The following is a 144179-nucleotide window of genomic DNA, read 5'->3' on the forward strand; positions in this document are numbered from 1 at the left end:
TGATTATTCATCTGGATCTTTTTAAAGCAGTCTGTCTCTTGGAGCAATTTGAATTAACGATTGGGTTGGTAAAATATGCCTATTTATATACTTGCCCTAAGCCTACATTTTTATTTCATTTCCACGGTGTAAGAAGTTATTTTATCATGCAGGGAATTCTTAAGATGATGCTCATGGCTTTTAGGCCAGTGGAGTCATGTAATTCTTAGTTCCCCGTATTTTCTCCTACTAAGTCTCCCATTTCCCTGTTAACACTATCTTCACCTCCTGTACAAAATTAAGCTTGTCTGACCATTCAAGTACCTGAATTATCAAACTCTCAGTACATTTGGATTGTAGACCAAAAACAGAAGAGCAACTCTTAGCAAAACTTTCCTTCTCTCTCTGACTCAGAAAACAGCTGCAAAGCAAGCTTGGCTCTTTCTTAGTAGAGGTTCTAGCTTTAGAAACCTTTTTGACTCACTTCCCCTAATACCAAAGCCTCAGTAGGTACATGATATGAGATCCACAGTAAAAGAAAAATCCTTTAACCTTATGTTGAGCAATTAAATAACTAGTATCTTCAATTTCTCACCTACAATTTCCTAACAGAATTCGGGCAATCCAGTATTTTAGAGGCTGTTACTTGTGAAACCTCATTCTTGGTACCAAATATGGCATCAGTTATATAGTTTTGATTGAAAATTTAATAATACCAAATCAAACTAGCAAAAGATGCAGGAAAATGTCCCACATGACTAAATGTCAAGAGATGTTTCAGGGTTAACATTCAGTTTATAAAGACTCCACATCTTGTTTGTGTGCGTGTGCGTGTGTGTGTGTGTGTACGCGCGTGAGAGAAAGAGAGAGAGAGAGAGCGACTACCTTAGCTCTGTCCTACTCATAAGTCAAATTCATTCTCAGATCATGATAGCAAAATAAATACAGCACTTTTATTCTCGTTCTTACAAGTGCACAAAACACCATCCAGAGATAGGATCTGTATCCTTTAATTCCTACCAAATGTCCTGAAATACTACTCATATTGGACCCATTAGATCAAAGGGTATACTGTGCTGATTCATTTCATTTATTCTATGCACTTCCCTGTGGATCGAGGAACACTTCCATATTTCCTCTGAACAGTGCATTTGCAACATACATATGGGCTATTGGGAGGGAAAAGAGGGAAAGGGTTGGATACATTTCCATTTTTTGTTGCAGTTCAATAAATATGGATAGAAAACAGAGCACGTACTTGATTGTAATGGATAAGTTATCAAAGCAACATTAAAATGAAATTCAAGTCATGTCACCCAAGGTGTTAAGTTCTTTTTCAAAAAATTACATTTGCAAACAAAAAAAAGGATTTTTTAGGAGTAAAACTTAATATGAGGTTTGGACTCCACCAACGTATATTACAGAAACAAACTTTTTGTAAACTATTTTCTGAAAGCAACAATTTTGCTCTACTAGCTATTCAAGGTATTTGTCCTTAGCAAGTATTATTATGCAAGTGCAAGTAGGTGATTAATCACAAAGTTGGAAAAGATGTCAGATTACACACTCCTATTGCTTGAATTTTAAGGGTCTTATACTGATTTATGCTTTCCAATATTTGCCTTAAATATTTACTTTTAACAATGAAAAAAATTACCGTGAATTCAATAATGCTTAAATATGTCATTCCTTAAATAAATATGTAAGCCCCATGCTAAAATCTCCAACCACCCTGAGTCCCATGTTTTTGAGGTATCTCTTTTGATCTTACCTACTGACTCAGAGAGTGTTCTTACAAAGTAACGTTCAAAGAAGCTGAAGCCAGACTGAAACACAGTGACTTCCTTCATCTTATCTTCCTCTCAAAGCATTTTGTTATAATAGTAACAGCATGTCTCTTGTTGCATGTGTGAATTCAGTTCTCTTGAGTTTATATCTTGATATAACATTTCTGTTTCATAGGGTATGCATATGTTCAGACTTAGTAGATAAAACTAAACTATTTTCCAAGTGGTTATACCATTTCACACACTCATCAGCAAGGTATGAGAGTTGCTCAGCATTGACAGTTTGGTATTTTCAGTCTAACAATAGTGCTACGGCTCTGAAACATTAGGAAGGAATTTTGCCTGAGCTTCCATTTGCTCCTTTTTATAATGAGCATATAAAATGGGTGTTATGTGAAAAAGCCCTGCAATATCTAGCGCCAAAAAAAAAAAAGATTTAATACATAATAGCTGTAATTAGAATTCTGAATAAAAAGAGACAAAATATTATGCCCAAATAGCATTCCCTAACCAGTGATGGTCTTTCATTTTATGGTGTTTACCTGTTAATATATTAATTTATATTCTCTTCAGTGTCATAATGAAGAGGCAGTGCTATCCTTCTGAATTGGATAAATAGAAAGCACATTTTTAAGCTGAGATCTCCTCTCGCCCCAGTGAGAAGTATTCACATAAAAGGAAGCTCTCCAACAGCAATAATGTCATTACTCCTAATGTCTTAAACTGGAAATATCACAGTGGAGCACCTGCATGTGAGTGGACATTGCAGGTTTGGAAATATATTACAGTGGTGCGTCAGAGAAGGCTTTTCTGTTGGAAAAGACACAAGCAACAGAATGTGGAGACAAACAATGTTGCTGAGAAGATGGAATTACAGTTAGACTGGAAAACAGGATCTGAGTTACAGTGGAGTCACAAATACCCCTCAAAAGAACACCATCTCCCCCACCTGCAGATATTTTCTGGAAATGCAAGAAGCTTTGTTTACTTCAAACATTTCCCTCCAAACACTCAAGCAAAGAACCTGTGGACATGCTTCTCATAGAGGGATCACTGCTTGTTTTTTTTTCATTATTATTACATTTTTAAATTGCATTTTAAAAAAATTACAAATCCATCTTACCAAAAAGCATAATTTTCCAAACTATTAAATTGAGATTTTTCTCTATCATTTCACTCTGTTGGTTTCACCATTTCCTATAAGTAAGACCTTTTTAGGCTCTTTTCAGCCCCTGGCAGTTATGAGTAGTCAAACAACATGGAATCAGAGCATAAGAAATATGCTCCTGGGGTGATTCACCTGCTATTTCCATCTTTTCTGGCAGGTGACATTATTTGCTTTCAGGCTACAGAATAGTGTCTAATTGTTTCAGTTAACCTTTTCATTGTACAATCTGTTAAATCCACTAAAGCATCAACTTCCAATTTAAGGGGATACTTGATTAACTGAGATGACAGCAGAATGTAATATGTCATTAAAGGTTCATTTAAAATTACAGATGATGAGAGCTAGACTAAGTTCACAGTGGTAATCTGTACACCTTCCTTCCAGACTAGAAGTGCCTAGGGTCCAAGTTAAAGAATGCTTTGTGATTCAGGCAAAAAAATCTATTTTAAGCCAATGACAACTAAATTCCCCAAACTTAGAACACACTATTTCAACATTACCAGCATCATTCATATCAGTGTACAGAATCTCATGGCTGGAAGAAAATCTGAGAAAATATAGAACATTTCTTAGTGCCCAACTGGGATTTCACATAGATCATCAAACACTGCAAAATATTTATATACCAAGATAGATTATTAGTGTCTTCTTTTGCTTAATTCAAAAAACAGCTACCCACCTTCCTCAATCCTCATTACAATAAAATCAATAAATTCGAGGTTGTCACTGGTATTTACATGAATATAAAAGCATAATTTAGAAAATGTGCCAATGCCTTTTAAAGGCATATTTCTAGGTTATATGAATATAAATTCAGCATAAGAAACTAATAATATGAACCTGAATAATGGTTAACAAAGTAAGGGTCAATCTTTCACTTTATTTCTCACAGCTGTGTGATATTGAGAAGTCCTCAAACCATTCTAAGCCTCGATTTCCCCTGAGGTGATATCTATTTCATTTGTGTCAAGTGCTGTTTTTAAAACTAAATAAGTTCTTAAAAATTCAGTCACATGTACAATATAAATATATACGCATCTCTCAAATGTAAATGACAGTGTGTATCACACACACACACTCAACATATCTTTTACATATTTGAAACATCAAACACATTTTACTGTATGAGATTTTCCATCACCATGAAATAAAGTTAAATTTAGTGATGTTTTCCAGTTTAGGCAAATATAGTAATGTTTTCCAGCTTTAACAATAAGCCACTGCAACCATATATGCACAATACTTCCATTACGTAGATAACATATATATAGACTTCAAATATATAGCAAGTATCCTCTGAATAAAACACATTTAAGCATTATTGAATTCACGGTAATTTTTTTCATTGTTAAAAGTAAAAATACTCCCCTCCCCCAAATCAATTCTATTGATAACTAGAATTCTACTTGGAAAAAAAAGAGGAACTTATTTGTCTGAGTAACTTACCGTGAAAAGATAAGATTAACTTCCTATTAGCTACATAACGTAATAAGTAGGTAATGTAGTAAGTTAAAAGCTGAATTTAGCACTCATTTCAGCAAAGCACAGAACTCACGGTGGTCCAGTGGTTACAGACTATGCTCTTCCACTGCAGGGGGCACAGGCTGGAACCCTGGTCAGGGAGGTTCCACGTGCCGCTTGGTGTGGTCAGAAATAAATAAGAAAGAAAGGCTTATCTTTAAAAAAACAAACATTCTAAATAGGCATGGATGCTATCATTCAGCAACCTCCTTGTGGTCCATGCTTGTTACTTTTCTTCTTTGTATCTTTGTCTATTCTACAGCCTTGTATATATCACTGCACTTATATTTCTTGAAGTGAATTGATGTAAACTCGGTTCTTAACAGAAGGCACACTTCATTGCCACCTCCTTAAAAAGTCTTCATATCTCATTTTAAATATTAATTCACTGTTCTTGCTTGTTTCTCATCTGCCATCCCTGCCAGATCAAGGACAGTAACCAAGATTCTTTTACTCACCAGCACAATATTAGCAGCTAGTACAATGAAAGTTTGTTATTAATGAATAAATGGACTTAAATTTCGCTTTTAACTGGTTGACATATACCACACAACATTGAACTCCATTCCCTGGAACTAAAAATCTGTCAGCTTTAATCAGTGTTTCTCAAAAGCAGAAAGAAAAAAAACACCTGACTCCAAGCATTAGACATTCTCAAGGAATTCAGCGTGTGGTATCCTAATGTTTTCTTGATTAGCTAAGCCCTTTGAAACTTGAGTGCTTTTATAAGTAAAAATTAAGTTTGATTTCAAAATGTGAAGCTAAAACTATAATTCTTCATAAATGAAAAGGATTGTCATTTTTCATGTTACCAATGAATTTAAGATATGCTATTAACAGCATAAGCTTTCTTTAGAAACAAAAGGAAATACTATATTTTACTGCTGCTGAAAAAATTCTTTATAAAATTGATCTAAAGACATTTAAAAAGGAAGAGGTCAACAGGTAATAACCAACATGCTTTCTCTAAAGAAAGTTTCTGTGAGCATTACGGGAAAAAAATGGAAATTGTAAAAAAGGAGAGGTGGAAAATACATTTTTGCAATATTTGAGAGATACAAAAAAATTTAAATTAAATAAAATAGGCTGTGGAATACTATTTATGTCTGGTTCTTATCATTCAGGGAAAACACACCTCTCATATGGTGAGGGGGCTGATGAGGAAGCATCTAGAACAATGTTTGGTGAAAGTAACCCTTTGAAGTTCTCTTTCCTCAGTGGATCAAATGCTACTGCTCTGCTTATCTTTCACATTTTCTGACACTGTGGCCAAACCTTCTCTTTCCAGCTTCCCTAACAGGAAGCTTTTATAACATTGTCTCCTCACCCATCATGTGCCATTCTAATTCCAGGAGCTATGTGCCTTTTTCCAGCTCATCTAATGGTTTTGCTTTAAAACAATTATGTTTTAGGGGCCAGAAATATTCTTCCCAGATACAAATACAAGTATAGTCAGATTGGATAAACTCAAATGGCTTATCTGATTCAAGATACCTAGATATAATTATCCAAGCAGTGAGGCTGATTTGGGTTGGTTTTACATAACATTAGTAGATTATGCATCTCACATTGACAGATGCAGTTAACAATTATATTTATATATCTATGTACACACACATATACATATGCTATTTATATCTTTAATATTTTTATAGGTGTGCAAAATATTCATTATTTTTATCCCCATGCATAATATTCATTCACTCAATAAATATTTAGTGAAATTCTATTATGTTCCACTGTTTTAGACACTAGAGTTTCAGGAGCAAAATTAAAAGGTTTCAGACCCTGTATAGATAGGAAAACCAAAATAACTATTATAAATTAAAATTGTAAACACATATTACCAATACTTAAGTAGATTTATTTTAAGTAAATGTGCTCAGAAATTCACAAATATCTCAGGGCAAATATGCTTCAGAGTAAGGTTGATTTTTAACAGTATACATATATACCTCTCTTTATAATTTGAATTTTTGACCAACTCATTTATATGTATGATTATATTGCTCTCATTTTTTCTTATATTCTGGCATTGAAGAATATTAAAACAAATAAATCACAGCTCTGCCATTGAACTTGTCCACTTTTATTTACAGCATTAGTTTTACTTTTCAACTTAGAGTTTATTTTTGGAAAAGTTTAATCCACTTGTGTATTTTGTGATAGGTAGCAAAGATAAAACAAAGATCTGAACTATCCATTAAATTTGGCACAAATAAATTGCAACACGTCACAATCCTCTGAAGACAAATGAGAGACATAAGCCATAAACAATAACAGACTTTCCACCATTGGGTCATTGGCAGCAAAAGCCACTGTAGAAATGTGACCAATCTGACAATGAGCTGTGTAAGGGCACATTTTGAACCATGAATTTAAAAAATTTTAGGTCTCTTGCCTTTTTGAGAAAATGAATACTTTTACTAAGATGTTAATTTTTTTTTTTTTATACATGGTCGTGTTTTGACTGAAAATACTTGTCAGGTCTGCTTCTCATATGAACTTATGGCTGGACAACTTATGAACTGTGAAGATACCTACTCCCTGTCCAGTTTAAGGTACTAACTTCTCTCTTATTCTTACTAGAAAATAAAGTATGAACAACAGCTTAATTGTCTTTTTCTGTGCCCCATTGAAGCATTACTCCACAACAGAAACCACTGTTCCAGAACAGGCAATTATTTATGATACTATCATTACTAATAGGTTTTACTTCTCTTGACATAATCTCTGTATTTTGTTGTACCGGCAATGTAGACAGTTACCAATGGAAGATGTGGTATACTGCTAGATCACACAGCCTCTTTTTACTGATACCTAAAATCTTCAGAATTTAAATAAATTTTTTCTACCAAAAAATAATCTATCTTTAAATATTTAATACAAAGTAAAGCTTTATTAGTTAAAAATGCAGTTCAAAAATGAATTAACATTTGGTTCCAGGTCTATCCTTAGTAATTTAAACTTAGATCATTTATTCTATGACTAAACATCATGGTCTGCTAAATTATTAAATTTAAATAGTTAATTTCTAATCTCTCCTCATGACTCTAATTTAAAACAGATAAATAAATTAAAATAATTTTATAATATAGCCTTTTGACTTCTTATTTACTGAAATGCATCAACTCTAGGAAATTAGAGGAATACAAATATGGGTATTATTTATATAATTACATATTTCCAAAATATATAAATCACATACAAATAAATATAAATCATATCAATGCCTCAAATCACTTTTAATCACTCAAGTCAAGATAATTTATGCTGAATAAAAAGCTGTTTTATACATACTATAATATAAAACACATACACAATAATATTACCATGCATTATTATTTACAACAGTCCTCTTGTGTTTTGAATAATATCCATTTAAAATAAGACATTGGGAGGAACTTGGCCAAGATGGCAGAGTAAGAACACACTGAGCAGCCCACTCCAAGGGCACACCAAAATTAAAACCATTTACAGAGCAACTAGTGATGAGAAAAAACAGAATCTTGCAGGAAAAAATCTTCTACAACTAAAGATATAAAGAAAGAACCACAAGGAGATGGGCAGGAGGGGCAGAGTCCCAGTATAGTCAAGATACATACCCTCCTTCCCCAAAAAGACACACACCCCCAGTTGGGTGACCCACAAATGGGAGGATAACTACAATTGAAAAGGTTCTCCCCAAGGAGCAATGGGTCCGAGTCCCACATCGGGTTGCCCAGCCCAGGTGTTCTGCAGTGGGAAAAGGAGCCTCCAGAATGTTTGGCTTTGAAGACCAGTGTGGCTTAATTCTGGGAGACACAGAGGGCTATGGGAAACAGAGACTCCACTCTTAAAGGGTGTACACAGAATCACACACCCTCTGGGACCCAAGGCAGAAGCAGTAATTTGAAAGGAGTCTGGGTCAGACCCCCTGCTGATCTTGAGGAATCTCTTGGAAAGGTAGGAGGCAATGGAGCTCACCCTGGGCAAATAGAGACTGGTGGCAGCTATTCTGAAGAGTTTGTTCCACCATGTGGACACTGGTGCTGGCAAGAATCATTTTGGAAACCTTCATCTAGCTTATTAGTGCTGGGACTTGGCACCACCCACCAGCCTATTGGCACCAGTGCTGGGCCACCTCACACCAAGTAACTAGCTGGGCAGGGACACAGTCCCACCCACCAGCAGGCAGGCTGCTTTCAGACTCCCTGAGCCCACAGCCATCCCAGGACACATCCTGTCCACCAGACAGCTCAGGACCTGCTCCCACATACCAATGCATAGACACTAACCCCAGGACTCCCAGTGCCCTGCAGCCAGAGACCCTGGGACCTAGCTCTGCCCACCAGTGGGCTGACACACAAACCAGGATGATCCTAGCCCAGGAAACTGCCATGGCAGAACACAGCCTACTCACCAGCAGGCTAACACCAGCTCTGAGACACCTTGGGCCCCTCAGCCAGCAGCCCCAGGATCTGGACCCCACACCAGTGGGCCAATAGAAGCTTCAGGATGCCCCAGGCCCCACAGCCAGCTGTATCAGGAACTGACCCCGCTTATCAACAGGCCGACACCAGCTCCGGGACCCCAAGGGCCCTGCAGCCAGAGATCCTGGGACACAGCTTCACCCACCAGTATGCCAGCACTAGCCCCAGAAAGCCCTGGGCCTTGGCCCCACCCACCAGCAGGCAGACACCAGCTCTGGAAGCCCTGGGCCCCATAGCCAGAGACAGCAGGACAGGCTCTGCCTGCCAATAGGTTGGCGGTAACTGATGACCATAGATGCAAAAATCTTCAACAAAATATTAGCAAACTGAATTCACCAATACATTAAAAGAATCATACAACATGATCAAGTGGGATTTATCCCAGGGATGCAAGGATGGTTTAATATCTGCAAATTAGTCAATGTGACACACCACATAAACAAATTGAAGAATAAAAATCATATGATCAACTTAATAGATGCAGAAATAGCTTTTGACACAATTCAACATCCATTTATGATGAAAACTCTCCACAAAGTGGATATAGAGGGAACATAACATAATAAAGGCCATATATAATAAGCACACACTTAATGTCACACTCAACAGTGAAAAGCTGAAAGCAGTTCCTCTAAGATCAGGAACAAGAGAAGAATTCCCACTCTCACCAATTTTATTCAACATAGTAATGTGAAGTCCTAGCCACAGCAATCAGATAGGAAAACAAATAAAAGGAACACATATTGGAAAGAAAGAAAACTGTCTTTGCAGATGACATGATACTATACATAGAAAATCGTAAAAATGCCACAAAAAACTATTAGACCTCATTAATGAATTCAGTAAATTTGCAGGACATGAAATTAATATACAGAATTCTACTACATTTTTATACAGGTACAGTGAACTATTAGAAAGAGAAATTAAGAAAACAACCCCATTTACCATCACATCAAAAAGAATAAACTACTTAGGAATAATTCTAACTACAGAGATAAAAGACTTGTACTCAGACACTGATGAAAGAAATTGAGAATGACATACACAGATGGAAAGATATACTGTGTTCACAGATTGGAAGAATTGATATTGTTGAAATGACCATACTACCGAAGGCACTCTACAAATTCAAAGCAATCCCTATCAAAATACCAGTGGTATTTTTCACAAAACTAGAACAAATAATTCTAAAATTTGTATGGAAACACAAAAGACCGTGAAGAGCCAAAGTAACCTTGAGAAAAAAGAACAGAAGTGGATGTATCACACTCCCTGACTTCAGACTATACTACAAAGGTATCAAAACAGTATGATATTGGCACAAAAACAGACACATAGATCAATGGTACAGAATAGAGAGCCCAGGAAAAAACCCACACACTTATGGTCAATTAATCTATGACAAAGGAGGCAGGAATATACAATGGGAAAAGACAGTCTCTTCAATAAGTAATGCTGGTAAAACTGGACAGCTACATGTAAAAAGAATGAAATTAGGATGATTTCTCCACACCATATACAGAAATAAACTCAAAATGGATTAAAGATGTAAATGTATGACTAGAGTCCATAAAAGTCCTACAAAAGAACATAGGCAGAGCACTCTAACTTAAATCGTAGCAACGTTTTTTGGATCAGTCTCCTATGGGAAAAGAACAGCCAAAATAAACAAATGGGACCCAATTATACTTAAAATCTTTTGCACAACAAAGGAAACCATCAAAAAAACAAAAAGGCAACCTACAGAATGGGAGAAAATATTTGCAAATGATAGCACCAATAAGGGGTTAATATCCAAAATATAAATAGCTCTGTGCCAAAAACAAACAACCAACCTGATTAACAATGAGCAAAAGACCTGAATAGACACTTCTTCAAAAAAGACTTGCAGATGGCCAACAGGCACATGAAAAGTTGCTCAACATCCCTAATTATCAGATAAATGCAAATCAAAATCACAGTGAGACATTACTTCACACCTGTCAAAATGGCTATCATCAAAAATAACACAAATGACAAATGTTGGCGAGGATGAGGGAAAAAAGGTAACACTTGTGCAGTGTTGGTGGGAATGTAAATTGGTGCAACCACCATGGAAAACAGTATGGAGGTTCCTCAAAAAAACTAAAATTAGAGCTACCAAATGATCCAGCAACTCCACAGCTGGGTATATATCCAAAGAAAACAAAAACATTAATTGAAAAGATACATGTACCTCCATGTTCATGGCAGCATTATTTACAATTGCCAAGATTGGAAGAAGCCTAAGTGTCCATCAGTAGATGAATGGATAAAGAAGATGTGGTGTATGTATACAAAGGAATACTACTCAGCCATAAAAAGGAATGAAATTGAGTCATTTGTTGAGACGTGGATGGATCTAGAGACTATCATACACAGTGAAGTAAGTCAGAAAGAGAAAAACAAATATTGTATATTAAGGCATGTATGTGGAACCTAGAAATGATGAACCGGTTTGCAGGTCAGAAGTTGAGACACAGATGTAGAGAACAAACGTATAGGCACCAAGCGGGGAGAGCCGTGGGGGGGTGGGGATGGTGGTGTGATGAATTGAGAGATTGGGATTGACATGTATACACTGATGTGTATAAAATTGATGACTAATAAGAACCTGCTGTATAAAAAAGTAAATAAAATAAAATTTTAAAAATTTTAAAAAAAGAATGAAAGTTTGCCATTTGCAACAACATGGAGGGTTTTAGAGGGCATTATGCTAAGTGAAATAAGTCAGACACAAAAAGACAAATAATTTGTTACACTTATATGGGGAATCTAAAAATTAAATCAAATGAATGAAAATAACAAAAATAAAATAAAACAGTACTAAGACATTTTGTTCCTTTTGTTTTGATCCATTTTCAATTAAAAAAGAGATTAGATATCTGCATATTTATATTCATATATAGGTATGATATATAAGATGTATACATAGATACATAAAGATGTATAAAAAATATGAAAGAAATATACCATAATTTCAACATTGGTTACATCTGTATGATGTATTTAAGAGTCAATTTTCCTATATCTCCACTCTTTTCTGCACTTTGAAAACTCACAAAATGAGTATGCATTGCTTTGATATCATGAAAGCAAAGGGGGAAAATAAATTAATATGGCTATATAGTTTAGAAAAAATATAATAAAGAAAGCTTTATTTAAGTATAGGACCTCTTCCTATTTAATTCCAAAGTGATTATAACTCTATTTGTAAGGACGCAGTGTATCAGATGCTTAGTTTGGTTCTGCATAAAATAGGTTTTCAGATTCAAATACGTGAAAAATCATTTTTCTTTCCAGTGCTTACCTTCGTCCTCATACCATTCCATGCATATAAAGCAAAGGTTTAAATTTTAAATGGCTCTGTGGCCAGGCAGGCTTTGTAAAGTTAGGCAGCAGCTGGGTTAACACAAAATGGAGTTGTCAGGACTATAGAAAACTGGAGAATACATGATCTGCCTAAATACATTTTTTCAAACTGTCAATACTCTGCTAATTGAAGGAAACAAGTCCACACGCAGAATTCAGAATAGGATACCATTGTAATAAGTGATTATAAACTAAACTTTTTTTTCTTGACAAGAGGTAATGAAAATAAAATGCAAACTGCAGGTATATTTTCCCATTATCATATTGCAAAATTAGGCAAAATGGAGGAAAGTAAATGGCAGAGTATAAACAAATGTACTAAGTGTCAAAAGCAGGGATGCCACATATGCATGTGTTCATGGCAAATATAGACACTATCTATATAAACCTTAGTTGTACTAGTGTGAGTTGAGAATATTACGTGAAAGTGATAATTTGCTGAAGCTTGATAAAGATGCTTTCCAGAATTATGTAAACATTGAACCGACATTTTTTTTTTAGGCCTACTTGGCTGCTGGCATTGAGTCCCTTCGATACGTTGCTGGCCTCACCCAGTTTCTGCAACCAACACTGACCAGGATAAGAAAACTATCCAGAGGTTGCTATCTATATGTTTCTAGGGCTGTTTTTTTGAAATTCAGGCATTCTTCCCTCAATCTCTGTCAGCTTGATCCAATTTCCTATTTAGAACCACAATTATACACTGAGTCTGGATAGTAGAATGCTGGACCTCTTGGCTGTTGACCTGGCATCCGACTCAGTCCTTCCCAGACTTGACTTTGGAGCGTCTTCTCCATACACCTAAGTGCTGGCTGCTGTTCTGCTCCTAGAGTCCTAGCCACCTGAAATCATGATGTGCTTGCCTTGGCTGATTTTAACACTGACCACTTTATGTTCTTGTGCAGCTGAATGCCATCCAATGTGTTGGATCTGTTTCATCAACAGTGGTTCAAATCAAATCTGAATGTGTCAAACCTATGAGAACACTAAATATTTTACTCTTAGATGAGTAGTCCTTCATAATCCCAGATAATTTTGGCTTCCAATCCTCCTCCCTTTATTCAACATTTATATATCACCAATAATCCAGAATTCTTTAGTGATGAGGCATTTTGAACTGTGCCATTAAAGGATTTTTGTACAAGAAATATAAACAGAATTCTTCAAACATTAATTACTGTCTCCATATTACAGATTCATTCAAAAGTCACTGAACTCTTAATGACAAAACTCCTTCTGACTATAGAAAATTGCCAAATACCTGGGAAAGGAATGAAAAAGTTATTCTTATTTCCTGGTTAACAGAGTTCAGTCAAAATGCTATAGGCTAGAAGTGACTTAGATTTTTACTTTGAACCCAGGAGTGCAGAGGAGGAGAAATTATTTGTGAACAGAAAATTGTTGTATTCTGACCATTATAAAATGGGAAGGAGAGAACACAGGCTAAGGGCAGTGCAAATATGCCTTTTAGGTCTATAGAGTAACAGTTGAAATATTCTCAACTGCTACAACATAAAAATTGGGGGCATTACCATGATCATGCATGAAATAATACTTTATTTCTTCTCTTTAAAGTAAGAAAAAATTTAAAATATCCATAGGAAATAATGAATCTAGGGTACAGGAGTCACATGGTTCCCACAAAAAAATTTTATAACTCCACTGTACTTCAATAATTAGTGAGTAAACCTGAGTCAAAGCTGAATTTCTGTCAAAATATATCATCAAGTGAAATACAAATTGAGAACCATTCATGAAAATATGTTAACACCTAAGGTGTTTATTCATCAAAATGTTGTTTTAATATCTGGCTATTATGTATCAAGGAAATTCCATCTCTGAGAATGGAGCTTGCCAGAGACCAGGCACACAAGTCCCTGATTTCAGAGCTTACATTCTAGGTCTTAAAAAGAACCTGGTTTGTTTGAAGAATACTGAGAAGGCCAGGGGCTCTCAGTATACTGGAAAAGAGGGAATGAATCCCACAATGAATTCAGAGAAAGCAGGTTCCTAATCAGATAGGGCTTTGAAAATAATGAGAAGTTTAGATTTCATTGTAAATGAAAAAAAAGAAAAGATGAAAAGCTTTTAATTATGGAACAAATACTCTGTGAAAGATAATTCTCCCCAATCAATGAAGAATAGATGATAGGACACTTCTGTCAACACTGAATTTTACCTAAGCCCTGTGCTCCTGGAAAAGAGTGACAGTTAAGAAATCCCCCTTTTTGTGTTCTTGGAAATGGCTTACTGCAAAGAAACATCCTTCCCCCGAAGACTTAGTAACACTCACAGATACCCCACAACACATTTACCTCTCACAAGGCCAGACACAGACCCTCCAAATCCCCTTTTATAAATGATTGGCTGAACTGCTTGTGCCACTGATCAATCAGAATAAAATGCTCGTTAATGAAACATGGTCAGTTTTTTCTCCTTCCTCCAAGACTCCTGAACTTGGACGCACCTTCAGGCTGAGCCAGCATACACTCTCTCCTGAAAACAGGCTGGCTTCATGATAAAATATTCTCTGATTTCCTATCCTTACAAGCTACCCTCTCATCCCCCGTCCTCACATTCCATTTTCCTAGCCTTGTTTATTCCTCCCCACAGGAGAAAATCTTCTTTAGCCCAATTGCTCAGGTGCTTGCAGAGTTCATGATAGGAAAGCATTCCCTGTTTCTAAGAGTTTTCATCTCCCTATTGCCCTTTCCCTCTTCTTGCAATAATCCTTTTGAATAAAGTCTCTCCTTACCTAAGTCCAGATTTGTTTTTTAACAATGCATATAGATGGAAGCAGAGAGATAAGTTAGGTTATTGATGTCATAAAGATGAGATAAGATAATGGATTATATTTAAATAACTTCAAATAGCAAGGATAATGAAAATATGTACTAAGAAAGGAAGCACTGGAGGAGAAATGTATTTGTGGGTCAGAATGAACATCAAGATTGTGTGTTGGTCAGTTAACTCTGACATGTCTCTTAAGCATCCTAGTAAGTAGTTGGCATTTCAGAAGAATGGTAGATCTAGGGGATTAATTTGGTAGCCACCAGCATAAAGGTTATATTTAAACAAAAGCACTGGAGGAGATAATCTATGAAGAGCATATAAACAGAAAAGAGGAACAGGCTTACTTAAAACCGAGCCTTGGGGCATCCCAAATTTGGACATCAAGCCTATTAGTAAGAACTGACAAAGAAAATTGACCGATGGCTGGTGATGGAGGAGGAAAATAAAGCATTCAAGGTATTACAGCAACCAGGAAAAAAATGCATCAAGAGGACGAAGAACAGTGCAACAACATTATCCAACAGTATTGAGAGTTCAAGTAAGATGAGAAAAACCAAATGACCACCAGGTCTTTCAACACGGGTAACTGACGATATTGGCAAGATCCATTTTAGCAGAGCTATGGGGCCGACCACTTCCAATTGGAATTGATTAGAGGAGAATGGAAGGCAAGGAATGGGAGGCACCTTTAAGAAAAGTTGCTACGATACGGAGTAAAGAAACAGGAAAGAGAAAATCACTGTGTTAAGCAACAAAGAGGAAAATGACATCAAGAGAGGATTGCCTGTTTGCTGATTCTTAAAATGGACGATATTACAGCATAATTGTATCATGAGGTTAAGTCTCAGAAAATAATAAAAAAGGTGATGACAACGTGGAGAGAGAAGACAATTTCAGGAGTGAGGCCAGATTGGTAGAATCCAGGGGGACAGTTAGAGCACAACAGTGGTTTCTGATTTTTGAAAAGCAGTTTTAAATTTTCTGGAACAAGCCTTGAGGATATACTTTTTGAGACAAGATCTAATAAGTTTGAGTAGTATAAATTTTAATAGCTATATATTTTTGTATTTGGCTGCAAGTCTAGTACGTTGTATTAAATTTATCACAATCACTGTTTAGAAACCCAGCAGAACAAATCAATTAGAAATTAAAAGTGTGGCATTAGTAACCTCTCGGCCATTACTACTAGATGTGCTGCTCCAATTTAATCTAAGCAAATTATTTTTTCTTACCATCCATTTCTCAAAATGGAAGAACGTATCAATAGAACTTAGCATTTCTAGCTGGCTTCCTACTTCAATGAACATATCAACTGGAAATGCATATTCCTATGTAGAAACCAGGAATATGTGTCTCCTAATCAGTCTGTGAGCACTTGTCAACTCCAGCTGAGGATGTGTCCATGCTGCAAGTCACCATGAAAGGAAAAGGAAAAATGCTTGCAAAAGTTTATGTAATCTATTTTGCAGAGAAAGCTTTTGACAAAATTCAACACCCATTTATGATAAAAACCCTGCAGAAAGTAGGCATAGAGGGAACTTTCCTCAACATAATAAAGGCCATATATGACAAGCCCACAGCCAACATCATCCTCAATGGTGAAAAACTGACAGCATTTCCACTAAGATCAGGAACAAGACAAGGTTGCCCACTCTCACCACTCTTATTCAACAGTTTTGGAAGTTTTAGCCACAGCAATCAGAGAAGAAAAGGAAATAAAAGGAATCCAAATCAGAAAAGAAGAAGTAAAGCTGTCACTATTTGCAGATGACATGATACTATACATAAAGAATCCTAAAGATGCTACCAGAAAACTACTAGAGCTAACCAATGAATTTGGTAAAGTAGCAGGATACAAAATTAATGCACAGAAATCTCTGGCATTCCTATATACTAATGATGAAAAATCTGAAATTGAAATCAAGAAAACACTCCCATTTACCATTGCAACAAAAAGAATAAAATATCTAGGAATAAACCTACCTAAGGAGACAAAAGATCTGTATGCAGAAAATTATAAGACAATGATGAAAGAAATTAAAGATGATACAAATAGACGGAGAGATATACCATGTTCTTGGATCGGAAGAATCAACATTGTGAAAATGACTCTACTACCCAAAGCAATCTATAGATTCAATGCAATCTCTATCAAACTACCACTGGCATTTTTCACAGAACTAGAACAAAAAATTTTGCAATTTGTATGGAAACACAAAAGACCCCGAATAGCCAAAGCAATCTTGAGAAGGAAAAAAGGAGCTGGAGGAATCAGGCTCCCTGACTTCAGACTATACTACAAAGCTACAGTAATCAAGAGAGTATGGTACTGACACAAAAACAGAAAGATCAATGGAACAGGATAGAAAGCCCAGAGATAAACCCACGCACATATGGACACCTTATCTTTGATAAAGGTGGCAGGAATGTACACTGGAGAAAGGACAGCCTCTTCAATAAGTTGTGCTGGGGAAACTGGACAGATACATGTAAACGTATGAGATTAGATCACTCCCTAACACCATACACAAAATTAAGCTCAAAATGGATTAAAGACCTAAATGTAAGGCCAGAAACTATCAAACTCTTAGAGGAAAACATAGGCAGAACACTCTATGACATAAATCACAGCAAGATCCTTTCTGACCCACCTCCTAGAGTAATGGAAATAAAAACAAAAATAAACAAATGAGACCTAATGAAACTTCAAAGCTTTTGCACAGCAAAGGAAACCATAAACAAGACCAAAAGACAACCCTCAGAATGGGAGAAAATATTTGCAAATGAAACAACTGACAAAGGATTAATCTCCAAAGTTTACAAGCAGCTCATGCAGCTCAATAACAAAAAAACAAACAACCCAATCCAAAAATGGGCAGAAGACCTAAATAGACATTTCTCCAAAGAAGATATACAGACTGCCAACAAACACATGAAAGAATGCTCAACATCATTAATCATTAGAGAAATGCAAATCAAAACTACAATGAGATATCATCTCACACCAGTCAGAATGGCCATCATCAAAAAATCTAGAAACAATAAATGCTGGAGAGGGTGTGGAGAAAAAGGAACACTCTTGCACTGCTGGTGGGAATGTGAATTGGTTCAGCCACTATGGAGAACAGTATGGAGGTTCCTTAAAAAACTACAAATAGAACTACCATATGACCCAGCAATCCCACTACTGGGATACCCTGAGAAAACCAAAATTCAAAAAGAGTCATGTACCAAAATGTTCATTGCAGCTCTATTTACAATAGCCTGGAGATGGAAACAACCTAAGTGCCCATCATCAGATGAATGGATAGAGAAGATGTGGCACATATATACAATGGAATATTACTCAGCCATAAAAAGAAACGAAATGGAGCTATTTGTAATGAGGGGGATAGACCTAGAGTCTGTCATACAGAGTGAAGTAAGTCAGAAAGAAAAAGACAAATACCATATGCTAACACATATATATGGAATTTAAGAAGAAAAAAAAATGTCATGAAGAACCTAGGGGTAAGACAGGAATAAAGACACAGACCTACTGGAGAACGGACTTGAGGATATGGGGGGGGGAAGGGTGAGCTGTGACAAAGCAAGAGAGAGAGTCATGGATATATACACACTAACAAACGTAAGGTAGATAGCTAGTGGGAAGCAGCCGCATGGCACAGGGATATCGGCTCGGTGCTTTGTGACCGCCTGGAGGGGTGGGATAGGGAGGGTGGGAGGGAGGGAGACGCAAGAGGGAAGAGATATGGGAACATATGTATATGTATAACTGATTCACTTTGTTATGGGGCAGAAACTAACACACCATTGTAAAGCAATTATACCCCAATAAAGATGTTAAAAAAAAAAAGTTTATGTAATCTATTTAAATAAAAAAACATAACTACTCCTGAGTCTCCCCAGTGCTCAACTCTTCCCCAAAAGTATTTTAGATGGTAGGTATTTGCCTTAAAAATCTTACTGATACTATAGCACAATAATAACTATGAATATTGTAAATATATGTGTTTTATTTGTTAGAAACATTAAAGTTTGACTCTATAGGTTTATCCAAAATCACCTGGTTATTTGTGTAGCTAGGATATTTATTAAGAGCTAATATAAATTGCTGGATTCCTTTTAAGGCTCAAGAGAAAGTAGCTTAACTTCAAGGAAATGAAAGCATAAAACCCAGAGTTTGGGAGCTGTTTATACTGTCAGCACATCCCAAATTGAGAAGCTCAGCATATCTATCTGTGTGTAATTTAATCCCTTCAATTTTATATCCCTTCATAAAACAAAGCTAAAATCTTTATTATAATATAAGAAGTGTATCAACAAGACACATTAATTTCTGTTCAGCTCCTCGTCCTTAAAATCACCAAAAAGGGGAGGGGGAATTTTCTAAGTTACCTTGTACTTAGACTTCATGGTGCCAAAACCTAGGAAACTACAACATCTTCTAAAGAAAAATCACACAGACACATCTTTGAGAATGCCAGGATGCTGAGTTTCAGTGAATGCTACCTATAGTCACATCTACATCAGATATTTGAAAAAACTGAAAATAATTCTCAGACCACTAGCTATAATACAAAGTTATCTTTTGTTATTTTATTGTGCCTCTTGACCTAACTTAACACCTTCGCTCTTTTCCTACTTTCGACAAAGTCTGATTATCTAATGGATTGCAAAGGGTCCAGTTGTTTGTTAGATTCTCAGATACTTTTAGATCTCAGTTTAAAGACAAGGTTTTACATGTCTACTCTATGTATCCCCACTGCTGACACAAACACAACTTGTGGCTTTGAAAGAGGCTTTGTTTAAAATCTACATTAAGAAGTCAAAAACCTGTTCAAGGCATCCATGTGCACAGTATGTGATGACACTAAAACTTCCAAATTAGTTGTGAAATTTGATAGCACTATTTTAAAACTCTAATTGCACTGTATTTCAGAGTCTGATTTTCTAAAGTTTATTGTGGGTGGATAGTTCAAAAATGTTTTGAACGTAATTTTTCTCATTTCAAAATACAGTAGGAGTGACACTCTATATTCATATTAGTACACTAAAGTGAACATGGCTATTGATACATACAGATATGGGTATTAATATATAATATATATACACACATATCTACAGCAGTCATATGTGGCAATATCAGCTTTACATAATTAGATTCCATTTTGTTTACATAGTTATTTTCATCGAAACCCGTTAAAACTATTGTCATAAAAACCGCTTGAGTCTAACAATCAAATTCCAGAAAAAGTAACAAATGTTAAGCTGATTATAAATAAATATGGGTTTCAGAAATTATAGGCATATTATGCCTATACTTAAATGTCAAGCCCCATGATTTGATAATCACTTTTTAAACTGAATGGGAAAAAATACGCAGTCTAATTATTGGTCTCTATTCAGTTAATTATAATTTGTTGATTATTTGCCTTCTATTTGATTAGTTCTGAGCATATTTTTCTCTAATTTCAAATTGTGTGTCTTTCTTCAGTGGTCACTATCTTCATCAGCAGCAAAGTTTCATTTGAAAATTGGAAATGTAATGGTTCTAGATGTCTATCCACCCATCCATCCATTCTATGTCCAAAATATCCTATAATATGCTGGAATTAATTATGAGATCCCTTGATAGGGCTATGACTTTATGATATTAATTATTATCTTCCTACAGTAGCATTTTTGTGTGAATACCTGAGCTCTTTAAAAGTCTCCTTGTCTGAGTCACTCTGTAGAATATGACATTGTTAAACAGTTACAGCTGATCCCTCGTTGTAGTCTTTGGATAACGAAGAGTGACTGGATCAAGTATAAGATAGAAATAGGTTGTGGCAGGAAAATCTATATCAATGTGACAATGGCCTCTCCACTGGGGCACTGGTACTGAGGTGACCTCCAATTCATTTAGCATCATTTATATGTGCAATGCTGATGGACAGCAACATGCATGTTGTAAAGTTCCCATGGATTACTTTTACTTCTGGTGAAACACTATTTATTCACATCTGTTCTTGAGGTAGTTAAGAAGAAAAACACTTGCTTTCCCAAAGCCTATGTGGGCACAGAGAATGACACCACTCATGCCTAGTTTCCTAAATATGATATTACTGCCTCTCCAAGGTCACGCTATTTTCTAATTATTCCTCTCAAGGAAGATAGTTAGCAAAGAGCTGGGAACTGTTCCACATATAATAAGACCTTGAATATTGATTCAAAAACAACAAACTAATTATTCTAAGGTCAGGAATACTAAAAAAGAAGGAAAATACCCTCGCTGGGTCTGGAGTTCCTACGTATATATATTTTTGTAAAACTGCCTTTACAACATTGGATAACTCACAAGAAAAATATCTTGCAAAAATTTCAGTTTTGTAAATTATGGATTCTTTTTTTCTGAGAACCTCCTTTGTATAATTATTTGAATTGCCTTAAACTACTAAAGCTATTAAGGTTTCACCATCATTCAATTTCTGGTTAATTTCTACCCTATGGCATAAAATGATTAAAGTAAAACAGCCAGCCTGTAATATAAGGCTTTGCTGAATGTTAATCCACACAGTAAAGATTCATGAGATCTAATTATCTAACAGAGCAACTGAGATTTAACCCAACCACCATTACCTCTACAACTTTTGAAGTATTTATATTTTACCAACTAAGGGAGATATTTTGGAATGTTACCAGTTTGTCTGCTTCTAAATATCAGAAATAAATGTAGATGAAATACTCAAAATAATTACATTAATGCTTTATTTTCTTCATTTATTACTAACTAGTTGCTAAAAATAATTTTTGCCATTCATTTTCCCAAATATATCATAGATTCACAAATATTTAAGCTAGACCAGGCCCTCCTATTATGCTACCGAATGTGATCATTCCAATTACCATAATGTATTGAATTATCAAGTGTCTTTCTGCCTCCCAATAAATATAACTACCTAATATAAAGTTGCTCTAAATGTATTCAATATCAAGGGCTACCCCTCTCCAACACTTTTTCTGGAAATATATAGATGACTTATTGCTTATTATACTCCATGGGTTTACACCTAACACGGCAAATTGCACAATAAACTGTTTGAGAATAGCAATCTTATTCTTCATTAAGTAATCAATACTTTTACTTCTACAGTACTCAGTGTTATGCCTTTCGAAACTGGCCTCATATTACAGTTTCTTACAGACTTTGTTTCACGTACAGGAAAATAACTCAATACAGTAAATGTTAATTTAATATCTACTTTGTACCCAATATTATGCTCAGTCCTGAAAATACCAGGGTGAAAAAGGCAGTCCTTCAATTTACTGGATTTACAAACTTGAGGAGGAAAGACAATCATCAGGCAATTATAGTACTCTGTGATAAACACCATGATAAGGATGAGTCCAAATCCACAGGAGAAACTGACTTATGTTGTTTAAGGAAACTGTTCTCAAATAATTGATGTCTACATTAGAACTAAAGAATACTGACTGAGATTTTCCCAGAAGAGGAAACAGCATATGAAAGGCACAAAATTGGAAGGGGTTGCACTTGATGTACACAAAATACAGCTGAAGCATAGGGGGCAAGTGTGGGAGACAAGACAAAACTTCTGTGTCATACTAAGACATTTGCACTGTACCTGCAATCAGTGAAGTTTACTAAGTTTTAAGCAAGAGAGGGACACAACTGAATTTTTATTTGAGAAAGATCATTGGCTGTAGTACAGAAAATAAATTTGCAAGATGAAACAAATATAAGTCAGTTAGGGGACTGTTTCATATAAACGCAGAAAAAAATGGTGGTATGAACTAAAGTAACAACAGTAAGACTGGGGAAAAAAAGATCAATACCAGTGGTATTAAAAAGATCATCTTTTTAACAAATGATGCTGGGACAACTGGATACCCACATACAAAGAATGATGTTGCACCCACCTCCCACTGTGTACAAAATTTAACTTACAATGGATCAAAGGCTTAAATATAAGAGCTAAAACTATAACATTCTTAGAAAAAAAAGTAGGTATAAACATTAGTGACCTTAGATTAGGCAGTGGTTTCTTAGATATTACACCAAAAACAAAAGAGAAAAAAGAAACGACATCATCAAAATTGAAAACTTTTGTGTTTCAAAGGACACCATCAAGAAAGAAAAAAGAACGCTCAGAATGGGAGAAAAATTTTGCAAATCATATATCTGATAAAGTACTATAAGGGCTTCGAGAGTTTTGGGGACTGATCAAGAAAAAAGATAAGACCATGAGGTGGCAGCAGCATATACAAACTTTATTGGGCTATGCTGGCTAAAGTGTGGGTGTTGCTTGATATCTTTATAGCTCTGGGCTTATGTCATCTATTGCTAGCAGATGTGGGGTGAGGTCTTGTGGGTGTGCTAAGCAAGCAGGCTCTAAATGGCTAAAAATTGCTTTTTGGATTGATGTGTAAAAACTGGAGTTACCACAGTGGGCTTTTGAGCTAACAAGTCTTAACCTGCAGTGAAGAAATGAACATTGTAGGGGCAAATACACAGAGACCATCTTTGGTTGATATACATAACTGGTACTTGCATCTGGAATATATAAAGAACTATCAGAACTCAAAAATAAAAGACAAACCAGTTTAAAAATGGGCAGAGGATCTGAACAGAATTTTCCCAAAGAAAATATACAAATGGCAAATAAGCACATGAAAACTATTCTCAGAATCATCAGCTTTCATGCTAATGCAACTCAAAACCAAAATAAGATACTGCCTCACACACGTGAGGATGACTATAACCTAAAAGACAAATAATAAAAACGCTTGGAACACTCATTCATTGCTGGTGGGAATGCAAAATGCTGCAACTGTTTTGGAAAACCATTTGCCGGTTCTTCCAATGGTTAGACATAGAGCAACCACATGATTCCACCAGCCACTCCTAGGTATATGCCCAAGATACCTGAAAACATATGTCCACCAAAAACTTGTTCATGAATGATTATTATAGTGTTATTTACAATTGTTAAAAAAAAAAACGGATACGACCCAAATGTTGATGAATAAAGGAATGAATAAAGTGTGGTATATTTATACACTGATAAATTATTCTACCATAAAAAGGATTGAAATACTGATACATGCTATAACACTGATAAACATTATGCAAAGTGATTCTATTTACATGAAAATTCAGAATAGACAAATCTATAGAGAAGAAAAGTAGATTAGTGGTTGTCTAGGGCTGTGAAAAATAAGATTAATGGGTGACATAGCACAGTGGCATGGAGTTTCTCTATGGGGTAATAAAAATGTTCTAAGTTGATTTTGGTGATGGGTATACAGCTCTGCGACTATGCTAAAAGCCACTGAATTGTAGGTTCTAAGTGGGTGAATTATATGGTATGTGAATTATATCTCAGTAAAGCTTTTAAAAATAAAAGTTATTCTCTGGAAAGGTCAGGTGCTTCTTAATATGGATAGGGAAATAAAACAGGGTTAAAGATAAATTACATTCGAGTTTCATAGTAGCTAGTAATGTCATTCACTGAAATAAAGAATACGGGAGGAGGAAAGGGATTTTTGGAATAAAATAAATTGGATAGGGTAAATATAAAACAATCTTGAGGCATCAAAACAGAGATAACCAATAAGCAGTTGCATATATAGGTCCCTAGAACAGGAGAGAAGCCTTGAATGGAGATAGATATCTTAGAATCATCATCATACAGATGTTAATTAAAGTTAATATGTGATATGAAACCTTTAATGATATGTACAGGAAAAAGGTTAGAAGCCCAACAAAAGAAGCCCAAAGAACCATAGTAGGATGCCAGGGATGGAGGATGGTATCTTTGCCAAGATAAAGGCTTAAGTAAGATAAAGGCTTAAGTAAAGTGAGAAGCAAAGTAAGTTCTATACATGGATCCTCTTTTGCTTATGATTCTAGGAAATAAGTATTCCCAGATAAGAAAAGGGGACATTCATTTGGTTAAGCAGTCTTGACCTGAAAGAACACCTTTCATCTCATTTCTCTGAAGATTCTATAAATCATTTGCACAAAAGAGCTAAAGCAAATTAATTGTAGCTAATATTTTAAGATGATAAAACGTTTTCCCCAAGTGCAGTTCTTTTAAAGTATTTAAAAGCACTTTAATTAGTACCAACTCCATCAAAGATGATGAAGCCAATAAAACACAAACTTATGCACTTTCTGTATAGATTCTAAGTTACCTTAAATTTGGTTAAATTTGATCAACAAGTAGAAACTGAATTTTAAAAGGAATATTCATTTCTAGCCAAAGGAGAAAAATCATTCCCCAAATTTATCTCCAAAAGAGTTTTTTAATTGTGTTAATTGAATGTTAGAAGTAACTTTTTTTTTTTTACATATGAGAACTTTCACGTGATGGGATGAAATTTCCACTATTTTAAGATTAGATCAAATAATATAAAAATAATCATTGAAAAACAAAACATCTTGCTCTGTGTTAAAATAGACCACTAGCTATTATGAAGAAACTAAGTTTCATTCAATAAACCAAAAAAGGATATAGTCATATGTGTGTGTGTAGTATGTGTATCAGCATTTGCAGCACTTATTACTCTAGGAATATTGTGTTTAATGTGCCTCTTCATTGAAAATTAACAATTCTATTGTTTTCTTCTATGTATGAGAACCTTAACTGGCTGTTCTTGAAAGGATTGAAGAAATGAAAATACTACCCTGCATAAGCTTGGTCAGTTTCCTTACAGATCTGTGAACATGATCAAGACTCTTACACTTGTGAATTCCTCTTCCTGAGATTCTCCCTTTGCAGATATATCAAAATCTCACCTCCTTCCTTCTTCCATATATTTACTCAAATCACCTTCTCTGACTGAGGCCTTCTCTGAACACACTATATAAATTTCATCTCTGCCTCTGACACTCTCGACCTTCTTTCCCGCTGTATTTTTCTTCTTAATTCATCATTTTAAGTGCTATGGATTTTGCTTTTTTGTATGTTCATTGTTTGTCTGTCCTCTGTAGAATGCAAGTGACACTAGGGCAGGGCTATTTTGGTCAGACCTGTATTCCCAGTGCCAAGAGGAGCGCTTTTCATATGGATGGTAAATGATAAACACATAATGATTGAATGAATGAAATGATTAAATGTTAGAGGCAACATTTATGGAAATAATTGTTGAGAATATTGCAGAACTCATTAATGTCACCAGCCCTCAAATTCAACAAGTCCAGTAAACCCCAAACAGAATCAATAAAAGGAAATCCATGCTAAACACATCATAGTGAAACTTCAGAAAGGCAAAGACAAATAGAAAATCTTAAAAGTTGTCAGACAAGCAGATCAGATCACTTTCAAATGAGTGACTTTAGGCTGAGAGCTGACTCTGGACAGCAAATGATAGAATTCTGATGACTGAGAAACAAAAGAACTTATTAAACTAGAATTTAATACAGATAAAATATTTTTTAGGAATGAATGACCACAAAATAAATACTCCTACCCTTAGAGTGGGGCAATCAGGAGCCTTGCCCAAAGTCCCCAAGGTGAAGGCTTTGTCCTCACAGTGAAGGACAAAGCTGGGGATGGGAAGGGAATATGGGGTATGCTACAGTCCAGAGCCTTCCATTTCATCTCTTGCTATGATCCCCATAAATGTTATGAGTTGGGTAAACAAAGACCTTTTAGATAAATATTATGGGCAGCCTGCAGGAAGACCTTTTTCAGACAAATGAAAACTGACAGTTTACCACCTGCAGATCCTTGCTATAAGGTTATACTTGACTCAGAAACAAGGTAGTTTCAGATCAAAAGTCTGTTAGGAAGAAACAAAAAGCACAAAAAGGGATAAAAGTATGAGTAAATGTAAATAAATACTGACTTTATAAAATAATAAAAATAGTATATTGCAGGGTAAAAAATATAATTAAATACTTGCATAGAGTGATGAGTGGATCTGAATCTTTGTATTTTCTGGGAGGTAGAAAAAGTCATTCATTTACTTTAGAGTTTGATAAGTTTAATCTTTGTACTATACTTTTTAGAGTCATCTAAAGCAGATATATACACTCCAAAGTAGAAGGGAAAGTAATGGAAATAGTAAAAACACTCAATCCCAAAAAAGGCAAAGATGTTGGGGGAGAGGGAAAGGAGGGAGAATGGAGCAAGTAAAATGCATACAAAACTCAAAATTAGATGATAAATAGAAAAGGCAAACCTGTTAGTAATTATACTGCTTGTAAATGGACCAAATGCTCCAGTAAAAAATCAAATATTATCAGACTGAATTTTTTTAATCTAATTTCACACTCTTTAGAAGAGATGCAAAAGGATACAGAAAGATTGAAAGCACAATGGTAGAAAAAGATAAACTAAGCACATTCAGACCAAATGAAACCTGGTGCTGCTATACTAATAGAAAAAAAAAAAAGATTTTAAGACAAAGTAGGACCCCAGTACTACCCATGGATATTGCAGCTGCTACCACAAGACACCTTCAAGGCTGCTGCTGGGTACCGCCTCAGGGAATGAATCCCCCCTGCCCCCTTTCACTTTTATGTCACTCATTTTAGTTTCAAATTCTGCTTTTATGCTTGCTGTCCTAATTGTTAAAGCAGTGTCTATCCTCTTTTGGATTCCTGAGTGGGGAAAGAGTAGGTAATGTCTCCTCTCTTTTTCTTTTGGTTTGTGTATTCTGGGAGAAGTGGAAAGCTTTAATTATTTGGATAGTTATTTCTGAGTTCTAATTTATTACAGGACCACACAATCTCACAGAAAACTATCACCACAGGGAATGAGTTATTGTAAAGAACTGAGATGTTCAGTTCTCCAAGTCTTTGTAGTTAATTACCAATTACATTCTGGTTTGAAATTTTCCAAATGTAAAAAGTATTAATATAACATATCACCCTGGCAAATAGAATAAAAATCTTCCATTTCAACTATAGTATCAGACACTAAGATTCATGAGAATTACTACTTAGAAAGACTTCAGCTTTCCTTTTCATGCCTAACTCTGAATAGGATTTCTGATGTATTGGTTCATCTGGGAGAAAAGTACCTAAAAAAAAAACCTTAAATAATTAAAAGTATAAAACTCAATCTCCCAAAGACAAATATGTTGTCTGCAATTTCCCCCCCAAGTCACACAGTACTGAGCCACATGTGATATGAAGTCCTGCCCAACAGTGATCCCTCAGCCTAAACTAATCACAATGACGCAGCTTGCAATTTGACAAGGAGCGACAAGCTGACAGCTTTTCCTCAAACGTCAAGCATGCACTATGGTTCCAGTGCCAAGCTGGATTTGACATTTAATTTTAAAAAGTATCTTAACATAGGTCTACACAAAAACCTAGGCTGCCGCAACAAAATCAATTTTGTCTTATTTAAAGGTGAAAAGTGTTGATGCCCAAAAGGCAGAATTTTTATAAGAAAAGAATCACTGTTCTACCACCGGGAATACTGAGTATCAAAAATAATGCATTATGACTAGTGTGGGGTATTGGATTTGCCTCAGGAGTGCAGATAATAACAGTGTTTATTAAATAAATTGGACTGCTATAAATAAAAAATGCCATTACTATGATTAGCTAGCAATGTGGACAAAATAGCTTGATATATGAGAATATATATATACACACATGCACACACATCTACATACATATACGCATATATAGAGATGCACATACACATATATAGACACATATTGCTCAGGAAAACATTTTTAGAAATAGAAATGGCATTTTAATTGGATTTTACAGGTGAACAAATACACATATACATTCTTGTCATGATGTATTTAGTGATAAGCAGAAATAGTATAATTTTATGTCATCAACTTAACCAAATTCAAATGTTAAGATAATTAAAAAAAAAAACTTTTGTTAGATAAGTAATATTTTTCAGTATAATGCTATTCAGTGTACTAGGCTTGTGATTTTTTACAGGCTGAAGAAAACTTAATATTCTTTATGAGCCATTCAATTTCAAAATATTCAGAATATGGTGAGAAACTATGCAAAATTTAAGTATAGTCAATTTCACTTTCTTACTACAAAATAAATTTCAATGTTTTTATCATTGAATAGCAAACATCAAGTCCTGCTTCACGATTCACACTCATTGGATCATTAAGCTGTACATTTTGCACTACTAGCACCCACTGCTAAGGACTCCTCTACATTGCAGAGAAGCCAGGAACTACATTTCCCAGAACACCATTTCACATCTGTTTCCGGGTTAGAGAGTAACAAAAGGGGAATGAACTCCAGCAGGTTTGGAAGCAGTTGTGATTCTCTCAGGAGGTCATGATGATCACTCACTGGGGCTTCTCAGACTTCTCCCTAATTGCCTGCTTCTCTGTTAAAGACTGATAAAGTTTATAAGATATTTTTCCAGAATTGGTAGCAGTTTCCCTACCAACTCTGGAGTCCTCTTATTCAGTGCTTCAGGCTTGCTGTCATCAGCGGCTGGTTTTTTGACACTCCTGACCTTCATCTCCACCCCTCTAGCCACTAACTCCCCCACCTTACCCCCTCTTTCCACGTTCACAGAAGCCCCAGATTCTATATTGCATCACTTTATTCCCCTAGTCCTTAAAGAAGTTCTGGTTTCCTAACCAAAATAAGAGTAATACACCTTTACTCAAAAATATAATATACACTTCTTTTTGGGTTCCTGGATCCAATTCCAACATGGGGGGTGCGGGAGACTTCTCCAACCACTACCAAGCAATTCTCTGGCACCAGCAAGGTGTTTGAGAATTCAACTCAATTCTGACACTCTCTACCCAGAGATAGTATTAGATTCCACAGATTAAGGGCTCAGTCCTATAAGACTGCCCACCCTCTCCAACTTCAGAAGACAGTCGAAAGCCCAGGTTGTTACCTGTGTTTCTGACTCACTGGCTATAAATCAGAGGTTCCCAAGACCCCCTCCTGGGCTTCAATTAATTTGTTAGAGTGGCTTACAGAACTCAGAGAAACGTTTTACTTACTAGATCACCAGTTTATTATAAAAGGATTTAACTCAGGGACAGACATATGGAAGAGGTACATAGGGTAAGATATGGGAAAAGGGAGTGGATCTTCTATGCTCTCTCAGAGTACACCATTCCTCCCAAACCTCCATGTGCTCACCAGCAAGGAAGCTCTCCAAACCCCATCCTTTTGGGTTTCTATGGAAGTTTCACTACATAGGCATGATTAATTAAATCACTGACCATTGGCAACTGACTCAGCCTCCAGCCCATTTTCCCCCCACTGGGAGAAGTTCAGGGGAAAGGGACTGAAAGTTCCAACTCTTTAATCACATAGGTGGTTCTCCTGGCAACCAGTCTCCATCCTTAGGTGGAGTCCAGAAGCCACCTCATTAATGTAAAAGACACCTTTCTAGCTCTCATCACTTAGGACATTCCAAGAGTTTTAGGAGCTCTGTACCCGAAGCTAGAGGAAGATCAAATATATATAGTTCTTATTATAAATCACAAAATCACAACGCTATATATTAGACCCTTACAGTGGTGTTATTTCAAGGCAGGACTGGAACAATAACCAAAAAGCAACAGCCAAAAATTTAAAAATTTCCCTCCTTTTATAGACTAATGACTTCCATAAGAGACCCTGATAGCTTTTGAAAGTAAGGCTTTCTATTCTATTGCACATAAATGCATGAAGTGGTATTTCTCTAAGCTGCTGTCAATCACATACATGTTAGTGTGTATAAAGAAACTTGAGCAAGACCCTCTACCAGGAGCACACCACTCTTAATGGTAGGGTCTCTCCCTTATACTTCAGCTGCAATATTCTCCCAAAGCAGAGGAGGACTACTATGTTCTTTCACTACTCTATTAGGAGTGAATATAAAAAGGTTTTTAATAATAACAATGCTAAAATTTTAGAAAACTTGGACTGCTCTATTTCACACTCAGCTATGATTTTGTCCGTTCCCTTCTATGTAAACTACTTTGAACGCTAAGAACAAACTTGTTCATTTAGATAACCACCTTAATTTTTCTCACAGTTTTATCACAGTACTTTTCCATAAGTATGTACTCTATGAAAGCTTAAATAACTAACTAATAAATAAATGAAGAAAGTGAGAACATAGAAAGCTCAAAATAGTTCTTTAATGGATAGACAAGAACAATTTAGGTCAAATTATATGATATTTATATAATTGACAGAATCCATCCACAGTGTGGTTAGAATAACAACAGAAAAACAAAAACAATTTTTAACAGGTGGCCATGAATGATTTCCTCCTCTCCCTCATCCCCCTCCCCTTCTGTCCCTCTGCCCCTTCCCCCTCACACATTCACATGAACAGTCACAAAAATATACTCATGCAAACGTATTCACACATACACATGCTTATAAAACCATACATTTAAGGTTTTAAATGTTACAAATGGACTCCATATGTTTTATAAACCTTAATGCTCAAAACAGTCTTAAGATATCTGTGGGATAGATACCCAATATTTATGTAATCAAATGCAGGCTTCTGAAACTTCACTTCCTTCACAAAGTCTTTGATTTCCATCCCCAACAGAATTTTCCTATCCCTTCATTGTGAGCCACCTGATTTCTACATGGATTTTTACCACAGCAGTGTTAACACTTAATTTTACTTATTTCTTAACTAATGTTTCCCCTATTGCACTGTAAGCTTCTTGGAGAAAAAGGTATGTTTTATAGTTATAGCCACAACATTTAGTATAGTTCCTAGTATATTTCGGGCCCTCCGTGAATGCTTGTTGAAGAAATAAATAAATGATTTAGGGAACTGGTTTTTTTCTTTGTGAAGTTGGAAGCAATAGAATCCAACTTAAAGTAAGGAGAATGATAAATGAACAACAAAGAAGGAAACTAGGCTTTGAAGAGAATGTTCCATATTCAGAATATAAGCCAAGGGAAGTCCACAAGGCAAGTGAGTTCAGATAATGGTAACAAAGAATATTTTTGCTCCTACTTCTGTTTTGGAGTAAAAACTCTGCTCCCTCCTTCCATCCCCCTCAACATGTCTCAGTATCTACTGGATTCCGTTAAAATGACGATCTTCTTGCATTTTGTATCTGTTAACTACATGTGAGATTTTGGCTAAGGAAAGATTGGAAAAAATAATAAAGCATAATCAAGGGAAGCTGATAGATGTCTGCTACACTTGTGGCAGCATGATTGAATGAGTGCACATATGATTAGGGGGTGAGGCTCAGAAACTTTCAAAATTCTAGTAGACAGATTTGGATTATTATGCTTTGGGGCTTAGGTGATGAAGTGTAGCATTCTCCCTGCCTCAGTACAAAGTCAGAATCATTCCATTATCCCAAAGATGAGACATCCTCAGAATATCTAGAAATAAATTCCTTGGCAGGAATGTTGGCATTTTAGGTTGGAACAATGATGAGGCTTCTTACAAGCAGCTGTACAGAAGCAGCTGTGAGCAAACAACCCAATCAGGGACAATTTGCCATGAAGACAGAAGCTGACAAATTCCCATACGGTTACTTGTAAAGCATCATTGTTAGACCCCCAAATCACTGCTAGACATTGTGGGGGAGAGAGCTGTGCTCATGCTAGTACATAGGTCAGGACTATAAAGCCAAGATTCATTTGAGTGACAAGGAAAAGGATTGCCAAATAATTTTGAGAACCTAGCTGAAACTGGAAACCATAAATCTGCTCCACATGACAGAATGAGGATGAAATCCATTAAAGTTATTCCAGTGATCCAGGTAAAAACAGATGAATTTTGAATTAATGCAATGGCAGTTGGAAATTAGAGAAGCAAGTGAATGAAAGAGATATTAAGCATGTGGAATCCATAATAATTTATGGCTAATTGAGCATAGAATTTAATGACAGCAGGGAGGTTAGGGGTTGTGAGGCTTGAACAATTGGTAGTAGTTTAATTCACTGAGACAGGGAGAAAAGGGAGGAAAAGAAAATATTTTTAAAAAGATGATCTGAGGGTCAACAGCATTTACAAGGTATTTGAAATCTCACTGGTGCTTGATAAACTATTGGGTTGGCCAAAAAGTTCTTCCGTAACATCTTACGGAAAATCCCAAATGAACTTTTTGGCCAACCCAATACCAAGAAAGAGTAGTACAATGAGAACAGCAGTGGGCCAAAGGCAAATCCTGGGGAAAACAAAACATACAGGGAATGTGTAAGAAGAAGAGACAGAGAAAATGAAAGCAGAATAAAAATTGCGAGATTGTAATAATACCAGAGCCAAGGGAAGAAAAAATTTCAAGGGAGTATTCTACTGGTTCAATTTTGCTGAAACCCCAATGAAGTACAAAGGCAGGCATGTGCTCAATTAACGTTACAAGACAGGAGAGCAAAACCATTATGACTATGATAAAAAGAGCAGAGAGAAGATAGAGGACTGAGCGATTAATTTTGACTAGGAATACTTCTCTTTGCCTGTACACTCCCTGTGAAATAGCATCAATGTAGCAATAGCTAAATTAGTGGCCTCCAAACATTTTGATCACAAATTTGTGTCAGTAAAAATAAAGCTGAATATGATTCTCATTTAAACATAGCATGTTTATTTTATGGACATATTACAAATATAAATATGAATATCACGACTCTAATAGTTGATGAAAATACACTTCCATTTGTTTGAAATAAATAGATCCAGTAGAGAGTCAGGTGAATGAAATATATCAGGAATATATATGGATGAAGTGAAATCTTGGAAACAGTGAAATCTGAGGAAGAATATTTTGATTCTAAGCGAGGGCAATCTGATTATATCATCTGTCACCACATTATTCACCATAGTTAATTCAATGTTTAAGAAAGATTCAAGAGAGAAATAAAGTTATATTATTGCAGAAATATACATTTAAAAATTCAGTTATCAAGAATGTACCAGTAATACCTTCCTCATAGATTACACAACTGACTCAGAGGCAAGCTATTATAGTTATTATGAAACTCCATCTTTCTAGACACCCACTGAAAATTCTGATTGTGTTGAAAGTTTTATTTTCTCAAGCATTGGAAATATGTCCAACTAGACATTACAACCAGGGACTTTTAAAACTAGTTATGGAGGTCCTTGGCTTACTTTTAGTATTTTTAACTTCTTAAAAGCAATTCAATATTTAAGAATAAGAACACATAGCCTATTATGTTACTCTGGAAATAAAGTATTGAAAACAATGCATTTCAATGGAGAAATAATGAAATAGGATCTTTTGTGGGAAAAAGAAGTTACTGAATTATTCACTGATTCATTTCTCATGATTTCATACCAATAAAAAGAAAGAATTAGTTGGTGAGGAAGAAATGACAGCAACCTAGGGAGAAAGCAATTTTGTCATCACAGAATTTTGATAGCCTTGAAATTGAAGACTGAGCATAATGATTAATGTATCCTAGACTTTTGGAAGAAAGACTTAAAAGTTCAGGTATAAGAAAGGTACTAATTCATGTCTCAGAGGCAGACAGTGACTCAAGCAATTCTGGAATGCTCTCAGAAAAAGTATTTCTGGCTATGCAATTATATGCAAGGAAGAAATATTGGGTCTACCTTAAAAATTATTTTAGTTGTACCTGAGCTTTGTGGAAATTAAATGTTAGAAGAATACATTAAGATGGAAATAAAAACACTTAATAAGATGGAAATAAGAACCAAAACCAATATGAAGAAGATTAGAGACTATTACAGAATTTTAAGAATAGTATCAGCTGAGGACTTAAAATAATTTTTAAAAGCTCAAAGATTGCATTTGTTAAGTGCATACAGAACAAGGTTAACAATGAATGGCTAGGCTCTCTCCATGGAGTTGATGGTGTCACACTGATAACTAACATTGCAAAAACAGATGCCACCTCATTGTTTCTGTGTTCCCCATGAAGGAAGAGAATTTGCAAACTAAAACATATACAACAAACATCTATAAGGGGAAAGTGAAAACTAGGACATGAAAAGTAGTTGTCAGAGTATATCTCACTGCTCTCTATGAGGTCTTCTGCCTCAGAAAAATGTCATCCCAAGGAGATGAAAAGTAACTGTAAATGGGATTGATTGACCATCACAAGAAATTTGAGTAATCATGAAGAAATACCAAAACACTGGGAATGGGCAACTTTGTTTACATTTTTCTTTTTTCTGAAAGAAAAAAAAAAAAGAGTCCTGATGGGACATATAAGATTAACTAATATTTTGAAAAAGAACAGCTGACTACTAGCAGCCAAATGGATTCATTAGGAACACATTCACAGTCTGTTCTATTGAGTATTTTACACCTTGTCAGGTTAAGAATTTATAGCAATGATCTTGGAAAGAGAGATTGAGAGCAAGATTTCAGGTTTTTTGAGCATATGTAGCTGAGGTATTGTGGAAGTAATTAAAGGATGAAATCAATGTCTAAAAATATGCCAGTGGAAAGGGAAATAAAGGAACACATTTATTAAGAAAGTCTCTCATGTGACACAACTCTCATGACTCTGTGACATAGATATTATACTTCAAGTTGCGAAAATTGAGTGTTAGAGGGAATTATTAAAGTGTACTGGGTCATTCAGCTGGTAATGGAAAAACTGAGATTCAAATCTACACCTTTCTGACTTCAAAGCCTGGACTACCTTGAACTAGCCCAACAAACTTTCAAAGAGGAGGCTAAAGGGGTTAAATAAAAAGGCATGCACTTTAGGATACATCTAAAGCATCCAACTGAATAAAAAAGATAGATATTTTTTAATAGTAGTACATTTTATGTGAAAATACATAGAGATTCATTCATTTATTCATCCGTTAAAAAAATACCTATTGAACATTTATTATCCATCAAGTTCTATTCTACATATTCAGGATAAAATGGTGAACAACATAGGGCTTGCCTGGTGGCACAGTGGTTGAGAGTCTACCTGCCGATGCAAGGGACATGGGTTCACGCCCCAGTCCAGGAAAATCCCACTTGCCACAGAGTGGCTAGGCCCGTGAGCCATGGCCGCTGAGCCTGCGCGTCCGGAGCCTGTGCTCCGCAGCGGGAGAGGCCACAACAGTCAGAGGCCCGCGTACCGCAAAAAAAAAAAAAAAAAAAAAAAAAAAATGGTGAACAAAATAGACAAAAATTCCTGGCATTTGATGTCTGCTTCTAGAGGGAAGAGGCAGTTAACATTATAACATATAACATAATAATTAACAAACATTATAATTACTAAAATATTAAATATGTTGAGTTGAATTATATGTTAAGGAGAAAAAAATGAAGCAGGGAAAGGGCACGGAAAGTTCTGGAAGAGGTTTTCAATTTTAGATAAAGCATTAGGAAAGCCTTCCCAGAGGAGATGGCTCTTGGGTAAAGGCAGGAAGGAGTTGAGAAAGAAATTCAAATAGATATCTGTGGGGTAAAACTGCAAAAAGAAAGAATAGCTAGTGCAGAATCCCTAATGTGGAAGTGTCTGAAGAATGTTGGGAAGCCAGTGTGGTGGAAACTGGATTGAGTGGGAGAGGAAGGAGGTGGAGAATGATAGGAAATGGGAGAGAGAGCATTGGCTGGGATCGCATAGGCGGTTAGGTATAAAGTGTCAGGTATCTTCCAGGCAAATTAGTGCCAACAAAATCCCATGAGGGAGGCCAGCTGGGATAACCTTCCTTCTGTTAGGATCATGAGTGAAGTATCCTCACTTAAGTCAATGGAAAACTTCAAACTCAAGAGAACAGGCAAGAAAAAAACATGAAGTAAGCTGAAGTCCAAAGATCAGGAAAGGCACAGAAGAGAACTTGGTATGTAGTAAGTATTCAATAGTTATTTGTTGAATGAATCAATCAGTTATTAAATAGACTTTTATAACTTTCATATGTACTATCATTAAACCACATCAGAAGAAGCCCAAGGTAAAGTATTTTGCAGTATGGGATTAATCTGACCCAAAAAGAGTTCTGGCCTTTGCCCTCAACTTCTAGAAGGTGAGCTCTGTGCCTCAGGTATACCTGCGGGCCTTGGGCCACACCAGATAGTTTATGTTAACAATGTGACTTACACTGGGGGCTTTGGGTCACTCAATATGAGCTCAACCTCCTGGGTATTCAGTTGTAGCTACGTGACCAAGACCCAATCAAACTTTGGAAGCCAAGGTTCAGGTGAGCTTCCCTGGTTGTCAATACTCCATGCATATTCACACAATATTGCTGAAAGAAATTAGCACTCTCTACAACTCCACTGGGAAAGGACAACTGGAAGATCATGTGTGGACCCTGCCTTATGCATCCTTTCTCTGACTTTAATCTGCATCCTTTCACTGTAATACATCATAACCCTGAGTAGAGTAGCTTTCAGTGAGCTCTGTGAATTCCTCTAATGATTTATCAAAACTGACAGTAATCTTGGGGACATCAAAACTTGGTTTCTGAAGTGATCTTGTGGATTCCTGAACCTCACAAACATCAAGGTAATAATGGCTAGTACTGCAGGGCCAGAAAGTCAGGGAAATATGTGAAAATGATATTAGGAGTAATGTCAGAGCACAAAGAAATTTTAGCACAATTTCTCTGAAAACTAACAGAGTTTGTGGCTTGTTTTAATGGACCAATGAAGTTATTTTTAATGATGTGGTCATTCAGTCGAAAGGCTAAGCAATCAAATAATCATCAGCCCCTTCCTCAGAGAACCTTTTCCCCTAGCAAAGTAATTGGGAATGAGGTCCTACTGCTTAACAATGGTGGAGTTTCTGAGATGTCCTAGAGATGTCTGTTTCCTCAATGAAGAAACCCTGAGAGTGGTTCACTTGTTTGGGTCAAGATCAGTTGCATGAAGAGGAGCCAGATGGTGTCTATGACTCAGATAATTAAACACCAGAAGTTTCCTCACATTTGGTCACTATGGTGCCCAAAGGTGGTTGGCACATGCTTCATAGTATTCCAGAGAGAATGCTGCAGATTATTTTGGGTTAACTGTAACTTTGAAGGGATACAGAATCACTATACCTGAAACTTGGTATTTGTATACTGTAAAAACAGGTCTTCCTGGGTCTGGAAGACAGAGCTCTCTTAATTTTGCTGGGATAAGTGAGGCACCACACATCATTTAGGAAGCAGACAAAAGACATACTCATTGTGCAAAGATTTAAAGAGTGGTTCTTTGAACGAAGAACAGGATTTTATAAAGCCTCCTTAGGAAAATATTTCAGCTAACAAAGATGAATTTTCTTACAATCAGAGCTCTGATTGGCTAAGCACATTACTTAACTGAGTGAGTTTTTTTCCCATTATTAAAGCTCTTTAAGCATGGGCTAAAAATATTTTTGTATGGTAATTATGGAATGGATTGGTTTGGTTGGTTGAACTGCTGTATCAAACAAACCCAAAAATATATAAAAGAGCAAACACAGAATAAGTTTTTCTCCCTCACGTAACATGTTAAAGTAGGTGTTCCTGAAGAGCTGGCTCCTTTTAGCTAGTCCTGATTCAGAAAACAGCATCCATTCATCTATTTCATAAGATATTATAATTCTCTCTATCCAGAATAGACAGAGAGAGAGACAGAGAACATGCAGGAGACACATCTGCCTTTTAAAAATCTTGGTCCTTGTAGAGCAGATATCATTTCAACTCAAATTCCACTGTTTAGAACTCAACCATTCAGCTTCTTCTGTCTGTAAAGGAGCCTGGAAAATGCAGCTAGTTGAGGCTCAGAAAGAAAGGAAAGCAAGTGTTCTCCTGAGGAGCTAGCAGCTTCTGCTGATTAGCCACTAACATTTCATTTCCTGGAATGCCATCAATATTGCCTTCTATTCTGTGAGCTCATTGCATGTTTAACCAAATGACTATGAGCACATTGAAGGTAGAGGATATCCTTGAGCAGTACACAGATCTACTAAACATAAGTAATAAAAACTAATAGTTTCTTTCTTTTGGGTTATATAAATTGATTATCTATTTGGCAGGGACTTTGGAAAAGCATTTCAAAATATTCTTTTCAAGAATATTCTGTTCAAGAGAGATAAATGAGAAGTAAATTGCAAAGGAATTAGATAAATTATTATTTATTCTAACAATCTTACCTAAAAGGGTCTAAACATATCAGTTACTCCTCTGGAGGAGGTGTCAATAATTATGTGTTCTAGGGCTTAATCTTGATCTTGTACTCATGGAAATGTTTTTAAATGCTTTAGATTAAGATGTAGACGTTTTATTTATCAAACCATAACTTCCAGCAAGAGGAGGCAAGTTTAATAAGGTAATAGAATGAGAACTGGTAAAGACATGGACACTCAACAACAACGACAACGGTTCATTTAATAAGTAATAAATGTGGAGGAACTTTGTATGGATTTAAAAAAAACCTTCTCATTTTGGTCTGAATACATGAAGTGCATGGCAACTACTGATAAATAAGAATAAGGAACTACACAGGAGCTTCAAGATAGCGGAAGAGTAAGACGTGGAGATTACCTTCCTCCCCACAAATAACATCAGAAATACATGTGGAACAGCTCCTACAGAACACCTACTGAACGCTGGCAGAAGACCTCAGACCTCCCAAAAGGCAAGAAACTCCCCACGTACTTGGATAGGGCAAAAGAAAAAAGAAAAAACAGGGACAAAAGAATAGTGACGGGACCTGCACCACCGGGAGGGAGCTGTGAAGGAGGAAAGGTTTCCACACACTAGGAGCCCCTTCGCGGGCGGAGACTGCGGGTGGCAGAGGCGGGGGAAGCTTCGGTGAGGAGGAGAGCGCAGCCACAGGGGTGCGGAGGGCAAAGCGGAGAGATTCCCGCACAGAGGATCAGGGCCGACCACCACTCACCAGCCTGAGAGGCTTGTCTGCTCACCCGCCGGGGCAGGCGGGTACTGGGAGCTGAGGCTCAGGCTTCAAAGGTCAGATCCCAGGGAGAGGACTGGGGTTGTCTCGTGAACACAGCCTGAAGGGGGCTAGTGCACCAAGGCTAGCCGGGAGGGAGTCTGGGGAAAAGGCTGGAATTGTGGAAGAGGCAAGAGACATTTTCTTACCTCTTTGTTTCCTGGTGCGTGAGGAGAGGGGATTAAGAGCGCTGCTTAAAGGAGCTCCCGAGACGGGCTCGAGCCGCGCCTATCAGCACAAACCCCAAAGACGGGCAGGAGACGGAGACGCTAAGGCTGCTGCTGCCGCCACCAAGAAGCCTGTGTGCAAGCACAGGTCACTCTCCACACCTCCCCTCCTGGGAGCCTATGCAGCCCGCAATTGCCAGGGTCCCGTGATCCAGGGACAACTTCCCCGGGAGAACACACGGCACGCCTCAGGCTGATGCAACGTCACGCCAGCCTCTGCCGCCGCAGGCTCGCCCTGCATCCGTACCCCTCCCTCCCCCCGGCCTGAGTAAGCCAGAGCCCCCAAATCAGCTGCTCCTTTAACTCCGTCCTGTCTGAGCGAAGAACAGATGCCCTGAGACGACCTACACACAGAGGTGGGGCCAAATCCAAAGCTGAACCCCAGGAGCTGTGCGAACAAAGAAGAAAAAGGGAAATCTCTCCCAGCAGCCTCAGGAGCAGCAGATTAAATCTCCACAATCAACTTGATGTACCCTGCATCTGTGGAATACATGAATAGACAATGAATCATCCCAAACTGAGGAGGTGGACTTTGGGAGCAACGATATATATTTTTTTCCCCTTTTTCTCTTTTTGTGAGTGTGTATACGCAGGCTTCTGTGTGATTTTGTCTATATAGCTTTGCTTTTAGCATTTCTCCTAGGGTTCTGTTTGTCTGGTTTTTTTTTCTTTTTTTTTTTTAGTACAGTTTTCAGCTCTTATCATTGGTGGATTTCTTTTTTGGTTTAGATGTTCTCTTATTTCTTTCTTTCATTTTTTTTAACTACTTAAAAAGTTTTTTTAATAATTATTTTTTGTTTTTTATTTTAATAACTATTTTTAATATTATTTTATTGTATATTATCTTTTTCTTTCTTTCTTTTTTTTTCTCCCTTTTATTCTGAGCCGTGTGAATGTCAGGCTGTTGGTGCTCCAGCCAGGTATCAGGGCTGTGCCTCTGAGGTGGGAGAGCCAAGTTCAGGAAACTGGTCTGCAAAAGACCTCCCAGCTCCACGTAATGTCAAATGGTGAAAATCTTCCAGAGATCTCCATCTCAACACCAACACCCAGCTCCACTCAACGACCAGCAAGCTACAGTGCTGGACACCCTATGCCAAACAACTAGCAAGACAGGAACACAACCCCATCCATTAGCAGAGAGGCTACCTAAAATCATAATAAGGCCAGAGACACCCCAAAACACACCACCGGACATGGACTTGCCCACCAGAAAGACAAGACCCAGCTTCATCCACCAGACACAGGCACTAGTCCCCTCCACCAGGAAGCCTCCACAACCCAATGAACCAACATTAGCCACTGGGGGCAGACACCAAAAACAACGGGAACTACAAACCTGCAGCCTGCAAAAAGGAGACCCCAAACACAGTAAGATAAGCAAAATGAGAAGACAGAAATACACACAGCATATGAAGGAGCAAGATAAAAACCCACCAGACCTAACAAATAAAGAGGAAATAGGCAGTCTACCTGAAAAAGAATTCAGAATAATGATAGTAAAGATGATCCAAAATCTTGGAAAGAGAATAGAGAAAATGCAAGAAACCTTTAACAAGGACCAAGAACACCTAAAGATGAAACAAGCAATGATGAACAACACAATAAATGAAATTAAAAATACTCTAGAAGGGATCAATAGCAGAATAACTGAGGCAGAAGAACGGATAAGTGACCTGGAAGATAAAATAGTGGAAATAACTACTGCAGAGCAGAATAAAGAAAAAAGAATGACAAGAATTGAGGACAGTCTCAGAGACCACTGGGACAATATTTAACACACCAACATTCGAATTATAGGGGTCCCAGAAGAAGAAGAGAAAAGGAAAGGGACTGAGAAAACATTTGAAGAGATTATAGTTGAAAACTTCCCTAATATGGGTAAGGAAATAGTTAATCAAGTCCAGGAAGCACAGAGTGTCCCATAAGCAACTATATGCCAATAAAATGGACAAACTGGAAGAAACGGACAAATTCTTAGAAAAGCAAACCTTCTGAGATTGAACCACGAAGAAAGAGAAAATATGAACAGACCAATCACAAGCACTGAAATTGAAACTGGGATTAAAAATCTTCTACTAAACAAAACCCCAGAACCAGACGGCTGCAAAGGCAAATTCTATCAAACATTTAGAGAATAGCTAACACCTATCCTTCTCAAACTCTTCCAAAATATAGCAGAGGGAGGAACATACCCAAACTCATTCTACGAGGCCACCATCACCTTGATATCAAAACCAGACAAAGATGTCACAAAAAAAAGAAAATTACAGACCAATAACACTGATGAACATAGATGCAAAAATCCTCAACAAAATACTAGCAAACAGAATCCAACAGCACATTAAAAGGATCATGCACCACGATCAAGTGGGGTTTATCTCAGGAATGCAAGGATTCTTCAATATATGCAAATCAAACAACATGATACACCATATTAAAAATTGAAGTATAAAAACCATATGTTCATCTCAATAGATGCAGAGAAAGCTTTTGCCAAAATTCAACACCCATTTATGATAAAAAAACCCTCCAGAAAGTCGGCATAGAGGGAATTTACCTCGACATAATAAAGGCCATATATAACAAACCCACAGTCAACATCACCCTCAATGTTGAAAAACTAAAACCATTTCCACTAAGAACAAGAACAAGACAAGGTTGCGCACTTTCACCATTATTATTCAACATAGTTTTGGAAATTTTAGTCACAGCAATCAGAGAAGAAATAAAATGAATCCAAATTGGAAAAGAAGAAGTAAAGCTGTCACTATTTGCAGATGACATGATACTATACATAGAAATTCCTAAAGATGCTACCAGAAATCTACTAGAGCTAATCAATGAATTTGGTAAAGTAGCAGGATACAAAATTAATGCACAGAAATCTCTTGCATTCCCATACACTAATGATGAAAAACCTGAAAGAGAAATTAAGAAAACACTCCCATTTACCACTGCAATAAAAAGAATAAAATATCTAGGAGTAAACCTACCTAAAGAGACAAAAGACCTGTATGCAGAAAACTATAAGACACTGATGAAATAAATTCAAGATGATACAAATAGATGGAGAGATATACCATGTTCTTGGATTGGAAGAATCAACATTGTGAAAATGACTCTACTACCCAAAGTAATCTACAGATTCAATGCAATCCCTAACAAACTACCACTGGCATTCGTCACAGAACTAGAACAAAAAATTTCACAATTTGTATGGAAACAGAGAAGACCCCAAATAGCCAAAGCAATCTTGAAAAACAAAAACAGAGCTGGAGGAATCAGGCTCCTTGACTTCAGACTATACTACAAGGCTACAGTAATCAAAACAGTATGGTACTGGCCCAAAAATGGAAATATAGATCAATGGAACAGGATAGAAAGCCCAGAGATAAACCCACACATGTATGGTCACCTTATATTTGCTAAAGGAGGCAAGAATATACAGTGGAGAAAAGACAGCCTCTTCAATAAGTGATGCTGGGAAAACTGAACAGCTGCATGTAAAAGAATGAAATTAGAACACTCCCTAACATCATACACAAAAATTAACTCAAAATGGATTAAAGACCTAAATGTAGGGCCAGACACTATCAAACTTTTAGAGGAAAACATAGGCAGAACACTCTATGACATAAATCACAGCAAGATTCTTTTTGACCCACCTTCTAGAGAAATGGAAATAAAAACAAAAATAAACAAATGGGACCTAATGAAACTTCAAAACTTTTGCACAGCAAAGGAAACCTTAAACAAGATGAAAAGACAACCCTCAGAATGGGAGAGAATATTTGCAAATGAAGCAACTGACAAAGGATTAATCTCCAAAATTTACAAGCAGCTCATGCAGCTCAATATCAAAAAAAACAACCCAATCCAAAAATAGGCAGAAGACCTAAACAGACATTTCTCCAAAAAATGTATAGAGATTGCCAACAAACACATGAAAGAATGCTCAACATCATTAATCATTAGAGAAATGCAAATCAAAACTACAAGACCATATCATCTCACACCGGTCAGAATGGCCATCATCAAAATAGCTAGAAACAATAAATTCTGGAGAGGGTGTGGAGAAAAGGGAACCCTCATACACTGTTGGTGGGAATGTAAATTGATATAGCCACTGTGGAGAACAGTATGGAGTTTCCTGAAAAAACTAAAAATAAAACTACCATACGACCCAGCAATCCCATTACTGGGCATATACCCTGAGAAAACCATAATTCAAAGAGTCATGTACCACAATGTTCACTGCAGCTCTATTTACAATAGCCAGGACTTGGAAGCAACCTAAGTGTCCATCGACAGATGAATGGATAAAGAAGATGTGGCATATATATACAATGGAATACTATTTAGCCATAAAAAGAAACGAAATTGAGTTATTTGTAGTGAGGTGGATGGACCTAGAGTCTCTCATACAGAGTGAAGTAAGTCAGAATGAGAAAAACAAATACCATATGCTAACACATATATATGGAATCTAAAATAAATAAATAAATGAATGGTTATGAAGTACCTAGGGGCAAGATAGGAATAAAGACACAGAGAATGGACTTGAGGGCACAGGAAGAGGGAAGGGTAAGCTGGGACAAAGTGAGAGAGTGGTAGTGTATATATGGACATATATACACTACCAAATGTAACACAGCTAACTAGTGGGAAGCAGTTGCAGAGAAGAGGGAGATCAGCTAGGTGCTTTGTGACTAGCTGGAATGGTGGGATAGGGAGAGTGGGAGGGAGGGAGACGCAAGAGGGAAAAGATATATGTATATATATAACTGAATCACTTTGTTATAAAGCAGAAACTAACAAAAAAAAAGAAAAGAAAAGAAAAGGAAACCAGTGGATGTCACAAGTTTAGGCCTGGGGGAGAGAGTTGTATGAGTCCTAGTTTGGTGGGGCTCACACTTAATGATCAAGCCTTCCAATATTCCATTGTAAGTAAGAAAGAGGTATGCAAATATATGGTTAATATTCAACAGTGTTGATAATAAAGAGAAGAGAGAAAGGGGAAAAAAAAAGAATAAGGAACTTGACATAATAATGGATCATGTGAAGAGACCTATGAGTTTCAGTTGATTATAAACACCACAAAGCCATCAACTTACTGGGCAGGCGTAGAGAGGAGCCTAAGCAAGCTTATGATGCCTAAGTAGAAATAAAGTGTTTTCTCAAGGAAATAAATAGTTCTTCTGAATGGGACAGTCTGATTAGGGCATATCTGGAAAAACTTTAATTTCTAGGGAACACATTTCAAAAAGGACACTGGCAAATGCAGTATATCTTGAATAATGATGAGAATCACACAGGTTTGAACAGAAACTACCTTATGAATAATAGTCGAATTAATTGAAAATGTGTACAGTAGAAATGGAAATGATCAGAAGGTTTTTCTTATGAAAGAGGAATTCGCACAAATCCTGTTCTAACCCCACTACAGGGGTGCCATCTTGCATCAAGGTAATATTGTTTCTTATTATTTTTGAATGATTGCTATATTATTAATATTACAATGTTACAATGTTATACTGTTAGAATAATAGTAATAGCTGATATAGACTGTTATATAGGCAAGATGAAGCACTTTATCTGGACTATCTGAGGTATTCCTAACAACACTGAGAATTTAGGTATTGTTACTATTCCCATGTTACACATGACATTCCTGGAGACACAGAAAACTTATATAATATACTCATGGTCACACTGCTAATAAGTGCTATAACTTGGATTAGAGCCAAGAAGTATCAACTACAGTGTTCTGCTCTAACCACTATAATATTGCCATTCTCAGAAGTAGAGAACGTTTTAGAAATTATATACAAATCTTGCATTATCAATCCTGTAAGAGAGTTAGCTGTTCAAACTGGAAATAATCAAGAGGAAAATACATCTCCAAATGACAGGTGGATAATATAGAAATTCTACACTAATTGTAATTTTGGAATAAATGATTACTAATGTGTTTTCAACTTTTAAGATTTTGTGATTGTATTATGCATATAATTTTGCCTTTTTCCAGTCAACTGGACAACTGTCCTTGAAAAGGAGTGGAATTGAATTGTAAGCATTAGCACAAAGGAATTTCACTTTATGATTGGAAATTTTAGTGGTTGCCATATTTTTATTCTTGCCATCCCTTTTGGATGAAATGCCTGCCCATATTCTTCTACTTCCATATTTCAGTCATCCTTTTCAGAGCACTCTAAATTGAAATATTCTCTGTAAAATTTTCTTTGACTCTACAGGTATAATTGTTAATTTTTTGTATCAACTTGACTAGACTACAGTGACCAGTCATTTGGTCAAATGCTAATCTAGATGCTGCTGTAAAGATAATTTTTATATGTGATTAACATTTACAATCAATTGACTTTACATAAAGCGGATTAGCCTCCATGTGAGTGGGCCTTATCCAATCACTTAAAGGCCTTAAGAGGAACACCTGAGGGATCCTGAAGAAGGAATTCTACCTCCAGATTGGAATACAGAAATTCTGCCTGAGTTTCCACCTTCAGACTCAAGTCTCTTTCCTGAATCTCCAGACTGCCAGCTTGCCCTACAGATTTTGGACTTGCCAGTCCCTGCAATATGTAACCATATATATATATATATATATATATATATATATATATATATATATATATATATATATATATATATATATATATATATATATATATATATATGTATATATACCTCCTGTTGGTTCTGTTCCCAGTTGGAGAACCGTGACTAATATACCAGGAGACAATTTCTCTCTCCCTTTTCTGTTCTCTATTGCCCTACTTTTTGCTTGTATTAACTATTCCTTTATCAAGATGAATTTGTTTTGTTTCTTTTTTAAAATCTCTCATTTGATTATTTTACTTGTACAATTGACCCTTTAATAATGTAGGAGTTAGGGGTGTCAACATTCCATGCAATTGAAAATTGACATATAACCCTCTGTATTCATGGTTCTGCATCCTCAGATTCGACCAGCTGGCAGACCATGTAATATCATAGTACATATTTATTGAACAAAATCCACATATAAGTGGACCTGTGCAGTTCAAACCTCTGTTGTTCAAGGGTCAACAACATACTGAATTTTCTCCAAATCACATCCAAGCCCAGAATTTTTTCAGATGCCTCCCAAAAAAGACTTCACATACGACACAGTTTTCCAAAAAATGTGGAAGTGGCAGAGGCTCTAATTAAATCCATGGTTGAGATCAAACTCGATTTTAAAAGGAATCTCGAACTTTACTTGTCTAACTTCTCAAACTAACTTCCACATAGAGGAAAAAGCTTGGACTCTCTGATAAATGAATGAAACAAAGAAATATTATGCTTCAATATATATAGTTATGTTATATAATGTGAATAGAAGTTGATTAGAAGTCTCCACCAAAAAAAAAAAAATGTAATCAATAGAAAAGACAGTGTTTTAAAGCATAAGCACAGATAAACCAATTATTAGAAGTAGCAGACAAGGACTTTACAATTATTATTAATATATTTTAAAATCATAGGATAAAGTAGACCTAACAGTTAGATGATGTATTTCAGAATAAAAATGGAAAGAATGAAGCAAATGGAAATTCTAACATTAAAAAATTACTTTCTAAAAAAATGTATACACATATGGTAATTCTATTTTTAGTTTTTTAAGGAACCTCCATACTGTTCTCCATAGTGACTGTATCAATTTACATTCCCACCAACAGTACAAAAGTGTTCCCTTTTCTCCACACCCTCTCCAGCATTTGTTTGTAGATTTTTTGATGATGGCCATTCTGACCGGAGTGATACCTCATTGTGGTTTTGATTTGCTTTTCTCTGATTAGTGATGTTGAGCATCCTTTCACATGTTTGTTGTCAATCTGTATATCTTTTTTAGAGAAATGTCTGTTTAGGTTTCCCGCCCATTTGGGGGTTAGGTGGGTTTTGTTGTTGTTGTTGTTACTGAGCTGCATGAGCTGCTTGTATATTTTGGAGATTAATCTTTTATCAGTTTCTTCGTTTGCAAATATTTTCTCCCACTCTGATCATTGTCTTTTTGTCTTGTTTATGGTTTCCTTTGCCGTGCCAAAGCTTTTAAGTTTCATTAGGTCCCATTTGTTTATTTTTGTTTTATTTCCACTTCTCTAGGAGAATGGACTTGAGGACACGGGGAGGGGGAAGGGTAAACTGGGATGAAGTGAGAGAGTAGCACTGACATATATACACTACCAAACGTAAAACAGATAGCTAGTGGCAAGCAGCTGCATAGCACAGGGAGATCAGCTCTGTGCTTTCTGACAACCTAGAAGGGTGGGATAGGGAGGGTGGGAAGGAGGCGCAAGAGAGAGGGGATATGGGGATATATGTATATGTATAGCTGATTCACTTTGTCATACAGCAAAAACTAACACAACGTTGTAAAGCAATTATACTCCAATAAAGATGTCAAAAAATATGTATACACACACATATATGTGAGATTTAAAGTAGACTAGACACTGGAAAATAAAGATTAGTAAACTCAAATATAACTCATTGGATATTTCCAAACTAAAGCAAAGAGAAGAAATATTCAGAACAAAACAATAGGTAAACAAAGTGTCAGTAAACTGTGGGATATTCTTAAGGGGCTGAATTTATATATAGTTGAAGTTTCAAAAGAAGAGAAGTTGCAGAGAATATATTTGATGAAATAAGGGTCTAATTTTTCTAAATTTTATAAAAATAAACACCCACAGTTCCATGAAGCTCAATCATCCTGAAATGGCATAATTACAAAGAAAATCAAAAGAAAGCACAACATAGTCGAATTGCTAAAATACAAAGTCAACTATCTTAAAAAAGAAAAATGTTGCATTTAAATGCAACACATTTCAACAAAACAAATAAGCAAGCAATGATGACAGACTGAGAGACCAGAAAATAATGGAAAAAAAAACTTTTAAAGTGTACCGATACTATACAAGGGCTGACAACATAAAAATAGTGATTTTTTTTTTACTAAAAAATATCACTAAAAGTAATTTAAAGAGTAATATTAGAGGTTTCCTTTCAAAAAAAAAACAATTATTTTTAAGAGTAAAGTTTTAGAATCTTTTTCTCTGGAATTTTACACATATAGGCTGTTGGCAGGGTGATATTACTTGACAGGATGAGGATGGCCAAACAACAATCTACGCTCCTCATCAGCATCCAAAGACCTTTCTACTCCAGGCAAGGTTCTGCTGAAGCCTCTCACTGTGGAAATCTGCCTAGAGCAGCAAGAAGCGATATCGGATTAATACCCAACATACATAAAAACAGCTCATACAACTCAACATCAAAAAAAAAACAAAACAAAAACCAGGATTAAAAAATGGGCAGAAGAACTGAATAGACAATTTTTTCAAAGAGGATGTGCAGATGGCCAGCAGGCATATGAAAAGATGTTCAACATTGCTAATTATCAGAGCAATGCAAATCAAAACCAAAATGAGGTATAATCTCATACCCGCCAGAATGGGTATCATCAAAAAGAATACAAATAAAAAATGTTGGCAAGAATGTGGAGAAAAGGGAACCCTTGCACACCATTGGTGGGAATGTAAATTGGTGCAGCCACTGTGGAAAACAGTATGGAGGCTTCCAAAAAAACTAAAAATAGAACTACCATTTGACCCAGCAATTCCACTCCTGGGATACATCTGAAAAGAACAAAAACACTAATTCAAAAAGACACATGCACCCCAATGTTCATAGCAGCACTATTTACAATTACCAAGACATGGAAACCACCTAAGTGTCCATTAATGAATGAACGGATAAAGAAGATATTATATATATATATATATATATATATACACAATGGAATACTACTTAGCCATAAAAATGAACAAAATTTTGCCACTTGCAGCAACATGGATGGACTTTGAGGGCATTATGCTAAGTGAAATAAGTCAGACAGAAAAAGGTAAATACTGTTATGATATCACTTGTACATGGAATCTAAAAAATACAACATACTAGTGAATAAAACAAAAAAAAGAAGCAGACTCATAGATATAGAGACAAAATTAATGGTTACCAATGGGGAGAGGGGGGATACCGGGTTGAGGGAGTGGGAGGTACCAACTATTGGGTGTAAGACAGGCTTAGAACGTATTGTACAACATGCGGAATATAGCTAATATTTTTTAATAACTAAAATGCAAAGTAACTTTTCAAAATTGTATAAAAAATTAAAAAATCAAGTCTATCTAGGTTTTTGATGATCAAAAAAATTTTTCTGAAGGAAAAATGGCATACAGCTCAGGTATGGGAATGCATAAAAAATGGTCAGGGAAAGTGAGGGTTCTAATTTGCATATAGGAGTACCACAGAAAAGTATGAAAACGAGATGAAATTTTGGTTGATCAAGAATGAGAAGATGTAAATAAAAGTTTCAAATTCATCTCTCAGAGAACAGGAGACATTTAAAATTTTTAAGCAGAATAATAAAAGTGATGTCTTAAGCAAAACAAGCTAGGGATTGTATTCACCATGGATTGAAATTAAGGGAGAAACAGAAATCCTATGAAATCATTGCTATAAATAGTGAAGACATTGGTACTTAAGACTTGGATCAGAGTATTGATCATGAAATTAGAGTCAGTTCACTATGAAACTATTATAGAAAGGTAAAAAAATATGTAAATACCATTGTAGGATTATAGCTAGTAGAGTTAAACACATAAGTGTCGGTCATAACAGAGAAACTTGATTGATTAGAAACAAACTTTACATATGAATATATTGGCTAAGAAAACAATGACAACAAAACATGGTGCGTACTTGACCTAACTAAGGTGCAGGCACTTACAGAGACTCATTTTGTTGCCATCACAGCACATCATATTCTCAGCTGAAATTCTAAGGGATTTTTTTTAGAAAGACCATGAGAAGTAATGATGCCTTCCCTGATAACTCTCTTAGTCTGCTATGGGACTACCTTTTTTTATTATCTTTCAGCCGGTCAGCTTGACCATGGACAAAGTAATGAGATTCTCTAGGACTTGGCCTTTGTGTAGAGAGATATCAAGTAAATGCTTGATCTCCCTGAAATATCAGTAAACAAACATCAGCTGTGTGCCAACTTCATGTTTCTGTTATTCTTTATCACTGCTAATGGAAACGTAGCCAACAATCACATTAGAATGGTAGAATATAATGCGGAGAAAACCAGAGTACTACCTCGCATCATTTTTTTTCTCCTAAACCATAGTGTGTTTTTAAAATATATATATACCATTTAAAATCACATCTCTATGTAGAATTCACACACCGGTTGGTAGAAGAGGGTGAAAGTGTGTCAAAATAGTATTTGTTTTATGAGAACAAATTTCATACGTTACTGTAAGCCTTAGGTCACATAATGAATATTGCCAAAGATAGGGGGAAAAGCCATGTACAAATGATTTATGTTCTCTTACTTTTTCAGTATTACTCCTTCTATGCAACTTCATAATGAAAATACTGTAACTCACATTATAATTTCCTTTTCCTTTTTACCAGCAAGGATTTTTGAAAATAAGCTTAAGTGATCACAGTGTGGCAGTTGCTTTGCTAAATGCTGCAGACACGAAGATGACAAAGTCCCTGCCCTCACATTTTAAAGTCCAGGTAGGAGGCTCAAGCAAAAGAATTATAGGAATCTAGAAGAAAACAAAGAAGTCAAACAAAATAAAAGCACTTGACTCTGCCTATAGCAGCCAAGGAAAGTTTCCCAGAAAAGTTGACTTTGAGTCGAGTCATAAAAGATCGAGGCATCGCTGTGCATAGAAAAAAAAGAGCATACATGTATAAAGGCAAAAAAGTTTCCTTTATTATGCATTTTATACATAAAATACAGAAATTTAGTCTAAAATAATTGGAAAATGTTGCATGTGAGTGTAGCTTAAGAAACTAATTTAAAGGAATATACTTTTTGTTACTTAAAAATATTTTGCAACTATCTGGTGGTTGGAATTAACAGGCACATTATTAGAGGGTTGATGTATAAAGGCGTGAAGATAGATTTTAGAAATGATGGAAAGGGGAAGAAACGGTTTACTAAGGTAAGTTTGTAGAGACAAATAGGATGCAGATATATTTCAAAGAATCATTTCTTAGGACATATTTTATGATCTAAAATTAAAAGGAATATAATGTTTTGTTTGCCTTAATGTAGATCAATTGTTCTTGATAAACTGACTATAGGTGGATTATGTTTAACGAGCTGCTTGATCAACTGACAGTTATCCCAATAAGGATATTCATATTTTCTTTAATTCAAGCTCTTTTTCAACTTGAATGCAACAGCTCACTTCACACTATTGTCCTTATTCATTTAAAAACTTGGAAATTAAAGGAATGCAGAGAAAAATGTAGATTTTCTTTGCTTAAGAGAACATTCAGATTCTTGAGATGCTGTGAATTCCCCCTATATCCATCCCTTTGTTTTAAATTTAAGAATTAAGAATTAGAGTTTGCCAGAAGATGGCAGGTGACAGTAATATTTCCTCTGAACCAAAATTTGATCTTAAATGGAATTAAATGTCTATGTTTAATATTTTATTTGTCTAACTTTGCTTTCTCACAATTAAAGTATAAATTGATAAATGGAAAATGTAGTTAATCATTTACATTGCCTACATGATTTAAACACAAATATTCTATTGATAGAATATCCTAATTTTAAAAAGGCTTAATCCCTTGAGAAGTGCCTCTGCAGAAGTCCTATTAACATGTATTATGTAGTATCCCTATTTTCTGATATGTTAAAAAACATGATTCACCAAGTATTGGCTTGCAATGTTAACCACGATATCCATACTTTTTACTTTGCAAAAGACTATTTATCAAAAATGATGTGTTCCCCATAGCCTATTGTAATAGAGAAGAACAAATCTTACTCCATATTGGACCTGTTTCTTTTACTTTAACCTTTGTGTTCTATTGCTTTTGCTAAAAGTTAATCACTAAAGGGATGTTGCCTATAGCTTAAAGTATACATAATGGCCCATCTCCAGGAACCCTATCTCCCATGCCTGAACGTTAAAATACCTTTGTTTAGCTTACAGGAGATAGTCTGACCAGGTCCACCTGTGAATGGCTACAGGAAAAAAGAAATTAACACATTCCCTTCGGGGTCTGGCTGGAACCAGAAAATATTTGCAGAAACTTATTGCCTTACAATAAATTTGAAATGTATAAATATAAATTTATAAATTATATAGAATTACAAATAATTTGTATATATAACATTTATATAATATTTTATTCCTATTAAGATATTCCTACAAATGACAGTAAAGCCATTATAAAACCCTTTGTTCTTTACATCACTGAAATATTTCCCATGAGAACTACTGCATTTTAGTATAAAATGGTAATTTTATTTCCCTAACTAGTGTTTATATATTGTATGTATGTATAAGTGTATCTGTATATATGCATATGTGTGTATACTAACTCACACATATACCTCATCATTTTTGTAAATAAAAGATTGCCATTTGAGTCTTGTGTCTCTTTATATTTTATCTTCAGAGACTGCAAGGGATGGGGGCCGCTCATGTGACTATTTTACAAAATAAATTGGATTATATGGCAAAGAAAATATAGTCTATTGCTATTGAGACAAAGATAAGAGGGTTGTGTGGATTATTGCAATTTGTTGTTAACAAGAAATCACTTGAGTGCTTATTGCATTAAATGAATTACCCTAAGCTCTCAAGAGATAAAGTAAACCATTGATGGATTTGGTTATTTGTGTGTAAGCATGGTGAAAGGGACCATAATTTGCAAAGGTAGCTCACAAAAACTTTCAGTTCACACTTATTGAACATGTATTTTGTGGCAGATCATATGAAGTCATTAGGGAAGTATATCTGAATCTTGATGATTATCTGTATTTTCCATGCAGTGTTTCAGGTTCCACTATAATAAAGCAACAATAAATTCTTGATAGTGAAAAACAATTACCATGTAAGCCAGATTTCTGTGTAGATATTTTAAACATATCTGTGTATCAAATTTCTGCACTGCCTACCTACTTGCCTAGATATACTTCATTTACAGAGGCAATGAGTACTGAGTATCTACTGAAAAAATTCTGGAGGGAGTAGTAAAATTAATAGTGAAAATGTATAAAAATTTCTAAACCACAATAGGTCAGTGGTTCATCTACCTGGGTATGTGATTTCTCAATATTACTGGAAAAAAACAAGACAAGATGGTTTTGTTACAATCATAACTCACATTTTAAAAATCACTTAATTTTCAATACAGCAAAACAAAATCATTTTTTATTGCAAATAATGACATGCTTGAGTCAAGTTTAAAAAGTTATATCTATCTAAATACTGAAAATATTCAATAAAAACAAAATTTTTATTTAAAATATCAATTCTTTCTATAATGCAAATTTAGAAAGATAAATCATGAACTTCCAATCACTTATGTTTCTTATACATAAATGAGTTTTTGATGCATTTAAAAATTGTGAGAAACTAGGGAGGTTGTTTAATAAAAACCTAAAAAGTTTTGTTAAAATAGTAGAACATACTCTGAAGACTCTCACTGTTAAATTTTATGGCCTAGGTGTTGGACAGAATTTTCCTGAATTTCATTATTTTTTCTTTTGTAAAATACACATGATATTTACAAATACTTCAAATTTCATAGGTCTGTAATCCACAAAAATTCAAAGCTGATGTATATAAAAGCACTTTATACATACAGTGACATGGAAACATAATTATCATATAAAGTAGAGTGACTTTTTTTATTTTCTCTATAATAGAATTCTGTAAATAAAGCAGCTAAAATATTTAAAACCATGTTTTTAAAAGCTAATCTGTTTTTGATCACAGAAGTAATCATTTCCAAAAGCAATAAGCATTTGACATAATTCCCTACCACTGCAATCAAGTGAATATCACAAAAAGGGAATCACACATATTTCTTTTGTTTCCCAGTACATATAAAAGTTTTTATACTATACTGTAAGTCTATTAAGTGTGCAATAGCATTATGTCTGCAAAAACAATGTACATATCTTAATTTAAAAATACCTTATTGCTAAAAAATGCTATCCATCATCCTAGCCTTCAGCAAGTCATAATCCTTTTGCTGGTGGATGGTTTGAAATACTGTGAGAATTACCGAAATGTGACAGAGGGACATGAAGTGAGCAAATACTGTTGGAAAATGGCACTGATAAGACTTGCCCAGGCAGAGTTGCTACAAACCTTCAATTTGTAAAACAAACAAACAAACAAAAACACTATTTATGAATCACAAGAAAGCAAAATGCAATAAAATGAGGTATGCTTACACAGTATGATACTCAGAAGTTTTAGCCAGGGTATGCTGTTAATAAATCTATTAGATATATTGACATTTGGTAAGATATTAGACAAGAAAATAAACATGAGGTAAATAAAATTTCAGTATCAATGAAAAGAACAGCAGCATGAGGAACCTATTTTTAATGCCACCCACTGAAAAGCAAAGCATTAGAGCACTATGAACAAAAGACTCAGTCAGTTGAGTTCCTATAATTAATTTTAACTTTTTTTTTCTATAAGCAATCCCAGATTCTAACAATTAGGAAGGTGGAGAGCAACAACCATTGGCTCCATGAACATAGCACCTCACCTGTAATTCAGATATCAGGGAGATGATGACAGAACTCTTGGCCCCAGGGTCACAGTGCCAGGCACTTCCTGCTAGCAAAAAGAATGGCCCACATGTAGCCACTTCTCTCCTCTCATAACTAGCTTCCAAACTCAAGTGTTGTGCAAGTGCATATGATTGATGGAATACAAATCACACATGTGGAATCCTAGTTACAAAATATCTGGCATTTACCTTTCTAGGATTTGTGATACAAGATGGCACACCAGAAGTGGGTGGGGATGGATGAGAACCCATCTAACCTATGGGCCACAGTTCCCATCTCTGGTAATTCAGTAGGACTCACAGACTTCTTCCTACACTTAATGTGTACAACAATAGTAGTAACAGGTTCCAGCTTAAAAATACCCCAACCATACTTCAAAAAACCACATTATCACACTCTTCCTAAAAGGAAGAACCCAATTTCCCAGTTGGTGCATTCATCTCTGCATAATATTCATGTCCCTTTACTTCAGTCAGAGGCCCCTCTTAACATCCCCTAACCTGTGGGCCCAATTATAAATGTATACAGCACATACATACAGTATATGCTCTTGATACACTACACTTCTCTCTTTTCTTTCTCTCTTTCTCACATGCATAAATACACACACACACACACACACACACACACCTCAGAGAGAAGAGGGAGGGAGGGAGGGAGAAAGACATAAAGAGACAGACATACATATAGACAGATGTGGCTATCACACTCCTATACACCTTGTTTCTTCATCCTGTCACAAGATTATAGCTCTTATTTATAACTTCCTTTCTCCATTGCAATTATTACATGTTCTTCCTCTCCTCAGATATAAGTTGGATAGAGCTCTTTACTTGGTGAGATAAACAAAACATTCATTCCTTAAAAATGTGTCTTAGTGGACCTGCCTGCATTATTTTGTTAAAGTCTCTTATTAACTTTTAAGTACTGGATATGACAGTTCTAGGATATGATGGTTCCTGGGTTCCAGACATACTTCCCCTGTCCAACCATGTAGCAACAGTTTTCTACCCCTTTGATAATCAGGACTGACAACCAGCCAACACAATGACCACCCGCCTTAATTTTTTCATGACTGGGGGTGTCACTAGATATAATAGTAAAGTCTGTCACTTCCATTTTATTGCTTGTTTTAAGACTCATGATTATGCAGGAAATAAGACTGACATTGTCACCCACTGTGTCTTCAAGAGACTATACCACTTTCCTAAAAATGTCAGCTACTTCTAGGTGATGAAGTTTATGGCAAGACTGGGTCACAGCTTCCTGAAATAAGCCCACTGCCTCATCCCTTTAAATGAAAAGTGAGTGGTGTTCATATCCAGTGACAATAAAGCATAAATGCAGGAGTGGCAGGAAATGCTAGCAGAACCATAGCAAGATGGGAAAGCAAACCTACTTAAAGAATAAGCACCTATTCCAGTGGTAGAAAATAACTGCTTCCTCCACGGTGGAAAAGGTCCAATATAACTGACGTGTCACAGGGTAGCTGGCTATTCTCTCCAGCCTATAATATCACATGAGGGACTCATCATTTTTCTCTGGTAGATTGGTTGCTAAGCAAAGATATCAGTCAGATCAAACTTGCTAAGGCAAAATCTGCATTTTTCAACTTATACATAACCTCCATCTCTACCATCATGGCCATTTTGATCATGAGCCCATTCAGAGAAGCAGTGGGGAAAGAGGCTAACTGATCCTCAACTGGGATCACTTCTCTATCTTATTATTGAGTGCCATAGCTACAGGGTGATCTCTTTCATGAGCGTTCACATGAAAAACAAATATACTACACTCTGGCAAAGATTCATGTTTGTAACTGTTCTAAGTCTCCAATCATGTTCTTTCTATTTCCCTGACCATCTGGTCAGCCCATCAGGCTAATGATGTAGAATTATATCTCATGTCATATCTCCTTCCAGGGAGAGTGGATAATCACATGTGCCACTCAAAGTTGTGCCACTGAGGTACTTCTCTCCCAACTGTCTTTTGGGGAGTAACCCTGAGAGGCATGATATTGCTTTATCATAAGCAAGCAGCTGCCAATATACCATAAAGAAACAACAACAAATAGGTCAACTTGCCAAAATGAACACGGTGTGAGGCCACAGGTGTGGGGTAAGAGTCGGCATTATAGCAGAATACTTGTTCATACAACTGCTTGTGCTTCAAGGACTGATTTGAGTCCACTATAGTATGTACATATATGTACATGTCCTCGGATGAGGGACTATTTCTGAACATCACTTGGTGGATCAGCTTCCACATGGTTCATGATGGACATCTCAGACCACATTGTCACTAAAAGTGTCATTGTTAGGTTTGCAGTCTCTAAGAAACTGTAATTTGCCAAAGAAGAATACAATACTATGGCTTTACTAAAAGAATTCTAACATACAATTCCCTTCTTCAGGATTACCACAAGTCTCATATTGCATTCCAATATGTCACAAACACTTTGAGTACCACTGTCCAATATATCAGGTTCTATGTGCCAAGTAGCTGGTGGACTTGCTTTCCAAATCACCTAGAGAATCTTCTCTTATCCCTAAGTGTAGAACAGCTGGATGACCTTCTCTTACTGTCCATCTTAGAGCAGCCAGAGATAGTTTGCTTAGTCTGGACTCCATTAAAAAATATTAGTAAATGCATGAGAGCATTATAGCCAACACTATACAACGCCTCTAAACCAAAAAAGGAAGAGGAGGGACGGGGAAGAGGAAGAAGAAGTGGTGCTAACATGTACCAAGCCTGTCTCCTTCAAAATGAGAAGAAATGAGATATACAACAAGGACTTTTACGCATTCTAGAGGACATTACAAACATACTTGGACTACTGTCACTCAGAAAGTTTACTAAGATGTCAAATCCTTTAATTTAATGGAGTTTATCTCCTATCCTCTGACATGTGTCTTTCTAAGTCTGATACTTTCTGTCACTTGGTTTTGTTATCAAGATTCCATTAGTGCAGTTGACCGGTGGTGAAAACCCATGAGATGGAGAGACAATCCAGATCAATGAAGACCAAAATAGGGGAAATCAGCCTAAGATTTGAGGCAAGATAATGAGTATGTATTTCTGCTCCTGCCAGGTGAAGTAAATTGCTTCTAATATCGTGTGGGAGGGGGGTAGAATTTGGTATAGAAAAGAAAAACCTTTTTAAATCCTATTGCCACATGCCAGATGATAGGTTTTGTTGATCTGCTCCAGTACAAAGGTTGTATATGAACCTATACTAAGCAAAAGAAATCTCCTGAAAAACTTACATTAAAATATTGTCATTCTCCATGTCCTATCTTGGACAAACAGGCAAGTAAAATGTGGATGTAATAGGAATCATCAACCTTCCACCCTCCAAGTTTTTTAGGGTGATACTAATATCTGACTTTCCCTAAAGGATATATTATTGAATTTGCTTCATCTTTTTTCAAAGTATTAATTCAAGGGATTTAGCTTCCCTACTTTAAGTTGCCTTTTTTTTTTTTTTTAATTTTTTGCTGTGCAGGATCTTTGTTCCTCAACCAGGGATCCAACCTGTGCCCCCTGCAGTGGAAGCACAGAGTCTAGCCACTGTACCACCAGGGAAGTCCCTACCTTCCCTACTTTAATATCCCTATCCCCAGGCGTCTGGAAGCCAATAATGAGTCTACCAATTTCAGAGAAAATATACCACACTCAGGAGCTAGGAACAAAAACAATAGTTAGTTTCATGGAAACACCATACTAATTTTAAAATCACTTTTAGTCAAAACTTTATCACCTAAACCTTCAAAATACTGCATACTATATTGATCCTCACTAGTCCTCTAAATCATCAAGAACTAGTATTAACTCAAACCGGTATCTATTATCCTCTCCAAAAGTTCTACATACTTTCCTTTCTCAACTACACAGTCATTTTCTTAACAAGATTCTGGTGAATTCATTGACAATCAAGAGAAAGATTTATGGTGTGTACTCAGGTGTGTATCAGGCCTCCCCAAAGGAGTTGGGATTCATAACCAGGTGGAAGACAGGGATTGGATGAAAGGAAAAGACTCTCCATCATTGTGACTCCTAGCAAGCCTATCACAAGATTTATAGTTCATGTTGTTGTATGGATCAAAAAAGACCTTGGGGCTTCCCTGGTGGCGCAGTGGTTGAGAATCTGCCTGCCAGTGCAGAGGACATGGGTTCGAGCCCTGGTCTGGGAAGATCCCACATGCCATGGAGCAACTAGGCCCGTGAGCCACAACTACTGAGCCTGCGCATCTGGAGCCTGTGCTCCGCAACAAGAGAGGCCGGGATAGTGAGAGGCCCGCACACCGCGATGAAGAGTGGCCCCTGCTTGCCGCAACTAGAGGAAGCCCTCGCACAGAAACGAAGACCCAACACAGCCAAAAATTAATTAATTAATTAATTTTTTAAAAAAAAGGACCTTGGAAGATGGCCTATTTAAGTCCCAGGGACTCCATGGTCAGTTGACCATTCCAGTTACTACTGATACTTCAGTGCTGCTGCATTGAATGGCAAACATTTTTGCCTTTCTTCTGGCAATTAAACACTATTATTACCTGGCTCCTTCCTTACCAATATTTTAACATCTACATTAAAATTAGGGACCACATTTCAATAATTTATGACAAAGGAGCCAAGAATATACAGTGGGGAAAGGACAGTCTCTTTAATAACTGGTTTTGGGAAAAGTGGATAACCACATGCAAAAGAATAAAACTCGACAACTATCTTACACCATACATAAAGATTAACTCAAAATAGATTAAAGACTTGAACATATGACCTGAAACCATAAAGCTAAGAACAAAACATAAGCAATCCAAATACAGCAATACACTAAAATAAGTACATAATGACCAAGTTGATTTTTATTGGGAATAGATGTACAGTTTAAATTAAGAGCTCTATATATGAAGTTCAGTAAATTCAAATGTTAAGGAAGAAAAGCCACATGATTATTGGAATTGATATAGAAAAAAGCATTTGATAATTTAAATTATCCTAGCAAAATAGGAACAGAAGGGAACTTCTTTTAATCTGACAAATCATATCAACAAAAAAGCCACAGTAAATATTGTACTTATAAAATATTAAAAGCATTCCACTTAAAAATCCAAAATAAAATAAGGATACTTAATACCTACATTTTTATTCAATACTGTACTAAAGACACTGGCCATATAGTAGGACAAGAAAAGACAAATAAAATGTAAGTACTGGAAAGGCAAAAAAACCCACAAAAGTTGTCATTTGCAGAAAATGTGATCATCTACACAGAAAATGTAAGAGGTACTGCCACTAAAAAAAAAAAAGTGGCACACCCAACCTTTATCTATTTATTTATTTTTGGCTGTGTTAGTCTTCGAGGAGACTGAGGGCTACTCTTTGTTGCAGTGTGAAGGCTTCTCATTGCGGTGGCTTTTTTTGTTGCGGAGCACAGGCTCTAGGCACACAGGCTTCAGTAGCTGTGGTGCATGGACTCTAGAGCACAGGCTCAGTAGTTGTGGCACACAGGTCTAGTTTCCCTGTGGCATGTGGGATCTTCCCAGACCAGGGCTCGAACCCATGTCCCCTGCATTGGCAGGCAGATTCTTAACCACTGTGCCACCAGGGAAGTCACCATACCCAACCTTTATTGCCCCCATTACAGCCTTTTTGAGGATGTGACTGCTTCCCTTTACTATGTATTCTCAATGCCTTGGTGGTAGAAGCCTTTCCTGAAAACTGTATTGGAAGTGGCTGTCTTTGGCCTTTGTGCCCATTGGGAGTATTTATTTATTAAGTCAACAACCTCTTATTAACTGCATTCTATGGTCAGACATTGTAGTAAGCACCAGAGATACAATACCACTCTGTCCCTGCCTTCAAGGGAGTTTACATTTTGTATGAACAATCTTTGTTATTTCTCTTCCATCTCCTCACAGTCCCTGGAATTGCATTTGACATAGAATTGGAAGAGTAGAATTTTGGGGTTTGGGTTTTATTTTGGTTGTTTTTTTTTTTCCTTGTAGTACTCATAACCATCTTTATTACATGTAATTTTATATAGTTCTCTATACTTTAAAGAATGTCTATCACATCTATTCTCTGAAATAAACAGTCTTCTCAAGATAAAAAATGAAAACAAAAAAAACTCTTGATGAATCCACTGTACCACACATATCTACCCAATTTGTTGAGTCCTTTAATATTCATTACATCTAAGACTGGCTTGTCGTCTCAATTCATTGTTTGTAAGCCATCACCAAGTCCTGGATTCCATTTAACAACCACACAAGTGATATTGCTTCCAGATGTTCAACTTTGTAAACTGAACCCAGAATCATCATTAAGTGCATTTCATTAAAAATTAGTCCCACCTAAATCATGTTCTCTCCCTTCCTTATCTAGCGCCATAAGACTTAATTTCCACACACATTTCCCAGGGTTTTTAATACAAATTAGGGAAGTCTTGAAATTCCACTGACATTGTTACCCTTTTCCTCCTGGCTTTGACTTTGTATTGGTCCCATGAGGCAGGCAGGGGTCTGCATCTAGTAATAGGTCAGGAGATAATGACTGCTGTAGAATATGACAAGATTTCCTTGAAAAATAATAACCTGCTGTGTGATCGTAACAGGATCTCCATAGAAAACAGAGGCATCTTCATATGATGGGGAGAAAGTTATGCTTCTGCTAGAATTAGATAAACACGGGGGCATTCTGGAGTTCAGAGACCTTAGAATTATCTAACCCTTCCAATTTGAAGCATCCTATTGTTTCCTAATCAATGCCTTAATCTTTACATGACAGATTTGACATTGCTATGAATTCAACCTACCTGGTGCTTTAGGAATCAACAAATTCATACATCTGCTTTTAGATAGATGAGACATAGAGCTTCAAAAAGATACTTTAAAAGAGGTCATAAGAAGTACCTTATTCTCTGACATGCCCCAAGCCATGTGAACTCTAACTCTGTTGCTTTCTTTCTCAAATACTCCAGTGCATTGAGAAGCAGACATCTCATCCAGAAATATTCTTGTTCTCTGACAGCTGCCACATGGTCTACCAAAGTCATACATAAGTCACTTTGTTTCAAATGACTACAGGTGATCATTTCAGTGACTTTGGCCATAGTATACAAGAGACTACCAGTGCCCTACCTTCCAAGATCGTTTCTTCATTGGGACACAACTAAGTCAGATAATAAGTCTTGATTTTCCAGATCCCCAACCTTGAAGAAACATGGCTTATAACCAATTCTGGTACCAAAAATTGTCAAGCAGATCTCAGTTGCAGATGACAAAAATGTCTCCAACTATTTTAAGGAGAATGAGCAACTTACAAAGCTGCTGAAAGAACCAGAAGAGCATGTCCTAACCTCTGCCTCATTCTAGGAATGACTCCTAGAATAACATGACTGAACTGTGCTGACAAGGAAACTGATTTTTTAATTAAAATCAGGCATCTGGGCATCATCAAAATACTATCACAGGACTGAGCTCCAGGAACAGGGCAACTGTGCTGGAAAGATCAGAAAGTTACTGACAGAACTGTCAGCTCTAGTTTACTGAAAGAGCTCAGCTAGCAAAATGAATCGCACAAACTATTGGCCGTTCCCCTACTTAACAGCATCAAAATCAAGTATGTGAGTACATCTTACTGGCAGAACCTAAATTTTAACTGGAACCTTTGCTGCAAGCTTGGAAAACAGCCTTTATCTTGTTAGTCTCTACACTAATGGTAAATACACTAGAAGGATATTGTAAAATACCTTGATCAAGACAGTTTACTGAATCTACCACAATCACGGCAATCTAGCATTCAGCTGAAGACATGACCCTGTCATGGAAACAGAAGTGCTAAGAATGGGATGATGGTGAGGACTAATGATGCATACAAGTCAAGGCACTTCTGCACGCTAATAATTTTATCCTTAGCATATCCTTTCCCCCTATGCCAGTGTTTTATTTTCATATGTAATAGTAATAATTTAGAAAAGGCAATTTTTTAATTTTCTAACTTGTGTTTTAACATATTCTAGCATTTGGGGAATATCTGCTGAAGAGTTATGAGATTTAGAGGTTTTCTATTCTTTTAGAATTGATTTGTTTTAGCCTTGAAGGAAGATTAGAGAGTATGTGTCTGTATTAGTAAGAAAATGTTAAATTTATTAAAATTCAGTAGGAGTAGCATAAACACTAGAGAAAAATCGGAAAGAGAAAGTATTATTATGCCTCAGAAAATGAAGCAGTTGCCTGGAGCTAAGGGAAAAAAAATGAATCTAGATACAAGGGAAAAGCTTTATGAAATAACTAACTTGAAATACAAAGATGTTGTGCGAAAATACATATTTAGGAACACAGTAATGAAAATATTGCAGGAAATGATGTGAAAGGCTTCGGGTGTTAAGACAAACTATATCCCTATTTCTTTATATTTTCTAGTCTCCATCTCTTAGTGCTCTGCCTGTGAAGCATTTTATAGCAATAATTATGCAACATTGTATTTCTAAGGGAGAAAAGAAAAGAAAAGGAAAAAGGAACAAAACAAGGTGACAGAATCATATACTCCCGATTCACAGAAAATATCAGGGCCAACATGTCATTAATCAGATGGTCCTAATCTTAGTATATTTTTATTCTTCTTAGAAATAAACAAAGAAGAAACTAGGAGAAGTTGAGAAAAAGAGGAATGAATAACATGGGGGAAGGTAGAAGAGGGAAGGGAAGGAGGGCCAGGAGCAGAGGGAGAAGGGAAAACAGGAGGATAAAGTGGCAGAAGAAAGAAGGAAAATAAAGAATTGAAAGAGATGTAGAGGAAGAAAAAATTGAAGGAGAAGGTGAGGAGGGAGGATTGGAGAGAGAGGGGAAGGAGATGAGCAGGAGGAGACTGGAGAATGAGAAGAGACAATGGTAACAATAGCTCCATCGTCCACTGGTACTCCAAATTGATATGAATTTTCAAAATCAGCTGTATTCTTCCTTTTCATTTCAGTGGCTAAATGTCCCCCAGATGCAACAAAAAGGCTGTTTCTGCTTCCTAAACTCAATTGCCTCTGATCATGTTTTAGTATACATTTAAAGTTTTAGTAATTGGTAGGACTCTGAAAATATGGTTGTGCAGATGTGTGTGTGTTGTGTGTGTGAGGGAGAGACAGACAGAAAGACAGATTGACTGAAATTAATAGGAACAAAATAAAATGATTAAATCTTGCATTCTGAAATTATCTTTTGATATTTATAACTGGAGCCTACCATTTTAAAGCTGAAAATAATTAACTGCTCTATAACTCATAGAATTGTTTATCAACATTTTTCAAGGCACTAGTCATACATTAAAAGAGCTATAATTTACCATTTGATTCCCAGAACAGAGATAAATTGGTTAAAGTTGGAATGAACTAACCTCTACTCACTATAACTGGTATAACCAGGCGTTTCTTTTTAGTTCTCCCTTTAACAAAATATCACATCTTCTCATCAGGAGACTGTCCTGTTTTACAAACCCCACCATTTCATCCTACTTGTGCAAATAAAAACATATTAACCTGTGACAGAAATGAGAATAATTCTAACTTTCACTATGTTTCTATATATAATCATCCAGACAGGCTATTATTCTAAGGCATTTGCTAGCTGTTATTTTTTTCCTTCTGTTTTCCCACTCTGATGAATTGAATAAGAATAATAAAAGTAAGGCTGTTGATTCAAGACTCTGAACCATAGAACTGGCTGTCAATCATGCAGTGAATTTGGTCTTTAATCTTTGTCATTCAAGTTTCAAATGTATAATCTACATGAAGAAAGCTAATGATTATTATGATTATTTTAAATGACAAAGTATTTCACTTCGATTCTGTGTCAAAATGAAAATGTCCTAAATTGAGTGCTCATCTCAGACTTAAAACTAAAAGGTTCTATAACCTCATGCTCTGTTCCTTTTATCCATAAGAGAGGGAAACAGTTAAAAATCGAGACCACTTGATATACAATTTTTTGACACTAATTTTTTTTCCTATGAAACAGTAATATATATTTGTGACATGGGTCGTTTCTTCGCTCTCTTTTAAATATGTACTAAAAAAGAAGACAGTGATTTATTTTGTTCCCATGTAAGTGCAGGTTCAGAGGAAAGTCATCTAAGGCTTATATGTACAAGGACCACAATATTTCCAGTTCACTGCTCTACCATTCCTAGTATGTATCGCTCATCTTTGTGGTTTAGGGAAGCACCTGCATGGAAGGTAGTAGAATAAAGAAATAAAGAATAAAAGGGGTAGATGCTTTTCCTTTTTTTTCTTTTTTTAAAGAAAAGTTTCTGGAAACTGCCATGATACACTTCCAGTTACATCTCAGTAGCCAAAATTCTTCTATATATCCACATTCAGTTGGAAAGGAGTGTGAGAAATGTGGTCACCATTCTGGTTAGCCACGTGCCTATCCCCAATCAACAACTATATCACATTGGAAAAGGAATAATAGGTATTGAAGATGTCTACATTTCTCTGCCACATCTTCTCTTCATTTTCTTTTCCTTCTAGATTAACATTGTTTTTATTTCCCCATTTCCCAAATCTGATCTTTAATTCTCTAAACCCAGATTATCTGTTGACAGAAGAAATAGGAAAGCCCATGGCATTTTATGAAACTCTTAAAGATTAGTATTTTATGTGGCAGATTTTTAAAGTTAGATAATGCCTACAATTGTCCTAAGTATATACTTAAATTTTTTTATTAGTTGTAGGAATGAGACCAAATCCAGCTCTTGTAAAGTGACTAAGAATTTGTTGCCTTTAAATATGTAATCTTAGCACATAATCTTATATATTGCAATACAGTTAATTGCTGAAGCACTTCGGTGACATGAGGTTTTATTTGGTAGACTGTATTGCTGAAAAATACTCTTTCCTATCTTGGTGAGGTATCATTACTTCCTTTCCTGTTGCACAAACATCAAGTTTGGTTAGGTGACTTGCTTTCATGAAAAACTTTGAGTGGAAGTGACATGTATGACTTCTGAGCAGAAACCTTAGAAATCAGCACATGATTCATGGTGTTCTCTTTTTATTCTGCATGACCACCAGCACTGTCCAGATAGGGGAGACCGACCTGCATGGATCCTGAGCAAAGACAATGAGAAGCAGAACTGCATTTGACCTCAGACCATAAAGGACAGTTTTGTTTACTGTACTATCATCATCTTACCTATCCTAACTTTAAAAATTATTATGTCAAAATTTCAGGATTTCTCAAACCCACTAGTCTTGTCAACCAACTAAAAGCTTACTTTTCATTGAAAACCTCCCAGTGCTTTCTACAACGCAGAATAAACTCTAAATACCTTAACTTAGCCAACAAACAGTGATTTTGTTCCTGGTCTATCTCTGTCACACCATTTGGTAAAATCATCCCCCACGACTACTGCACTCTGACCTCACTAGCCTTCTTTCTGTACCTAAAAAAATGATCAAGCTTATTTGAAGCTCATAACCTTTGCAAGGGTTATCTCTTCTGCCTAAAGGCCAGTTTCCCTGACCTGAATATGTCCGTTCTTTCCTGTAGCTCAGGTCCCATCACAAACGTATTTGGCATGTATAATTTAAAGAATCCCCCTTGTCTCTCTCAGGATCTCAATCCCGTAATTCTATTTTCTTCATGCCACTAACAACATTTTGTTTAACTTGTGGTTTACTTGGTTATTTTATGTCTCTTCTCACTAGTCTGTAAGCAATGTGAAAGAGAATGACGTTTATTGCCTGGAATGAAGTGGGAAAGCCATAAATGCTTGTTAAATAAATGGTTGAGGTGAGATATGACACCATTTGCATGAGATGAGTCTGATGAGAAACTCCTACTATTCATTCAGAAGAAAAATAAAGGATATCAAGGCAATTTCTATCATTAGCTGAATTTCCAAAGCTTTTCAGAGTAAGACTTTAAAATGATCATCACTTGGATGAATCTAGTATCATCTTCTCCAATTATATCATCATCTATAAATGTTCAGGTGCAGATTAAAGTAGACGATAACTCCACCATTCTATAGCAATTGTAAATTCATGTTTATGGTGCACTTGGAACTCTGAAACGCTGAGGACCCTTATCAGTTAGCACTGTGATCATATTCAGCAGTAAAGATCCATGTGGACTAAGGGCCTTTTGTTCTGGTTAATGGAGGCAGTTCATAGGAATTGTTCTGGTTAATGGAGGCAGTTCATAGGAGGCATCCACAGGGAAGCAGGATTTATTCTCAGCATCCCGAGATTCTACACCCAGTCTCTCTGCATGCAATTAAAAATATCCTTTTTTCAGTGTATACTGACAAATGAAAGGATTTAAGTGCTGCTGACAATAGGCAGGCTGGTGGTCAAAGAGCAAACTCTTGGTTGATCCAAACAATGACAATTTAGACTAAGGCTGTTTAATAATGGGGCATCTGTGATTTATGAAAATGATTTTAAGAGAAAGTATTCTCTTAGCTCTCGTAATCCACATAAAAGCATTGTTTTATCATACAAAATTTTATCTAATGGGAAAATTTATTTCATAGAATTAGATACAGCAAGCTAGTTATAACTTCTGGAGACAATGCATGTGTGTAACCTTGGTTCTTCACCAAGAGTAACATGATTTTCACATAATTAACAGTGTAAAATGTTAATTTATTAATGATGACTTTTTCAGTTCTGCCCCTAACTTTCTATTAATTCTATTTTTCCTTCATCAGATGAACTAACTAAATCCAATAAAACACATGCAAGATTTTTACGGTTAAAACAACAAAACATGTCACAAATTCTAACCAAATTGACCTATAGAGGTAACGTGATTTCAATCAAAATCTCAACAGGCTTTTTGTTGGTAAAAAATTTAACACATGTGTGGAAAGGGCAAAGGTCCTAGAATAGGAAAAATAATCTTTAAAAGGAGAACAAGGTTGTAGGATTGGCATTATCAGATTTCAGTACTGATTAGAAAGTTATACGCATCATGACACTATGGTATTGGCATAAAATTAGACAAAAATAACAATTGAACAGAATAGACAGTCCAGAAATAACACTCATGTTTACACTGTTTACACTGTAATGTTTACACTGTTCCTTATTTTGCAACCAAAGCACCAAACAAATTCAATGAAAGGAAATAAAGCATTTTCAACAGATGATGTGAAACAACAGGATAAATTTGTGGGAAATAAAAAGAGAACTTCAACCCATACTTCCTACCACACATGATAATTATCTCACAAAGGACTGTAGACATAAAAAGTAAAGCTAAAACTGAAAATCTTCTAGGAAAACATAGAAGAATATATATGAGGACTTGGGATTAGCAAAGATACCTTAGAAAAGACATAAAATGTACTGTTAAAAGTAACTGATAAACTGTACTTCATCAAAATTAAACACTTTAGCTCATCAAAAGACAATAGATATGAAATAAAAAGGAAAGCCCAGACAGGAAGATATTTTAGTACATATATCTAAGGAATGGTATCCAGGATATATAATATAGTTCAACAAATTATTAATAAAAAGACAATTGTCCCATAAAAATTGGGTAAGGGAGAGAAGATAAGCAATTTGTAAAAGATATATGAATGGCCAATAAATGTAATTTTAAAATATTTTAATATCATTAGTATTCAATTCAATCCAGACAATTCTGAGAGTTAAAAACTTCAGGGGACCCAGTCGTAGGTGGGGGGGGCCCACACTTCTGTGAGTTTTACTTCCAGGAGCCTGACCAGGTTCTTTCAGTAATCCCCTCCTCGATATCATTAGTATTCAGGAATACCCAGATTAAAACTATCAGCTTAAAAACACTGGAATGACTAAAATTGAAAGGAAAGCACCAAGAATTAATTAGAGTATGGAGATACTGGAGTATTCCTACCTTCCTAGGAATGTATGGTTGTTTAATCATTTACGAAGACAGTTTGTAGTTTCCTATAAAGCTAAACATGCAGCTACCCTATGACCTAGAAACTCCATTTCCAGGTATTTATTCTAGAGAAATTAAGACCTATATCCACAAAAAGCGTGTTCACAATGTTCATAATGTGAACTTAACACTGGAAATTAACAAAAATAATTCTGTAGCAACAGAAACAACCAATTATCATCAACATGAGGAAGAATAAACACATTATGGTATATGCTTGCAATAATATACTATTTTTAAAAGAACGAAATACTAGCATGTAGAACAACATGGATGGATCGCAAACACATTATACTGAGTGAAAGAAGCCAAACCCAAATAGCTACTGCGGGACTCTATTACATGAAAATCAAGAACAGGTGAAATTAACTTATGGTGATTTAAAAAAAGAAGAGTCATTTCTTGTGGGCATTGGAATTGACTGGATGGGGGCATAAAAGAATTTTCTGGAATAATAGAAATCTTTCATAGTTTTATTGTGTTGTTGATTACACGGGTACATTTTTGTCAACATTAGTCAAATTTGGAGGACCTCCAGGTCAGCACGTAAGGAGCTTGGAAATCACCACTTTGCCCTAACCAGTAAAAAACTGAACACCTGAAAAATCAACCCAGCTTAAATCCATAAGAGAAGTGAGGTCACAGGACAAAACACTGCCCCCCAAACCAGAGAGACAGGCAGACAGATAACGGAGAATCACAACTTACCAGAGCAGAAACTCGAGCTGAAACCTCTGGAGGAACCAGTGTTGGCGTAGGAAAACCTAACCTGTGGTTGACAAATTGCTGGAGGCTCAGTGCAGACAATTCTGAGAGGCAAAAATTCCAGGGGACCCAGTCACACGGGGAGCCCCACGCTTCTGTGAGTTTTACTTCCAGGAGCCTGACCAGCTTCTCTCAGTAAATATCAGAGAAAAATCCCCTCCTGCTTCCGGCAGGGGAAAGGGGGAGGGAACTATTTTGAAATACACCGGAGCACTATGGTCTTATCAAGGCCTCCCCTCAGGAGAAACTAATTGAACAGAGCTTACTAGCCTGCTGGAATTTTATCAGAGCCTAATTCACCTGGGAGAAGGAAAATGCCCAATCCCAGCCCACTCTAGCCATCCTACCTAAAATGAGAGGGGAAAAAAATGAGAAACACTTGTGGAAGTTCATGTTTCAGAGGCACAGGTTAACAGAAGGAGACCTAATCATAGGCCTGTAGGATGCTTTCCCTCCCCCACACCTCAGGACCACATTATTAAAAGCCTGTTTCCAACAGTGCCTTTTACCTAGCACAGACATACCTCATTTTATTGTGCTTCACAGATGTGTTTTTTACAAACTGAAGGTTTGTGGTAACCCTTCATAGAACAAGTCTGTCGGCACCATTTTTCAACAGCATTGGCTCACTTCATATTTCTAAGCCACATTTGGTAATTTCTGCAATATTTCAAACTTTTTCGTATTATTATATTTGTTATGGGTGGTTTGTGATCTTTGATGTTACTATTGTAATTATTTCAGGGCACCACAAACTGTACCCATATAAGGAAGCAGACAATCAATGTTGTGTGTGTTCTGACTGCTCCACTGAATGGCTGTTCACTGTCTCTAGCCCTCTTTTCACCTCCCTATTCCCTGAGACACAACAATATTGAAGGTAGGCCAATTAATAACCCTACAATGGCCTCTAAGTTTTCAAGTGAAAGGGAGAGTTGCATGTCTCTCACTTCAAATCAAAAGCTAAAAATGATTAAGCTTAGTGAGGTAGGCATGGCGAAAGCTGAGATAGGCTGAAAGGTAGGCCTCTTACACCAAACAACTGGCCATGTTGTGAATGCAAAGGAAAAGTTCCTGAAGGAAATTAAAAGAGCTACTCCAGTGAACACATATATGATAAGAAAGCAAAACAGCCTTATTGCTGATGTGGAGAAAGTTTTAGTAGTCTGAATAAAAGATCCAACCAGCTACAGCATTCCTTTAAGCCAAAGCCCAATCCAGAGCAAGGCCCTAATGCTCTTCAACTCTATGAAGTCTGAGTGAGGGGAGGAGGCCACAGAAGAAAATTTTGAAGCTAACAGAGGTTTGTTCATGAGGTTTAAGGAAGAAGCTGCCTCCATAACATCAAAGTGCAAGGGGAAGCAGCAAGTGCTGATATAGAAGCTATAGCAAGTTATCCAGAAGATATAGCTAAGATCATTAATGAAGGTGGATACACTAAACAACAGATTTTCAATTAGATAAAACAGCTTTATATTGGAAAAAGACACTATCTAGCAGTTTCACAGCTAAAGAGGAAAAAGACACGATCTAGCAGTTTCACAGCTAGAGTTTCACAGCTATCTAGCAGTTTCACAGCTAAAGAAGCCTGGCTTCAATTTGACTCTCCTGTTAGGTGCTAATCCACCTGAGAAGTTTAAGTTGAAGCCAATGCTTATTTACCATTCTGAACATCCTAGGGCCCTTAAGAATTATGCTAAATCTACTCTGCCTGTGCTCCATAAGTGACACAACAAAGCCTGGTTGACAGCACATCTGTTTACAACATGGTTTACTAAATATGTTAAGCCCAATGTTGAGACCTACTGCTCAGAAAAAAAAAAAAAAAAAAGATTCCTTTTAAAATATTACAGTTCATTCACAATGCACCTGGTCACCAAAGAGCTCTAATGAAGATGTACAGTGAGATGAATGTTGTTTTCATGCCTGCTAACAAGATATCCATTCTGCAGCCTGGATCAAGGAGTAATTTTGACTTTCAAGTCTTATTATTTAAGAAATACATGTCATAAGTCCATAGACAGTGATTCCTCTGATGGATCTGGGAAAAGTCAATTGAAAACCTTCTGGAAAGTATTCACCATTCTAGATGCCATTAAGAACATTCCTGATTCCTGGAAAGAGATAAAAATATCAACACTAACCAGAGTTTAGAAGAAGTTGATTCCAACCCTTATGGATGACTTTGAGGGGTTCAAGACTTCAGTGGAAGAAGTAACTGCAATTGTGGTGGAAATAGCAAGAGAACTAGAAGTAAAGCCTCAAGATGTGACTGTGACTAAGTTGCTGCAATCTGATGATAAAACTATAACAAATGAGGGGTTACTTCTAATGGACGAGCAAAAAAAGTGGCTTCTTGAGATGGAAACTACTCCTGGTGAACATGCTGTGAAGACTGTTGAAATGACAACAAAAGATTTAGAATATTACATAAACTTAGTTGATAAAACAGCAGCAGGGTTTGAGAGGATTGAGTCCAATGTTGAAAGAAGTTCTACTGTGGATAAAATACTATCAAACAGAATTGCATGCTACAGAGAAATTGTTCATAAAAGGAAGAGTCAATCAATGTGGCAAACTTCATTGTTGTCTGATTTTAAGAAATTGCCACAGACACCCCAACCTTCAGCAACCACCACCCAGATAAGTCATAAGCCATCAACATCGAGGTAACACTCTCCACCAGCAAAAATATTGTAACTTGTGAAGGCTCAGATGATGGTTAGCACTTTTTAGCAATCAAATATTTTAAAATTAAGGTATGTACATTGTTTTTTTAGACATAAAATACTATTGCACACTTAATAAACTACAGTGTAGTGTAAACATAACTTTTATATACTCTGGGAAGTTTTTTAAAACCCTGTGGTTTAACTTTATTGTGGTATTTGCTTCCTTGCAGTGGTCTGGAACAGAGCTTGCAATAGTTTCAGGGTATGCCTGTACATCTTGTCTGGCTATCAAGAAAAAATACAAGGCATACTAAAAGGCAAAACCACAATTTGATTATTTTAGGCTTGAGTGTCAGGTGAAGGAGATTCAATGATTTCTCCCACTAGATGATACTCCTTTATTCCAAAGCTTTGAGAAAAAATTCAATAAAAGTAGCTGAGAGAAATATTAGACATTCTAACTCTTTTAAATTGGTGTTAAAAAGCAATTTGCTTGAGGCCTAGCATCCTTATACAAGATTTTACCCAGATAATTATTACTACATTTGCTTTTGTTTGACAGATTTTATGTATTTCTTTTAGGAAATTATTACTTTAAAAATAGAAAATGAGAAGTTCTTAAAAATAACTTACAAATTCATATAAGTGAATATCTCAAAGGTGGGTAGGTACTTTTATTAAATAGGGAAATGAGATCTGAAACATTTTTATACAAAAATTGAATTATAATGGATGCAAATGTCTCTCATTGCCTCTCAGTCTGCTTCTTCAGTTCTTTCATTATTTTTTTAATTTCCTGTATTATAGGTTTCTGTGGCTATTATAACAAATTAACACAGTAGCTTAAAACAACAGGACTTTATTTTTTCACAGTTCTGGGGGTCAGAAGTCCCAAATCAAAGTGTCAGCCAGATTGTACTCTTTCTGAGGCCTAGCAAGAATCTATTTCTTGCTTCTTCCAACATCTGGTGACTGTCGACATTCCTTGGCTTGTGGTTGCATCACTCCAGTCCCTGCTTCCATATTCACAATGCCTCTACCTTCTCCTCTCTGTGTCTCTTATAAGGATACTTATCATTGGATTTAGGGCCCACATAGATAATCCAGGTTGATCTCCTCATCTCAAGATCCTTAATTTAATTACATCTGAAAAGACCCTTTTTTCAGACAAGGTAACTTTTACTAGTTCTGAAAACTAAGACAGGGACACATCTTTTGGAAGGCCACCATTCAATCCACTACATATATCAACTAATACCAAATGAGCATTACCCTGTACTCAGCACTTTGTTTGAAGCTACAACAGAAGGCATATAGAGTAATGATTATCTTCACAAGTTCTTGATTTATAGCCCAGCTCAGTCTCTTAAGCTGAGAATGAATAGATTACTAAAACATATGTTCCAATTATCTATAAAATGTGATAAATAAATAATATCTATATCAAACATTATTTTAGGAGTTAAATAAGAACAATAGAGCAAGTAGAACATTTCCTGGCACATATTAAGTGCTGAGTATATTTTAGCTATCATTTGCTCAATGAAAAAGACACATTCACAGATTTTAAGGTATTTTTATACCATCAGATCTACACTAGAAGGAAAAAGTGCAATTCCAACTTATCTGGCACATATTTGAAGTTTATTGTTTCATTTTGGAATCAATTTACCTTCCTAGCTATTTTTGTTTCTCTTATACTGTTAAAACAATGTTTGTGTCCCTTGCTTTATATCACCTAGCAACTGAGAAAAGCAGATCAGAAGGAAGGTAAGTGGCTTGAGAGCAGAGCCTGGAATTTAAAATCTGACATCAATAACTGGAATAGGAGATCATCCACAGGCATATTTTTCCTTCCTCTTCCCTACTTCCTGCCTATCTCCCTTCTTTCTGTCTACCCACCTTGTTCCATGGGCATCTTACCAAAATAGCATATGTTGGAAAAAAGAAAAAACAATAAAGTAAAATAATAAAGTTCAAGAAAACCAAAATAGATTTGTCTTTTCCAATAAACAGACTTTCTGGATTCAAAATTATTCTCCATTCTTCCACGAGGCCCCCTGATGATGCTCACGGCAGGTGGAGGCTCAAAACAAGTCAGCTCTCACCAGTTGCACGCTTACACTCAGTTGTACTTGCTTCAAGCTCTATTTGTTTAAGTAAATATTATGCAAATTAAAGATTATTAATGTGAAACAAAGATGGTTGTTTTTATAAAAATTAAGTGGAACTATTTAGCAGCATTAGATAAATGTAAGTATTTAAAATGGTTTCCAAAATAGTCAGAAGCCAGACCACAATAAAAGATTGGGGGGATGGGGAGATGAATTATAAAAATCTCAATAAATTCTGCACTCCAACTGCTTCACTTAAAAAAATTAAAATTGGAAACTACAGTTTAAGCAAAAACATGCTCTTTGGAATTCTAGTCAGTGAAGAAAAAAGCTTCATCCCATATCAAGTGATTAGCCAATGTACGGTTTCTGAGAGCTGCTGTAAAAAAGTACCACAAACTAGGTGGCAAAACTAACAAACAAAAAATATTCTTTTTGTTTGTTTGTTCATTTGTTCCAGAGGTTATAAGTCTGAAATCAATATGACAGTGTGTTTGGTTCCTTTTTAGAGGTACTTAGGGAGGATATGTTCAACATTTCTCTCCTAGCTTCTGGTGGTTGCCAGCAATCCGTGGTGTTCCTTCGTTTGTATCTTCCAATATCTGCCTCCATCTTCACATGACTATTTCATTTCCCTCTTGTCTCCATGTGTCTGGCCTCACCTCTTCTTAAAAGGATATTAGTCATTGAATTAGGGTCCACCATAATTGAATATGACCTCATCTTAATGAGATTACATCTTCAAAATCCTATTTCCAAATAAGGTCACATTCACATGTTATGAATGGAAGTGAATTTTTGAGGAACATTATTCAACTCAGTACAGCTATAAATTCCAGTTGTATTTATATGTTTTAAGATAAAATTAATGCTTAAAATATGAATATGCTTCTATAACTTTTATTGTGATTTTTAAATTATTTTTCAATTAACCATATAACCACATATCCCAATTGCATTACCTAAAAAGAGTGAATGCTTCAGATCAGAAACGCATAAAGTATATGGGATTATAATTGGTCCTTACATGGGAGAGATAGGGTAAGTTATATAATTTTTATTACATATATAAGCTTCTACCCCAACAACAACAACAAAAAAAAAAAACAGCAAATAAAACCTAAGAAATAAAGAAGAGGGAAGAAATAAAGATAAAAATAAAGAAGTATACATCTTAAAAATATAAAAAAGCAACTAAAAAATCAAAAGGTAAAATTGGTGCTTTGCAAATGCTGGAGAGGATATGGAGAAAAGGAAACCCTCCTACACTATTGGTGGGAATATAAATTGGTGCAGCCACTATGGAAAACAATATGGCGTTTCCTCATAAAACTAAACATAGAATCACCATATGATCCAGCAACCCCACTCTTGAGCGTTTATCTTAAGAAAACTCTAATTCAAAAAGATACATGCACCCCAATATTCATAGCAGCACTATTTGCAATAGTCAAGACATGGAAGCAACCTAAATGTCCATCAACAGATGAATGGATAAAGAAGATATGGCATACATATATGCAATGGAATACCACTCAGTCATAAAAAAGAATGATCTAAAGCCACTTGCAGCAACATGTATGGACATAGAGATTATCATACCAAGTGAAGTAAGAAAGAGAAAGACAAATACCATATGATATCACTCATATGTGGAATCTAAAATATGATAGGGGCTTCCCTGGTGGTGCAGTAGTTAAGAATCCACCTGCCAGTGCAGGGGACATGGGTTCGAGCCCTGGTCTAGGAAGATCCCACATGCCACGGAGCAGCTAAGCCCATGCACCACAACTATCTAGCTTGTGTGCCCTAGAGCCCATGCTACACAACAAGAGAAACCACTGCAATGAGAAGCCCACACACTGCAACGAAGAGTAGTCCCAGCTCACCGCAACTAAAGAAAGCTCACATCCAGCAACGAAAACCAAACACAGCCAAAAATAAATAAATTTAAAATATGATATAAATAAACTTATTTACAAAACAGAGACAGGCTCACAGACATAGAAAACAAAGGGAGGGGCTTCCCTGGTGGTGCAGTGGTTGAGAGTCCGCCTGCCGATGCAGGGGACACGGCTTCGTGCCCCGGTCTGGGAAGATCCCACATGCCGCGGAGCGGCTAGGCCTGTGAGCCATGGCCACTGAGCCTGAGCGTCCGGAGCCTGTGCTCCGCAACGGGACAGGCCACAACAGTGAGAGGCCCATGTACCACAAAGAAAACAAAGGGAAAAGGGGGTGGGGGAGAGATAAATTAGGAGTTTGGGATTAGCAGATAAAAACTACTATATATAAAATAGATAAACAAAATGGTCCTAATGTATAGCACAGGGAACTATATTCAGTATCCTGTAATAAACCATAATGGAAAGGAATATGATAAAGGAAAAAATATATATATGTATATAACTGAATCACTTTGCTGTATACCAGAAACTAACACCACATTGTAAATCAATGAAATTTCAATTAAAATTTTTTTTAATTGGTTCTTTGAAAAGATTAATAAAATCTATAGATGTTTAGCAAGACTGATCAAGACAAAAAAGAAAATACAAGTTTAGTATAAGGGACATAAAAGGGAACCTCACTGCTGATGTGACAACATCAAAAAGATAATATAAAAATATGATGAATACCTTTAAGAAAATAAATTTGAACATTTATATAAAATGGATGTTTCTCAAAAAATAAAACCCTCACCTTATTGCAGTTAACAGAAGAAAGTTAAAAATCAGATTAATTTGATGTCTATTTTAAAAATTGAATGTTACTAAAGTCTGTTGACCAAAAGAAGCCCTCTGGCAGAGATGGATTCATCAGTACATTCTTCCAAATACTATTTACAGGGAAAAGAACAATCTTACACAAACTCTTCCAGAGAATACAAAAAGAGATGACATTTCCCAATATGTTTTATAAGAAAGGCATAAACTTAAAACCAAAACTACATAAGAATATCATTAGAATGCATCATCACAGAACAATCTCACTCCTGACTATAAATGCAAATATCCTAAGTTAAATGTTTGCAAAGTGAAACCAGTGATATAGAAAAATACATCATGACCAGGTGACATTTTTCTAATGATTGAAATATAAATTTTGCATTAAAAAAGTAACATAATTCACTCTTAACAGAAAAAGAAAATTCCTATGATTGGATAGGTAAAGAAAAGTAAAACACAACAAAATAAAACAAAAACCTATCAGCAACCTAGGACACAAGAGAACTTTCTTAACCTGATAAAGACTATCTACAACATAAAAGAAAGGACAAAAGAAGAAAAAATAAAGTGTAACAAACATCATTCCTAATGATAAAATATTGAAAAATTTTCCTCTAGTTTGGTAAAAAGTGAAAAGTATCACTGTTGTCTCTTTATTCACCATTATACTGGGGTTTGTAGACAGCATAATAAGTTTAGCAAAATTTAAGACGTATATAAGCATTCAGAGAAAGGAAATAAAATAGCCACTAATTTCACATAATTGTGTACACAGAAAAAACTAAAAAAACTGGAGACATGATTTTATAATTAATACATAAGTTTGCTACAGTCTGTGGATACAAATGTATGTATGAATATATGCATGTATATCATATACATAGTAAAAATAGAAAATGAAATTTTAATAATATTACAATACTATCAAAAAATCATAAAATAAAGATCGCTTGGGCTGAATATGAGGAAAGATGTGTAGTATCAGTATTGAAAAATTGAAATGTATTTTCAAGAAAAATTTTAAAAGACAAAAAATGGTGGTTATATACATCTTTAATTTATCACAGAATAATATTAAATAATATTATATCACTTCACAAAGAAGTAATTCCACTTCTCCCACCACCGGCCTTTGTGTTCTTGTTGACATATATTTTAATTCTACACAGGTTGCAAATATACAATGCATTTTCATTATATTTGCTTTAAAGAGACAAAGGTCTTTAAGAAAAATTTTTTTCATCAAGCCTGAAGAACTTCTTTTTTAATTTATTTTATGTGTCTGTGCTGGGGCTAAAATTTTTTGGCCTTTGATTTTGAAAATATCTTTATTTCACCTTTATTTTTGTAGGGTATTTTATTTAGTACGAAATTCTGGGTTGACTTTTTTCTTTCTGCACCTTAAAGATTTTGCCTCACTTTATTCCAGCCTTCATAATTAGCCATCTTTTGCTCTTGTTGTTCCCCTGAATGTATCTTTTTATCTCTGGCTACTTTTAAGATTTTTTTTCCTGGCTTTGATTTTCAGACATTTGATTATGATAAGCTTAGTGGTTTTGTGTGTGTGTGTGTGTGTGTGTGTGTGTGTGTGTGTGTGTGTGTACTCATGCTTGGGGTTACTGGCCCTGGAGCTGTGGATTGATATCTTTCATTAGTCCTGAAAAATTCTCAGCCACTATCTCTTCAAAACTTTCTTCTCCCACTCCCTATTTTTTCTCACTTTGGGGACTTTAATTACAAATATGTTAGTATGTTTAATATTATCTCATAGATATTGGAAAGCTCTGCTCAGTTTCCTTTTATATTCTTTTTTTTTTCCTCTTTGAGTATTTGTTTAGGTAGTTGGTTTTGTCCTGTCTTCACTTTCTTTCACTATGTAGAGTCTATTGTTAAGTCTATAGAATGAATTTCTCATTTCTGATGCCATATGTTTCTGTTCTGGTATTTCATTTTATTTTCTTATACTTCACATTTTTCTGTTGAAATTTCCCATTTACTTACTTACACATTTTGCCCACCTTTCTACTAAATCATTTACTATTGATATGTTAACCACAGTTAAATTCCTTGTACATATAATACTAATATCTAAAACATCCACAGATTAACTTATATTAACTGTTTTCCTCATTGTTTATGATTCACATGCTCTTGTTTTATTGCATATCTCATAAATTTTATCATATATTGAACTTGTGTGCCAGAGGAAAATAAAGATTAAAATCAGTGATATTTAACCCCCAAAAAGGACACTCTTCTTCCACTATTAAGCTGCTTCAAGGGTGATAGAGGAATCAATATAGCATACACTTCAGCTGGTTCTGGGCTTTGTTGCAGATTTTATTTGATCAACTTCACCACTGGGTTCTCAATATTTTGATTTTGAGATCAGAATATTTCCTTCAGTGTAGCTTGGGATCTGAGCACTGGCAAGATTTCCAGAGATCTCTCTTTGCTTTCCAGTTTAGGAGCTAATTTTCAGGGTTGTAGGAGATCCCTCTCTGCTTTATAGTCTAGTATTTAGCCTTCTAGGTGACTTGGGACTTCTCTTTCTTTTCCAACACTGCTCCTAGTTTTTCATCTTTGAGATATCTTTCTCCACCTTGCTGCATTGTTCCTTGCCTACTATGGGCTCTAATGTTAACTAAATAAAGGTCTGTTGTGCATTGTGGGGATTTCTCTCAGCTACCCTGCCCTTCCCCCAGCAAAGAGCACCTGACTGCATTTGATGAGACCCTTGTGTACCTCCAGGGAATTTTTCACAGCCCTTATCCACTGCCCCCATCCTTCAGAAACTCAGTGAAAGTTTTGTACATCTGGAGGGACTTTCTCAGCACTTTTACCCTGAGCCCATTTTCAACGCACTACTTCCAGTAACTCAGTGATCTTGTGTAGCTGAGAGAACATTCTTTCAGTTCTCTTGCCCTTTTCCTAGCCTGCTTTGTACTTGGCGAAAGTCCACTGGCTCTAAGAAGTACTCTATCAGCTGTTCTGTCTTCCTATGGCATTTAATGCACTGCTGTCATGCACTCAGTGAAAGCCTTCTGTGAAACAATCGGAGGATGATCACTAATGGAGATCCCTTGGGATACTAATGAGTCATGTCAGGCCATATGCAGACACTACAATTCTTTAAATGTTCTGCTGGTTTATTCTTATGCTATCCTATCACAGGTTCACTTTCTTCTCACTATATGTACAAAGAAAAAAGCAGCTATGGGTCCTTCTTCTCTCCTAGGAGAGGCTGCTTCCTCCTTGGAATAGTTAGGTTTCTAGTCACCCTAAGTTCTCTGATGGGTTTAAAAGTAAAACTATGATTTCATAGCACATACAGTTTGTTCTCATTAGGGCAGAAACTTTTTCTTAAATAGGACACAAAAAGCCCTAACTATAAATAAAATATTAGTAAGGGCAACTTCATTAAAATTAAACATTTCTTTTTATCAAAAGACTCCACTAAGAAAGTAAAAATGCAGTCCATGGGCAGGAGAAGATATTTTCATACATGTAGCTAAAAACAAAAAAAAAAACACAACTTCTATCCAAAATATGGAAAGAGCTCCCACAAATCAATAAGTAAAATACAGACATTCACCAAAAACCAAAAAAAAAAAAAAAAAAGCACAAAAGAAAACTAAATTTCAAAAATCTAGTCAAAATATTTGAAAAAGGCATTTTATAAAAGAGGATATCCAAATGGTCAATAAGAATTTCACTACATTGTATCATTCATCAGGTAAAAGCAATTAAAGCAACGATTCAATGTCAGTTCCTATCTATTAGAGTGGAAAAATTAAAAAGCCTAAAATTTTGAAATATTGCCAGGATGTGGAACAACTGGGGCTTTATACACTGTGGGTGAGAAACAACCATTTTGGAATACAGTTTGCCAGACTCTGCTAAAGTTCTATATATGTGCACCCTATGGCTTGGCCATTCCAGTCTTAAGTATATAACCAACATAAATGGGTATATATATGTTCATGTGCAAGAATGTTTTTAGTAGCCCTGTTTGTGATAGCCAAAAAAATGGAAGCAACACAAATGGTCTTGAAGAGTAGACATTATAATTAAATTGTGGTATAATCATATAATGGAATATTGTATAGCAATAAGAATGAAGTATTGCCACACACAACATGGGTACATCTGATAGTCATTATGTTAAGTGAATAAAGACAGACACAAAGGATTCAATTTTTGCAGAGTACAATAACAGGCAAAGTAAATATAGGATGATAGAAGTCATAATAATGTTTTTCATGGTTGGTTATTGAATTGGGGGAGTATATATGTGAGAGGTTTCTTGGTCTATTCTAATACTCTATTTCATAATGTGGAGGTCAAGTGTTCATTTGTACAAACATTCATTGAGTCATACACTTAAAATTCGGGCACTTTATGTATGTTATACTTTTATTTTTAAAAAGTGGCAGAACTGAACCTCAAACGCCTAAAATCTTGCTCAACATATCTAAAACCTTACTGTTGCTGCTACTTCATCAAGTTAAAAATTATCAACAGGGTTGTCCTTTCTTTTTTCATGTAATAAATATGCACTGTGGCATCAAAAAGTCAATCTTCCTTCACTCCAATAATGTGATTTAATTATTTAAAAAACAAAAAACTCAGATCACCACAGATGGGCAGATGCCTAAGGGCAAATGCCAGTTTTGTCCTTTCTTAACTCTTCTGATTCACATTTATCACAATTTCTGACCTTGATGTTTCTTTCCTCCCTCCTGCTTGTTCAGTTATGCATTTTAAAAGATATTTAAAATATATTATCCAGAATTGTTAGGTGTTCTATTCAGGAATGGTTTACCCAGATATCAAGTATGTCAGATTGCCAAAATTATTTTAAATCTTTTTGAATATTTTAAGCAAATTATTTCATATTTTTCTTATCTCCAGTTCATGGACTATAAATTGTCTAGTTTTTAATCCTACATGGTTTATAACTTCTGATTATAAATTTATTTTCAATGAGGATTGTTTTCTATAAGCACTTCCCAAACCCTGGGTTGTCCAGGCCAGATTTCAAGTTGCTTTTACCAGGGCCCTGTGGGTTTCAACTGTTCTGAACCAGTTTTATGCCAATTTCTTGGCTCAGTATTCCAGAACCATGGAGGTAGCTTAATACCAAGCCCCATAGCAATGAGTCAAGCATGAGGTTCTGATACCTCCTTGATAAGTTTTCACCCTTTCATATCCCTGCTTAGACAGCTACTCTATGCAGCTTCCAGATGCCAGTAGGCACAGTTGCCCAGGTTCCTGTCCCTAGATGGGAGAGTCAGTGAAACCCTGACTTACTCAGGGATATACCTGTTGCCTATATTGTACAAGTTTGAACATTAAACTTGTATTCTTCATTTCTATTAGAGCATTAAAACCCCAACCTCAGAGAACTTTGATTCTTATAACCTTCTGTCTCCTTCTTTGGTGCACAGTGACCAAATTATCTTCTAGTTACCATTTAGTTATAGAAATTGTTCATTCATTTTCTTATTTAAAAAAATAACTGTACTGTTTAAAAGTATTATACCTGTTATGTATGTATATGATGTGTATGTGTGTATTTGCAGTGAGTGGGCTTGTCTTTCCACACTAACTGGCTTACAATACTGAGCAGAATTTTGTTATATTTACGATTTGAAATATATATATATGAAGCAGCTTAACTGAATTTCCAGAGTCTTCTTTATTTATGCAAATGTAATTTGTTTCTACCCAAGCATTTTACTCGTTTTAAATTTAAGCAAAATTTAGGAAAAATCTGAAGACTGTCAGGCTAGTCATCTTTGTCATTCACTTCATATTAATTATAGGATATATTTTTAAAATTCTGTATACTTGGAAATATGCATTGATGAGTAATTTAATGTCTATTTTTTAAAAATTCATAAGTGCACATATTGAAGTGAGATGAACAGGTTTGTTTGAAAATCCTTTATTTCCAATTCCTATGAACCAGGAGCCACCTACGCTGAAGCCAGCAAACACAGCCAATGATCTGGTGATTTCTGTTACAAAAATTCAACCTCTGCCCCCAGCCTTCCTCTTTGATGTGTCAGACATCCCCACCCTCTGATCACTCAACACAATCCAGCACAGCACATCCCAGACTACCTTTTATGCAGAGTAATATTTATGTGTGCACTTACCTATGCATGTTCTTCTCCCTCTTATAGTAAAATCTAACACAGTAACTTACCCCATGGTGTTCTGTTTCTCACTGCTCACGCAACCCTGTAAAGATCAAAAATTTAGCCAGCATCTGATACCACATCATGTGAAGTGCTAAGTTATTTGGGGGCTTCATCCTGTTTCATTTGAAACTTCATATTCACTCAAGGTGACATTTCATATGTCAGGATCAGTGATCCTTTAAGCTTAAAACTGTGAGCAGAATGTCACCTTCCTCAGACCGAGAGACTGCTTTAATCTTTGTGCATCCTAGAATGCGTATTTCCTATGTTCTGTAAATCCTCTGAGCAAAAGTTTTCCAGATGATTTACAGAATGCATTTATGTTAGAAGCTGCTCCTTCAATTTCTGCAATTTGGTACCTAAGGCCTTTTCAAGGACTGTTATAGAAGCAAGATTTCTTTCTTCAGGAGAAGTTGTACCATTGAGGAACATTATTATTAACTATTCTAAAAGGTCACACTACACTATATAATTTAGGAAACTTCAAAAATCACAATTTTGAGAAAGAGCAAGTGGGCATTACAAATAGCAGCAGAGCTCCAAACCAAGCTGCTGAGTCTATTTATGAAATTTATTTTTGATGCTCCTTCAAAATAGATACATAGGATTTCCACAATTTTATTAGTTCTCTGTGAAATATCACATTGGAATATATGTTTGAGTCCCATACAGAGTCCAGAGCACAGCACATTTCCTCTGTTTATAGCTCTCTGTTTTGTTTACTTTAGGCTAGAACACAGGCTTCAGCTCCTCTTTCTTGTTTAAAGCCCCAGCACCAGTGAGCCTTCCAGGATGAGGGCCTACTGCCACCCTCAATGTCTCCCTCAATTCCTCAAGAAAGTCAAAGTGATGACTTATATCCTTAAAAATGTTTTCTACAAGAGAGCGAGGATTTACAAGGACCTGAGAATTGAGTATAACACTAAGATGAAAATGGAAACAAGCTACATTCTTAGACAGTATAGAAACATGCTTTGTTAATATTATACAGACACTATTCAAGATCCACTGGTGAACTACGTTCTATTTTTCCTTAAAGTTTTTCTAGATTACTGTTTGCTTATTACAAAATGAAATGCTTTCTTTGCATCTCAGCTCACTGAACTGAAGCAAAAGGACCAACACAAAGAGAGCCCTGCCTTTCTACATTTTATTTACATTGAGAGGACAAGTTTAAATATACTGGATACTTAAAAGTATATAATTCTTATGAGAATAAGTGTCATTTTATGTTATACCTGGTCTGTTGGAAGTAAAACTCTTTTTAGAAAGGAAAAATTTCTCACTGATGACCTTTTAGAAATTGATTCTCATTTAAATAGTCAAAGATTTCTCAAAATAATTGGTTTTTAAGGAAAAACAATTTTTCTTTAATGCTGTCTTTCAATTTAAGGGAATCGTTTCACTTTCCCTGAAGTTAAATAGGTTTTTTCCCTTGTTTCAAAAAGAAGCATTCTTTGGAAATTGTAGTGTGTCTCTTAATGACAATGTTGCCCAGAATAGTTCCATTGTTAGTCTTGTGCCTGCTCTGTGATGTGCTGCCAGTTCCAGGTGCTGGAAGGAAACAAGAGCACAAAGACAAATAATGGGAGCTTCTGCCATTACTGAAAGAAACAGAGTAAGTGTGAGTTAAATCTGTTCATTTTAGTATCTGAAAACATAATATTTCCAAGGAATTTAATTCCTTTTATTAGCTATGTAACTTTTTCTATGAAGATAAAATTCAACCCATGAGCCCCAAACAAAATATATTTTATCACTTCAAATCATATATCAAATGTTAGCAAAGTTTTTCCTGTAGAAATTTGAATTTATACTCCCCCCTTTTTAATGGATGATAGAGAAGATCTTGTTACTTCCACAGAAACAGAAAATATACTTAAGATTATTTACGGACAGCTAGGCATCATGCATGCTAATTACTAAGTGATTACTAAGTTATTTATGGACAGCTAGGCATCATGCATGCTAATTACTAAGTGATTACAAAAAACAAATTTGAGGTAGCTGACGAAGTCATAAATGATTTAGTAGACACGACAAATGCATTTCTAGACGCTAATCATTTACTATCACAGTTATTAACTTTGTGCACATAGAGGTGTTTGTAACATGTATTTTTGTATTTCTGTTCCTTCTATTTTTAAAAATTCTCTTTTAACCATAATACTTGTTTTGTTTGTGTTCATTAATTTTTAATTTTATTTCTAGCTCCAGGTGATTTGTCTAAAGGCAAATTTCAAAACTTTAAATATTATTTGGATAACATTTTCTATCTTCTAAAGTTTTTATATTTTAAAGTTAGCTTTCTGTCAATGAGTTTATTTCAGTTATTTTGATCATATTGTCCTCTTTTCCCACTGCATATGTATTTTACTCTAATTCAGGGTTTTCCAGCAACATTTTAAGCATAATTTTTACCCTTCCATGCCATTACATTGCTACAATTTCAAACAATTTCTTCTTCAAGATTGAAGCTATAGAAAGAAGTATCTGCAATATCAATTCACAGTCAGTGACATGTTTAGAGAAGAAAATTGAACCAAAATGCTAAGAAACATGTACAAAATTTTCAAACTCTCCCAGAGTTCACAAAAAATATTACTCCTCCCCCCAACTTTTGATAAAAGGATGAAAATACTTAAAGGTGCATAAAAATTGCAAAAGCATCTCCATGGTGCACAAAATTACAAATAATTGGAAACCAATGACTAGAAATATTCATTTTTGACCAATTTGTCAAGTTGAGCAATTTGTCATTATGATCAATTTGTTAAATCAGCCGGTTTATTTTCAACCAATTCACCTATAGTTTAACAGAATCGTTCCATACTTTCTGGTGTTACCACTGAAATTTAAAAGTCCCTAAAAGGGAAATCTCGGTTCAAAGTCTTCCAGGAAAGTACATTTTTTCCTGTCCCTTGGTTCCATTCCTTTCGGGAGATTCAATGGCTATGTGTGCAACATATCCTAACTTTATAAGTGCTTTTAATATTGAACAATATTTAATGTGGGTATGTAGTATGCAAGGACCTCAAAAGTAACCATTTTACAAGGTTTTAGAAATTAAATATATCTAAGATACATCAGGGAGTAAAACTAACGAGATACAGAAAAATATGGTTACATATTCTACATTTGTACAAAACAAAAGTCTGCATTTTTACGACAAAACCCTAATGGGGCAAAGGAAATCTCATTTTTACTTGGTAGCTTTTTTCATGTTATTTAGAATATTTATAAACATTTAGTCACTTTGAAAATTTAAAGATTACATGGTTGGTGCGAATAGGCAGCAATTTGGCTAAATTTACAAATAAGTTTGGGCATGTGTCTAGAAGAATGCATCAGAGTCTAGGTAGATAATTGGGAAGTGGCAGATCTAGGTACAAGCATGACATTCAGCTGTACATGAAGGGAGAGAGACATCTTATGAGGAGAATGAGTGTTCTTGACTCTAGAGCCCAAAGGGAGATTTATTGGTGAGCTGAGTCTCTCCTGCCATGGAGAGAGAAAATGCAGACCAGAAGGCTTCCTAGGTTCTGTCAAAGCAAAAATTGCACAAGAAAAAATTACACATGCAAGGAAGACTTTATTCAAGACTATTGCAGCAGAGAAGAGAGACTGAACTCCACTCTGCTAAAAGAAAAGTCAGGAGAGTTTTTAAGGGCTGAAGTGAGCTGGTGGGAAAGTACTGGAGAATGTTAGGGGCTAAGTTCATCAATGAGATGTGTCAAGCACATTGAGTTTTCTTAAATTTGCAAATCTGCACATTTTTTCTCTGTGATTAAGCCACCTGTTTGCAAAGTGGAGCTCACTGAAGTTAGGCTCCTGCATTACCACAGATTGGAAGACAGGGATGCTATCATCCTTGATGGTTACATTTCAAAGAATAGCTCCTAGGTCTTGGAGAGAGACATTCCTGGGTTTTGAAAATGCCAAGAAACTTTTAGAAATAAGCACCAAAAGAATTTACAATTACAAGTTTCCTAAGGTAAATGCTGTAAGAAAAGGGAGATCAGGGGTCCATGATGAAGAGCAAGTCTGTCTAAAGTTGAGTCAAGCTGAAGGGAACATTAGGCCATCTTGGTCATTTCTTTACATTTCTAGTCATAAAACCAAGGTTTCTTAGCCTTTCACCACCTATGGGATCCTGAGAAGAATACTACAGTAACCAAATATGAGCCAAAATGAGTCTAAAGATAAAAAATAACTTATGTAAAGGAGTCTAGTAGGCAGACAAGGTGAGCAGAAATTTCAGAAGACAAAAAATCAAAGATACAGAATTGCTTAAAGAATCAGTTGTACAAATATCTAAGTAACCAAATGATAAAGCACTTAAGAAGATTCAATGCATCACATAAAAATAAGACACTCTGGAGCCAAATTTATTTTAGCAAACTAAAGAAATCAATAAATGTTTTAATGAAGGCCTGTTACCCTTAAGACTCATTTTATTGGTCAGAAAGTTTAGGTTCACAAAATATCTCACAGTACAACCACATACCAAGATAGAAAGCTTATGGGAGAAGCTAAGAAACAGAAGAGCTAATATAATAGGTCCAGATGGGGGGAAAATGAAGGTGTGGAACAGTGGCAATAATTAAACAAACAGTAATAGTAAAAATTTCTAAGTAAAAGAAAAATGTGAGAAACAGACTCACAGACATAGAGAACAGACATGTGATTTGCAAGGGGGAGGGAGGTGGAGGAGTAACGGAGGGGGAGTTTGGGGTGAGCAGATGCAAATTATTACATATAGAATGGATAAATAACATGGTCCTACTGTAGAGCACAGGGAACTATATACAATATCCCATAGTAAACCATAATAGAAAATAATATAAAAAGAATGTATATGTAACTGAATCACTTTGCTGTACAGCAGAAATTAACACAACATTGTAAATCAACTATACTTTAGTTTAAAAAAAAAGAGAAAGAAAGAAAGAAAGAAAAATGTGAGTGTGCAGACTAGAAGAGCTTATCTATTTTTCCGGTGGATGGTGAAAAATTACACATGCCTAAGTCATAACATGGTAAAATTCTGAGCCTAAAGGATAAGAAAACAAAATTCAAACTCTTTGACAGAAAGAACAAATTACCTAAAAGGAAAAAAAGGAAAGTGGACATCAGACATCAGTCCTATTTGTTGTATTAGAAATTAGAATATTGTGTATACCTGTCAGGCAATAAGGATCATTTAACAATATAAACAAATAATGAATCATTATGTTATACACCTGAAACTAATATAATATATGTCAATTATACCTTAATATAAGTAAATAAATATATACATACATACATATATAACACTAAAAGAAGGATATCCAAAGCATCTGAAAGAAAATACTATCCATCAAATACCTAATACTTGAAGTGATATTCAGTTTCACAAATAATCAGAAAATAGAGTAAAGGTTAAGATCATGAAGGAAGGGAAGTCATGGAACCAAAAGGTCATTGTATTAAATGAATAATCAATACACTGATTTTTTCAGAAATCTTCAGAAAATGAGAGGGAGTAGCCTAAGGTTTGTAGATGATTGCAACAAGAAAGGGTTATCAGATAGTATAAGCTTCATAGAGGGGTGTTTAGGGAGGAGAGAGAGAAAATTGCACAGAAGGAGGATTTGGAGACCATCTCCAAGGTCTCTTGCATTTTTGCATGTCTCCTGGGGAGACTACCTCTGCTCTGGAACATCTTTTTAAGAATGTTTGTATAGCAAACAGCTTTGGAAGATAGAAATAATAAAGGGCAAAGCTGTTTACTGGCCATTCTAATAAAAATAATGCCTCCCTATATGGTAAAGACCAAGCAGGCTTATTATCCATTTTGAAAGATTTGCGTTCCCTAAGCTCAGAGTTCCTTCCCTGTAATGCATCCCCACATGTGCATGTGTCACATGACCCTCTTCGTGTTACCCTGCAGGAATTGGGTCTGGGGGAAACTGTTACAAGAAAAATGATGAAACTCTGTCCACTGCTATTGCTGTGAGTAATAAACTGCCCTTTGTGTATCTGGATTTAAAAAAAGAAGAAAAAAAGAAATACCATCCAAAGAACAAAAGAAACTAAACTCAGACTTGATGGGGATGAAGAAAAATGGAAAAAAAAACATATTGATAAATGAATATACATATATATACATAGAAACACAGAATACGTGCATCTGTCTTAAGTCATATTTTAATGAGTTGATAATCTGGGAAAACAAAATATAAAACCTGGAACAAAATAGGACATACTGTAAGTGAAATCCTCATAAGTACTCTATATGTCCTACAACCTAAGAGTTGGGGCAAGAGGTGGTAGAGATAAAAGTTTCCAAATTTTCCCTCAGAGGGAATTAGGGGAGAAGGAAGGAGAGGAAGGAAATAAATGTATTTTAAAGCTCTCAACACACTGGGTTAGGGGACTGTGAGATGAATGATGGCACTGTGGAGGGGAAATAGTGCTTCTCAGTGGGAAAAAAATATTGGCATCTTGTGTTTCAGTCGTGTATGTCTGAAAAGAACTAGGAGAGGGAAAGTAAGTATGAATATAATGGAGACACAGAGAAAAGTCTCCACTTGGGGGTAGGGGTGGGGATTAATAACATCTTGAGAAAATAAGAAAAACGAATTAGAGGAAAAAGAGTGATAACATCCTTGGTTTGTGCATGAAGGCATCCTGAAAACCAAGAGGCAGCTTTAGCAGGGGTGGACTGCAGAGCATCCAGAGCTAACAAGAGAACCATTCCAGGCCAGCTAACTGGCAGTAACCTTATCTGCAGAATCACAGGAGAGAGATGCACAGGTAGGACGGTGAGGGAAGCTTCTAGAGAATATTATATTTAGTGAAGTCAGACAGAGAAAGACAAATACTCTATGATATCATTTACATGTGGAATCTAAAAATAATATAAATGAATCTATACACAGAACAGAAACAGGCTCACAGACATAGAAAACAAATTTACTGTTACCAAAGGGAAGAGGGAGGGTGTAGGAACAAATTAGGAGTATGAGATTAACAAACTACTATACATAAAACAGATGAACAACAGGATTTATTGTATAGCACAGGGAGCTATATTCAATATCTTGTAATAATCTATAATGGAATATAATCTGAAAAAAATAACTGAATAACTTTGCTGTATACCTGAAACTTACACAATATTGTAAATCAACTATACTTCAATTAAAAATAAAATCACAAAAGCGTGACAAGGCGTCAATTATTTCTGAATATGTGGGAAAGATTTCTTATTCAAAGTTAAAGCTTCTCCACTTTTTTAGCTTGGAACCAAGAAGACAGGGAGCTTACCGTGGTACTCTCCCAGCCTGCTTCCATCCACTCATACTTGTGACCTCTGAAGCCTCCACAGTTGGAGGGAGGTGAGTGAGAAGTGATAATAGGACAGAAAAAAATGTCTTATTTTACTAGTAACTATCTGGGATTGGTTTCAACGAGGTTTGAATATGTTTGATGCCAAGATCCTTTCAAGTTTAAACATTTCTGACCACTTCCTTGTATAATTCTAGTTCACTCCATCCAGTAGCCTGACTCTGAAAATTCTCCAAATGGACCTACATGCATCGATCCCACTACCTTTTCAACGCATAACTAGTATCTCCAGCTTTCATTCTGTGCAATTTACAGGCATACCCTGAAAAATAGCTTCCAGTTAAATGTTTTCTCAATAGAAAACATCTTGCTTTCAGTATACATACTTAATAGGTATATCTCTCAGTAAAGCATTTTTCCTCTTATATATTTTAATGGAAAACAATATATACTTATGTTCCCAAAACTCAATAAAATATTTTAAACAACAACCAAAAAAGTGCAGGTACTCAAGAAACATTCCAAACACAACTGATAGAATGTCAGAATTATATGTAAGCATATTGAAGATCAGTGTGTATATTAATGGTATGCAAACTAAATACATTTTTAAATACAAAGCAATTAGTTATAGACAAATAATAATTTTAAGCTTTTTCCTCTAAGAAAGATACTTTTTTATTTATATACAGGCATTTTACTAAGTTTAGTTACATTTAAAGAAATGTCGGGGGTTTAGGGTTAATGTTTCTTTAGGGTTTCTATTAGGATTAATAATTCTTTATAATTTTTTACCCTTTAAACAAAATAAAATATAGGCTTTTGGTTAACTCTTTTGCACAACACATCTAATTTTCTGAAATGAATTACTAACTAAATGAGAGTTCTCACTTTTCCTCACCATCTGGCATCCAGTGTCTCAATTAATAAAATATATATTAGTTTTCTGTTATGGCAGCCCCTTTAAGGCTCAATTTTCTGTGATAGGGGAATCCTAGTTGCTAAAACATGCGTCAAGATTTTAGAGACTCGAAAAAATAAACGTTGCCCAACTTGTTGCAAGAGTTGCAGCCCCTGGCGTCTGGTGGCGAGTGCCACTTCCAGCCTCTATTTCTTCAGGGCGTCATCATCCCCTTAGCCAAGCTCTGTACCACCTTTCCTAATACAGATCCTAGCCTGCGGATAAAAGCCACCATTGGATTTCTTAGTGATGCTGATGCTTCTCTCAGGCAATATATTCTTAATGTGCTTCATGAATGATATGTCCTCTGGACCCTCTCATAAATATACTCTGGTGGGTCTTGTAGCTTCCCATAGCATACACATTCCAACAGGCCTATCTCTCTGAGCCCTTTAATCCCATCCTCAGCATCTCCCACGGTAACTCAGGCACTTCAACATTACTCAGTATGGGCTATTACTTTCTTCAGACTTCTATGAGCCACCCTCTCAGTGAGTTTGCCTAATCCCCTTGGGTCCTTGCCAGAGCTAATGTCCTAAAAGACCTCACCCAAGTAAACTGGCTCCTGCTCATCCAATCCCATGCCAATGCCATGAGTCCTCCACTGAAAAGCTCCAGGGGGCTTCAAACTCCCTAAGTGCTCTCTGGTGGCCACCCAAAGATTCACAATGCCAGGCAAGTCCTGGTTCCAAATACCAGGGAAGTCTCAACAGCAAGGAATGCTACATTTGAAGACACAGGGGGAATCACCAGAGCCAGGGACCAAATAGGAGTTGCAGCCAGATAGCAGGGAATCTGTGTCATCCAGAGCCTGAGTAGTGTCTGGCCAACAAAGGACAATGGCTCAGCTTTCAGGGAGCAACTGTCTTGCTCAGAGAGCAGCCTTAAGTCTCCAGCTCTGAGACAGTGAGAACAGATTCTAACCCAGAGCCCAGCAGTTAATAGTCATGACCAAGTTGCAGAAATGGCTTTGTGCAAATGGGACCTCCTGCCAACAACTGGAGGAAATGTTCATTTCTCCCTGTTATCAGATATTATTCAGAAGAGGAGGAAAATAGGCAGGACCACTGGAGGCTGTAGAGGCAGATGTGATAAGGAGTTAAACTTTGAATTCATTGAATAAATTACCCAAAAGGCACTCATTTAGACGGAGGAAAAAAACTCTAAACTGGAACTTAATGACATATTTAATCATTATTGTTTGTCTCACATTAGGGAAATGGGGGTTTATGTGCAAAGTGATATCCTTTGTTAGAAATAAAGGAAGTTCAGAGCCCTGTGGCCTCCATAAGTATTCATATTCTTATCCCCTTAATCGCTTTTTCTTAAATCCTTTTGTTTATGTTTATCTATAAGAGGCGACTGTTAAATGAGAAAAATGATCCAACTGTATTTGAGTCTCCCATATTCATTCTAGCCTTCCTTCACTGATAAAAATATATACTTTTTGGGAACTGATTCCAGAGCCAGGAATGGTCCTAATTAGTAAAACCAGTCACAGTACCCACTTCCCTTGCCAGTAATCGGTTGTGGAACCTAGATCAATCATGCAGGGTTTTCCCCCAGCAAGAGGCAAGTGACTTGTGTTAAATTAGAACATAGGGGAAAAATGTATCCTATAGATGCAAAAGAGGAGACGTGGACACAGAAGACACGTGGAGTCCTTTGACTTAGAGCAGCCTGTAGTGTAAGCTCTGACAACTGATTTTTCTTTTTTGTGATGCAAGCGCCTGACAAGTTTTGATTGTGGAGGTATCCCCTTCAAAGATGGCTCTCTCTCTCCACTGAACAGAGTACCAGCCACAGGAGTAGAAAAAGAGCCGGGCCACCTCCCCCTCACCCCCCAGGATCCTTTGTTTTACAGCTCTTGGTTGATCTCGATAACTGGCCATCTGGGCTCTTGCTTTTTCTCTTCTCACGCGCTAAAGTCCCACTCTTAGGTTTTTTCCACCAATACAGAGTGAGCCCAAGAAACCCTAGGCCCTCACCCTTGACCCCAGTAAATGCAGAACCCCAGGCACACGCCCTCTTTCTCCCTTCAACCTCTCTGTGTGGCCCCAGGTGTGCAATGTAATTTCCAGGACCTGTAAATAATAAACTCTTCTCTTTTTTTTCCCCAAAGTTTCCTGATGGTTATTGCTGAGGGTGTCTTGCAATCATAGTAAGAACCACAAGCACCGGTAAAGTCACAGCACTGGTTTTCCACAGGCTGAGACTGGGACAAAACATAGCCATTTTACCCCAGAGGAAAGACCTCAGAAAGAAATGAGTATCATACAATGTGGACTGGAGAGATGGAGGAATCTGAGTCCTCAAAGATATAATTGAGCTGCTGAATCTCACAAATGTGAACCCACACAACTTCTGAACTTTTGCTATTTCCTTACTGTTTAAGTCAGTTTGTGTCAGGCATTTTGTTATTTAGAGCTGTCACCAGGTGGACGAGCGTTGTAATAGAATAGCTTCAACCGAGGAGGTCAACGGAAGGCCCAGACCAGCAATCTCGGTTCCACAACAGTAAGCAAATAATTGCGAACTACCACGTTAAGCTGAAGCATGAAGTAAAGTTTATTTAAGCATAGGTACACTCTCAGAGAGCAGGCTGTTTCTGCGAATTGAAAGCAGCACTCCTATACAGGCTTAAGGGAGCTTTTAAGGAGCATTTTGCAGGGAGGCGGGGGTGAGTGACAGGGGGTCATTATTTGATTGCCAGTCCCGAGCTATGTAACAAGTTTACTGCTGTGCATGCTCTCACCCTTGAATTGCTAAGAAATGCCCATGGGGAGGGGAGGGGGGGCAAAACCACGTGCAGATTTTATTATAATTATGGTATAATGAGTTTGGGTTTACTGTGGGTTATACACCTGTTTGGTCTGGGCATGCGCTGCCCGGGGAAGCCCCTCGGGTTACTGTGCCTCTCTTTATCAAGATAAGCTGTCCACCACACGACCATAGTTTCGCCTGTTTTGGGTGGGGTCAAGGGAGAGTCCCCCAGATGGCTGGGTGTGACTCAATTTCCACTTGTCTTTCTCGCCACGGTCACCTCCTCGCTGCCAATGTCTAACTACCTAACAGAGCCAGAAACATCCCAATTGATGCACACCAGAAATTTCAATTTACAATGTTCTTACAGCTGGTGGTCCCTATGAGTCAGTGTTATCTCAGATGAAAGACTTATATTGCGATTCACACCAAAGCTTTAACAGGAGCTAACAGAGGCTATTTCTAAAATAGCTTCAGTGAGGAGCTTCAAGATGGCAGAAGAGTAAGACGTGGAGATCACCTTCCTCCCCACAAATACAGCAGAAATACATCTACATGTAGAACAACTCTTACAGAACACCCAATAAACGCTGGCAGAAGACCTCAGACCTCCCAAAAGGCAAGAAACTCCCCACGTACCTGGGTAGGGCAAAAGAAAAAAGAATAAACAGAGACAAAAGGATAGGGACGGGACCTGCACCAGTGGGAGGGAGTTGTGGAGGAAAGGTTTCCACACACTAGGAGCACCTTTGCGGGCGGAGACTGCAGGTGGCAGAGTGGGGGAGCTTTGGGGTCGTGGAGGAGAGCGCAGCCACAGCGGAGGGCAAAGCTGGGAGATTCCCGCACAGAGGATCGGAGCCAACCAGCACTCACCAGCCCGAGAGGCTTGTCTGCTAACCTGCCGGGGAGGGCGGGGCTGGGAGCGGAGGCTCGGGCTTTGGTCGGAAGGCAGGGTGAGGACTGGAGTTGGCACCGTGAACACAGCCTGAAGGGGCTAGTGCACCATGGCTAGCCGGGAGGGAGCCCGGGAAAAGGTCTGGAGCTGCCGAAGAGACAACAGGCTTTTTCTTCCCTCTTTGTTCCCTGGTGCACGAGGAGAGGGGATTAAGAGCACCACTTAAAAGAGCTCCAGAGACAGGCGCGAGCTGCATCTAAAAGCACGGACACCAGAGACGGGCATGAGACGCTAAGGCTGCTGCTGCCGCCACCAAGAAGCCTGTGTGCAAGCACAGGTCACCCTCCACACCTCCCCTCCTGGGAGCCTGTGCAGCCCGCCACTGCTAGGGTCCCGTGATCCAGGGACAGCTTCCCCAGGAGAACGCACAGCGCGCCTCAGGCTGGTGCAACTTCACGCTGACCTCTGCCGCCGCAGGCTCGCACCGCACTCCATGCCCCTCCCTCCCCCCGGCCTGAGTGAGCCAGAGCCCCCGAATCAGCCGCTCCTTTAACCCCATCCTGTCTGAGCGAAGAATAGACACCCTCAGGCGACCTACACGCAGAGGTGGGGCCAAATCCAAAGCTGAACCCTGGGAGCTGTGCGAACAAACAAGAGAAAGGGAAGTCTCTCCCAGCAGCCTCAGGAGCAGAGGATTAAATCTCCACAATCAACTTGATGTACGCTGCATCTGTGGAATACCTGAATAAACAACGAATCATCCCAAATTGAGGAGATGGACTTAGGGAGCAACAATATATATATATATTTTTCCCTTTTTCTCTTTTTGTGAGTGTGTATGTGTATGCTTCTGTGTGTGATTTTGTCTGTATAGCTTTGCTTTTACAATTTGTCCTAGGGTTCTGTCTGTCCTTTTTTTTTACTTAAAAAATTCTTTTTCTTAATAATTATTTTTTATTTTAATAACTTTATTTTATATTATTTTACTTTATTTTCTTTTATCTTCTTTCTTTCTTTCTTTCGGTTCTCCCTTTTATTCTGAGCTGTGTGGAGGACATGCTCTTGGTGCTCCAGCCAGGTGTTAGGGCTGTGCCACTGAGGTGGGAGAGCCAAGTTCAGGAAATTGGTCCACAAGAGACCTCCCCGCTCCACGTGATATAAAATGGCAAAAATCTCCCAGAGATCTCCATCTCAACACCAACACCCAGCTCCACTCAACGACCAGCAAACTACAGTGCTGGACAACCTATGCCAAACAACTAGCAAGACAGAAACATTCCACCCATTAGCAGAGAGGCTACCTAAAATCATAATACGGCCACAGACACCCCAAAACACTCCACCAGACGTGGACCTGCCAACCAGAAAGACAAGATCCAGCCTAATCTACCAGAACATAGGCACTAGTCCCCTCCAACAGGAAGCCTACACAACTCACTGAACCAAACTTAGCCACTGGGGACAGACACCAAAAACAATGGAAACTACAAGCCAGCAGCCTGCTAAAAGGAGACCCCAAACACAGTAAGATAAGCAAAATGAGAAGACAGAAAAACACACAGCAGATGAAGGAGCAAGATAAAAACCCACCAGACCTAACAAATGAAGAGGAAATAGGCAGTCTACCTGAAAAAGAATTCAGAATAATGGCAGTAAAGATGATCCAAAATCTTGGAAATAGAATGGAGAAAATATAAGAAACGTTTAACAAGAACCTAGGAGAAATAAAGAGCAAACAGTGATGAACAACACAATAAATGAAATAAAGATTCCCTAGAAGGGATCAATAGCAGAATAACTGAGGCAGAAGAATGGATAAGTGACCTAGAAGACAAAATAGTGAAAATAACTACTGCAGAGCAGAATAAAGAAAAAAGAATGAAAAGAATTGAGGACAGTCTCAGAGAACTCTGGGACAACATTAAATGCACCAACATTCGAATTATAAGGGTCTCAGAAGAAGAAGAGAAAAAAAAGGGACTGAGAAAATATTTGAAGAGATTATAGTAGAAAACTTCCCTAATATGGGAAAGGAAATAGTTAATCAAGTCCAGGGAGCACAGAGAGTCCCATACAGGATAAATCCAAGGAGAAATACGCCAAGACACATATTAATCAAACTGTCAAAAATTAAATACAAAGAACAAATATTAAAAGCAGCAATGGAAAAACAACAAATAAAACATAAGGGAATTCCCATAAGGTTAACAGCTGATCTTTCAGCAGAAACTCTGCAAGCCAGAAGGGAGTGGCAGAACATATTTAAATTGATGAAGGAGAAAAACCTACAATCAAGATTACTCTACCCAGCAAGGATCTCATTCAGATTTGACGGAGAAATTCAAAGCTTTACGGTCAAGCAAAAGCTAAGAGAATTCAGCACCACCAAACCAGCTTTACAACAAATGCTAAAGGAACTTCTCTAGGCAGGAAATAGAAGAGAAGGAAAAGATCTACAATAATAAACCCAAAACAATTAAGAAAATGGTAATAGGAACATACATATTGATAGTTACCTTAAATGCAAATGGATTAAATGCTCCAACCAAAAGACATAGACTGGCTGAATGGATACAAAAACAAAAACCTGTATATATGCTGTCTACAAGGGACCCACTTTAGAACTAGAGACACATACAGACAGAAAGTGAGGGGATGGAAAAAGATGTTCCATGCAAATGGAAATCAAAAGAAAGCTGGAGTAGCAATTCTCATATCAGACAAAATAGACTTTAAAACAAAGACTATTACAAGAGACAAAGAAGGACACTACGTAATGATCAAGGATTCAGTCCAAGAAGAAGATTTAACAATTGTAAATATTTATTCACCTAACATAGGGGCTCCTCAATACATAAGGCAAATATTAACAGCCATAAAAGGGGAAATCGACAGTAACACAATCATGGTACGGGACTTTAACACCCCACTTTCACCAATGGACAGATCATCCAAAATGAAAATAAATAAGGAAACAAAAGCTTTAAATGATACATTAAACAAGATGGACTTGATTGATATTTATAAAACATTCCATCCAAAAACAACAGAATACACTTTCTTCTCAATTGCTCATGGAACATTCTCCAGGATAGATCATATCCTGGATCACAAATCAAGCTTTGGTAAATTTAAGAAAATTAAAATCATATCAAGTATCTTTTTCTACCAAAATGCTATGAGGCCAGATATCAGTTACAGGAAAAATATCGTAAAAAATACAAATACATGGAGGATAAACAATACACTATTTAATAACCAAGAGATCACTGAAAAAGTCAAAGAGGAATTCAAAAAATACCTAGAAACAAATGACCATGAAAACACAATGACCCAAAATCTATGGGATGCAGCAAATGCAGTTCTAAGAGGGAAGTTTATAGCAATACAATCTACCTTAAGAAACAAGAAACATCTCAAATAAACAACCTAACGTTACAGCTAAAGAAATTAGAGAAAGAAGAACAAAAAAACCCCAAAGTTAGCAGAAGGAAAGAAATCATAAAGATCAGATCAGAAGTAAATGAAAAAGAAATGAAGGAAATGATAGCAAAGATCAATAAAACTAAAAGCTGGTTTTTTGAAAAGATAAGCAAAATTGATACACCATTAGCCAGACTTATCAAGAAAAAATGGGAGAAGACTGAAATCAATAGAATTAGAAATGAAAAAGGGGAAGTAACAACTGACACTGCAGAAATACAAAGGATCATTAGAGATTACTACAAGCAACTCTATGCCAATAAAATGGACAACCTGGAAGAAATGGACAAATTCTTAGAAATGCACAAACTTCTGAGACTGAACCAGGAAGAAATAGAAAATATGAACAGACGAATCACAAGCACTGAAATTGAAACTGTGATTAAAAATTTTCCAACAAACAAAAGCCCAGGACCAGATGGCTTCACAGGCAAATTCTATCAAACATTTAGAGAAGAGCTAACACCTATCCTTCTCAAACTCTTCCAAAAATAGCAGAGGGAGGAACACTCCCAAACTCATTCTACGAGGCCACCATCACCCTGATACCAAAACCAGACAAAGGTGTCACAAAAACATAAAACTACAGACCAATATCACTGAATAATATAGATGCAAAAATCCTCAACAAAATATTATTAAAGAGAATGCAACAGGACATTAAAAGGATCATACATCATGATCACGTGGGGTTTATCCCAGGAATGCAAGGATTCTTCAATATACACAAATCAATCAATGTGATACACCATATTAACAAATTGAAGGAGAAAAACCATATGATCATCTCAATAGAGGCAGAGAAAGCTTTCGACAAAATTCAACACCCATTTATGATAAAAACCCTGCAGAAAGTAGGCATAGAGGGAACTTTCCTCAACATAATAAAGGCCATATATGACAAACCCACAGCCAACATCATCCTCAATGGTGAGAAATTGAAATCATTTCCACTAAGATCAGGAAAAAGACAAGGTTTCCCACTCTCACCACTGTTATTCAACATCGTTTTAGAAGTTTTACCATAGTGATCAGAAAAGAAAAAGAAATAAAAGGAATCCAAACTGGAAAGAAGAAGTAAAGCTGTCACTGTTTGCAGATGCCATAGAGAATCCTAAAGATGCTACCAGAAAACTACTAGACCTATCAGTGAATTTGGTAAAGTAGCAGGATACAAAATTAATGCACAGAAATCTCTTGAATTCCTATACACTAATGATGAAAAATTTGAAAGTGAAATTAAGAAAACACTCCCATTTACCATTGCAACAAAAAGAATAAAATATCTAGAAATAAACCTACCTAAAGAGACAAAAGGCCTGTATGCAGAAAATTATAAGACATTGATGAAAGAAATTAAAGATGATACAAACAGATGGAGACATATACCATGTTCTTGGATTGGAAGAATCAACATTGTGAAAATGACTCTACTACCGAAAGTAATCTACACATTCAATGCAATCCCTATCAAACTACCACTGGCATTTTTCACAGAACTAGAACAAAAATTTCACAATTTGTATGGAAACACAAAAGACCCCAAATAGCCAAAGCAATCTTGAGAGAGAAAAATGGAGCTGGAGGAATCAGGCTCCCTGACTTCAGACTATACTACAAAGCTACAGTAATCAAGACAGTACGGTACTGGCACAAAAACAGAAAGATCGATCAATGGAACAGGATAGAAACCCCAGAGATAAACCCACGCACATATGGTCACCTTATCTTTGATAAAGGATGCAAGAATACACAGTGGAGAAAAGACATCCTCTTCAATAAGTGGTGCAGTGAAACCTGGACAGCTACATGTAAAAGAATGAAATGAGAACACTCTCTAAGACCATACACAAAAGTAAACTCAAAATGAATTAAAGACTGAAATGTAAGGCCAGACACTATCAAACTCTTAGAGGGAAATAGAAGCAGAACACTCTATGACATAAATCACAGCAAGATCCTTTTTGACCCACCTCTTAGAGAAATGGAAATAAAAACAAAAATAAACAAATGGGACCCAATGAAACTTAAAAGCTTTTGCACAGCAAAGGAAACCATAAACAAGACCAAAAGACAACCCTCAGAATGGGAGAAAATATTTGCAAATGAAGCAACTGACAAAGGATTAATCTCCAAAATTTACAAGCAGCTTATGCAGCTCAATAACAAAAAAACAAACAACCCAATCCGAAAATGGGCAGAAGACCTAAATAGACATTTCTCCAAAGAAGATATACAAATTGCCAACAAACGCACGAAAGAATGCTCAACATCATTAATCATTAGCAAACTACAATGAGATATCATCTCACACCGGTCAGAATGGCCATCATCAAAAAATCTACAAACAATAAATGCTGGAGTGGGTGTGGAGAAAAGGGAACCCTCTTGCACTGTTGGTGGGAATGTAAATTGATACAGCCACTATGGAGAACAGTATGGAGGTTCCTTAAAAAACTAAAATTAGAACTACCATATGACCCAGCAATCCCACTACTGGGTACATATCCTGAGAAAACCATAATTCAAAAAGGGTCTTGCACCAAAATGTTCATTGCAGCTCTATTTACAATAGGCAGGATGTGGAAGCAACCTAAGTGTCCAACAACAGATGAATGGATAAAGAAGATGTGGCACATATATACAATGGAATATTACTCAGCCATAAAAAGAAATGAAATTGAGTTATTTGTAGTGAGGTGGATGGACCTGGAGTCTGTCATACAGAGCGAAGTCAGAAACAGAAAAACAAATACCGTATGCTAACACATATATATGGAATCTAAAAAAAAAAAAAAAAAAAAGTGGTCAGGAAGAACCTAGCAGCAAGATGGGAATAAAGACAGAGACTTAGTAGAGAATGGACTTGAGGATACGAGGAGGGGGAAGGGTAAGCTGGACAAAGTGAGAGAGAGGCATGGACATATATACACTACCAAATGTAAAATAGATAGCTAGTGGGAAGTAGCCGCATAGCACATGGTGATCAGCTCGGTGCTTTGTGACCACCTAGATGGTGGGATAGGGAGGGTGGGAAGAGGGATGCAAGAGGGAAGAGTTTTGGGGACATATGTATATGTGTAACTGATTCACTTTGTTATGAAGCAGAAACTAACACACCATTGTAAAGCAATTATACTCCAATAAAGATGTTTAAAAAATATTATTTTGTAACTTTGTATGATGGTAGAGGATAACTAGACTTATTGTGGTAATTATTTTCCAGTGTATACAAATATCAAATCATTGTATTGTACTCCTGAAACTAATATAATGTTACATGTCAGTTACATCTCAATAATAATTAAAAAATAAAATGAGACCAAATAATAATAATAAAATAAAATAAAATAGCTTCAGCAATAACCACAGTAGTAGTCAGCTTACCTCTCCAGCCTTAGATGGTATTTTGTAGTCCTATTATAAAGATCAGTGAATTGTTCTCCTTATTGAATTCCTTTTCATAAATGAAAAATATATTTCTTAAATTGCACAAGGGGGTGTTTTTCAGGAAGAGAGAATATTCTCTACTGACTAATAATAATCTCCAAACCCTCCACTCTGGTAGAGCAAATTTTTAAAAAGAAAATGATTATCATATAATGACATTACTCTTGTAATTTTCATTCACACTGCTTGCTAAAAGCCACAACAAAAGTGCTACCTCTTCAAACTCTCCTTTGTGGAGCTCATTTGTAATGTGTAAAAATGGGTCGAAATTACAAGGCATTGTACAAATGAAGACTTTTCAAAAAAAAAAGTTATATAAATCCAATATATCTAATTATTTTTAAAAGAGAGAGGGAGGAAAGACTTAAGGATTTTTCCTGTACTAGTAGAAGAAATAATTAGATATGTTTGTTGAAATCCTTCTTTATTTTAAAGCAGTTTCTCTTTTATTAGTATTGCGTACTTAAATATATACTGAAAGAAATGTAGGATATTGCTGGTAATGTTTTGTCCACTACATTTTGTGGCTATTTTACTGTGACACATAAAATTACATGTCAGGTAGGAAATTCAAAAAGAGAGATTCCAAAGGAAGATACTGCCAAGTTCTCCTGTTCATTTATCTCAATTCTAGAAGCAGAGCCACTCTCAAGGTCAAGGGAGCTTTGCAAAGGATAATCCAGCTGATGCCTGACTTCAAACAATGATTTTGTTTATATTTGCCTTTAGAATATAACTGCATAGGCAATGCAAATCTTAATTCTAAATTGTGAACTTTTGGCCTTAACTTCTAAGAGCTCCCTTTGCCATTCCAATTGTTCATTCAAGATTTACTCCAGAAGAATTTTATATATTTTTTAATTTAATTTTTATTTTACATTGGGGTCAGAAGAATTTTAAAATTGGTCAATATTTTCTTAAACTTATTTAGGTTTTGAAAATAGTATTAAAATAATTAGTGAGGAATAAGATGAAAACTATATAAAAAAGGAAAGTTATATGCTCCATGTTCCATTGAAAAGGCACAACATTTACACATGAGAAAAACAAGACCCTACATATTTCCTAATATGACTCATTCTGGGTTTTAACTCACTTCCATAAGCTTTTCATTCATTTTAATTTGTAAAAAACTGAGTTGCTCTAAATAGATCTCTGAATAGTTCCTTAGAGCTTTAAGATATTATTCTGAGAATATATCAATAAAATATAAAAAGCACATTAACAGAAAGTAAATAATCAAATCTAAGTGGGATCTGTGAGAGAATTTGGAGCCCAGAAGGGTGAAGTATTGATTCTTCTGTCATGTTCCATCAAAAGAACAGAATCTATACCCTAAGCCTTAATCTATATTTTTAATAAATATTGTTAGATATCTCCCTCTATTTTCTTTTTAAAAAAGAAGCTACAAAATCACATCTCATTCTCTTCTATGGTATCTAAAAGTCTGGTTTTTATGGCCATCAAATGCTTTGAAATTTTTTCCTTGATTTATTACTTCTAACGATTCAGAAATAAATTCTATTTCAAGTTAATTCTATTTTAATTAGCTAAGAAAAACAGAATTTTCTTGGACAAGCCACTTCCTGAATTTGAACCTCAATTTTTCATCAATTAAATGAAGGAATGAAAATGTTGGATAAGGTTGCTTCTGTAGTCTCTACCAACACTGAAACTAATGATTCCATGGACCAATTTAGAGATACCTACTACAATATCATTTTTCTGGTGGAAAGTGGAGCTAGAGGCAAAGAATGGAAAAGTTCCCTGCAAATTACTACATGTAGCTGACAGAGAGAACATCAAAAATAGATTTTTTATAAGTGAAAATCTAAACAGCTTTAGAATTAAGTTTTGCTTGCATTACCTGAATAAGTTGAAATTATATAACATTAAAATAACTATTTTGAAGGCATCATCATCCATTTGGAAATACAATTCCCAAAAAGTACTCAGTAAAAGCAATATTCTCCAAATATTCAGGATCTTGGGGGACTATATATACATATATCCCTTTGCAAATTCATACTTTCCTAAAAATTAATTATGAATTCTTTTCATGCAGAACATGGCTTTTTGCCATATAACAATATAAAAATGTGAAATTCACATATACCGGGCATGTTTTAATTATTTTCTTAAAGTTCTGTTTGTAATTATCCCATTTGAGTGGGAAGGAAAGGAGAGCAGATGGTGGAGAGTATACGGGGAATAAATATACTCGTGTACTAGTACATACTGTGATACATATCCTGTTCGTCCAGATGATACCTTCAGAACCAATACAGAAATACCTTGGAGATACTGTGGGTTTAGTTTCAGACCACGACAATAAAGTGAGTATTGCTATAAAGCAAGTCATGCAAGTATTTTGGTTTCCCAGTGCATATAAAAGTTATGTTTACACTATACTGTAGTCTATTAAGTGTGCAGTAGCATTATATCTAAAGAAGTATACATAGCTTAATTAAAAATACTTTTTTGCTAAAAAGTACAAACCATCATCTGAGCCTTCAGTGAATTGTAATCTTTTTGTTGGTGGAGTGTTTGAAATATTGTAAAAAATTACCAAAATGTCACACAGAGACACGACGTGAGCAAAGGCTGTTAGAAAAATGGCACCATGGACTTGCTCCACACAGGGTTGCCACAAAACTTCAATTTGTAAATAACACGATATCTGTGAAGCACAATAAAATAAGGTATACCAGAACAGTAGTTATGACTGCCTCATAAAACAAGGTAATAATTGCCAAGACACATTCCAAGAAGAACCACTAGCATCATATTCATTTAGAAAAATATTTGTACCAAGAGAAAAAATTTTTACCATATTTTGAGAAAAGTGATAGAACAGGGTTTTGATATAACAACATTCTTTGTTTTCTGTTTATCTTATTTGATGTTCTCTGAGCTTCTTGGATCTGCAGTTAGGTATCTTTCACTAACTTTGGAAAGTTCTTAGCCATAATTACTTCAAATATTTATTTTGCCTTGTTTGCCTTTTTCTCCCTCTGGTATTCCAATTTTGTGCACCTTTTGATGCTATCCCACACAGTCTGGATGTGCTATTCAGCTTGTTTTTATTTGTTTTCTCTTTGTGTTTCAATTTTGGAAGTTTCCATTGAGCTATCTTCAAGTTCACTAATTATTTCCTCAGGTGTGTGGAGGCTAATAAACCTATCAAAGGCATTTGTGTTACAATGTTTTTTTTTTTCATTTCTAGCATTGCCTTTTGGTTCTTTCTTATAGCTTCCATCTCTCTGCTGATATTATCCATCTGGTCTTGCATGTTATCTAATTTTCCCATTAGGGTCCTTTACATAGTAATCATAGCTATGCTAAATTCCTTGTCTGATAGTCCCAACACCTGTGTCTTTTCTGAGTGTAGTTCTGAAGCTTGCTTTATGTCCTCACACTGTATTTTTTCTTGCCTTTTAGCTTAGCTTAGATTTTTTTGTTGAAAGCTGGACATGCTGTATCAGGTAACAGGTACTCAAATAAATAGGACTTTAGTATAATGATTCATGTTAATATGAATCTGGACTAGAAGCTGGACTGTGTTTAAGGTTTGTTACAGCTATAGGTATCAGAGACTTCAAATTCTTCTAGTGTTCTTGTTTTTGTTTCCTGATGGGATTTTGGGCTCTCCTTATACTGCTGCTCAGAGACAGTCTGTCTCTTGCAACTCTTTCAGTTGTAATCTCCTCTTAGTATACTAAAGGTCTTTGGGTGTGATGATGGGGCATGTGGAAGAGGGTGCATTCAATAGTATTCTGACTAAGATGCAGTCTTTTAGTGAGCCAGTGTCTTGAGGGTGTGGTCTTCACAAGTATGTCTGTCCCTCCTCCAGGGGTATAACTTGTTCTCCTCCCTGCCTTTTACACTCTTCCCTGGCTATAGTATTCTCAATGTATTTCCTTAAAACCCTTTTTCTGTTGAGTTTGATTTTTTATTTTGTTTTGAATGATTTTTTGTTGTTTTTATTGTTTGTTTGCTTGTTTGCTTTTTCCCTAGGGGATACAAGAAAGTTGAAGCTGGGGTGAAATTCCCTTCCCTTACCTATGGTAAGTTTTCAGAATTGCCCTCTGGCAAATTCATTCCCCCTGGAGACCAGGCTTTGTAGGGAGAAAAGTCTGAGCAAGTTTCCATGATGGCTATGACACCCCTCCTCCAGCTCTCAGCCAGGAGGACATTTTTCTCAAAGGCTCACTGGGATAACCCAGGGGGGTTCCTGGAGTCAAAGCCTGAATGAGTGTGGGACCCACCTATGACTGTAGCAACTGGGATTTTTTCACTCATGTTAGCCTACACTCAGCCCCAGCAATTCTTCAAAATAACCACTTAACATTTCCTATCATCTTATAAATCCCAAAGGCTTCTGCTCCAGGCAAACCAATCTCAGGAGCTGTTTGTCTCTTCCTGTATCTGACTCTCCAGAGTTTAGGGCGACCATTTGCCCAAAGATAAGCTCTCTGATGGGTCCAAGAAAAGTTGACTTTCAGTTTGCCCTGCTTTTTCTTGTTGTAAGAGTAACAATTTCAAGCTCTTCACATGTCAGAACTGAACTAGAAGTCTCACATCCTTCATTTTGGTTTGTGTCCCTCCATCTTTCTTCTGCTTTTCTAAGAGTCTTTTTTCAAGTGTTCAATTTGATCAAACTATAGAGATGAATTAGGAACTATGTGGGTAGTTTTATCTTCAATTCCCCTTGTTAGTTTAGTGAGACATGAAATGGCTAAAAGCAAAGTACTGATTCACCAAGTCCTAGAGGTTTACAGAGGAAGATATGAAGTTTTAGTGTGATTGTCCGAATGAGGAACTAATGGGGACTCTGTTGATCATGATCTTAGTGTCACCCGGACTTTGAAAGCAGTTCTTATGGTTTTTAGATTTAAGTTTCTGAATCAGAAATAGTGATATTGGGGCTTCCCTGGTGGTACAGTGGTTAAGCATCCACCTGCCAATGCAGAGGACACGAGATCTAGCCCTGGTCCAGGAAGATCCCACATGCCATGGAGCAACTAAACCCGTGCACCACAGCTACTGAGCCTGCACTCTAGAGCCCTGAGCCACAACTACTGAGCCCACATGCTGCAACTACTGAAGCCCACGTGTCTAGAACTCATGCTCCACAACAAGAGAAGCCACCAGAGTGAGAAGCCAGCGCACCACAATGAAGAGTAGCCCCCAATCACCACAACTAGAGAAAGCCCACACACAGCAACAAAGACCCAATGCAGCCAAGAATAAATAAATAATATAAATAAATAATTTCTTTTAAAAGAAAATAAATAGTGATATCAGTCTAGGAAAGAACATACAAATGCTCTGACCTGTAGCAGGTGAGAAGGATGAGATTCTGAGTCAGGTTATTTGTGATAACTGATCTCACCAGAATAAGACTTAAAGGAGAGCTGATCTTCAGACACAGAATACTATTGCCAATCCTATCCCAATGGAAAAGAAAGACCCTAGATAATTTAAGTTTTTTCTCTTCCCCAAAAGAGCATGGTCATAGATTTTTGATATTTTAATTTTTGTTACATATGTTTTGCTGTTACAACACTTTAAAATGAGAATTCTTTCTTATAGTATAGTTTGGATGAGCTTTTATATATATATACTACATATAGCACATATCTAAATTGCATTTAAAGTATTCATTACTCTGGAAAACTGAAATCCTTTAACTACTTAACTAGTATTTGCAAGATCCATGAAACTGATTGTTGTAACTCAAAATTACTGCAAGATATAAAAGCAACTGCTAAATATTTTTGTTTTTAAAAATGTAAGTCTGTATTGTAATTCTTATATAAATTTTGCATTCAAAATTTTGAAACTGGATCATCAATTCATACTGTACAAGTTAAAGTTGTTAAGCAAGTATTTATGATTAAATAGAAACCCCACTCCTCACCCAAACCACAAAGCAAAGGATTGCTTATAAACAATTCTTGGCTTAGTAACAATTAGTGATGTCTACAGTGTGCAACGCCTGAATCCACAGACAGCACTGTATATCTTCTAAATCATTTAAAAAATTTTAGTCTAACGAATAATATTTGTAGGAAGACTGAAAAGAATTAAGATCCTGCTCACCAATATGTTTTAATCTTGCTATGAAAAAATTAACATGGATCCTATTCTTGTTCAACTCTTGGCTAGTTCAAGGCTGGCAATTAGAATCAATGGAGGTCATTTTACAAATGGTCTTTTAACTCCCTGCCACCTGTCCACTAGGCAGAGTATTTATATCATCAACAGATTAAGCATCAGTTACTAAACAGATGGGAGCAATTTTTAGTTACTATTAATTTGATCAGATTTGGAGTAGCAACTTAACTGTGAAAAAACTCTCCTATTATTTGTTTCTCATGTGCATTACTTTATGTAAAGTAATAACTTTTAAAAGTAAAAGTAACTTTTACTTTTAGTAAAAGATACATAGCTCTGGCAATTTTCACTTTGTTTTAACAAGCTTCTCATGTCCCACTGAGTTTTTCATTGACTCAAGTGTATATTCACCTTTATAAAACCAAAATCTTTGAGCAGTACTCTAAAAGTATGGCTGAATTAAAATAATTTTTGTAAGAAAGTTTTCTCTAACTGCTTAGTAGATAGATTATCTAGGGTTCAATCATTTAGCATCACTAAATGCAATATGGTAAAGTAAGAATCTTTGTTATCCTTGCTTTTCATTTCCATAACAAAATGCCACATTGGAAACTTTTGCTTGTAAGACTCAGATTACAACTATAAAGATAGCATTCTACGCAGGACCTGATATATAGTGGGGATAAAAACTATTAAGATTTATCTGATTACATGCAATGCTCATTATTTACAAATTCCATATTTGTGAATTTACTTACTTGCTAAAAGTTATTTGTAACCTCAAAATTAATACTCAAGGTACTTTCAGATCATTTCTGGACATGCACAGAGCAGCAAAAAATTTGAATCACCTAACACATACATTCCCAGCTGAGATCAAACAAGGCAATGCTCTGCCTTGTTTTTAGCTTTTACATTGTAAACAAGTATCCTTTTGTGGTCAATTTAGAGCAATGTTTTTCACATATTTGAGGGTTTTGTTGGTGATTTTGCTGTTTAAAATCCCCAAAGTGTAATGCTGAAGTGCTGTCTAGTCTTTCTAAGCTCAAGAAGGCTGTGACATGCCTTATGAAGAAACAAAAAAAATTTGCATTATAAAAAAAAAAAAGAAAAGAAAACATGTGGGATAAGCTTCACTCAGGCATGAATTATAGCACTGCTGGCTGTGAGTTCAGTGTTAGAGGATCAATAATATACATAAATAGAGTGTCTTTAAACAGTAATACACACAAAATGAGGTTATGCATTGATCTGTTGATGAAAACTGTGTGAGCAAAAGCTACAGGGACCTAACCCTGTATTTCTTCTAGAAGCAATGATTCAACAGTCATTAATTCAGGGTTCAGCACGCTTTCATAAAGCTTAACTACCGCAAATAATGAGAACCTACCATATCTACTTTCAGACTACTGGCAGCATACCCAAGTATATACTAACCTTTTTAATGTAAGGAGTTATAGTGATGTTGATGGACACTACAGTGAGATAGATGCTAATTCAAAAAGGTGACCTACTCATGAAATAGCATCTGTATCATAGGCAATTCTGCATTTTTCTTGGGTTATCATTTATTTGAAAGGAACTATTTATAATATTTACATAAATTATTACATAACTACGTTTTTTTCTTCAAAGGTTTCTATAATAAATACTTTACAAAGATCATTGTGAATCTATTCACAAAGAATTGGGCACTTTAATTAATATTATTTCCTCAACCATATATTTTTGCATAATGACTTTTCTAGAAACCCTGATATAAACCACACCAAGACAGAAAATTACTTGAAGCAAAGATAAATAGGAAAGAGGCTGAGGTCCCTTAGTAATTATTGTCTCCGGCATTCACAAAATCATGTTCCTGATATCCACTTAGGTGAGAGAGGAAAATAAAATCTGTTATGACCTTACCATATGAGGGAGTGAAAACCACTTTCTTCCACTTTCAATGAAACCAATTTTTCTTTGATTCAGGCCAACACAGTCCTTTCAGAATTATGTGAAAATTTTTTGCTTTGTTTTTTAACTGCTGAAACACAAGCTACTTTCAGATTCTCAGGTTTTTGCATTAGCAATCATGAAATTATTGTAGTAGAATACAATTTTTGAAACTTTTTTAGTATGTTAGCAAATTAACAATTGTCTTTAGTCCAAGGAAAAAAAGTCAGCAACTTTAGATACATTGATAACAATATCAAAATTTGTAAGATTTTAGACTATTTCTTAAAGCAATACAAATGCCCCCCTGCTGCCCCAAACTGAGGTCAGACACACTTTCTTAACAATCTTGAAATATTCTACCATAAGTATTTATTGATACTTTAAGAGGAGTCATATTTTACTAGTGGTAGATTTTAAACCAGTCTACAAATGCACTTTTACTTGAACTCAGCTGGGAGTCTCAAGAGATATAATCACTATTAACTGCACAATAATTGAATTGCAAAAAATGAAATAAATAAACTGAATAACAAAATTTGATCAGAAAGAGTTCTTTTTAAGGGGAAACTTTTTAGAGTATGATAGAAAGTGAAGCTTCTGGAAGGCCTTGATTATTTTTTAATCACTTTAGCAATCTGGAAGCCCTATCTCTAAATGCAGAGAATGCCTTGGGCTTCCCCAGGAAGAGAATATATTGATTTCTGCATCAGGCCCTGAACAGATGGATGAGGGTCATAGTACATTATGCCAGAAATCAATGCCGTTTGACTCCATCACTTTCCAAGCAATAAATGTCCTGTTATAACTGATGCTGTTATTTTAGTGTCTTCTATAGTAAAATTCTAAACACAATGCCAACCTATTAAATACTCTATGTTCTACTCCCAAAATAAAGTAATTGAAAGAGATAATTTTTAAAAAAAGAAAGGCAGAGCTGCCAGCATCAATATAGAAATTATAAAAACCCTTTTCTTTATTCCTATCAGGAATTCCAGCTCAAGAGTGCTGTAGTAAAAATGCCTAAGAAAACTTCTGGACAATGACATCAGGAAATGTTCCAGATGAAATCGCATCTAATGTGCAATCCATCTGGTGCTTGCCTGAAAACAAACTTCAGAGAGAACCAGAATATAGCCCAGCTTTTTTCTCAAGTGGCACCCAAGAGACCTTCTGCATCCTCTGCTGTTACACCCATGCTTGAGTGAATCTTTTACTGATGCATAATTTCTGTTAACAGAAATCAGAGATCTTTGATTTATGGTATTTTAACTTATGACCCCAGATGAGACTGGTAGCTTTTAGCCTCTATTCTTGTAAGACTTAATAAATGTCTTCCTTGTTAATAACCATGCTCAGGAAAGAATTGTTCTCTTAGCAAAGAGAGTTCCTCCAGGCATTTTTGTTTTACTTTTTGAAAACTTTAATTTTGTTTTGTGCCTCTTTTGAGATGATAAAATTCATGATTGAGAGTTACCTGTGACCTTCTATTTCCATTCTCTTGCTCCTTCATCTTGGAAATAATGGAACAATGGAATGGATGCCTGAGTCCTAACATACATTTTGTCTCCTTTTGATACCTCTTGAATTCCTGAAAATGCATCATATGCTGAAAACCAAATGAGGACAGAAAATGCTTTGAATCACATATAGCTAGAAAGGGACTAGAGGAATTATTGCCAGACCACATTTTATATATTTTACTTCATATGATTATGAGTCTCTAACATCTATGTACTTAGGAAGCTTAGGTCTAAAAGTGTGTTCAAATAACCACAAAGCTCAAAATCAAAACAAACACACTATATGAGCTTCTGCCAATCACTGATTTGCAAATATGAAATGTGTATAAAGTATATAAACCATGCTTACTATGCAAAATATGCTTTGGTTAATAATAAAACTGGTGGCTAATGCGCATGGAGCACATTTGCAGCAGGTACTTTCTAAGCTCTTTATATAAATAATGTCATTTATTCAGTGAAAGTAATTTTACCATAAATACCCCTAGTCTACATATGTTATGACTGGGATCCAAAGAGGTCAAATACTTTGTCCAACTCACTATAACCGTATGTGATTAGAAATGGGATCCATTTTGGACACAGGTGCTTTCAAAAGTGAACAATTAAATAGACAAATTCCAATCTCTAGGTTTAAAATTCCAATCTCAAAAATGATCCAAAGTTATGTGAATTAATTAAATTACAGGTAATCTTTTGCAATTCCCACCAGATGCTAGAATCCCTTGAATCATTTCTTTGAATCCTCTGAATTTTTATAAGTTCCAAGGCTGTTTATTCCTACAAAATTCATCCTTATACACTCCTACTCAGAATATCTTCACTTATTTTTCCAAACTTTTACAGAAGAATGCCATTTCTGTTTGACACCACTTGATCTTCAGTTTTCTCACCTGAGATGTGTTCCACAGACAGAGCACTTCAGCCTCGACTCTGCAGCTCTTGAAATCACTAGCTACCTGCAATGAGAGTTGGCACTTATGTGCCCAAGAAGGAAATGTCAAGCAACTCCTTCATTGTCAAAACTGTCAGAAACTGTTGAAGTTGAATCTAAGAGCTTGGCTTACAATGCATGAGCTCGTTACAATATCCCTTTCACACTCCTGGTCTCAAGACCACAGTCTGGGCTTGCTGCACTGTCCTCTCCCTACTAGTATCCTCAGCAATTACTTGGGGAGTCACAGCAGTACAAAGGTTGAATACGGGTGTAAGAATACAAAGGACCTGGGAAAACGGTTATGTCATTTCTCTAAGAGGAAGGAGAAACCTGAAATAGCAATAAATGATCCTATTAGAAGGAAGATATTACCTATAGGGACTTCCTTTTATATACAGTATAGAAAAAAAAAAGAGTAAAACTTGCAGGAATAAGTCTCACATCATAAACACCATACCATTGTGTGTTAAAGAGTTATGGGCTTCCCTGGTGGTGCAGTGGTTGAGAGTCCGCCTGCCGATGCACGGGACACGGGTTCGTGCCCCGGTCTGGCGCGTCCGGAGAAAAGTTACATTTTCTACCCCAGTTTTTGTATTGGTGGGGACAATCTCTTTCTGTTATTCTTTATTATTATATTGATACAGTGATAAAATAGACCCTACTTGTGAATAAACAGTGACAATGGCATATCTAATAGAAACACAATGACTCAGAAAGTCACTAATTTACTACTATCCAATAGAGACAAATTATTACTTAGGGAGCAATAGTAACAGTAGTATTAGTATAGGTAGTTGTTTTAAAACTTGGTCTATGAATCAAAATTGGTCTATGAACCAAAACATTTTCTTAAAAAGATTTCCATCTAGTTTTTTTCCAGGTTTTTGTTGTTGTTGTTGTTTTGTCTGAATTTAGGAAAATGTGTAATCAGATAAATCAGGGAGAGATTTTTATGTCTTATCATGACAGAGATGCTGGCCTCAGCATGCTGGTGTGCTCGAAAATGAGTCTTTGTACAATAGTATTACTAAATGAAATGAGTTGAACTCTTGACATCAAATGGGTAAGCTGTGATATTTCAATTAGTTTATAATAGGACATTAAAAAGTGTGTTTCTCCAGAATTTCTTAAGAATATACTTTTGTTGATGATTTTTCCTAATTTGTTCATTATTTCCCAATATATTTTCCATTCAGCATTATTCTTTCAAAGTCCAAATATTTAAAAATTATGTGATTATAAATAATCTTTCAACTGGAAATCTGCAGTTAGCTGTGAAATTAATTGTATAGGCTATAATTATTAACCACACACTTAATTCCTGGCTATAAAAATTCTAGATGAATAAGAGGGAAAAAACAAATGGAATATAGGTTAGTTTATAGTGTTTATTATTTTAATAGGGTATAAGAAGTTACATAACTGGTCTTTATCTATTTAGTGTCTACTTTTATAATATTTCAATGTTTAAGAAGGAACTAATCTTTATTAAAATAACATTGTCATGTATATTTTGGTAATTATGGTCATCTTCAACCCTACCTCACTGTTACTCATCGTCAAATGCTTCCTTCAAAACCAAGCTTAGGACTCAATTCTGATTTCCTAAACAACTCATCACCAAACATGAAGATAACCATAGATAACCATTTTATTTTCAGATCTTCCCTTTGTAATAAATTGTGGCAAGTCCTGGATTTGTTGCTTTCTGACATTTTCCACATTACTTCAAGAATGCATGTTAATATGGTCATAAAGAACAAATAAACATTTTTAAATTATGCTGTATCTATCCCATACGAACATGCTATGCCTCAGGAAGTTGGAACTCAATAAATGTTCTTTAAATAACAAAAATATATTTTCTGCCAGTAGCATGCTGATTAAGATCTTTCTGAATCAATCACTTCCCCTAAGAAATCAGAAACTCATCAACACAAGAGACATAGCCAAATGATAAATATGACGGTTCTAAAGAGAAAAACAACACAGTGATTAACAATGTGAAAATCTGCCCTGAAGCCGAATAGCCCCTTCTTATTATTAAGCAAATCTATATGATCACAGCAAAAATCAGTTTGGGCCTAAAGGTTCTGATCTCCCTATAGCCCAGAAATCCATTTAGCGGGGCACGTACATGCCTCTCGGGTGCCTTGATGCAGGAAAAACACTGAATTGATTGTTTCAGTTCTGTCTGCTTTGGTCACTGTCATAGTGCTGTGGACTAAGGTTGCTCCTTCTGCTTTCTTTATAAACAAATGTCATTGCTTTGACAGAAAAGAAGTAGACACTACATTTATTTTTCTACATTTCTTTTAATTATTAGCCACTGCTATGACATGAAATGGCAGATCTGGAAGGAATAGCATTAAACTGAGTCCAAATTAAGTTAATATTCCAGTTAGTCTCATTGTAATTTATAGTTAGAGATTTTTTTTCTCTTCTCCTCTTCAATTATTTCCTTGAAATTAAAAACATGTTAATTATATTTTTGTCCTAACTCAGTTTTATTGCTTATAATCACTGTGGTAAGGAGCAGGACTATATTTTTCCAAATTAGAAACAGATAGAATTTACACACCAAATGTAAAAAAAAGGAAGTTGATAAAAATTAAATAATTGGGGCAATAATTAAAACTACATACTGGGATTTCAGATTCTGGATTGGATATATAAAGCATGGCAAGCCATTACTTCATTGTAAAAAAAAAAAACCTAGAAAAAGATATATTTAAAATAACAGAATTTTTTAAGGCACCTAAGAGTTTTGCATGCAAAAGAGTCTAAACTAACTGGTGCTCAGAAAGTTAGCAGAAATTGGCAGCTGCTTACCTGCATGGGATATTTTCTAAGTATAGGTGGGAAATTGTCCTGTCATAGGCAGAGGAACTCTTGAGGGGGAAGAGGAACCAAGCAGGGACTTTAATGATCAACTAGTCTGATGTGGTAAATAGGGATTTGGAGAACATCTAAACTCAAAACTTATTCTCTCTGCTCACAGATTCTCTGCCATGGGCTTTAGCTGAGTATGTGCCAGTGTGCAGTGGAAAAGCAGACAGATATTACCCTCTCAGTGCTTAGATCCCAAAGCCCTGCATGTTGCAATACATACAGGACAAAGACTGCCATCCTGGTTTCGGAAATTAGAAAAGAAAATAAATCTTGACATCAAGTTTTGAGAAACCAGAAGTTAACCCAAATTAAGTAAAGTTAGAACTAAGCCCCAGTTCAAATAAATTCCTGCTTGAAGTGATCTGGCCTGCATCCTAGCTGCTTGCCCTTTCTAGGGAGAAATGATATCCTCCATAGGTTTATGGTTTGTTTATACACAATGTCCAGTATACATAAAACATTTCAAGATATGCAAAGAAAAAATAAGGGAAAGAAGGGTCAACTGATGCAAAACACAGAAGATCAGACGTAGGGATTAAAAAATGAGTACTTAACCATTAACATGAAAAATGGAAAATTTAAACAGGAATGAAATTTTGGATATTCTACATCATGTACGATAATGTAGGAATTCATTCTAAGATATTTACAATAATGTAAGTTAAGGATGTGTCAAATGAGTTTAACAGTATACTGGACACCGCAGAAGGAAGGATCAGGAAACTAGTAGCAGTAGAAATTACATAATGTGGAGGACTTCTCTGGTGGCGCAGTGGTTAAGATTCTGCGCTCCCAATGCAGGAGGCCCAGGATTGATCCCTGGTCAGGGAACTAGATCGCACATGCCACCACTAAGAGTTTGCATGCCACAACTAAGGAGCCAACGAGCTGCAACTAAGGAGCCCACCTGCTGCAACCAAGACCTGGCGCAACTAAATAAATAAATAAAATGTTTTTTAAAAGTAACTCCTTAAAAAAAAAAAGAAATTACACAAAGTGTAGCATGGAGACAAAATGATAATATAAAAACAGAACAAAATATGAGAGATATGTGGACAACATTATACAATTTAATATATATTGTGAGATTGAACCATTGTAAAAAGATGTGAGAAAAAAGAAGCAAAAAATATTAGCAAAGATAATGGCTAAAATGTTGCCAATACATATTCAAAAAGCTCAGTAAAACCCACCCTAAGTAATAAATTTAAATCATCAAAATTAAAATATTTCAAAATTAAAATATATCAAGAAACATTATTAAGAAAGTAAATAGGCAAGAAATAGGCTGGGGGAAAATATGACCAAGATTTAAATCCAGAACAGAAAAAAGAATTCCAATAAGTAAATCAGAAAAAGATAACTCAATTCAAAACACAGTCAAAAACTTGAACAGACATGGAAAAAAAAAAAGGTAAAAAGTAATATCAATATGTTCAATAAGCTTCATTTTATGTATATATAAACATATGCTCAGTGTCATTATTTATCATAAAAATACAAATTAAAATTGCAATGAAATAATATTTATCACCAGAATGGATAAAATTAAAAACTAACAATAGCAAGTGTTAGTAAGGATGGAGAACAAATGGATCTCTCCTTAACTCTAGGAGTGTAAAATGATAGAGGTGTTTGGGAAATAGACATTTTCTACTAAAGCTCAACATACCTTTAACCTTAACCTGGTGATTCCACTGTTAGGTATATACTTAACAGAAATTACTGCATTTGTCTACAAAAATAGTTGTGTAAGAAAATTAATGTTGGTCTTATTATAATATTCAAGAATCAACCCAAAAGCCCATCAAAAGAGAATGGATAAAGAAGTGCTTTTTATATATAAAGAAAGAGAGAGAAATATTAACACCAATAAAATGAATGAACTATTAGTACACACAACAATATGGGTGTATTTCAAAAATACCTTGAGTGAAAGAAGCCAAACAAAAAGGAATACATATTCTATAATAGCATGTATATGAAATATAAAATAGAGAGAACTAATTCACGGTGCTGTAAATTGAAAAGTGGTTAATTCTGGAAACAGGAAGGAGGATTATGGGCTATTAAAAGGGAAAGAACACATGGGAATTTTCTGAGGTGAAGGACATTTTCTGTATCTTCTCTGAGTGGCGGTTATATGGGTATATGCATATGTTATAACTGATAGAGCAGCTTACTAAAAATTTATGTATTTAACTCATAATAAAATATGCCCCAATTTAAAAATATAGTTAACCCTTGAGAATCAGAAACTTGGGAAAATAGAATAATTAAAAACTAATGTTTGAATATTGCTATCTAAGGTAATTAAAAGTTAAGTCATAATATTATTGTAGTTTAAATCTGTTGATAATTAAGACAATGCAGTATGCTCAGGAAATCTACATTTTACTATCTGTTGTAAATGATTCAGAGCTTCTTTCTTTTATGACTTCAGTTAGAAGGTGAAACTGATCTAAGGTAAAGAAAATTATTTTAAAATTTTAATGTTTTTATCATTTGAGCAAACCTAAAATTTTCAGAAATGTAAAAATAATAAATTACTGAAAGTAGAATAATATGGCTAATGGGAGAATCCTGAAGAGAAGATGTTACATAAATATCATAACTTTAGTTGTTATTACTTTACTATATAGTAAAATCAGCCATTTAAAACAAAGATGTATATTAGCAGAAGTCCATTTACATCATCATAACAAAATGGCCTACCCCACTGGCTATGACTACAGGGTTTCTAGAAAGTCATGCATTAGAAAAATGTACATTAATCATAAGTACGTAGGTATTAATCAATCAAAATGTACAAAATTTTTAGAGATTGTCTAAGTGATTATGGCTAGGCGAAAATTTGACTACGGACTTAATGAAATTATTTCCCAAACTTGAGCAATCAGAAATAGGATGCCAGGGAGATATGTTTCTTAGACTTAGAAACAAGACAAAAAACTTAGAATTTTTTCTATCTTTGCAAAGTATGAAACTGTGTAGAGCTTCCTCCATCATTCTTTATTTCTGTCATTTTTCCTTAGTTATCATCACTTTCTTTAAGATGTTAATTTTTTAAACAATAATGAGTCTTAATTTTAAAGTATTTAATACAAATTGCTACTAAGAACTTTTTTAAATTTAAAAAGTATTTCAAAAAGTTTGAAACTTATAATGATTCACTTTTAGGTGAATTTTTTCCTCTTTTTGCTTTGCTCTCTTAAGAATTGAATATATGGTACTTATTTGAAAATTCTCATTGTCAGCCCTGGAAAAGGAATGCAATTAATATTAAACCTAATTTTCATAAATAAAAGAAAAGGAGTAGGACAGAGAGTAGAAGAATAAGAAAGTAATTTCTTCAAAGCCTTAAATCCACAATACAAAAATGATACATTCAAAATAGTTTGCATACTCAAACTCATGGACATCAAATTCATGACAGTGAAATGTCATGAAAGAAATTTAGAAAATTATGAAAAATATACTATAAAATAATCTAGAAGAAAATATTTTACATATCTAATGAAACACATTAATATTGAGACTTTCAATGAAAGGATCATATACAAAATAAATGTCTTCAAATTGACATCTCTATATACCCACAAATATTTCCTAGAATAGATAAAAAGGAACCCAGACTGACACATTACAAACAGCTGTGACATCTCTAGTAACCTTGGAGAGGCAATTGATCTGTTAGTGATGATCAGGAGATAGAAAATTTTCTAATTTATTTTCTCGCTAGGCACTTTAAAAATTCTGTCACATTCTTAAAGCTTTTTTTCTCTTAGCTAAAACACACATAGTATGCACTGCACTCACCCACTATGGATCTTTACTTTTTTAATCAGTTAACTTCCAAAATGAGATGCTGTTCCAATCTTTGAGACCCTGTAACAGTCCTATTTCTAAAGGAATTTCCCTGATCTGAGATTTTATTGTTTTGTTGTTGTTTTTTGTCTTAGTTTGGGTTCTGAGTTTTGGAGTTTTAGGGGATTTCTTTTGTTTTTGCTACAGGTTATAAAGAAAGAGCTATGATCACTAATAAGGAGAGAAAAGACACTGTCTGTCTTCCAAGTTTTGAGGGCATTAGTAAAGACCTGTTGTTTCCCTGGATGACTAACACAGGAAGCCAGCTAGAAAACACAGAGCTGAACCAGCAGAGAACAGTGTAACACCCCTCACACACACACACACACACACACACACACACACACACACACACGGGGCAAACCTCATCAAGAGAGATAACTAAGAGGACAAAAATAGCATTGAGCAATGCAACAGCCCACGTGAGAATGGCTTGTGCAAAACCTGAGCTTGTAAGCATCCTTCATTCACGGTCAATGGCATTTGGGCATATACAGATAACTGAATGCTATTATTATACCTACACAGTATGGATATTGCTTGATATAAAATGGTATATAAATAGATGCATATCTACCAATTGCTAAGCAAATTACCTTTTGATATACCATGACTAGAGTGCCTACAAGTAGAGGACTAGTGCAAATTTGCCAAGCAAGATGAGGATTACCCCCAGTATTTTTTTCTTGTCTTTTTGTGTGTTTGTTTCTGTTGTATAACAAAGTGAATCAGCTATACATAAACATATATCTCCATATCTCCACCCCCTTGCGTCTCCCTCCCACCCTCCCTATCCCACCCCTCTAGGTGGACAAAAAGCACCGAGCTGATTTCCCTGTGCTATGTGGCTGATTCCCACTAGCTATCTATTTTAAATTTGGTAGTGTATATATATCCATGGCACTCTCTTACTTCGTCCCAGCTTACCGTTCCCCCTCCCCGTGTCCTCAAGTCCGTTCTCTACATCTGTATATCTTTATTCCTATCCTGCCCCTAGGTTCGTCAGAACCTTTTTGTTTTTAGATTCCATATATATGCGTTAGCATATGCTATTTGTTTTTCTCTTTCTGACTTACTTCACTATGTATGACAGTCTCTAGGTCCATCCACCTCACTACAAATAACTCAATTTTGTTTCTTTTTATGGCTGAGTAATATTCCATTGTATATATGTGCAATAAAGATATCTTCTTTATCCACTCATCTGTCGATGGACACTTGGGATGCTTCCATGTTCTGGCTATTGTAAATAGAACTGCAATGAACACCGCGGTACATGACTCTTTTTGAATTATGGTTTTCTCAGGGTATATGCCCAGTAGTGGGATTGCTGGGCCATATGGTAGCTCAATTTTTAGTTTTTTAAGGAACATCCATACTGTTCTCCATAGTGGCTGTATCAGTTTACATTCCCACCAACAGTGCAAGAGGGTTCCCTTTTCTCCACACCCTCTCCAGCATTTATAGTTTGTAGATTTTTTGATGATGGCCATTCTGACTGGTGTGAGGTGATACCTCATTGTAGTTTTGATTTGCATTTCTCTAATGATTAGTGATATTCAGTATCCTTTCATGTGTTTGTTGGCAATCTGTATCTCTTCTTTGGAGAAACATCTATTTAGATCTTCTGCCCATTTTTGGAATGGGTTGTTTGCTTTTTTTATATTCAGCTGCATGAAATGCCTGTATATCTTGGAGATTAAGCCTTTGTCAGTTGCTTCATTTGCAAATATTTTCTCCCATTCAGAGGGTTGTCTTTTCGTCTTGTTATAGTTTCCTTTGCTGTGCAAAAGCTTTTAAGTTTCATTAGGTCCCATTTGTTTATTTTTGTTTTTATTTCCATTTCTCTAGGAGGTGGGTCAAAAAGGATCTTGCTGTGATTTATGTCATAGACTGTTCTGCCTATGTTTTCCTCTAAGAGTTTTATAGTGTCTGGCCTTACATTTAGGTCTTTAATCCATTTTGAGTTTATTTTTGTGTATGATGTAAGGGAGTGTTCTAATCTCATTCTTTTACATGTAGCTGTTCAGTTTTCCCAGCACCACTTATTGAAGAGGCTGTCTTTTCTCCATTGTATATTCTTGCTTCCTTTAGCAAATATAAGGTGACCATATGTGTGTGGGTTTACCTCTGGGATTTCTATCCTGTTCCATTGATCTGTATTTCTGTTTTTGTGCCAGTACCATACTGTTTTGATTACTGTAGTTTTGTAGTCTGAAGTCAAGGAGCCTTAAGCTCAGTTTTTCTTTTTCAAGACTGCTTTGGCTATTTGGGGTCTTTTGTGTTTCAATACAAATTGTGGAATATTATGTTCTAGTTCTGTGAAAAATGCCAGTGGTAGTTTGATAGGGATTGCATTGAATCTGTAGATTGCTTTGGGTAGTATAGTCATTTTCACAATGTTGATTCTTCTAATCCAAGAACATGGTATATCTCTCCATCTGTTTGTAACATCTTTAATTTTTTCCATCAGTGTCTTATAGTTTTCTGCATACAGGTCTTTTCTCTCTTTAGGTAAGTTTATACCTAGGTATTTTATTCTTTTTGTGCAATGATAAATGGGAGTGATTCCTTAATTTATCTTTCAGATTGTTCATCATTAGTGTATAGGAATGCAAGCAATTTCTGTGCATTAATTTTATAACCTGCTACTTTATGAAATGCATTGATTGGTTTTCAGGTAGCATCTTTAGGATTCTCTATGTATAGTATCATGTCTTCTGCACACAGTGATAGCTTTACTTCTTCTTTTCTGATTTGGATTCCTTTTATTTCTTTTTCTTTTCTGATTGCTGTGGCTAAAACTTCCAAAACTATGTTGAATAATAATGGTGAGAGTGGGCAACCTTGTCTTGTTCCTAATCTTAGTGTAAATTGCTTCAGTTTTTCACCATTGAGAATGATGTTGGCTGTGGGTTTGTCATATATGGCCTTTATTATGTTGAGGTAAGTTCCCTCAATGCCTACTTTCTGGAGAGTTTTTTATCATAAATGGTGTTGAATTTTGTCAAAAGCTTTTTCTGCATCTATTGAGATGATCATATGGTTTTTATTCTGCAGTTTGTTAATATGGTGGATCACATTGATTGATATGTGTACACTGAAGAATCCTTGCATTCCTGAGATAAACTCCATTCGATCAAGATGTATGATCCTTTTAATGTGCTGCTGGATTCTGTTTGCCAGGATTTTGTTAAGAATTTTTACATCTATGTTCATCAGTGATATTGATCTGTAGTTTTTCTTTTTTGTGGGACACCTTTGTCTGCTTTTAGTTTCAGGGTGATGGTGGCCTCATAGAGTGAGTTTGGCAGTGTTCCTCCCTCTGCTATATTCTGGAAGAGTTTGAGAAGGATAGGTGTTAGCTCTTCTCTAAATGTTTGATAGAATTTGCCTGTGAATCCATCTGGTCCTGGGCTTTTCTTTGTTGGAAGGTTTTTAATCACAGTTTCAATTTCAGTGCTTGTGTTTGGTGTGTTTATATTTTACGTTTCTTCCTGGTTAAGTCTCAGAAGGTTGTGCTTTTCTACGAATTTGTCCATTTCTTCCAGGTTGTCCATTTTATTGGCATAGAGTTACTTGTAGTAATCTCTCATGATCCTTTGTATTTCTGCAGTGTCAGTTGTTACTTCCCCTTTTTAATTTCTAATTCTATTCATTTGAGTGTTCTCCCTTTTTTTCTTGATAAGTCTGGCTAATGGTTTATCAATTTTGTTTATCTTCTAAAAGAGCCAGCTTTTAGTTTATTGATCTTAGCTATTGCTTCCTTCATTTCTTTTTCATTTATTTCTGATCTGATCTTTATGATTTTTCCCTGTTGCTAACTTTGCTGTTTTTTTGTTCTTCTTTTTCTAATTGCTTTAGGTGTAAGGTTAGGTTGTTAATTTGAGATGTTTCTTGTGTCTTGAGTTAGGGTTGTATTGCTATAAACTTCCCTCTTAGAACTGCTTTTGCTGCATCCCATAGGTTTTGGGTTGTCATGTTTTCATTGACATTTTTTTCTAGTTTTTTTTGGTTTCCTTTTTGATTTCTACAGTAATCCCTTGGTAATTTAGTAATGTATTGTTTAGCCTGCTTGTATTTGTATTTTTTACAGATTTTCTCTTGTAATTGATATCTAGTCTCATAGCATTGTGGTCGGAAAACATACTTGATATGATTTCAATTTTTTTTAATTTAGCAAGGCTTGATATGATCTATCCAGGAGAATGTTCCATGAGCCCTTGAGAAGCAAGTGTATTCTGTTGTTTTTGAATGGATGTCCTATAAATATCAATTAAGTCCATCTTATTTAACGTATCATTTAAAGCTTGTGTTTCCTTATTTATTTTCATTTTGATTGATCTGCCCATTGTTGAAAATGGGGTGTTAAAGTCCCCTATTCTGATTGTGTTACTGTCGATTTCCCCTTTTATGGCTGTTAACATTTTCCTTAAGTTTTGACGTGCTCCAATGTTGGGTGCATAAAAATTTTATAATTGTTATATCTTCTTTTGGATTGACCCCTTGATCATTATGTAGTGTCTTTCTTTGTCTCTTGTAATAGTCTTTATTTAAAGGCTATTTTGTCTGATATGAGAATTGCTACTCCGGCTTTCTTTTGATTTCTGTTTGCATGAAATATCTTTTTCCTTCCCTCACTTTCAGTCTGTATGTGTCCCTAGGTCTGAAGTGGGTCTCTTGTAGACAGCATATATATGGGTCTTGTTTTTGTATCCATTCAGCCAGTCTACGTCTTTTGGTTGGAGCATTTTATCCATTACATTTTAGGTAGTTATCGATATGTGTGTTCCTGTTACCTTTTTCTTAATTGTTTTGGGTTTGTTATTGTGCGTCTTTTCCTTCTCATGTTTCCTGCCTAGAGAAGTTCCTTTAGCATTTGTTGTAAGGCTTGTTTGGTGGTGTTGAATTCTCTTAGCTGTTGCTTGTCTGTAATGGTTTTAATTTCTCCATCGAATCTGAATAAGATCCTTGCTGGGTAATCTTGGATGTAGGTTCTCCTCTTTCATCACTTTAAATATGTCCTACCACTCCCTTCTGTCTTGCAGAGTTTCTGCTGAAAATCAGCTGTTAACCTTATGGGGATTCCCTTGTGTGTTATTTGTTGCTTTCCCCTTGCTGCTTTTAATATGTTTTCTTTGTATTTAATTTTTTGATAGCTTGAGTAATATATTTTGGTGTGTTTCTCTTTGGATTTATCCTGTATGGGACTCTCTGTGCTTCCTGGACTTGATTGACTATTTCCTTTCCCATATTAGGGAAGTTTTCAACTATAATCTCTTCAAATATTTTCTCAGTCCCTTTCTTTTTCTCTTCTTCTTCTGGGACCCCTATAATTCAAATGTTCGTGTGTTTAATGTTGTCCCAGTGGTCTCTGAGACTGTCCTCAATTCTTTTCATTCTTTTTTTCTTTATTCTGTTCTGCAATAGTTATTTCCACTATTTTTTTTTCTTTTTTTTTTGTCGTATGCAGGACACTCACTGTTGTGGCCTCTCCCGTTGCAGAGCAACAGGATCCGGACGTGCAGGCTCAGCGGCCATGGCTCATGGGCCCAGCCGCTCTGCGGCATGTGGGATCTTCCCGGACCGGGGCATGAACCCGTGTCCCCTGCATCAGCAGGTGGGCTCTCAACCACTGCTCCACCAGGGAAGCCCTATTTCCACTATTTTATCTTCCAGGTCACTTATCCGTTCTTCTGCCTCAGTTATTCTGCTACTGATTCCTTCGAGAGAATTTTTAATTTCATTTATTGTGTTGTTCATCATTGTTTGTTTGCTCTTTAGTTCTTCTAGGTTCTTGTTAAATGTTTCTGGTATTTTCTCCATTCTGTTTCCAAGATTTTGGATCATCTCTACTATCATTACTCTGAATTCTTTTCAGGTAGACTGCCTATTTCCTCTTCATTTGTTTGGTCTGGTGGGTTTTTACCTTGCTCCTTCATCTGCTGTGTATTTATCTGTCTTCTCATTTTGCTTCACTTACTGTGTTTGGGGTCTCCTTTCTGCAGGCTGCAGATTCATAGTTCTCGTTGTTTTTGGTGTCTGTCCTCAGTGGGTAAGTTTGGTTCAGTGGGTTGTGTAGGCTTCCTGGTGGAGGGGACTGGTGCCTGTATTCTGGTGAATGAGGATGGATTTTGTCTTTCTTGGGGGGGGGGCAGGACCACGGCCGGTGGTGTGTTTTGGGGTGTCTGTGAACTTAGTATGATTTTAGGCAGCCTCTCTGCTAATGGGTGGGTTTGTGCTGCTGTCTTTCTAGTTGTTTGGTATAAGGTGCCCAGCACTGTACCTTGCTGGTTGTTGAGTGGAGCTGGGTCTTAGCGTTGAGATGGAGAGCTCTGTGAGAGCTTTCGCCATTTGATATTACGTGGGGCTGGGAGGTCTCTTGTGGACCAATATCCTGAACTTGGCTCTCCCACGTCAGAGGCTCAGGCCTGATACCCAGCTGGAGCACCAAGACTATGATTGTGGAGGCTTGGTGAATCCAAAATCTGATGTAGTAGGCCAGTGGGCTGGAGACTCTGTGAAGAGTTGTAGCCCAAATGAAGGCTGCTGGCCGAATCCTCTCCCCCAGTTTTAGAGAAAACAAAAACATAAGTTAATTTTAATTGTAAACATAGTTTAAAGGAGATATTTCTTTTCCTCTAGAAAATCTTTGCTCAGATAAATAAAAATAAATGGTCTTTCTAAGTTTTATTAAAATTACACAAAATTGTAGAATTATTTTCACAAATAAGAAGATAATGCTGATTGTTGTGCTTCTGCTTCTCAATTAACAACTCATTAAAAAATGTACAATGCTAGCTTGGGCAATCAAAGCCAGGTACAGTTAGGAGCCTGGTATCAGCCAGCAATTTTTTTTTTCTGCATCTCCTGTCACTTTCTAACACAACTGTCGACTTATTTATGTTGTAAAATTGTCTCTCTTCTTAGGATGTAATCCCCTTGAAAGGTAGGTTTTCTTATTTGTATTCTTCACTGGTATTCCTACCCCTCAAAGAGTACCTGCCTTATAAATATTTGTTGAAGGAATATTTAAAAGAATGTCTGAGAAAATTTTGAAGACTTTTTATAAATACAGCTAACATCATGACTGGGAGTTCTTATTTCATCTAAAGAATCTCTCTAGATTTGCTACCTTCTGACTCAGTGTCTAACACAGATAAATTATTAATAATTTCAAACTGCTCCTTCTAGTATTTATTCTTACTTTATCAAGGAGTAGCATTTGTGTTGCACTCCCTAGAAACTTTAAAGAGACTATAACAAATAAAAATCATGGAAACAGTATTTATTGAGATGTCTGTCACATAATGATCAATATTGCTCCTCACTGTGGATCTTCCATATGAACTGAGAAGCCAAATGTCAGTATCTAGAAAATCTTTCCTAAGGTTTTGAAGTCAGTCCGCTCATCCACAATGAAGCTTATACTGTGGAGTATCAGTATTCACACGTATAGCAAGAAAAGGACACTTTCTTGTCATTGTGTGCACCTATGAAATTTCATGTTGCTTTAAATGTTTTTCTTCAATTTATCAAAAACATATTTTAAAATAACTTGTGATATAAAAAGACTTTGATCTGAAATCAAATTCTCAAAATTTTCGTGGTCCAGCTTTGTAAATTAAAAAACCTCAGGTGATACAAGTTAGGGGCCATCCGTTTGCTTACTTGTTTAGATCCAAGCATGGTAGATAAACAAAATAAATAACAAAATTGTTTTAGAGACAACTGCATTGTTATTTTATTTCTAAAACTTCCACATATGTAACTATATTTAGTTCTAGAAACTACATGTATTTCTATAATATTTAAGAATGATTTTATTTAAAAACATAGCCATGGTCAACCAAAACTTGTGGAGTTTTATATGGCATGTTGCTTTTCTTGTAAAAATTAAAAAATAAATCAGTGAACAAGATGTTAGGTTAATACTAACATTTCACATGTCAAAATTTAGTGACAGGGAAATTTTTAAGATGCATATCTAATAAGCCAGGAGGCTTTATAGTCAAGGATTTTTTTTTACTGTGTACACAAACAAATATCATTTACAGTCCTATGATACTCTAACATTCACTTTCCTGTAAAATAAATCATGCACAACACATTTTTAAATATGACCCCTAACAGCAAAGTTTGACAAGGTGCTTGTTTTTAATCTTTCATGGGAGGTTTAACTCCAACCAGAAATGCTATTTACATTCAGCAGTGCAATCAATTCTATCACAATTCTATTCCATTTTTCTGGAAATAGTTTCATTGAAATGTGCTCGTGTAAATGGGTTTCAAGATGTTTATTAAATATCTCATAAGCCTCTTGGCACTCCTAGAATATAATAATAGTTTTTAAATGTGTAAAAGCTATGAGTCTATACAACATAAAGTAAAATATTTGCAATTATGGTGAAATCTCACAGAGTAAGACACTGCATTTTAAATTTCTAATAATTTTAACTCATTGCTATGATGTCTGGTCTCTTCTGGCTTTTAACCATAGTTTAATGGAAAAAAGATTTTTTTTAAGCAGAAGCAATTTACACATAGAGCCCCTGACATTGCATTATGACTACAAATTCCTGACTATAGAATTGTTAACACAGTTGTTTTAGCTCATCTGAAAAGCTAATTTAGATCACTAGCATTAAAGAAGTTGAATTAGAGGCTCTCATATACAAAGTTAACATCTAACTTAATAATTAAGAATTTCAATTCAATAGTTTTTAACATTCCAAGAGATCTAAAAGTCATAGTTCATGCCCAAGCATAAAAACATTTGCTTTCAATAGATATTTAAAGTTATTTTATTCAAGACTATGGAAGAATACTGATGTTGTTTTAGTATTTAAAAAATTTATATTCTAGAGCTAAAATAAAACTCACATGTTGCATTATATTAGTTTCCTACTGTTACTATAACAAATTATTATAAACTTGGTGGCTTAACACCACACAAATATATTCCCTTACAGTTCTGGAGGTCAGAAGTTCACAATGAGTCTCACAGGGCTGCCATCAAGGTGTTAGAAGCGCTGGTTCCTTCCTGAGCCTCTAGGGGAGAATCTGTTCCTTCCTTTTCCAGCTTCCTTGGCTCCTAGCCCCGTTTCATCCTCAAAGCCAGCAATTTCAGGACTGCAACCTCTGTTTCCATAGCTTCTCTCATATTCTTGCCTCCACTTTCCCTTAAAAGGATCCTTGTGAATACCTTGGGCCCACTCAGATAATCCAAGATAACTTTCCCATCTCAAAATGCTTAACTTAATCACACCTGCAAAGTACTTTCACCATGTAAGGTAACATATTCCCAAATTCCAGGGACTGGGGCATGGAGCCATTATTCTGCCCACCACATATGCAAAAGTAAATTTTACTTTAATTTTTTCCAGCACACCATAGCTTTATTTTTTAACAAAAAAAAAGAGGCTTAGTTCTTTTAATTATACTATTAAAAACATGGTCACATTTTAATTTCCATCCTATTTTGATTGACTATGTAAATTTTTTCCACAAGTAGTCCTATTTCCTTCTGATCATTGTTAATATAATAAGGTGAATATTATCATCCAATTGAGAGTAGAGCTTATAGTAATTTTGAACTGATAGATGACTTTTAAAATGTTCTAAACTGCTTGTATACAACATTTTCATTAAGTTTTTATAATAGTTTATCATTTTTGGTGAAACATTACCTTTCTTAAGAGAATAAGCCGTTAATAATTCAGCGGAGACTTTTCCTTCTGATTTGCAGCCAAATCACACACTTAGCCTCCACTTCAGATACCCACATCCTGTCATGTAAGCCATGTTTTTAATGGCATAAAACAAGAAGTGTTATGGTTAATTATTAAAACCTCACCAAAAAATTCGAGTTGGTTGAGCAAGTACTTTTATACATTGGGTAGTAATTCTTACAAAGCTGACCAAAAAATTAAATGTAAGATCTGGAGATGTTTTTTCCAACACAGACACATGACAATATAATGTACATTTTTGCACTAGGCCTGCAAAAAATAAACTATAAAAGAAAATGCAGTTTATTATTTCAGAAGGAAGGAAAGTGAAATGGTTTATCACTAAGCACAGTTTTCTTAGGCAGGCCATTTAAAAGGTAGTGAGAATTTTACTGCTGTCCTTGCAAGAAATGGAATGCACTTCTTCTACTCCCTTGACTCTAGTTCAAGCATTATACATGGAAGAATTCACAAAGGACAGGCTATAAAATTAGGATGTTTTACTGCTCTTCATGGTTCACTGGTTGGAAGGCAGTAGAAGATGCTGTATATAAATACCATTGCCTTTATTAGGGTGGAGAAAAACTAGATAAGAAGTAGTCATTCCACTTACTGTTTATGCAAAGAATAGTTGGGGTTATTTTGATTTCTACATTTCACAATGCTCAGAACAAACTTGGGCCTATGACCAAAAAATGAGAAAAAAGGATCCAGAATAAAATTGAGAATCTACATAGATCCTTCCCCAAATTATACTGTCCTAGTACCCAAACCATTATCTGTAAGGTGGATAAAACTATGCCCAGTTTAATAGTAGCAATTCGTATGAAAGAAAATTTTATTTTTCTGTTGGCAACAAGTTCAAAATCCATTGTCCCTCAGATGAGACTGACAAAAAGTTTAAACCTTGGGCTTTAATTATTAATAGAAATGTTATCCTGCACAATTTATATGTATATGATATGATACAAAATGATAATTGAACAAATTGATAATACTTTGTACTGGTCATGCCATATCTAGAGTATCGTACATAGGACTGGACATCTATCTTAAACCAGAGAGCATAAATAAGAAGATGAAGCCTTTAGTGCAAAACTTTGATGGCTCCAAAACTCTCAATCTTTAAAAAAAAGTAACGAAGTTTCAATGTAGCCCCTGGTTGGGGGGGGGGGTAGTTTCTATTCAGAAAAAGAAATTTTGAATAATTAGAGCTATTCTCATGGGCTGCCTTGTAAGAAATAAATATAGCTATATTACACTAATATAGCTCTAAAGGTTTCATTGTGTTTTAACACCAAGTGTTTTCTTTAATCTATACGACTTCCCTAAGAGAGACAAAGCGGTGATTGTTCCCATATGATAGATAAGAAAACCAAGCTAAAAGGGATTAAGTAATTTGTACCAGATCACATAGCAAGTGGGAAACTCATGTCTCAGATATTGATACTCTTATTCTAAGTCTTATTCTTATTAAGAATAAGAATAAATAAGATATTCTTATTCTAAGTCTGTACATTAGACACAACAGTCTCTAGTGAGTGTGATATTATTGTATGAATTAAATGATATAATATATGAAAAATCACATAGCACAATATGAGACAGTATAATGGACAAGAACAAAACAGAGACATTGGACACAGACTACCTCAGTTTTAATCCCTGCTCTACCAATTACAAGCTATTTCATCATTTGTGAAATGTGTTAATACCACCTACTTTACAGGGCATTTGGAGGTATAAATGAGTTACTATGTTATAAAGTACTTTGCTGTAAAAGCTCTCTCAGTGTTGATGAATATAAAAATCTATTATTGTCTGGCACGTGGAAGGCACTCAAATATTAGCTGTAGTAGCTCTCCAACATGGGAAGCGTTAATTCAGATGATAAATTGATATACTTGTCATGTTGTAGAAGATATTCTAGAAACACAGTAAGAAAGGGGAGGGAAATGTGAACAAGCAAACTCCCGAGTTCCTTTGTAAAATCCCATGAATCAATGCTCTGTAAGGAGTTATATGGAAGTTCTCTCCCAAAAGAAATATGCTCTTTTTCCATAAATTCACACTCCATACATATCTAATCTGTGTCTAATGTGCAATTAATTCAGTAGATAAGTTTGCAAACTAGCACAGGCCTCTGTAGATGAGAAGCTAGTCATAGATGTATATTCATGATTTCCTTTACTGGAAATTTCAATACCCACCAGTTTATAGGAATTCACATAAATCTTATTTGCTTGTGTATGAATAATGTGACCTCACCACAAAGATTTTCCTAAAATATTCAGTTTTGTATTTAATATCATTTCCAAGCTTGCAGATTATGCATTCTATGCTGGTAAAAATCAATTTCCCATATTTGCTTTGATGTTTACAGGGAATGAAATTCACAGGAAAAGAACTAAGTTTACATATTTCACTAGTACTATCTAAACCAAGATGAATTAGATGTATTTTTTTTCCTCAAAGCACTGGAGCAAAAACAGACGATAATTTAGTCACAGTACATCTCTAGAGGAAATTACAATTTGTAAATATGTCATGATCTGAGAAAAGGTGGAGCCAGTATACATATTTTACAACTATAATACTGTCTTATGTGTGCACAAATTTATGAGCTGGATACACTGTGTTCTCTGCTGGACTCATGGTTTTATCTATGTTACAATTTATTCCTCTCAATATGAACTAGAGAATGATTATACTAGGCCAAGGGAATATAGCCATCTATTATGAACTAACTCCAATAACCCATTAACATGTTGGTGCCTTGAACAGTAAGTTAGAAATTTTTCAAATTGTTTTATTATTTTGTCAAAAAAACCAAATTAATATCTAAGCTAATGTAGAAGAAAAAGATGCCTATAAATTATTGACAATGGAAGATCCCTATATAAATTCTACAAATCTATATTATGTATTAAGTGGAATGTTTTTCATTTCCAAAATGTTTTTCTTCTCTTTTTGGTGGCTGATCAGTTTTCTTGCTGTCTCTCTTTTTTGTTTTTTTTTTTGTTGTTTTTTTTTTTGGTTGCACTGCGCAGCTTGCAGGATCTTAGTTCCCCAGCCAGGGATCGAACCCACACCATCAGCAGTGAAAGTGGTGAGTCTTAACCACTGGACAGCCAGGGAATTCTCAACTTGCTCTCTTTCTTACTGTTTATTCTTTTTCTCTCACCATTATTCTTTGCAATTTCCTACTGCTTATAAATCTGTTGTTTTCTCACACATATATATTTCTTTTTTAACAAATGTACTGAGGCATAATTCGTATACAATAAACTGTACACATTTAAATATTAAACCTTGTTAAATGTGTGACCAATATACATTCTTTTAAAAGTGCCACCAAATTCAAGATACAGAACTTTTTCCCCCAAGTTTTTTTCTTCTCCTTTGCTATCCATCTCTCATGTGACACAGCCCCAGACAACTACTGATCTACTTTGTAACTCTAGATCAATTTTCGTTTTTTAGAATTCTATGTAAAGTTTACACAATATAAACTCTATTTAGCTGGTGTCTTTCAAGCAGCATGATTTTAAGATTCAACCATACAGTGATCAGTTCTGGCACAGGACATAAATAAGGCTGAGCCATCACAGACTTCCACTGTACTTCTATTGATATATGGTCACTGGTCAAACAGTATAGTGGAGTGGTAAAGAGCATCATTTCTAATGTAAGACTTTTTGGATTGGGAACCTGGGTCTACCACTGTGGAGCTGTGTAACCTTGAGACAGTTACTTAAACTTGTCTGTGTTCCAGTTTCCTCAAAACCAAAATTGATATTTAAAAACTAGCATCTGCCTCATAAGGGTTGTTATGAGTATCAATGAATTAAGACATATAATGTTATATTACACACATATTTACATGTATATGTATAATTATATTTATCTACCAGTAGCCACCGGGAGGATCTGCATCTGTGGCTGTAGGCATCCATTTTCCTAAATATGGAGAAGGAGACTTCCTGTAGAATGAAACCAAAAAAAAAGATAGAATGAAAATTAAAATTAATATTACCAATATCAGTGTTTGAGCCCTGGAATCCAGCTTTGTCTGAATTCATACATGGAGTCTTCTGTTTAGCAAGCCAATAAATTTCCTTCATTCTTGCCTAAGTTAAATATCAAACTTGCATTTGAAAGAGTCTTGAGAAATACAGTAGGTAAAGCTGATGGCACTGAGCCTAGCACATAGTAAGTTGTCAGGAATGTGACTTTTGCTCTGACGCTATTTATTCTAGTACATGTAATTTCAATGAAGAGGAAACTGAAGATGACAATAAACTTTGAATGACGGTTAAGTGGTCATCTTAAGGTCCAGGTAAGAGAGTTAGAAGGGGTGAATTGACACTGAATTCTCATTTACTAGATCACTGCCTGGGAAGATTGTATCTCTGCTCAAAACAGAAAGGGGTTTCAGATGAATTGAGGTCTGGTACAATGGCCAGAGAAAAGAAATTATCAAAGGAACATAATGCCTTTTAAAACACATACCAAAAGGGGTAGGGACAGCAGTGAGTGGGTATGCTAGGAAACTGCAAAGATCTTAACCATCTGTAAAATTTTTCCTGGAAGTAATATGGAGCTCTTGTCTCACCATTTCAAAGCTCTCTAATAAGTTATATTGAACTAACTCTCTATCCACCAACTTCCTATCAACCATATCTTAGCTTCATACCAAAATATTCCTGAAGTTGTTTGGCTACACAAAAGAAATTTAATTGAATTCCTAATATATTAAATTTATAGTACCTTGTTGTTTTATTATTTATGACCATATAAATTACAACTTGCTATGAAGCACATAATTATTTTCCCTTTGAAATTCTGTGAATCTGTAAATTGTATATTTGAGTGTATATACAAACACATATACTCACATAGCAAATAGTCTTCTTAGCAAATAATTTTCTGATACCTTCTATTTCTTTTTGGTTTTCCTAAATTTTAATAAATTTTTTTCAACTATAGAAGAACTAAAGCAACATTTTTAAAGTCTAGAAAATAAATGCAGGACTCTCATATCCCACTATCAGAACTATTTTTCATTTTTTACATATTCCCTTATAGCATTTTTGTATGTGTGTTTACATGGTTACCATCACAGTAAATACAAAATTTTATGGTCAGACTTTTTTTGCATAATGTTAGAACACTGTTCTTGTTTCTACATAGACTTCATATGTCTCATTTTTATTTATTTATTTACACCAAAAATATAATCTTTATTTCCCCCCCTTTTTTTTTAACAGCTTTATTGCAGTATAATTGTTTTACATTGTTGTGTTAGTTGCTGCTGTATAACACTTTCAGTCTGTATGTGTCCCTGGGTCTGAAGTGGGTCTCTTGTAGAGAGCAAATATATGGGTCTTGTTTTTGTATCCATTCAGCCAGTCTATGTCTTTTGGTTGGAGCATTTAATCCATTCACATTTAAGGTAATTATCGATATGTATGTTCCTATTACCATTTTCTTAGTTGTTTTGGGTTTGTTATTGTAGGTCTTTTCCTTCTTTTGTGTTTCCTGCCTAGAGAAGTTCCTCTAGCATTTGTTGTAAAGCTGGTTTGGTGGTGCTGAATTCTCTTAGCTTTTGCTTGTCTGTAAAGTTTTTAATTTATCCATCGAATCTGAGTGACACCCTTGCTGGGTAGAGTAATCTTGGTTGTAGGCTTTTTTTTCCCTTTCATCACTTTAAATATGTCCTGCCACTCCCTTCTGGCTTGCAGAGTTTCTGCTGAAAGATCAGCTGTTAACCTTATGGGGATTCCTTGTATGTTATTTGTTGCTTTTCCCTTGCTGCTTTTAATATTTTTTCTTTGTATTTAACTTTCAATAGTTTGATTAATATGTGTCTTGCCATGTTTCTCTTTGGATTTATCCTGTATGGGACTCTCTGTGCTTCCTGGACTTTAGTAACTATTTCCTTTCCCATGTTAGTGAAGTTTTCAACTATAATCTCTTTAAATATTTTCTCAGTCCCTTTCTTTTTCTCTTCTTCTTCTGGGACCCCTATAATTCAAATGTTGGTGTGTTTAATGTTGTCTCAGTGGTCTCTGAGACTGTCCTCAATTCTTTTCATTCTTTTTTATTTATTCTACTCTGTGGTAGTTGTTTCCACTATTTTATCTTCCAGGTCACTTATCTGTTCTTCTGCCTCAGTTATTCTGCTATTATTCCTTCAAGAGAATTTTTAATTTCACTTATTGTGTTGTTCATCATTGTTTGTTTGCTCTTTACTTCTTCTAGGTCCTTGTTAAATGTTTCTTGTATTTTCTCCATTCCATTTCCAAGATTTTGAATCATCTCTACTATCATTATTCTGAATTCTTTTTCAGGTAGACTGCCTATTTCCTCTTCATTTATTTGGTCTGGTGGGTTTTTACCTTGCTCCTTCATCTGCTGTGTATTTCTCTGTCTTCTCATTTTGCTTAACTTACTGTGATTGTGGTCTCTTTTTTTCAGGCCACAGGTTTGTAGTTCCCATTATTTTTGGTGTCCTCCCCCAGTGGGTAAGCTTGGTTCAGTGGCTTGCGTAGGCCTCCTGGTGGAGGGGACTAGTGCCTGTGTTCTGGTGGATGAGGCTGGATCTTGTCTTTCTGGTGGGCAGGACTGCGGCCGGTGGTGTGTTTTGGGGTGTCTGTGAACTTAGTATGATTTTAGGCAGCCTCTCTGCTAATGGGTGGGGTTGTGTTCCTGTCTTGCTAGTTGTTTGGCATGGGGTGTCCAGCACCTTAGCTTGCTGGTCGTTGAGTGGAGCTGGGTCTTAGTGTTGAGACACAGATCTCTGGGAGAGCTCTCGCTAATTGGTATTATTTGGAGACAGTAGGTCTCTGGTGGACCAATGTCCCGAACTCGGCTCTCCCACCTCAGAGGCTCAGGCCTGACCTGGCCAGAGCACAAAGACCCTTTCAGCCACATGACAGAAGTCTGCGGTGCTGCCCCTTTGGCCTCCATGAAGGCTATAGATTTGCAGCTGCAAATGCGCAGTTCACTCCCCAACTCTGGTTTGAGGATTCACTCAATGCCTTTGGGCCAGAGCCCGTTCCCACACTTGGCAGGGTTCCTGAGGCGAGGGGGTTGGGTGGTGCGAGGTGTTGGGGGTTGCTAGACAGGTGGTAAAGCCAAACTTTTACGGACAAGCCTGGAAAGCAGGGTCTCTGTCACCCTCTGCATGCAGGTGTTTCTCATCCCAGGACTCCGCAGCCACCCTGTGGAACATCCAAGATGTTTTATTTATTTTTTATATCCATTCGTTTTATTTTTTAGGTCCCACATATAAGTGATAACATACAGTATTTGTCTTTCTCTGTCTGACTTATTTCACTTAGCATAATGCCCGCCAAGTCAATCTATGTTGCTGCAAATGGCAAAAATTTTTTCTCTTTTATTGCTGAGTAGTATCCCATTATGTGTGTGTGTGTGTATGTGTGTGTGTATATATATATATATATATATATATATATATATATATATACCACTTCTTCTTCATCCATTCTTCTGTTGATGGACACTTAAGTTGCTTCCATATCTTAGCAGTTGTAAATAATGCTGCTAGGAACATTGGGATGCATGTATCTTTTCGAACTAGTGTTTTAGTTTTCTTCAAATATATCCCTAGGAGTGGAATTGCGGGGTCATATAGTAGCTCTATTTTTAGTTTCTTGAGAAACCTTCATATGGTTTTCCACAGTGGCTGCACCAATTTACAGTCCCACAAACAGTGTCCAAAGTTCCCTTTTCTCCACATCCTTGCCAACATTTGTTATTTGTATTGTTTTTGATGACAGCCATTCTGACAGGTGTAAGGTGACATCTCATTGTGGTTTTGATTTGCATTTCCCTGATGATTAGCAATGTTGAGCATCTTTTCATCTACATGTTTTCTTTAGAAAAATGTCTATTCAGGCCTTCTGCCCATTTTTATTTGGGCTGTTTGTTTTTTTGATATTGAGTTGTACTATATTTCTTGCTAAAGCATGCTGTGAAAGTGATATGACAAGTTCTCAAGTATTAATCTTTTGATAATTCATTATAAGAAGACTAGGAAACCAATTAAATAATTACCTTCAATAGAAAACAATAAAAGTATTATTCACTCAATAGGAAATGGAAAGATTTATTTTAATTCGAACAATGGACATTAAATTACAAAAAATAATACATAGGCTATATTTTCTAGAATGAGAACATTTCAAAAAAACAACTGCCATAATATTAGTATCAAATGTTATTGCTTAATTTTCTAACCTGAAACTTAGAACTGGTCATGAATGCCAATAATAAGAGATAAAATTTAATTAGACTGGCTTTGCAGGACAATAAGAAAGCTTCTGAGTCTGTTGCATCATTTTGAATTAAGTCACATGCAAAATGTGACCCAAATCAACTACTGACGATGAAATATAAAGTGTTCCACACAACTAAAATATAAGACGTATTTCAAAATATTGATGTGGTAAAAATATTCTGACACATGGCAAGTCACTGATTCAATTTTTCATTATTCACTCAAATGTGTAAGTCTCACATTGGCAAAGCTCGTGCCACAATTTCATCAATATTATCGGTCAAAAGTATGCAGTCACATAATATAATGGTAGCAGGTTGACTGTGAAAATATAGAGTTTGTAGATACAGCCTGGTGCAACTGCCCCATTCCTCTCAACATGATGGCAAATTCAGAAAAAATATTTAAAATTAGCAATTCTGTGAATTGGAATTACTTGCCAATTTTCACTGGTCTGTTTTACGTATATTAATTATTCTTTAATTGTCTGTGCCATGGGACATGTTCTGGAATTGTAAGCCACCTAAGTCAGCAGGTTTATGTTGGTTGTAATTGTAAATTTGGCAGTTGGAAAATAAAATGAGGGGAAAAGATTTAAACGAGAATAAAAGAAAATGACCTCTTTATCATGAGCTTGAAGGCAGCATATCATGCAGAAGAGGACCAGTTGCAACCACAGTGAGAACTGACTTATACTTATATCACATGCTAATATTTTAGCTTTCAGTGCTGTCTATTCTCAGTGTAAACAGTCCACACTCTTGGCCTCATGTTGAGCAACACACCTGACAGTAGAAAGAAAATCCAAAGGCAGATGATCTGCTGCATTGTTCATAGCACTTGCTCTGTGGGGAATCTGTGCTCATTTTGAACTCTGCTGTGGATGAGAAGACAAACCAGTAACCTGTGGTAAGTCGAAACACACACAAAATTAACCTTGATAGGCCAATAATGGAGAAACCAATTAAAAGACAACATATTAGCCAGTATGCTAACTCTGATTGATTCACCATTCTTTTCTCTAACAAGGCATTTATGGTCCTTGTTAAAGTAACTGGCTTGTTCTTGTTCCTCTAAATTTACATGCTTATAAAGCTAGTCTCTTTTTAAAAATATTTTATACATTCTTTTCCAAATGTCACTTTGATAGTCTTCTATGAGCTTTTATAGAATACTTATTTTTTCCTAGTTCTTCATAATTATTTAACCTTTGCATATTATTAAATAATTATTAATAATATTATTACTTCTTAATGGATAATAGCCCTCTGGTATTATTTTATTGTTATTAGTATTATTTTTTTAAATAAATGGTCATTATCAAAGAACCATCCCAATATATACTTTAATAACTATCCTATTTTTTAATAAGCCAACATAAGGGGTGTCTACAGTCTCATTTCCTAAATTACACATTCATGAACTTCTTTCACATTCATAAAATTCTTCCTTACATCAAACCTAAATTGCTCCTATTACAAATTACAACCATTTTCTGTGGGTCATTGGAAATAGGCAACAGCTGGTTGCATTTTCTGTAGAGTGATATGAAGATAAAATTGTTAGGGAGCTATTTAAATTTGGCAGATGACACATGAATCAAGGAAGACTGAAAATATCCTGACTATTCATTGTCTTATCCTTCAAGTTAATACCTAAATAACTTTAGAAAGATTAACAATTATTTTCTTGAATAATACTTAAAGCATCAGTAACCTAAGTACGTCTTTGTTGCTAGAACATCATGGTAAACTTATTATTTAAAATTCATTATACTATATAACTCTTTATGTTTTAATTGTTAGCACTTTATTCACCTGACCATTCATTGACTCAGTGGTCTCTTCCTTATTCTAAACAACGCTATGGATCAAATCAACTAGAGTATGAATTACAATTTTTAATTAGGTAATAAAGAAATGGCATTGATAGTACTTTTCTATGTCTTGAATGATATATTAATTGAAGTTTTAAATGACTAATATATATTAAAACTGAAATTTATTTAACAAACACATACATTGCAGTCATCACATACCTGTAATCATTATAAGTGCATTAAAAATATTAGTTCATGTAATCTTATAATAACCCTTTAAGATAAATTGTATTATTATCACAATTTTAGAGTCCAGGGGTGTGCCGAGGTAACAATGCTTATAAGTGGTATTGTTATCTGGGATTTTAACCCAGGTAGTTTGATTCCAGAGTCAGTACTCTTAAGCACTATGGTGTGTCATCAAAAAAAGGGAGTAAGAGGAGATTGTGGGAGGATGGCTATAGCAATATAGCTTTTGATTCTCATAAACACAGAGAGAGCAACTAGATGGTAAAGCATACAAAACACTAGATAGTATATCCAAAAACTCATAAGCAATATTTACAGCAAGTTGAGGTGGCAAGGTATCCCTGTAAACTTCAAAATATAATTGATTGAGGACGAACCACAAATGACCACAAGACTCATATCAGCATCTGTGCATGAGAAAGCACAGAAAAGCAACAAGGTGTATGACAGAACTAAAAAAAAGGAGAACCTAAAAATACGCAGAAACAATAGTAGTGCAATTTGAAAACAACTACCAAAACTGATAGTGTTTTTGCCAAATCCAATATGAGGCAAGTTGAGGGGCCCACAATAAGATAATCTGAAAAGGTTAGAGCAGATAGGTCTCCTAGGCTGAGGAAAAACTGTCTGCAGTGGAATCAAAATTGAACAGGACAATTAAAACAGAAATGAAGGGGAAATAAGTTTCAGAGAAAAGTGGGGAAGAAACAAAATCAGGAAATCTTAGAAAGCAAGTTTCTATAGTTCTGGTGTTAGATGAAAACAAGAGAAGAAGGAATTTAGAGAAGTTTAGAAAATCTCTCAGAACTAGAATTCCTACTAAAAGTTCAGAAAAAAAAATAATTTCACATCAAAATAGGAAACAAAAAAATATTGAGGTCAAATTCCATGCAGTTTTTATGTGAAAAATGCCCCCCAAAATATAGTATAGATGAACTATAACCTGCTAGTTCAAAATGAGCTAAATACATTAAAAATTACTTAAGACATAAAAAAAAAATTTTAAAGCATGAAGAAAAGCCCTCAAGTATATTTCTAGACCTCAGGAAAAAAAACAGAAATAAAAGAAACCATCTTTTCAGAAATAAAGAATGAATTAGAGAAACACAAGCAAACATAAACACAATAGGTAACACCTTAGGAAAAATAGAAGGTAAAAAAGTGAAAAAATTAAAAAACCAGAGGTAAATGAAAGAAGAGATTTTTAAAAAATAATAATTGCAAAGTGAGAAATATTGAAGATAGCAAAGGAAGTCCAAGAGAGAAGATCCAGCTAACATCAATGGCAGCCCAAGGGATGCAGGAAGAGTAAGGGAAAAAGAAAGAGAAATACTAAAAATTTCAATTCAGGAAAATTTTCTTATATAAAGAAGAGTTAAAATTACATATTGAAAAAGAATATCACATTCATGAAAGTATAGTCTCAAAATGACCAATGACAAGAAATACTGGGCTTCAAACAAAAAAGAAAAAATGACTTTTGACATTAGGCACAAAAAAGAAATTGACCTATAAGAGGGAAGAAATTAATTTATCATCAGTCTTTTTGATAGTAATGTTTTAACCCAAAAGAAAATACAGTAACATATTTAAGGTATGCAAGGGGGGAAAGAATTAGGGTTTTATACCTAGCAAAACTGATTTCAACTATAAAGGCCCAAACTGTTATCATATGTAATAACTCAGGAAATATTGCTCCCATGAGCCCTTCCTGAGGAATTTACTAAACATTATACTTCAGACTACTAAAATGACTACAAAACGTCACCGTAAGGACTAGCGGGCAGCATTAAAACCTATGGATATTTGTAGGTCTAAATAAGACTAAATAAAGGTTAAAATGTAGAGAGTATTTGAATAGCTATGTGCTCAGATATTTTTAAACTGTGGAGTAAGTGAGGAAGGCTTTTATGAAAAGAATACTTTTAACTATTCTTGTTAATTATATTGGAGATGGTAGTATTAGTATTGTTATTCTGAGATTATCGTATGTCTAATGTACAAAGCAAATGAGTAAATTACAAGTTATTCTAACTCTATCACTTGTGATATTGAGGATTTTTAGAATGGAAGAAAGGAAATATAGTTTTAATACTGAAGAGTTAAGTTAAAAAATCTGTAGGCCTAAATTTGAATTGGAAATATCTATATGAACTCATGCTATTGGAATGCTCATTTCTACTCTATTTTGTTAACTACATAGTTATGGAACGCACTCCAGTTGCAACAAGCTTTCCTAATTCCCAAATTGAAGTTTTCAAGAGCCAATTTGAAGAGGCTCTTACTCGTCAATGATGGGAAAGGCGTTTATTTATAATAATATATTTTAAAACTAATTGATTAATATTGAAGGATGATAGGAAACCAATTAATTACCTTGAAAATGAGTACATAAAATGAGTACATAAAAAAGGATGATAGGAAACCAATTAATTACCTTGAAAATGAGTACATAAAAGGCTCAGGACTTCCCTGGCAGTCCAGTGGTTAAGACTCCACACTTCCAAAGCAGGGGAAGCTGGTTCGATCCCTGGTCAGGGAACTAAGATCCTACATGCTGTGCAGCACAGTCAAAAATAAATAAATAAATAAATAAAAGGCGGGGGCAGGTTCAGGCATTTATCTTACCTTTCCAATTTGAATTTTCCACTGCATAACCAAATAGTGCCTTTTTATAAAAGTATTAAATTAATAAGTAAAAATAGAAATGATAGAATTGGAGCATGACTTTTGTAGCCCTCAATGAAGTAATAGATCTATATGCATTAAAGGTCACTGCTAATAACATCACAGAAAAGAGACATGGAGACACAGGTATACCGACTCCAGAATCCATGTGATGAGATCCTCTACAGGTCAAACGCAGCGTTCTTCAATAGACTATAAAAAGGTGGTGCATATATACACACACAACAATGGAAATTTACTCAGCCATAAAAAAGAATGAAATATTGCCATTTGCAGCAACATGGATGGACCTAGATAATATCATACTAAGTGAAGTAAGTCAGAAAAAAACAAATATTGTATGATATCACTTATATGTGGAATCTAAAAAATAATACAAGTGAATCTATATAAAAAACAGAAATCAACTCACAGACATAGAAAATAAACTTATGGTTACCAAAGGGGAAAGGGAGGAGGAGAGATATATTAGGAGCATGGGATTAATAGATACAAACTACTACACATAAAATAGAGAAGCAACAGGGATTTACTGTACAACACAGGAAACTATATTCAATATCTTATAATAACCTATAATGGAAAATAAACTGAAAAAAATGTGTGTGTGTATATATATATATATATGTAAAACTGAATCAGTTTGCTGTATACCTGAAACTAATACAACATTGTATATCAACTATACTCCAATTTAAAACAAGACTTTAGGGGCTTCCCTGGTGGCGCAGTGGTTGAGAGTCCGCCTGACGATGCAGGGGACACGGGTTCGTGCCCCAGTCTGAGAAGATCCCACACGCCGTGCAGCGGCTGGGCCCGTGAGCCATGGCTGCTGAGCCTGTGAGTCCGGAGCCTGTGCTCCGCAACGGGAGAGGCCGCAACAGTGAGAGGCCCGCGTACCGCAAAAATAAAATAAAATAAAATAAATAATAAATAAATAAAAATAAAAAATTACTTTAAAGACAGCAAAATTTTAGTATTATGAA

The sequence above is a fragment of the Grampus griseus genome, assembly GCF_964374135.1.
Source record: "Grampus griseus genome assembly, chromosome: 4".
Taxonomy (NCBI): Eukaryota; Metazoa; Chordata; class Mammalia; order Artiodactyla; family Delphinidae; genus Grampus; species Grampus griseus.